The sequence below is a fragment of the Spermophilus citellus genome, assembly GCF_964194105.1.
Source record: "Spermophilus citellus genome assembly, chromosome: 14".
Lineage (NCBI taxonomy): Eukaryota > Metazoa > Chordata > Mammalia > Rodentia > Sciuridae > Spermophilus > Spermophilus citellus.
The window spans coordinates 75,419,990-75,564,168 of record NC_138194.1 but is presented as its reverse complement, the minus strand read 5'-3'; the positions used below and the strand labels follow the sequence as shown (position 1 = coordinate 75,564,168).

At 34.7% G+C, this 144,179-nt stretch overlaps 1 protein-coding gene and 1 long non-coding RNA gene across 2 annotated transcripts; one reads left to right on the top strand and one right to left on the bottom strand.

Moving 5' to 3' along the window:
- Positions 1-72,260: 72,260 nt before the first annotated feature.
- Positions 72,261-101,563, bottom strand: LOC308633692. Its single transcript, XR_014018843.1, has 3 exons — positions 101,290-101,563; positions 77,617-78,271; positions 72,261-72,531 (listed from the first exon to the last, which is right to left on the bottom strand). It is a non-coding gene; the product is annotated as an uncharacterized lncRNA (long non-coding RNA).
- A 115-nt stretch (positions 101,564-101,678) lies between these two features.
- On the top strand, positions 101,679-143,816 carry EIF3E (eukaryotic translation initiation factor 3 subunit E). Its single transcript, XM_081265984.1, has 13 exons — positions 101,679-101,816; positions 106,998-107,112; positions 108,690-108,807; positions 111,299-111,341; positions 112,523-112,627; positions 118,091-118,216; positions 118,877-119,001; positions 130,580-130,706; positions 131,498-131,599; positions 132,617-132,726; positions 142,202-142,304; positions 142,607-142,741; positions 143,638-143,816. The coding sequence occupies exons 1-13, from the start codon at positions 101,727-101,729 to the stop codon at positions 143,674-143,676; spliced, it is 1,338 nt and encodes a 445-aa protein (XP_081122110.1). The 5' UTR covers positions 101,679-101,726; the 3' UTR covers positions 143,677-143,816.
- Positions 143,817-144,179: the final 363 nt, after the last annotated feature.

Sequence of the window (144,179 nt, the reverse complement as noted above, 5' to 3'; positions counted from 1 at the left end):
CATTTGCCTTAGTCCATTTTACGTTACTGGGTAATTTATTAAATAAAAGGTTTATTTTGGCTTATGGTTGTAGAAGTCCAAGAGCATGACATCAGCATCTGCTCAACTTCCAATCAGGGCCTTATTCCATATGACAACATGGTGGAAAAGTGGAAGGGGAAGACAGCATGTACAAAGAGAAAGGGACAAAGACTGGCCTGCTTTAAATTAATCTGTTCTTACTAACTCACCTGGGAACTATGCTAATCCTTTCATGAGATTGGAGCTCTCCTGACTTCCTTACTTTTTCTTTTATTTTTTAATCTTTTATTAATTATAGATGGATATAATACTTTTATTTTATTTATTTATTTATTTGTTTGTTTGTTTTAATGTGTTGCTGAGAAGCGAACTCAGTGCTTCACACATGCAAGAGGAGCGCTGTACCACTGAGCCACAATCCCAGCCCCTTCCTTACCTTTTAAAGGTCCCAACACCTCTTAACACTGCCACATTGGGGACTGTTGTAGTTTGTTTTCTGTTGCTATTAAAAAATATGTGAGCCGGGTGCAGTGGTGCACATCTGAAATCCCCGGGGCTCAGGAAGCTGAGGCAGGAAGATTGTAAGTTCAAAGTTAGTCTCAGCAACTCAGTGAGACCCTTTCTCCAAATAAAATATAAAAAAGGGCTGGGGTTGTGGCTCAGTGGTAAAAAGCCCCTGGATTCAATTCCAAATGCAAAAACAAAAAATGTGAGATGGGTTATTTTATAAAGAAACATTTATTTTGGTCCACAGTTCTTTAAGTCCAAGAGCACAATGCTGGCATTGTGTTTAGTAGTATTCTTAAATAGTAATATATACTTAATATAATGAGTTTTGAGGTTAAGCAATAGTTTTGCCTCTTGAAATAAGACAAGATATTAAAATATTTTCTCCTAAACCACCATATTTGTTATAGTTTAGTTTATTTAAGTATGCATATATACATTCATGCACACTCATTTTTCAACATTTAAACCTAAGCTTATTGATGTGATTTTTAAGTCTTTTGTTTGTTCATTATTGGTTCTTTGACCACAATCTTTCTGTCTATATACATTTTTCTTCTTGCTAAAGTTTATTTTTTTGGTAATATTTCAGACAGGATCTGTCAATATAATCTTTCCTGGTCTTTGTACACCAGAATTCTTTTTTAAAAATTTCACCCTTTCTTGAATGTTCATTTAGTTGAGTATATGAAGTGAAAAATTATTTTTCTTTAACAATATGAAAACATAATTCCTTCTGACATCTTTTGCTGATGTCAGGTCTATAATCATTTCTTAGCAGATGGACTCTCATTTCTCTGTATGAGTTTGGAAATTTTAAAAATTTGTCTTTGGTCTTCTAAAGTTTCACTATGATGTCTAAGGATGAATTTTTTTTAATTACCCTACCTAGCATGGTCCATTCCTTGAGTATGAAGATTCTTGGTTTCCCTTATTTCCAGAATATTGTTTTTTTCTCAATCTCATTCTGGAGAGAACATTATTAAATTTATTGAGATGTGAGAAATTTTCATTTCATCCCCCATGTCTCTGAACTTCTTTTTTCACATTATAATTTGTTACCAATAAGTTCACAATTAATTATTTGAAGAATAATATATATGCTATGTGTTATACACCAAATTATCTATCTTTTCCCATTTATTAATTTTCTTTTTATTTGTATTTAATACTCTTTGATCATATATTGATCTTTTCCTTTTAATTATCACATTTTTCATTTCTAGAATTCCATTTTGTTTTCTTTCAAAACTGTCTCTTCTTTTTTAGAGACATTAGCTTCATGATTTTTATTTCATATTTATATCTTTAAACATTTAAAACAAATTTGTTATCATACTGTCCTATTTTCTATTGGTTGTAATGTGAATTTTCCTGTTTGTTAAGACTCCAGCTATCTTTAGAGGGAATTGTTTTCTAAGGCTGTGTCATGATTTAAGGTCATCAAGTTATTACTGTGCATAGTTTTATGTCTACCTCTGCCAGTCCTATGACACTCTCAGCCAGTTTTTATAATAATTTCTTGACTCTAGTTTCTTGATCAAACATGATATGATTAATTTTCAACAATGACCTAAAACAAGAAGCCATATTTTCCCCCAAATCTCCATACCATTAGAGAGAACTTGTCTAGTCCTTCCAGACCCTCAGATTTAAGCTGGACATGTACTAATAGATTTCCATGCCATCAGGCCTACTATTCAACTCTTACCTTATTTTTCACCATTTTACTCTTGAGTTAGAATCTCATCACAAGAATATCCAGGTTCAGTAATCTTATGGGCCATTTGACATTAGCTCCCACTTACTGTTGTCGCTTCAGATTGTTTCTCTTCATTCTTGGTACCACATATGGTCTTCCTTTTCTGTTGTTGTTCTCAGACTTATATATGTACATGCACATTTTGGTGGTATCTATTTAGCTGTACTATGTGTTGGAGTAAGCCATACTGACCAGAAATCTCTGTTTCATCTATATAATACCACGTGACTAATTTGACTTCTCTTTATACATAGTTTGCTTCCTTTTATTTCCATTAAATAAACCAACAGATTACCTAGGCTATCTAAAACATGTAGTCTGAAATCTTTTTACTCTATCTTCATGTGTGCAGGTCATCTCAGATGGCAAATGCCTGAAAGACAATCACTGCACTATCTGTACACATGTATTAGCATCACTGGAAGATAAAAATAAATAGCAGTGTTCATGGAGTTTCTGAAGATTCTGTTTATGAAGAAAAACCTCATTTTCTAAATTGGCAACTTTCTTTTTGGTAATTCTATTCCATGGATTCAAACTCCACTGCAGCTTTGTTTTTGGTTTGGCAGTGATGTTCACTGGTGTGTCCATATTATTAAATAGCTCCTCTTGAATAGGCAGAATGTTTTGCTCCCTACCACTTTTGCTTTCTGTGATCAAATCTCAAGAAATTAGAAAGTCTTTCAGTACTAGTCATTACCTGCAGTTACTTGATTTAATATTTGGTCAAATTTACTGCCAAACCTAAGATGTGTGTGTGTGTGTGTGTGTGTGTGTGTGTGTGTAGAAGGGACAGAATTATGAACTATAAAACCGAGGTGACAGGAAGGTGCTAGGAGAAATGTTCAGAACATTGATGTGATTTATGAACATGTGGCAAACAGATGTGGTGGAGTAATAGAGACTCTCTTTTCCTTTTAAAAACTGGATCACATTTGTGTCTTTCTTATACCTCTACCACCCCCAGGTTCATAATATGCTTTATTAAAATTCTCTGCAGGACATACAGATGATTAATAATTTTTGATGACAGAAATTTGGTTTTGGTAAGCTGCACAGTGGAAGATAAATACAACAGGGCTATTTTAACCTCTGTATATTATGCTTATTAGAGTGAGGCTTCTCTGTAAGATGGTCTGTGTTGAGATTGTGTGTGATTTATGGCAATGTCACCAATGACCCTGGTTCTGGAAAAACTCTTTTAAAATCTCTTTATCACTTGTGTTTCACTTTCATTAGGGAAAATTATTTTGGGGAAAAAACATAATCAAGAATGATTAAAATAAATATCAAGTAACTATCTACAAATAAAATACAAAGAAAGCCCTGAGATAGATAGACATTGAAAATAAAAATTTAGTTGTAACCAATTCGAAATGTGGTATAGTAAAGAATTTCAGATAGGGAAACATTGGAATATTTGGTTGTGATTTTCCTGTCAGTTCTGATATGTCTGAAATCTTTAAACAAGTTATTTAATTCTTTCTATCTTTGTTAGAAGAACAAGTGCTACAATTACTTCCTGTTACAATTAGTGTTAGGATAGCAAGTGCACAGTTAATCCCTGCAATATAGTTTGAAAAATAATAAAACAGAATTGTAAAAACATTGTATCTATGTGGCAAGAAATTATAACAATATAAATGTGTTTATAGAAAAAAATGTTTTCGTCCTCTTTCCCAAGTTTTCAATTTCATTTGTCTAGCAGCAACTGCTATTTTTTGAAATTATTAAATAAAAGTCCTAATATAAGCTCATCATCTTTCAAATAGAATTATTGAAATTTGCCACAAATTGCATTTAGCATTCTGTATTATTTACAGTAAGTTAACAGTCATTTGTAAAGCTGGCAATTATAGCAAAGTCATATAACTCCCACATCACTCAGATGATATATTTAGGAAATTCTGAAAAAGACAAAGGAAAATTTTTTCAAGAATAATTATCTGTAGGGATAATGTTTACTGACTTAGTGACTTTGGTTTTGGTCTTGATTTGCAATTTCTAAACTCCTCCATTTCTCCCAAGCAAAAGTGAGTCTGGCAGTTTTCTAGAAGTCTCAGAGAATGATTGTTTCATGGGGCCTCCTACAAAATACTACAAGAACCAGCATGGGGCAATGTTTGCTGTCCTTAATGTGTGGGGTTAAAAGAGAAAAAAAGTGGAGAACCCCAGTACTTTACTCTATATCCTCTTTTATTTTTATTTATTTGGGGGAAATTACAAAAATGATAACAAGAATTAAAACATACATGGTAACATTCAGAGGTCTATTCAGAGGTCTAAATGGAAGTCTGTTATTTTGATTACTTAGACAATTTTCCTCTCCTCTGTTCAGATTATCAGCTTGCCTCTTACCTATATCAGTAATAACTTATAACTCAGTTTCTTGGAAAAAACAGGCATAAAACCGTTCCTTTAAAAAAATGAGTATTATCTTATTTTCTTTTTCTTTAGAGTATTCTGTCCTTAGACTAAAACTGGGTTAAGGCGTTTAGACTTGAATAACTGGAAAGTCTCTTGGTTCTTTTCTAAATTGAAGTGCCTTGGTGGTTGACAATTGAAAAATAATTTACAATTCCTGGAGTAGTCTATGGGTTTGGTTTTTAAAACCAGTTTTTAATATTCAACTTGTAAGTTGGAGCTTGAATAATAGCTAGTGATTTTTCAAGCATGGAATTTGTCCAGTTTTGAGTAAATGCCTAAGCTGACATGTCTTCAAAAATGTAAATTACCACATTCAAGTTTCCTGGGAACCAATGGAGATGAAGTAATTTTTTCCAAATTGTAAAATAACTTCATATTCAAAATTTTAAAACAAAGAAAAGCAACCTTTCTGTACAGGTGTTACAATTCTCATAGTCCCCATTCTCTGTAGTATGACCCTATTATAACATATATTTTCCAGGCCTTACAGATTCAAATCTTGAGAGTGAGGGAGGGAACCATCTTGTATATCTTTTCAGAACAACAACAACAACAAAGCTAATGTTGCATTAATCCATACTTTTTTAAAAAATCAAATATCCTGATATCTCATCAGTCTAGCAATTCCAAATTAACAGTTCAACTTTGACCACTCTTAGCTAACATGAACAAAATATTGCTTGAAGCCTTTTTGTCTTTCTTGAAACTAGTAAGTATAAATGATAATACAGAAGCTGAAATAGCATTTTAACTAATAAAAGAAGCAACTAGATAACTGAGAACTTGAAAAAGGTTATATCTCACCTGATTCTCTATTTGTATCAATACATCTCTAAATAAAACCTACACTATTTCTTTCATTGATTCTATAAATAATTACTTAGCAACATCTATGTATTAAGCATCTTGCCAGAAACTAGGTATATAAAGAATTAAAAACAAATAAGCAAAATGAAAGAAAAACAGCAACAACAACAACAACAAAACAGTATTCCTGACTTTTAATAGCTCACGCTGAGGATACCACACTGTACAGTATGACTACTATGACAGAGATATGAACAAAATTCTATAGAAATATGGAGATAAGAAGATATGGTGATGGTCTTTCCCAGGTGTGAAAAAGAGCACAGAGCCATTAACAGAGATTTGGAATCAGATATTGGTCAGGATGCTTGAGTCCACATTGCAGAGGGCCCTCTATATTCTATTAAGAAATTTCCCTGTATTCATTATAAGCAATGAAGACTTTTTTAAGGTTTGCAAACAGAAGGACCAACATGTTTAGGTTTGAGTTTACACAAACCACTCAACACTACCAAGTAATAAATGGAGGGAACAAGACCATAGTAAGGAAGAACAAACAGGAGGCTGTTGAGAAGATGAAAACCTAAATAGCAGTGGGAGTCAGAGGAAGAGAGTGGAAATTAAGTTGCTCAGTCCTAATGTACTATTGTCTATGTTTATTCCCATGCCTGTTCATGCCCTCCTCTGACAAGCTCTCCCTTTCAACTGTTTGTGCATTCTGCATATTTTCCATTTACCTCCTTTAAACATTATGACATATTGCAGGCATCCATAGAGTATAAGGACAAATGTAATGAACACCTCTGAGCTCACTACTCAGTTTGGAAATAAAACATTAGAACTAACTGGGATCCTCCAGGTTGATAAACGTAGCTTTAATTATGTGGTTTAGCTTGATTTTTATTGCCAAATAGTATATCATTGTATAAGTATACCAAGATCTGTTTATCAATCTCTTATGAATAGATGTACAGATGTTTAGATTATTCCCACTTTTGAACTGTTATAAGCAATGATTTTATAAAAATTTTGTCTGTGTTACTTTCTTTCTTTCTTAATTTCTTTCTTTTCTTTTTTTCTTAATACTAGGGATTGAACCCAGGGTTACTTAACCACTGAGCCACAGCCCTAGCCCTTTTTATTTATTATTTTTATTTTGAGACAGGGCCTCGCTAAATTGCTGAGGCTGACTTTAAACTTGTGATCCTCCTGCCTTAGCCTTCTGAGATACTGGGATTACAGGCATGCACTGTGGTCACTAACACTGTATCATTTTCTAAGCATGAATTTTTGATGTATAAATATGAATAGAATTCCCATTATATTTGTATTTTCAGTTTCATTAAATACTGATAGATTGTTCTCCAAAGTGATTGTACCAGTTGCACTTTAACCACTTATTTAAAGAATAAAATTTTAAATTAAATTTAAAAACATAAAAAGTAAAATATAAAGCTCTTGGTGGTCCACACCTTCCCAATACTCAGTATTGTCACCTCTTTTTATGTTGCCAGATTATTCCAAGCTTTCTAAGCCACTGAGATTTCTTTAGCTTTTTTTTAAGGTCTTTTAATGTTTTATTTAAAAATCACACTGTTTTACAATTCTCACTTTGCGTTTGTATCAGACTTCATTATGTAAGCTAAGCATTAGGAGACGCAATAGTGGTAAAGCTTATAAAGTGTGCAATAGCATCTGATGGAGCTATACAGCATTAAGTAGGCCCAGAAACGTTATCTAAAACAGTATATCAAATCCTTTTCTGAGATTTGTGCCAAACACCAGACAATGTGACAAGAATCATGTGTGTCTCAGATTAATCCATTGCCAATATTTACAAACATTTTTATATGAGTAATAAGCACCCACTCATGCACAAAAAAGGTACATTCCACATACTTTAGAAAGAAATGTAATTAAGGTTATTAGATTTTTCAGTAATTACTTTTTAAGGGTAAATTAAAGAGTTATTTTCTTTTTTAAATTTATATATGACAGTAGAATGCATTACAATTCTTATTACACATATAGAGCACAATTTTTCATATCTCTGTTTGTATACATAGTATATTCACAGCAATTCATGTCTTCATACCTGTACTTTGGATAATAATGATCATCACATTCCACCATCATTAATTACCCCATGCCCTGTCCCTTCCCCTCCAACCCCTCTGCACTATCTAGAGTTTGTCTATTCCTCACATGCTTCCTATCCCTATCCCACTATGAATCAGCCTCTTTATATCAAAGAAAACATTTGGCATTTCTTTTGGAGGGGATTGGCCAACTTCACTTAGCATTATCTTCTCTAACTCCATCCATTTACCTTCAAATGTCATGATTTTATTCTCTTTTATTGCTGAGTAAAATTCCATTGTGTATATATGCCACATTTTTTTTATCCATTCATCCACTGAAGGGCATCTAGGTTGGCTCCACAGTTTAGCTATTGTGAATTGTGCTTCTATAAACATTGATATGATTGTGTCCCTGTAGTAGGCTGTTTTTAATTCCTTTGGGTATAGACTGAGGAGAGGGACAGCTGGGTCAAATGGTGCTTCCATTCCCAATTTTCCAAGATATCTCCATACTGCTTTCCATATTGGCTGCAGCAATTTGCAGTCCCACCATCAGTGTATGAGTGTACCTTTTTCCCCTGTATCCTCACCAACACTTATTGTTGTTTGTATACATAAGAGTTGCCAATCTGACTGAAGTGAGATGAAATCTTAGAGTGGTTTTGATTTGCATTTCTCTAATTGCTAGTGATGATGAACATTTTTTCATGTATTTGTTGATTGATTGCACATCATCTTCTGAGAGTGTCTCTTCAGGTTTTCTTTAGCTTTTTCTCTAAGTAGGATGGGAAGCCCCTGGAGGATTTGAGTAGAAGGTTAGAACTATCTGATTTTGTAGGATCATTCCAGCCACTAGCTTGAGAACAGACTAAGGATGCAAAGGAATAGAAGCTATGAGACTAGTTAGGTAGTCATTTCATAATCTCTTCAGATAGCAGGAAAATTAAACCAGAGTGGTGTGGCAGACTAATAGGAGAAAATTCTTCAATCTCGGTCAGAGATAGTGCTTTCTTAAATCATCATTTTATAATATTACAAATCACATTATTATTTCTCTTCATTTCTTTTCATTGACTGTTAGGAAACTTAGAGCCAAACATGTGACTCTTGATTTGTGAAACACTTTGATGATCAGTTTATAAGATTCTTTCCAACATTGAAAGTACCTATATAAATACCTAGCTACATAGGAAGAGGGTCATGCATGACTCAGTGACCCAATTCTGTGTTTCTGATATTGAAAAGAAAAAGGAAAGTAAACAAACAACAAGAAATCATTTCTACTGCAGTAAATGTGCTGAAATTCTAAAATACATTGAGTGTTGACTTCCTCTCTTGCTTCATCTTATTTATTCCATCAACCTATTTTCTTAATACCAATTTGATCCCTCATTTAATTTTAATTTAATTCTACCATATTATGTTAAGTGTGTTTTACTAAGAAAATAATCAAATTAGTTATTTTATTTTCAAACAGTTCAGTGACATTCTCAGAGATTTGCAAATGCTCTGCCATACTAATATGTGGAAAGAAGGGGTATTCTGTGGGAGGTTTGTTTTGTTTGACCAACAAGATAGTTTCCTCAGGTTTTTAGGCAAGTTTTTCCTTCTTGTTTTTCCACCTCTAAGTGACATTTTAATTAGAAGCCCACTTAATCTATGGAAGATCAAATGACAGAAGAGATTGTTGGTTCTCAAACTCTCTTTACTACTTGGAATCAACCCCAAATAAAAAGTCATTTGTAATATGCATTGAAATGCATTCTGCTGCCAAATATAAGAAATTAGAATAAATTTTTTAAAAATTAAAAAAAAATGTCATTTGTCTCAACTTATAACATTTGCCTTTGCACCTGGTCACCAATCTGTTCTGTTAGTGTTATTAATGTAGGGGGAACTCAGTGGCTAGGAAAGACTATTAATACTTCTAGATTTCTTCCTTTTTCCTGAGTATTTGCACTTCGGGAACTGATAGAACAATTAAATTTCAGGCAGAAGAATAGGCGATGAGATGGAGCTGGAAGGACCCTTCCTTCATCTACATAATTCCTCATCCTTTATGATGATAGTTTTCCTCCATTACCTCAGAATGGTATTCAGATTTATATCACAGAATGTCTAATCTCTAAAAATTTATATTTAGTCTTTCAGAGATTTTGGTATAGCAGTGGCAACAAACTTGACCATACTTCAAATAGCATATAAAATTAATTAAAAGAGTCTATCTCCCTAAATTACCAGGATATAAAACCACCATGGCATTTTAAATCACAGTTGACACTCATGTTGGTCAGTGCCTGAGAGCTAAATATTACACAAGTTACTTCCCCTCCTCTCATCATGAAAATTTGTGATTTTAGGAGTGCAATAAGTGATTTTGCTTAGAGGAATGTTTGCTTTTGTCATGGTGGAATGACTGATTGGATAAACCTGATTTGATCCAATAATAATGACCCTGGTCCCATATGAGGGATAGGTTGCTCTTAGCCTTCTAAGACTGGTAAAAAGAGCTGAATAGGGCTCTGACCTCAAGAAATAGCAAAATCACCAGAGAAGACCAGATAGTTGCACAACATAAAACTCTCAGCCACATTTAGATGCTAATCTTGTGAGGAAATTGCTCTCCCTACAACCACCAGAATGCCCTTCTAGATAATGGAAAGTGTCATTTTTAAAGTTGTACAATAGAGATTTATTTCAAAAAGCTATAGGAGAGGGGAAAGATGGCGGCGAAGGGAGTGCATCACCCCAGTGCACCGCGTCACTGTGCAGGAGAAAGACGAGGTGAAATAGCTGAAGGCTATCTTGTTGGGAATTACCAGTGAAATTGAGGTGCTCCAGAATCTAGTGGACGGATTTCCATCGCGCAAGGTTCGGCTGCGGGGGCTCGGACTCGGGCGATTTCTCCGCACGGAGGGTCGCGCCCTGCAGCTGGAGTCTGCCACACGCGCTGGGAAGCGGCGAGGTGCCGGAGCGGGGGTGCAGCGATGCGGATTCTGGGGGCTCCTGCCAGTGGTGCAATGGCCGTGCTTAGTGCTGAGTTCCAGCTTTGAGACAGAGGAGAGAAGCGGTCCAGTTCGGTTCTCGACAGGGGTTGGACCACAGAGGAGGACAGCAGCCGCCATCTTGGAGAGCTGATGTAATCATCCCTGTTTTCTACTGATCTCAGCTCATTCAGCTACGGAACAGGTGATTTCAGGCTGGTATTTGCCTGCGTCTCGCAGACAGATCGCTCAGGCTCGGGGCTGGAGAACCAGTGGAGAATACTCCTAGGGGCTCGCTCCTGGCAAGGCGTGTGCCGGGCTCTGAGCGTCCGGAATCTGGTTCCCGGGACTGCTTAGGCCCAGGGCTGGGGAATCTGCGGAGACTGCGTGTTGAGGCCAGCTCCAAGTGGAGCGTGCGCTGAGCTCGGGGTGGCTGGGTTCTGACTCCCGGAACAGTTTTGGCCCGGGGCTGGGGAGCCCGCAGGGACTGCGTCTTTGAGCCTGCTCCAAGCGGAGCGTGCACCGAGCTCGGAGAGCTTGGAGCGGCCGGGCTCTGGCTCCTGGAGTTGCTTTGGCCTGGGGCAGGGGAACCCGCGGGGGTCGCTCCTTGGAGCCTGCTCCTAGCGGAGCGTGAGCCGGGATCGGAGAGGCCGGGTTCTGGCTCCCGAAGCTGCTTTGGCCCAGGGTTGCGGAACCTGCGGTGACTGCTTCTCGGTCCGGGTCCTGCTGGGTGCTGTGGGGGCCAGGGGGGCAGAGTGGAGCTGCCGCCTGCGCCCAGAGCAGGCCAAGTGACCCACCGGCATGGTATCACGACACCCCAACTGCAGCTGGGGCTGAAGAGAGTAGCCGCCCACGCCTAGAACAGGACCAGCGACCCGATGGCATGGTAGCCAAGTCACCCCATTTGGAGTAGGGGCTGTGCAGAGCTGCCATCTGAGCCTGCAAGGTAGGCAGACCTGCGTCCCACTGGCAGGACAGGCCCGGTAGCCTGCCAGCGTGGTGGACACGTAGCACTGAGGCAGTCATGTCACACTGGTTGGAGCGGGGGTGGAGCAGAGCCGCCGCCCATGTCTGGAAAAGGCCCAGCGCCCAGCGACCCATTGGAAAGGCAGTCAGGTACCCCCATTGGGAGTGGGGGCTGAGCAGAACTGCCTCCCGAGCCCGCAAGGTAGGCAGACCTGCGACCCACCGGCGGAACAGGCCTAGAGGCCTGCCAGCGTGGTAGACACGTCACACCAATTGGAGTAGGGGCCGAGCAGAGCCACCGCCCACATCCGGATCAGGACCAACGACCCGAGGGCGTGGTAGTTACATCACCACAATTGGAGTGCGGGCAGAGCAGAGCTGCCACCCGCGCCCGCAGGGTGGGCAGACCTGCGTCCGACCAGAGTGGTAGACAGATCACCCTAATTAGAGGAGGAGCACAGCCACTACCCGCCCTGCAAGGGAGATTTTCCAACTATACAAGAGCAATATAAATAAATAGGGGGAAAATTTCAAAAACACAACAGTTTCACCAAGCAGAAAGAAACGCGAGCAGTATGAAAAGACAAGGAAAGAAAGGACCACAAGCAATGCAGGTCAACTCAACTTTAGAAGAGGTAATAGCTGCAACAGATGGAATGTCAGAAAAAGAGTTCAGGATATACATGCTTCAGATGATCTGGAGTCTCAAGGAAGACATGAGACAGCAAAATCAGACAATGAAAGATCACTTTGACAAGGAACTACATAAACAAATCCAGGAAGCAAAAGATCAATTACACAGGGAGATAGAGGTAATAAAAAACAAACAAATAGAAATCCTAGAAATGCAGGAAGCAATAAACCAACTTAAAAACTCAATAAACCAACTTAAAAACTCAATACCAGCAGAGTAGATCACTTAGAAGATAGAACATCAGACAATGAAGACAAAGTATTTCAACTTGAAAAGATCATAGACAGCTCAGCAAGACTGCTAAGAAACCATGAGCAGAACATCCAAGAAATATGGGATAACATTAAAAGACCAAACTTAAGAGTCATTGGGATACAGGAAGGCACAGAGCTCCAAACCAAAGGAATAAACAATCTATTTCATGAAATAATACGAGAAAACTTCCCAGACTTGAAGAATGAGACAGAATCCCAAATCCTAGAAGCCTACAGGACACCGAATGTGCAAAATCATAAGAGATCCACACCTAGACACATTATAATGAAGATGCCCAACATACAGAATAAGGAGAGAATTTTAAAAGCAACAAGAGAAAGGAAGCAGATTACATTTAGGGGTAAACCAATCAGGATAACAGCTGATCTCTCAACACAGACTCTGAAAGCTAGAAGATCCTGGAATAACATATTTCAAACACTGAAAGAAAATGGGTTCCAACCAAGAATCGTGTATCTGGCGAAATTAAGCTTCAGGATGAAAGATGAAATTAAAACTTTCCACGATAAACAAAAGTTAAAAGAATTCGCAGCTAGAAAACCATCTCTTCAAAAAATCCTTGGCAAAACATTACAGGAAGAGGAAATGGAAAATAACATCGAAAACCAACAGTGGGAGGTAGGACAGTAAAGGGGGGAATGTAATCAAAGAGGAAAACAAATCAGGTTTAGTAACATTAATAAACAAATATGGCTGGAAGAACAAACCATATCTCAATAATAACCCTAAATGTTAATGGCTTACACTCACCAATTAAGAGACACAGGCTAGTAGAATGGATCACAAAACAAGACCCAACAATATGCTACCTACAGGAGATGCATTTGATAGGAAAAGATATACATAGACTGAAGGTGAAAGGTTGGGAAAAATCATACCACTCATATGGACTGCGGAAACAAGCAGGAGTGTCCATACTCATATCTAATAAAATAGATTTCAAGCCAAAGTTAATCAAAAGGGATAAAGAGGGACACTGCATACTGCTCAAGGGAACCATACACCAACGAGACATAACAATCATAAATATATATGCCCCAAACAATGGTGCAGCTATGTTCGTCAAGCAAACTCTTCTCAAGTTCAAGAGTCTAATAGACCACCATACAATAATCATGGGAGACTTCAACACACCTCTCTCACCACTGGACAGATCTTCCAAACAAAAGTTAAATAAGGAAACTATAGAACTCAATAACACAATTAACAACCTAGATTTAATTGACATATATAGAATATACCACCCAACATCAAGCAGTTACACTTTTTTCTCAGCAGTACATGGATCCTTCTCAAAAATAGATCATATATTATGTCACAGGGCAACTCTTAGACAATATAAAGGAGTAGAGATAATACCATGCATCCTATCTGATCATAATGGAATGAAACTGAAAATCAACGATAAAAGAAGGAAGGAAAAATCATGCATCACTTGGAGAATGAACAATAGGTTACTGAATGATCAATGGGTTTTAGAAGACATCAAGGAGGAAATCTAAAACTTCTTAGAGTTAAATGAAAACACAGACACAACATATCCAAATCTATGGGACACATTGAAAGTAGTTCTAAGAGGAAAATTCATTGCTTGGAGTCCATTCCTTAAAAAAAGAAAAAACCAACAAATAAATGATCTCATACTTCATCTCAAAATCCTAGAAAAAGAAGAGCAAAACAACAGCAAAAGAAGTAGAAGGCAAGAAATAATTAAAATCAGAGCTGAAATTAATGAAATTGAAACAAAAGAAACAATTGAAAAAATTGACAAAACTAAAAGTTGGTTCTTTGAAAAAATAAATAAAATCGACAGACCCTTAGCCATGCTAACAAAGAGAAGAAGAGAGAGAACCCAAATTACTAGCATACGGGATGAAAAAGGCAATATCACAACAGACACTTCAGAAATACAGAAGATAATCAGAAATTATTTTGAATCCTTATACTCCAATAAAATAGAAGATAGTGAAGGCATAGATAAATTTCTTAAGTCATATGATCTGCCCAGATTGAGTCAGGAGGATATAGACAACCTAAACAGACCAATAACATAGAGGAAATAGAAGAAACCATCAAAAGACTACCAACTAAGAAAAGCCCAGGACCGGATGGGTATACAGCAGAGTTTTACAAAACCTTTAAAGAGGAACTAACACCAATACTTTTCAAGTTATTTCAGGAAATAGAAAAAGAGGGAGAACTTCCAAATACATTCTACGAGACCAACATCACCCTGATGCCTAAACCAGACAAAGACACTTCAAAGAAAGAAAACTACAGACCAATATCTCTAATGATCCTAGATGCAAAAATCCTCAATAAAATTCTGGCGAATCGGATTAAAAAACATATCAAAAAAATTATACACCATGATCAAGTAGGATTCATCCCTGGGATGCAAGGCTGGTTCAATATATGGAAATCAATAAATGTTATTCACCACATCAATAGACTTAAAGATAAGAACCATATGATCATCTTGATAGATGCAGAAAAAACATGAGACAAAGTACAGCATCCCTTTATGTTCAAAACTCTAGAAAAATTAGGGATAACAGGATCATACCTCAACATTGTTAAAGCAATCTATGATAAGCCACAGGCCAGCATCATTCTGAATGGATAAAAATTGAAGGCATTCCCTCTAAGATCTGGTACAAGATAGGGGTGCCCTCTCTTACCACTTCTGTTCAACATAGTCCTCGAAACACTGGCCAGAGTAATTAGACAGATGAAAGAAATTAAAGGCATAAAAATAGGAAAAGAAGAACTTAAATTATCACTATTTGCAGATGACATGATTCTATACCTAGCAGACCCAAAAGGGTCTACAAAGAAACTATTAGAGCTAATAAATGAATTCAGCAAAGTGGCAGGATATAAAATCAACACGCATAAATCAAAGGCATTCCTGTATATCAGCGACAAATCCTCTGAAACGGAAATGAGGACAACTACTCCATTCACAATATCCCCCCAAAAAATAAAATACTTGGGAATCAACCTAACAAAAGAGGTGAAAGACGTATACAATGAAAACTACAGAACCCTAAAGAGAGATATAGAAGAAGACCTTAGAAGATGAAAAAATATACCCTGTTCATGGATAGGCAGAACTAACATCATCAAAATGGCGATATTACCAAAAGTTCTCTATAAGTTCAATGCAATGCCAATCAAAATCCCAATGGTATTTCTTGTAGAAATAGATAAAACAATCATGAAATTCATATGGAATAATAAAAGACCCAGAATAGCAAAAACAATGCTAAGCAGGAAGTGTGAATCAGGCGGTATAGCGATACCAGACTTCAAACTATACTACAGAGCAATAGTAACAAAAACAGCATGGTACTGGTACCAAAACAGGTGGGTGGACCAATGGTACAGAATAGAGGACACAGTAACCAACCACAAAACTACAACTATCTTATATTTGATAAAGGGGCTGAAAGCATGCAATGGAGGAAGGATAGCATCTTCAACAAATGGTGCTGGGAAAACTGGAAATCCATTTGCATCAAAATGAAACTGAATCCCTTTCTCTCGCCATGCACAAAAGTTAACTCAAAATGGATCAAGGAGCTTGATATTAAATCAGAGACACGGCGTCTGATAGAAGAAAAAGTTGGCTATGATCTACATACTGTGGGGTCGGGCTCCAAATTCCTCAATAGGACACCCATAGCACAAGAGTTAACAACTAGAATCAACAAATGGGACTTACTCAAACTAAAAAGTTTTTTCTCAGCAAAAGAAACAATAAGAGAGGTAAACAGGGAGCCTACATCCTGGGAACAAATCTTTACTGCACACACTTCAGATAGAGCCCTAATACCAGAGTATACAAAGAACTCAAAAAATTAGACAATAAGATAACAAATAACCCAATCAACAAATGGGCCAAGGACCTGAACAGACACTTCTCAGAGGAGGACATACAATCAATTAATAAGTACATGAAAAAATGCTCACCATCGCTAGCAGTCAGAGAAATGCAAATCAAAACCACCCTAAGATACCATCTCACTCCAGTAAGATTGGCAGCCATTATGAAGCCCAACAACAACAAGTGCTGGAGAGGATGCGGGGAAAAGGGTACACTTGTTCATTGTTGGTGGGACTGCAAATTGGTGCAGCCAATTTGGAAAGCAGTATGGAGATTTCTTGGAAAGCTGGGAATGGAACCACCATTTGACCCAGCTATTCCCCTTCTCGGTCTATTCCCTAAAGACCTAATAAGAGCATGCTACAGGGACACTGCTACATCGATGTTCATAGCAGCACAATTCACGATAGCAAGATTGTGGAACCAACCTAGATGCCCTTCAATAGATGAATGGATAAAAAAAAAAATGTGGCATTTATACACAATGGAGTATTACTCTGCATTAAAAAATGACAAAATCATAGAATTTGGAGGGAAATGGATGGCATTAGAGCAGATTATGCTAAGTGAAGCTAGCCAATCCTTAAAAAACAAATGCCAAATGACTGCTTTGATATAAGGGGAGTAACCAAGGACAGGGTAGGGACGAAGAGCTTGAGAAGAAGATTAACATTAAACCGGGATGAGAGGTGGGAGGGAAAGGGAGTGAGAAGGGAAATCGCATGGAAATGGAAGGTGATCCTCAGGGTTTTACAAAATTGCATATACGAGGAAATGAGGGGTAAGAGAAGAATAATACAAGTGGAAGAAATGATTTACAGTAGAGTGGGTAGAGAGAGAAATGGGGAGGGGAGGGGAGGGAAGGGGAGGGGGGATAGTAGAGAATAGGATAGACAGCAGAATACATCAGACACTAGAATGGCAATATGTAAATCAATGGAAGTGTAACTGATGTGATACAGCAATCTGTATACGGGGTAAAAATGGGAGTTCATAACCCACTTGAATCAAACTGTGAAATATGATATATTAAGAACTATGTAATGTTTTGAACGACCAACAATAAAAAAAGTTGTACAATAGATACCATTAAGTATGGAATCATTTTTGTATTTAAAATGGCATCTTCAAAACAAAGAGTTAATTACCATTGGAACTGAAGTTCTCAAGAATTTACTCTGCCTGGATTTAGACATTCTTCCCAACTCTCTCCTAGCTCCCACACCACCCTCACCAATTCACTAAGCCATTTGGCACTTTGGGAACTGCAGAAACTTTGTCTGTGTAATTTCTGTTTTTTCTCAAAATGCTGTTAGTGTGAGATTGATGGTGGATGCTTATCAGACATATTGAATTATGTGAAAGGTCATAGTCAGGAAACAGGGATCACAGAAGAAAGAATATCCCCAGAAAAAGAAAAGTTGAAGAATAAATGATCCCCTTCCCTCAACCGCCTTCTCATTAAAGGAATAAATGTTGAAAACAGGAAATAAGAACAGAGGGAAAAAAAAGAGAAAAAGAGGAAGGACAAGAACTCCTAAAACATGCAAGATAATTGCATTGTCCTTAAAAGTCCAAAAATAGCTCTTGTGAGAGGTGGAAAACATGCTTATCTCTCTGTAGTGCCAGAACATGCCTTCCCTTCCCATCTCATAAAGATCCAAAATTATTAACATTAGTACAGTTGCATTAGCATGAGAACCCCTGTCTCTAAATAGCCTGGTTTTGCCATAAAGACCAAATAATTAGAGGACTGAAAGACCCCTGGGAAGGGGTAGAAATGCTGGAGATTCAGCACTGTAAAACTTTTAAAAAATGATATGAGTTTCTGGGTCTCAACACCTGAAAGTGCCAGGAGGGTGGTGTGCCCAAAAAGGGCATGGAAGCTCCGTGTTCCCTCAAATGTTGCCCTATACATCTTTTCCACTCACTGTTCCTGAGTTGTATCCTTGGCATACAAGGTCATTATTAGAGACAAATATAACATTAAGATTTATTCAAGGGAGATGAGAGCCTAGAAATTTGAAAGTAAAAATTAATTCAAAATTAAACTTTAATACAGCTAAAAGATATTAAGTCATTTTTGCAAATGATTGCATCTTTCACAGTATATACATAAAGAAGAGCATATAGTCAATAAACTGTAGTCATCTAACCAAAAGTAATAAAATGAAAGCTGCCCTTCTTGAAATCAGTTTGTAAGTGAAATAGGCATTCTTCAAAATGTGTTTAGTTGCTTTTTGCTAGTGCTTTTGCTTTAAAACTCCTCTTACTGTGTCACTCCCATATGCAGGATTTTTAGTGTGACTTTCTGCTTTGTAGCCAATTACTTTTTCTGAATTATAATGCTTTCTACAAACTGACTTCAACTATGATATTCAGGCTCTGTGCCCACTAACTTGCTTCCTCCTTTACAAATAAGATGATCTTCTCACTGATCCACACACTCACTGCCTGATTCCAGTCTTCACACTTTGCCCTCTACTTTTCCATTTTTCAAGGTTCGGCTCAAATTCTACTCTCTCCCTAGCAAGTTTTCAGTATAGCTCCTCTATTCTCTTTCCCTTTTTTCCAAAATTATTCAGTTATTCCAATGAATATTTGAATGTTAAGTACCCAACATTGTGCTGTATTGGGTATAAAATACACTTTTCCTGCTTTGTAGTTGGACTGTTTACACTTGAATTCTTTCTATGCAATGTACTAGGTCTTTAACTATAGACCGTTTCTTAACCAACTTATGCCTGTTTTATCATCTTTAAAATGGAGTAACAATCACTACCTCATAAGGTGATTGTTATTTTTTTGTTTTTTTTGTGATTGTTATTTTTAAAGAAGATAATTGCTTAAAGTTTTATGAGCAGTGTTTTATTTAGCAAAATGTCTAGTGAATATTTATTATTATTTTCTTTTGATTTTGTTATTCATTTTCTCTTTTTCTATTTAAAGTAGTCTTTGGTGACTTGAAAGGCTGGTTTCCTAAAAGCAGAGTCAAGACAGTTGGAGCTGGTTGTTGTGGGAAGGGCTGGGTTGTGAGACTGTAATGAGGGCAGGGAGACTCCACTCTGCCCAGATTTCCCTATACTTGTGGTATGGTGGAAAGAAGATGAGGCAGGTGAGGCAAGCTGGGGACATGGGACTTGCCTGGGAGCTCAATTTCTTTCTGGCTTCTAACTTCTACAAATCTGAGATGGAGATCCAGGTGCAGAGCTAAAGGTCCTCTGCAGTCTTGGGCTTCTTCCTTTCTTCCTTCTTTTCTTCCTTTTCTGGGTTTTTCGATGTGTAGAACTCTGGAGGAGGACCTTTAGCTCTGCACCCTGGATCTCCAACTCAGATTTGCAGAAGTCAGACTCAAAGGAACTACTGGTTTTAGTTTTCTGCTCATGTAGAACTGAACGTGTAAACTGGGCAACAAATTCACCTTTCTCAGAGAGAACATTAGTTACAGCAGTTCATGTTTGGCACATTCTACCACACCCATCTGAGCCTTCTTCTCATCCTCACATACTCTTAAAGTGAATGGCAAGCATCAAAATGCCTTTACACTTCACTGAAAAAGTCACATCAAGTTTTCATTTTCTGGCTATATTGTTTAGACTAGTTTTGCTTATAAATGATGGTTCTCTATTCTGCATCCTTGGCCTTGTCCACTCCTAAGCTGAGAATAACTATTTTAGTAAGCTTTTTTTCACTGCTGTGACTAAAGGACCTGACCAGACAACTATTGAGGAAGAAAAGTTTACTTAACGGCTCATGGTTGCAGAGGTCTTAGTCCATAGAAATCCAGCACCATTCCTTGGGGCTCCAGCTGATACTGAATACCATGGCAGGAGAGTGTGGCAGAGGGAGGCAGCTCACATGTTAATTAGGAAGCAGAGAGAGAAGTCTCCACTTGCTGGACACAAATAATTACTGCAAACTACATCCCAATTCCCACCTCCTCCAGCCACAACCTCCCAGTCAAGGCTATAATGCAATCATCTCTCATCCAAATCTTCTTGCATTGTCTCACAATTGAGCTTTGGGGAGACACCTCACATCCAAACCATAACAACATCTATAGCATATACTTCACATAACACAAATTCATTTATTGCATGGTACTGTTTCTGCAGCTCTGGAGGATTATGGATAATGATTTTAACCTCCATAAACATACCTTCTACTGGTCTGCAATAAAAAAAAAATTGGGCAACTTTGTTTCAGGCAGTGAGCTTCCCTACTGACATCTGCTTTCCTCCCATTAATTGGGTCTGCTGAGATACATCAGTTACAAATGTGTTAACCACATTAGCAATGCAATCATCCATGTGGACTTCAGTGTCAATTCTTACCAAATCACCTGCCTCAAGAACATAGTTCTAAGTATTCTTCAAAGGGGAGAAGTGATAAACACAGTTACTTACCAAAAGGCTGATAGAAAAGGCAGCATCCTTCTTTCTCTTTCTTGAAGATTTTCTATTTCTTCCATAATCATGACATCACCTTTCTCACATAGGTTCAGAATCAACAAACCTGAGCTGGATGCTTCCACCATAGATGTACTCAGTTAATGAGTAAACAGCCCATCTCAGGTTCTCAGTGAGTTTGCTTCTGTTTCTTGTTCTTACCCCAAATCTTCCTACCTCCACCACTGCAGGTTCATTACCCTGAGCTATTGTCTGCTGTCTCTCTCTTCCCAACAGTAGGCTGTAACCAGAACCACTCTTCCCACCACCAATACCACTACCACCACCACCATAAGACAGTAAAGGGGGAATTACAACTAGATACAAGAGTTCTGTGAAACTACATCAGAGGAACACCTAATTTAATCTGAGAGATCAGGAACTGACTTCCAAATTAAGGCCTGAAGGATGAGGAAAACAACACAGAACTCAGTTGTCTGTGATTCTTAATTAGCCAAATATGAGCAGTTTGAAAACAGCTTGTAGGAATAGCAATGAAACAGTTCATGGCAAGGAGGTTCAAGAGGCAGGTTCAAACTTAATTCTCAAAGTGAATATTGGGGATTGTCCCTTATTGCAGTATCGGGTTCACATACATCATTTTGGCCCATTAAGGTTAGTGATCATCATGGCTGAACATGTGCAACTTTAAAATGACTTATAGGCACAGCAGTGAAACACAAGTGGCAGAGAGGTTTCATAGGAAGGTTCTCACTCAATTCACTTACTCCAAAGCATGTCCTCAACTATATGCTCAACTATTCAAGTTATTCTGAATCTGCTCATTATTGCCTAATAAAGGAAAAAGCGATAAAGTGCATTTTCATGTCTTTGGTACATGCTATCGTAATTCTTTTCTTTCCTTTCTTGTTGTTCTCTTTCTTCATGTCTTCTTTCTTTATATCTTGAGTGATTCCTTCAGAGATCCAGCAAACTAGTTTCCCCAAGTGTTGTGATTTAGATATGGAGGTGTCCCCTAAAAGTTCATGTGTGAGACAATGCAAGAAACTTAGAAGTGATTTGTTGGGTTATGAGTCTTAATCAGTGCATTAATTCCCTGATAGGGATTAACTGGGTGGTAACTATAGGTAGGTAGGATGTGGCTGGAGGAGGTGGGTGCATAGGAACATGGGAACTGAACTCAGAAGCACTGAGCCACATCCTCATCCCTATTTTGTATTTTATTTAGAGACAGGGTCTCACTGAGTTACTTAGGGCCTCACTTTTACTGACACTGGCTTGGAACTCACAATCCACCTGACCCAGTCTCCTGTGCCGCTAGGATTACAGGTGTGCACCCCGGCCCTTTGTCCTTTTTGAAGGAAGCTCTGTCTCCACTTCCTGGTGCCAGGTGCTTTCTTCTACCACACAATTCCACTATAATATTCTGCCTTACCTCAGGCCCCAAGGAATGGAGTTGGCCATCTGTAGACAGAGATCTCTGAAACCATGAGCCTCCAAATAAACTTTTCCTCCTTAAAATTGTTCTTGTCAGGTCATTTGGACACAGAGGCAAAGAATCTTACTAAGGCACTTAGGGTTTTGTTTTTAGTCCCTGTACCACCTATATTATACCTTACTCATGCTACATATACTTTCTTGCCTTATTGGACTGTTGCTTTATGTATTTCACTTTTGTCTTCAACCCTGACCTGCTCTCCTGTTAGACTATAGACTAGCTGGGGCAGGGGACTATGTATCCTGCTTGCAGTCTGAGTTTGTGTCCTGCTGAATTCCAGAAAATGCCGTCCCAATGGTGCACAATGTGATTGTCCACCTGAAGCTAAGCAGTGTTGCAGCCCTGAAACTCTGCATGAGAGTTCTTATGTATTTCTCTGATGTATCTAAAGTAGAAAATCAATAAATATTGTTGTTGATTATTTGAATGAACAGCCTATTTTTCATGTTTATATAATCAAAAACAACTAAAATTTTCCAAGAGCTTTTCATCTCTAGTACTTGAATATTACTTTTCTAATAATCTATAATCCATTCCAAATAATTATAATTAAAGGTAATCCAGTAAGAAAACATTTAAACAAATTTATTTGTTGATAATCTAGAAATTAGTGACATTGTAAAATTTCTATTTTAAATTAATGAATGCATTTGTATCAATCTCCATATTGTGTTTGTTTGGTTAAATAGGATTTGGACACTAAGGGCACAAATTTACCAGATTTTTATTTTTACTTGTAATACCTCACAGAATATTCTCTGTGTATTTATAAAATGATGACTAAAAGGCAAAACTCTTTTCTAAATGCATATTTCAATTTAAAATAAAAAATTTAGCCAACAGGTATTAGACTGTGACCAAAATGAATAACTCTGAGAATAACAGACACATGATAAAATGAACAAATGCTTGGTAGTTTCTTTCTTTTGACTGATCTCATGAGTTACTTTATTTTCTCCAAAACAGACTAAAGGGAAGTTTTTGTCTGAGTTTCAAATAGGAAGCATAAGGCAGCAATCACATAAAAATAAAAATGTAGAGCTGGGGACATAGCCCAGTGGTGCAGTGCTTGCATAGCATGTGCAAGGCCCTGAGCTCAATTCCTAGCACCATTAAAAGGGGAAAAAAAAACTTAAATAGTTTAAATAAGTGACCTTAGATCTCACAAATCCATGTTATAATGCTTGCTATAAATTATTTTATAAAATAGTAAATGCTTTAACAACCCTACATTTGGAATCAATTGAAATGCACAAGTGCCATTAGGTTGACTTTTGAACTCTTCTGATTTGTGGCACAGATAAGATTAAATGATAGACTAATTAATTTGTGCACAGTTCTTAAAGTCTCTAAGTCTTGACAAGTTAACGAATATGGTAAAGTTAATAGTTAACAATTTCAGGCTACCTTAAGTGCATTAAGTACTTTAAAGGTTTTGGTCAACTCTTAGTGCCTGACATTAATACCTGAGGAATGATTTCAGCTTCTTCCTTTTCCTGGGACTGGTATTCCAAGAGTTTTATTATCCATCTTCCTATAAATATTAAGTTCTTGTTTATGTCCCTTAACTTTGTTTGCCAGGCTGTGGTCTTGACTTCCATTCCGATCAAAAGATGGAGTCACTGTTTCCAGAGCTACATGTATATACATGTAGTTTTGTTTGTGTGTGTTTGTGTTGGTTACCATGAATTTTAGGGAACAGGACTAAGATATACCTGTTAGGTCCTTTCTTACTTTATTTTCCTTAAACTTCATTATTTGTGAACAGAAAGTTTACTTGGCTGATTAAAGAATATGTAAGGAAATACACACAATGAAACAAATGACACAGGTCATATAATATGTTCAAAGTTATACATATAAAAAAGGTGGAACCTGAATTTATATACAGAACTACATGCCTATTTCCCCAAAGTACTTCTTGAATCTTCTACTTTGTAGCAGAATCTCTTCAGGCTTTTGCTTGAAATATAGTTATAGTTGCCACCCTGGTCTCATGGAAACCTAGGGATAGATTCCAGAAACACTGCCTTAGTGTGCCCAGAAAGTTCTTAGAAATGATAGACTTTTAAAAGATAGTCTCTAAATGCTGGAATAAAGAATATGAAACACAAATCACTTTTCCATTTGAAACATAATTTAATGGAAAGTGTCAAGCACCTGAAAATAAGGGTTTATAATGACAAATGCCTTTTCAGGGATGATTATGGCTTTATACTAAGTTGATGCCAATAAATCTTTTCTACAAAGCTCAAGTCTCAGTCCAGGATGGTAGTAAATCATAATCCATGACACCACAGTTTCAAAAGAAAAACAAGCAAGGAGAATATTATAGATGTTGCTTTTCTGGCACTAGCCATCCAAAGATTAGTTGTGTTGGCATAACTTTTTTCTCATGACCTATTTTTAAATTAATAATAGAATAACTAAGATTATAACTGGGGAAATATGACCATCAAAAGGAAAACAAATATTCTATATGTTAAATGAGCAGATTTTTTCATATTTCTTTTTGTTTTTAATGTATAAAGTTGAAGGTATACCCCATTAATATTCAAAAAGACATAAAAAGAATTCTAATCCACAAGAGGAATTTATTTTCCTGATAATTAACAATAATTTAGATTATTAAGAATTTCTAAAATAATTTGTCTCAAAGAGACATGATTTGATTACTCCTTTCCCTTACTATTTCAACTTACATGACTTTTAAGAAATTGTTTAAAGGGCTTACTATTTCCAAAATTTCAATATATGTCAAGTTTCTGGAATAAATTCATCATTAAAGAAAAAGGGCTTCTGCAAGGCATTAAGTTAAAATTTTAAAAGTCAAGTTTAAAAACAGCTGGTAGAAAAGAAAGACGACTGCATGCCAAGTAATAGCTGACCAGAGGAACAGCTAGTATCGACAAGAACTGGAAGGAGGAAGGAAGATGGTTCATTGATGGTGGGTAACTTCAGATGTTACTAATTTGAGATAGAGAGTCTGATTTCAAGATTGATTTAGCCCATCTGGAAAAAAAAACAAAACATGAAATGTGCATTATCATATAGAATTTTGCATAACTCAGGCATAAGAGCCTAAGAGGCGAACACGATTTCTTGAATAATGCTAATTGGAACCTGAGAATGAATAATCTAATTTAGAGACTTCTCTAATTCTCGTTTTACTAGTGCACAGGAATAAGTTAAAATATAGTCACTTATTCATGTTTCAACTAATAATCTTTCAAAATGTTTCACAGGATAATTTTACCCCATCCTGACAGGGTTGGGAAGTTATAAAAGGGTGAAGAACAGGCATCCTTCCTTGACTCATCTGGGAGTTTCACTGACTGGGCTTGTTCAGTTTATAATGGAAAGAGGAGGCACCAAACTACCAGAACTACAAAGGCTTCATTAGTAGAAAAGGTGATAACGGGGATGGAAATACTAAAATAACCTGTCCAGTCAGAACAATTCTACTACTATAGGGCACAGAGAGCTTATAAATCAAAGATGGAAACACAAGTCCATTCTGTCATGCTTCACAACTTCAGTCACTTTCGTGGGTGCCTAGAATATTGATAAATGTCCCAGCACTTATGTATTAATTCTTTGGGATTGCTCTCTGTATTTCTTTTGACTGGATAATGCCTATCCCCAGACACTGGGGAAATATGAAAAAAAAGCAAGGAGTTCATATTACTTAAGTGGAACATGTAAAAACTTCCATGAGAATTCTATTTAGAGAATCAGCTGATAACTCCTGCTATCACCAAGATAGGGCAATGAGACTTTCCTTCCACAGTAAGCACCAATCTGCCCTTTTTACCTTCCCTACTGCAAAGGAACACTAGTGATGTTCTTTTTAACATGATTTTATCTAAAAAGAATACTAAAATAATGAATATCATGAGAATTTGTCTAGGGCCTGGTGGTGTAGGGATGATTGCTTCTAGCCTTAATGGTAGTGATCAAAACTCAAAACAGGAAGGCAACATCAAAGGAGCAGCCACTAACAATTAATCCATACTTGGCTTTTTGTACAACACAATTTCTCTTTTGGTCTGGTTTTGCACAAGGCAGTCCTGGGAGACCTGATCTTTCCTGTGAACAATCCAGAGATTGCTTTTCTTCAAGATAAATTGGTAATTAATTAATTTCCTTAACTTTTTTAAGGATAATGTTTTTCAACCCTAAAACTAAAGTGCCCACTTTAATATTTTAATACAGACCAAGTATCTATAATCAATCATACTCATCTTTCCTACATTCACAGCATTTTAAAAAAATTACTACTTGTATACATGATTTTCAAAAAGTTACCTAGTATATATAATTGACATATTTTTCAGCTAATCAGTAATACTTTTAAGCACTTATTTTTATGATTTTCCATTCTGATGATAATTCACTATGGCTTCCCTGAAGCCAAATAAATTCTTAAATTGAAAATAAACTATGTTAAATATTTTTATGAAAGATTTTGAATATTTGGGTCTATTTAGTATGAAACTGAACAAAAATATAATCAACAAATGTACATAAAAATTAAAAATTAGAAATGCTAATGAATATATGTATAAAGAGCAATTATAACATTATAAAATAATAAATGAATTCATGAAATATAATTTTAGTGGCTTTAAGCATGGGCTTTAGAGTCAAACTGATATCACTAGCTGTACTAAATACTAATTGTGTGTCCTCAGGCCCTTTTAAAGTCTTGATTTTTCTTGTCTAAAAAATAGGGAAAATAATACCATCTCACAGTTCTCAGTGGAGATCATGTAAGATAACATTAGTAAAGCAGTTATTATAGTGCTTAATATAGTGATAATAATAACTGGGAGTTATTTTATATTAGGTTGACACATTTTTGTTTTTCAAAGTATAGAATCTCAAAATAATAATTTAATACTAGTGGAACTCATGACTAGCCAAATTATTAATTAAATGCTAAATCTCTTCCTGAGGTTAGACTTGAGGAACATTATCCTCTGGAAACCAAAAGACTTAATCAAGGTAATTTGAAGGGAAAGCACTTAAACTATTTACAATAATAAAATCAAACTTAATACTTTACATTATCCACATTGAACCCCTCTCCTCCATACTCCTACTCCAAATCTGCTCTGCTTCTGGTTTTTCTCATTTCAATTGATGTTAAATTTATCTTTCCAGGTGCTCAAACTAAATACATCATAATTATCCTTGAGCCTTCTATTTTCTTTCACACTCCTCCTTCCATCCAAATCCTTTTAAAATATTTGACTACTTATCTCACATCTTCTGTTATTCTACCCTGGTCTACTCTGAATAAAAATAAATAAATAAATAAATCTCATTTTGATTTGCTTCCCATAAATGTAAGTATTAAAATATTCATTACTTTTCCTAGTTTCAGTTTTAATTTTGAGCATAATCTTCAAAAACTTCTCTATAGTTATTAAAGAATCAAAACTCTCAAGATGAAGAATGGTATTTATTTTACTGCTCTTCATTGAGCAATGCATTTAACATATCACAGAACTTCTGTCATTAACCATGAGATGACTCTGTACTTCGTTAGCATCATTCCTCTATTTTTTTGTTTTGCTGCTTGCTTGCTTGCTGTTGGGGAATTACTAGGACCATGAAAATTAAACGCCTAAGAGGGGAAGAAGACATGTGTTACTTGGCCTTTCACACTGATCCTTACTAATCCATGTTTTCATGAACACCGGATTCACCAAGTTTTCAAAGAGGAACAGCAAGTGTTTGATGACGAAGGAAGTTTGGATTTAATTTTCACTTTGAGACACATGGATACTATTCCCTGAAAGTACATTGGCATTCTGAAGACGTCCAAGTGCTCTTTTTCCAGAAGCTACCAGCAGTTCCAACTGCATGTGAGACTCTGGTGACTCTGAGGGCTGTCAAAGTAAGCTGCTAGAAACCAGCTGCCTCCTTCATTCATCCTTTGGGATCAGACAAAGGTGTCAGTAGACTTTCCTGCCACCCAATTCTTGGAGCAGCAATGTGTATGCAGAATTTGCCTTTACAGAAAAATGATTCAAATGATATGGGGCAAAATAATAAAAATAATAAGATAGATAACTGCTCAAACAGTGTTTTGAACACTCTCCATGTACTTAGGACTCTTTTAATCATATTTCATATATTATTTAATATCATTTCTAGAATATGAATAAGAAGACAATTGTGGGCCTTCCCCAGAGGAATAGCTTCAGTTAAAGTTAAAAATGATAACCTCAATCTTCAGGGTAGTTCAAAGTCACCTTGCAGACAAATACAGAAAAAGAATGAGGTAGGAGCTTTAGAACCATAATGAATTTTATATAGGCAATCCTTCATTGATAAGTCATGACAATCATATGAACAAATATGGAGTTCAAGACACTCATAGGTGTGACCCAGACATAGCAATAACCTTGTCCTCAATATCACTAAAATTGTTTCTTAACTACCCTTAAATGTTTATTATGCATCAGAAATATCATATGTAAAGGTTGTTTTTTAGTATCTCTATATTATTTAATGGGAACTTTACTATTTTTTTACACATATGTATCATGGGGGTTTAAATTTTTTTTCTGGATAATTCTCCCTCCACTATTATAACCAACATTTTATGACATTTTCCCCCTAGAACTAGAAAAATGACTGATGTACCCATAAATATTTCTAATTAATATCTTATGTTCTTTCCAGAGAAGGAAAAGGTTTAAACTCAAGTAGCTGCTCTTTTATCACTAGCTTAGGTAGTGGAAGGAAAACATCACCCCTTGTGAAGTATCTCTTCATCTTTCCTTTTGACTCCACAAATTTCCTCAGTTTGGTCTTTGAAGTGGTGTCTGCTGATAGAAAAAGTACAGATAATGACCATTGCATGGTCCTTCTTCCAGAGACAAAGTAAACTAACCATAAACCTGAAAAAAATAAATTAGAAATGGAAGCACGATATTCTCTGTTGGATTTTTTTACTGATTCTGGTAGCATTTTATCACATTCTTTTGGCTCTAGTACCCTGACTGTATTTTAGATGATTACTCATCACCCCCTTAGCAGCTTCATTTGCTTCAGAGAAGTATAACTCTGCCTTGTTTCTTTGAATGACACGTGTAGATCAGGCCTAAACTAGTTAACAGTAGCCTACCTCAGAACTAGTTCATAGATGGCAGCGTGATATAATTTACTACAACAGAAATGAAGCCAAAAACTTTCAATCAAAGATTAAGGGAACGATACAAATACTGTATGGTAATGAGGAAGTAACTTGACCTTGAGAGCAGCTGACAGCAATTTTGGATCATCCTGGGAGAATCTTATAAGAATGGAGCAGAGTTTTTGGTGGTTGTTCATTAAACCACATAATCACTGCACAAACCTTTTTGATACACCAAAGAAGATAAGAGATCAGGTTCCAGATATTTACAAAATATCCTCCTGGCTTCCTTTCATATTAGAATATTAACCAAAGCAGGGGAATGGCATTCCTATTGCTAAAAGAAACAAATTCTCTTTCTTCTCAGGGTGCTATGCTTGGAAAATTTGAGCCTCCTGCCAGTGGCCATCTTTCCTGCCATGATAAGAAGCCTATCTGCAGAATGAAATTAAACAGACAGACAGTGATGAGAGACAGGTAGAAAGAATTAAGTGAGAGAGCAAAAAGGCAGGAATGAATGGGTATGAGTGCAAGAGAAAACAGGAGTGAATGAGAAAATAAAAGAGAAAAAGAGAAATGAATTAGAAGAATTAGTTTCACATAGAAAATCTAACGTTTGCAGAAACACATTTTAGATTACCCTGAGCCTCTGGCTATCATTTTTCAAATATGAATACAGAAATAGAACTTACATGCTCATTTGTTCTGCAGTCAACCAGTACTGGGCACTGCTAGATGTTCTAATTAAAAATCTGTGTCAGTGTAGAATCTGAGAAATAGTTATAGTGAAAAAATTAACATGTATAAAATATAAAGTGATATGTATGAGCTATTACATATATGTAATATATGTATGAGAGGTAAGTGCTTTGGGAACACAAAAGAAAGATAAGTTAACTCTGCAAGTAAATGAAGATGAAGAAGTATATGGAAAAGAGTTCCTTTATGTAGCCAGAGATAAAATATAAGCAGAAGTTGCCTGGTAAATAAATTATGAATGAAGACAAGTGGAAATCTTACATTGGCACAAAAGACTTTAGACTTGTATAAATTGGATTAACGTACTCACCTATATTGCCAGCATCCTGCAGGTTCAAACAGGAAAATTAAAACCTGTACTCAAGGGCTATGGGTGTAGCTCAGTGGAAGAGTGCTTGCCTGGCATATACAAGGTCCTGAGTTCCATCCCCAATATTGAAGAAAACAAAACAAAACAAAAAACCTTTAATTCAAATGTCTGCTATTAATATAACTCACTGATTTTCTTCAGTCTTTTCTTGTTATTTAAAGTTTTACATTATACCAAACACAATTTTGTGTTTTTTGTAATCAGACTGTGTATTTTCTTGAAGTCAGAAAGATCTGATTTAGCCAGGCACGGTGTCTCATGCCTGTAATCCCAGCAACTGGGAAAGCTGAGGATCGAAAGTTTGAGGCCAGCCTCAGCAATTTAGCAAGGCCCTAAGCAACTTAGTGAAACCCTATCCTCAAAATAAAAAATAAAAAGTGTTGGAGATGTGGTCCATTGGTAAAGTGCCCCTGGATTAATCCCCAGTACCAAAGGAAAAAAAATTAAATCTTGTTTGTTATACTTTGCTAACTTTATGAGCTTGAGCAAATTAATATTTGAGTTATTTCAGTTTCATAATCTGTAAAATCAGGTTATATGATATATGCATTAGTTTGTATATTGGCCAGAGCCTGGTTAAATGACTAATTAATAGTTAATGACAGGCTGGGGATGTGGCTCAAGCAGTAACTCGCTCGCCTGGCATGCGCGGGGCGCTGGGTTCCATCCTCAGCACCACATAAAAATAAAGATGTTGTGTCCACCGAAAACTGAAAAATTAATATTAAAAAATTCTCTCTCTCTCTTTAAAAAAATAGTTAATGACTATTTAATAGTTAATAGTAGGGTGGTGAAGAGATAATTTTATATTAAAAACAGTGGGATTCTAGGTGGATGGAAGGCATTAACTTGACCTTTTCCACACTTTTGCCTAAGTCAAGATCAGAGATGTGGATTTGAACAACAATGTGACATGCAATGGCGATGCTGAGGTGCAAATGTGCCATCATGTATGCAATGTTTTTGGTGATACAAAGATTACATATAGTGTGTTAATATTTATGACATTTGGTCTCTCATAATGATTCTTTCTAGATTTTTCTTTTGTTTGCAATTACAACTTCTCCTTTAACTAATCTTTTAAAAGACAGAAAATGGCACTACACCAGTATTTAAGGCAAGTGAGAAGTATATCTTAAAGATGAGTATTTTAAAATTCTGTGTCCTGGTCTGCTTTACAAAGTCATATTTTACCAGATACTGTTATGGATAACATTTGAAAGATTCTTCCCTCTTAAAATACATGCACAACAGTGCAAACTGAACCAGAAGGGTTATTTTTTATGCTTGTCATCAGCACATTAACATTCTCCAGCTGGATATTTTAAAGGGACATTGGGGCCTGTCCATGTTGTAAATGTCCTGGATCTTCCCACAAAGCAGTACACTGTGCTCAGAGACAAAATAGAGATGTTCTTAAGATTTCTTCATTCTGCTGAGACCAAATTCAAATCCATGCCCTTGAAAAGTGATCGAGTAATATTGCATTTTAATTTCTGGTTTTGCAGTTGATCTGTTTAATGTAAATGACTGATTAAAAAAAAAGCAACTGGGAAGAGGTTGTGGCTCAGTGGTTGAGCACTTGCCTTGCATGTGTGAGGCACTGGGTTTGATCCTCAGCACCACATAAAAAAATAAATAAATAAAACAAAGATATTGTGTCCATCTACAACTTAAAAATTTTTTTTAAAAAGCAACTGTATTTTCTGATATGATATATAAACTAAAAACCTCAAGGCAATGTTTTTCTTGCTAATGGTTGCCCTTGATAGTAAAATAATGACATTAACAACATTCAACTCTATTTTCAACACTTGTAAGGTTTCTCCACAAAGTTTGCTGAAGGAAAGTGCCAGCCCAACAGGCAGTTTAATGAAATCACTTCTGCTTTTCAGTGTGACTATATAAAAGTATAAGTGCTCTTGCTCGATGGCTTGGTGGTTACATGCCCACAATCCCAGCAACTGGAGAAGTTAAGGCAGAAGGACCTCAAGTGCAAGGCCAGACTTAGCAACTTAAAGAGATCTGTTTTCAAATTGAAAAACTAAAAGGGCTGGTGATATAGCTCCATGGTAGAGTGCTCCAGGGTTCAATTCCCAGTACCAAAAACAACAATAACAAAATCTTGCCTTTGCTCTCTGGGGTATTCTAACTCTGAAAGACTCAGTTTCTATTTTGTTTTCTTTTCTTTTTCAGTGTACAGCAGGATACTGCTGTGAGAATGTTTATGGGACTTATGACTTCATAGTTTTAAACCCATAATCTGAATATGAAATATTCAAGCACTACTTTGTGCCTCTGACAGGAATGGATTCTGCACTGCAACTGAAATATTTTCTTCACCTTGCTCACTATTGCTCTGAGGGCAATAGCCAAGCTATTAGGAATCTTCCTCCTACCCACTGCTCCTGTTCAACTCCTGTTCCCCATCCAGGTCTTAATTTAGTTACTCCTTTCTCCTGTAAACTCTGCCTAGTCACTTGGTTCTGAATTGAGTGGCATAATCTCCTGCACACTTCATGTTGCATTATTGTTACCTCTCTTCTTAGCTGAATTTTCCTCCACTAAACTGCATGTCCAGAGATCAGAGACACTGTTTTGTTTGTAGTGTTTTTTTGCAGTTAGAAGGAACACAGTTGCTTTTCAATAAATATTTTTTAGTATATTTTATTTTTTATTCATAATTATTCTCTTTCTTCCTATCCTATGGTCAGCATATATTCCCCTTGTCCATTAACTTTGAGTGTGACCACGTGGCTTTGTTTCACCAGTGGGATGTGAGAAAATACAAAGTGCAGTGTGCCTGGTCAGAAGCCTTAATTGTACCTCCTCTTCTTCCTGCCTTCTACAGTAAAAAAAAAAAAAAAAAGTAAGTTTCAAATAGTGAAATAGTGGCTGCTTCTTAGACTTGGTTCTTACAGTGAAGACACATGATACAAGGCAAGCACAAAAGACCCACAGAGCCCAGTAACAAGAGCAACAAACAACTGGTTATTGCTCTAAGTCCCTGAGATTTTAGGATTTTTTTATTGCCACAACAAGTCAATTGGTAAGAAAATTGGTGCATAGAAGTGACAAACTAAAACAATAACTTAAAAAAAATACACTAAAACAGGCAAGGAATTTGCACCATGCCTGTTAGAGGAGTCCTGATGCTTCATGAGGCTAGAAAAATGATAACCTATACTATGCAATGGTGAACATTTTGGTAAACCTGACACCTGGGATAACCTAAAAAAAGGCTGAAAATATCCCAAATTACCTGTAAGTATGACAAAAAAAATTTCAAGATAGAATACTGTTTGCTCAAAATTGCTTTTAAAGTACTGCAAGAAAAAAAAATGGGCACAGAAAAATTGGCCTGTTTGTGAATAAGAATGAAAGGGAAAAAGAAGATCCAGAAATCAAGAGAGAGGGTTGAAGGATCCAACTGTTTCTCATTTTCAGTCAAAGAACCATTTTCAAATTGAGATAAAACTTAAGCATAAACGCCAAGAGTAGGGCATGGCTGGCTGTTCTCTAGTTGTGTCTACATTTTCTTATGTGGGAGAGTTTATTTAATTCAAAATGCATCAGAAATTTAGCAACCTGAGCAAATTATAGTAAGTACCATAATAGCATGTGGGCAACTTTTAGGATAATTTCAAAGATATTTTAAAGGGGAAGAGTGGAAGCAACTTTTATTATCTTTGATCTTTTGGAAGCCCATTATAAAGAGCAGAAAATAAGAGCAACTGTACAAAATATGTATTGGAATGTACCTATGACAATGTCTTTAGCATCACTCATAATATGAAGAGTTAATATTTTTATTAAAAGTATACCAAATTAGTAATATCTGTAACAACTGATAATGATTCTTATTATTAAAGACTCAAGGTGGGGACAAAGACCAAATTAAGTTTGTGATTACCACACCCTCTATTAAAATCTCTGATTCTTTAGAGTGGTAATAATCAGAGAAGAGGATAATACCAAAAATATGAGGAATCTCAATGTAGATGGATGATGTGTAGCTGTTTTATTTCCATTCTCAATTTTTCTATATTTTTAATTTTATGTGCAATATGCATACACATAGTATAAGTAGTTAAGTCATTCTATAAAGCAACACTTTACCACCCCTTCACCCTTCCTACTCTTTTCATTTCATGATTCCAAAGAGCAATTATTTTATTTCTTTTTTTTTGCTATTTTAAACTTATCTATATATCTCTAAGTAAATGATTTTATTGCTGCATCTTGATTTTTTTCAACTTTAGACATTATCTCGTATTAGATCTGGGATACCCCCTCTGTTGAGACCTCTGATTCCTTAATAAGTCATTTCACTTTTACAAATGGCTCAGGGTAAAGAAATCATTCATTTGGCCAGTAAAGAGTGCAAATTACTTGCAATGAAGCCTAGAGGAATATCTCTTAATTTTGAACCTGTCTAATGACAGGAGGAGCTTCTGTAAAACAAAGACATCAGGAAACCAATGTTTCTGAAAGAGTTGTAGTGCCAAAAATTCCACTAGCCTGAATTAAAGAGGTGAAAATCTGTAAAACTATCCTCAAATCCTCAACTTTCTATGAGCAGGAGTGAATTACAGCAATAACCTTCTATGTTAGCATAGCAGATTTTTGACAGGAGAAGACACACTTACAAATCATATAAAGTTAAGGAAAATCTCTCTAGACCAGAAATTGAATTGTAAGCATCAACATAAACTCATCTTTTAAACAAATATTCTAAATTTGTCTTCAAAATCATACATATTTTCTAAGTGTGTCTACTACTAAATTCTAGAAACAGTGAATCTAGAATAAATGAACAATATTAAAATACAGAATGTGGTCTATAAATATCATTTCTCCTTAAAAGGAATCAGTACATCTTGAACAAATGGTTGATTCCAGTTCTAAAACATGAAATATACTGATGAGCCTGCAATGTCATGTCAAATAGAAAGCAATAAAGTATCAAGGACTGTAGAGTCACATCCAAAGGACTCAAGTGTCAAGATATACTATTGACTTGGGATCTTGAATATCAATGGGCTAATAATGGTGATGCATTGAAGCAAATCCAATATATTTAAATGAGTATGTTCAAATAATTCTTTAAAAAGCCTTCATTAATCATTTTAAAAATAGACTGTACTTCAGGGAAAACAAATAATTGATTTTGAAAAGGTTTACTTTATGGAAAGAACTTATTAAAGAATGAGGAATTATAGTATCATTATTTGCAACCTCTAATAAATTAATTAGTGTAGACAGTAACCATTAATGCCTGTTAGCATCATTGAAGGAAGGATAAACATTACATATGGTTTGAGAGAAGTACAGAACATCATTTCTGAAAATCTCTTGCTAAAATATCAAAACCAAATCTAACAAAGCCTCCAGATATAACATGAGATAATGTCTAAAATTGAAAAAAACAAAGATGCAACAATAAAATCATTTACTTAGAGATATATAGATAAGTTTAAAATAGCAAAAAAATAATTAATTGCTCTTTGAAAATAGGACATAAAGGAGTAGGAAGGGAGGGGTGGTAAAGTGCTGCTTTATAGAATGATTTAACTACTTACATTATGTGTATGTATATTGCACATAAAATTAAAAATATAGAAAAATTGAGAATGGAAAAAAACAGCTATGCATCATTCATCCACCTTGAGATTCCTGATATTTTTGGTATTACCGTTTCTCTGATGAAGATTGAGAGGAAGGCAATTAGACAAATAGGTGATTACTTTGAACAAATTATGTTAACAGTGCTCTAGAAAACAGATAAAGAACGAAAGAGTATAGGCATTGAAAATGTCTACATCTTGTAAAGAAGGAAGTGCAGTGGTTTAAGAGCATGGACTAAGTATTGTGCATTATTTCTTTCAATACTTTGTAGGTTTACAAATTTTGTAATTATGATTTTCCTTTAAAGTCAAGCAATTTGTAAAGAGAGATTTATAATAGAACCTCCTATTAAAATATTAAAGACAACACTTAGCTTTTCTGGCATGTTTTTAAAAGTAATGATTAAATACTATTCATTAAAAGTGAAATACTTTGTACAAATCTGTGGGCTCTACCTTGATTTGTTAATGATTTTCTTTGCTGTGCAAAAGCTTTTTAGTTTAATGCAATCCCATTGCTTATTTTTGCTTTTGTTGCTTAGGCTGTTGAGTTCAGATACAAGGAATCATTTCCCAGGTGAGTATCATGGAGCTTTACTTGTTTTCTTATAGTCATTTTATAGTTTCAGGTCTTACATTTTAGTCTTTTTCTTTTTAAACTTTTCTGTAATCAAGAAAAAATTTATGGTTTATTATACCATTAATAGTTGTAGATAAAGCTATTATGTACACTTACATAGACTTTTTTTACTTGCCTAACACATAGGACTTTTTAGATCTACTTTTTATTGCTTTTTGAATTTTTTAAACTTGTTCTAAATAGTTATACATGACAATAGAATGCATTTTAACACATCATACATAATTGGAATATTTCTCATTCTTCTGATTGTACATGATATAGAATTACACCAGTTGTGTAATCATATGTGCATATAGGGTATTCTTCCTAACCTATAACCCTTCCCCTTCTTTTCACTCCCCTCTCTCTAATCCAAAATACCTATATTCTTCTCTATCACACCCCCCCCTTTATTGTGTGTTAGCATCCGCATATTGAAGAAAACATTTGGCCTTTGTTCCTTTGGGATTGGCTTATTTCGCTTAGTATGCTATTCTCCAGCTCCATCCATTTACCAGCAAATGCCATAATTTCTTTCTTCTTTAAGACTAAGATTCCATTGTGTACATATGCCACATTTTCTTTATCCATTCATCTGTTGAAGGGCATCTAGGTTGGTTCCATAGTTTAGCTATTGTGAATTGATCTGCTATATTATTATTCCATGAAATAGCAAAGGAGGGAACCGTCCCAAACTCATTCTATGAAGCTACTATCACCCTGATACCAAAACCAGACAAAGACACATAAAGGAAAGAAAATTTCAGACCAATATCCCTGATGAACATAGATGCAAAAACTCTCAATAAAATTCTGGCAAATTGCATACAAAAACATATAAAAAATAGTACATCATGATCAACTGGGGTTCATTTCAGGGATGCAAGGTTGGTTCAACATACAGAAATCAATAAATGTAATTCATCACATTAATTGACTTAAAGACAAGAATCATATGAACATCTTCATAGATGCAGAAAAAGCATTTGACAAAATATAGCACTGCTTCATGTTGAAAACGGTAGAAAAATAGGAAAAGTAGGAACATACCTCAACATTGTAAAAAATATATATGCTAAACCCAAGGCCAACATCATTCCAAATAGAGAAAAATTCAAAACATTCTCTCTAAAAACTGGAACAAGACAAGGATGTCCTCTTTCATCACTTCTGTTCAACATCATCCTTAAAACTCTAGCTAGAGCAATTAGATAAAAGAAAGACATTAAATCAATATGAATAGGAAAAGAAGAACTCAAACTATCACTATTTGCCAATGACATGATTTTATACTTAGAAGATCCAAAAAAGTCCACCAGGAAACTTTTAGAACTAACAAATGAATTCAGCAAAGTAACAGGATATGAAATCAATACCCATCAATCAAACACATTTCTATTCATCAGTGATGAATCCACTAAAAGAGAAATTAGGAAAACTACCCCATTCACAATAGCCTCAAAAAAATACTTGGGAACAAATCTAACAAAATAGCTGAGAGACCTCTACAATGAAAACTATAACACTAAAGAAAGAAATTGAACAAGACCTTAGAACTAGATGGAAAGATCTCCCATGCTCTTGGATAGGCAGAATTAACATTGTCAAATGGCCATACTTCCAAAAGTGTTAATCACATTTAATGCAATTCCTATTAAAATCCCAATGACATTCTTCATAGAACTAGAAAAGGCAATCTTAAAATTTATTTGTAAGAATAAGAGAGCCAGAATAGCCAAAGCAATTCTTAGCAAGAAAAATGAAGCAGGATGTATCACAATACTTGATCTTACATTATACTATGGAGTCATAGTAACAAAAACAGCATGGTGTTGGCACCAACAGACACATAGACCAATGCTACAGGATAGAAGACACAGAGAAAAACCCACATAAGTATAGTTATCTTGTACTAAACAAAGGCACCAAAAACATCCATTGGAGAAAAGATAGCCTGTTCAACAAATGGTGCTGGGAAAACTGGAAATGCCTACATAGCAAAATGAAATTAAACCCCTATATTTCACCCTGCACAAAACTCAACTCAAAGTAGAACAAGGACTAGGCACTAGAACAGAGACCCTGTGTCTACTAGAAGAAAAAGTAGACCCAAATCTCCCTCATATTGGCTTAGGAACTGACTTCCTTAACAAGACTCCAGAAGTGCAAGAAGTAAAATCAAGAATCAATAAATGGGATGGAATTGAATAAAAAGCTTCTTTACAGCAAAGGAAACAATCAAGAACATGAAGAGAGAGCCTACAGAATGGGAGAAAATCTTTACTACCTGTACCTCGGAGCATTAATCTCCAGGATATATAAAGAACTCAAAAAACTTAATAGCAAAAAAACAAATAACTCGATCAATAAATGTGTAAAGGAACTGAACAGGCACTTCAAAGAAAAAGATATATGAATGGTCAACAAATATATGAAAAAATTTTCAATATCTCTAGCAATTAGAGAAATGCAAATCAAAACTACACTGACATTCCATCTCACTCCAGTCAGAATGGTAATTATCAAGAATACAAGCAACAATAAATGTTGGCAAATATTTGAGGGAAAAGGTTTACTCATATATTGCTGGTGGGACTGCAAATTGGTGCAGTCACTATGGAAGGCAGCATGGGTATTCCTCAGAAATCATGGAATGGAACCACCATTTGACCCAGCTAATCCCTTCTCAGTTTATACCCAAAGGACTTAAAATCAATATGTAAGTCTTTAATACACTTTGAGTTGGTTTCTACCTATAATGTGAGAAAAGAGTCCAATTTCATTCTTCTGCATAGGGATATCCCAACACCATTTATTGAAGAGACTATCCTTTCCCCTTTGTGTGTTCTTGGTAACTTTATGGAAAATCATTTGGCCATAATGTGTGGATTTATTTCTGGACCTTCTTATCTTTTTTCCGTTGGTTGAATGTGTCTGTTTTTTATGCCTGTACCATGCTGTTTTGATTGCTACAACTCTGTAATACATTTTGAAATCAAGCAGAGTGATGCCACCAGCTTTGTTCTTTTTGCTCAAGATGGTTTTGGATATTTAGGGCCTTTGTGGTTCCGTACAACTTTTAGAATTGATTTTTATCTATTTTTCTGTGAAAAATGACATTGCAATTTTGACAGGAATTGCATTGAATCTATATATCACTTTGTGTAGTATGGACATCTTATTAATTCTTCAAATCCATGAACATAGCTTTTTATTTACTTGTGTTGTCTTCAGTTTCTTTCATCAGTGTTTTATAGTTTTGAGTATACAGATCTTGCAATTCCTTAGTTAAATTTACTCCATTATTATTATTTCTCTTTAGTTCTACTATAAAAAAAAAAGTTGTTAGCTAACTGCTCATTCATTCATGGTTGAAGCAGTTAGCTAGAAGATAACAGGTAGGAAATGCTCAGAAACTTAAAGAGACATTTTAGATGCCCTCCACAGGCAAGAGGACATTCGAAGCTTAAATACAAATAAGTTAGAAGAGCTTGGTTAACACTTTGTGACATTCCACTGAGTCAGGGATACCTACATCAAAGGAACATCCAATCCAAATTGTTGACCTGCCCTGACAAGGGAAAAGTAGACCCTCCTCAAATTGGGGGTGAGCTATTTTTAATGTAACTGCCTGCCAGAACAAACTCATCACTCTTCTGAGGAAGATTCAGAATCTCTTCAGTGTAGTTTACAGTGTAACAACAAAAAATTGTTATTAGACACATGAAAAAATGGGAAAATGTGGGGCTGGGATTGTGGCTCAGTGGCAGATCATTTGCTTCACACAAATGAGGCACTGGGTTCGATCCTCAGCAACACATAAAAATAAATAAATCAAAAAGAGGTGTTGTGTCCATTAAAAAGAAAAAAATGGGAAAATGTCACTTGTAGTCAATATAAATGGACCAACAAAGGACTTAAGTGTTAGAATTGGCAAAGAAAGGCTATAATAACTGAAAAATATGTTAAAATGTCTACAGGAAAAGATGGATATAACATGTAAATCAGTGGTTAAATAAGGAATAAAGATTGAAAAAGCAGAAATGAAACTGCCTTCATTCACAGACAGTATGATTCCACATGAATCTCTAAAAATCTATTAGCTCTCAGTAAGTGAATTCAGCAAGGCTAAAGGTTTGAAAGTCGGTAACATTTAAAAATAAATTTTATTTATTATAGTGTTTAAAAACACAAAATTCCTAAAAATAAACCTAAGAAAAAGTATAATACACCTCTACTTTGAAACCACAAAATTTCGAAAACAAATTTAAGAAAGACTATGGAGAAATATGCCATGCCATTGTTTTAAGACTCTATATAGTAAAGCTCATTCTACCCAAAGCGATCTATGAGATCAATGTACTTCTAACTCAATGGGGGTTTTGTTTTTGTTTTTTGGTGAAAATTAATGATCTAACATGGAATGTTATATGCAAAAAAATATGGACCTAAATAACCAGAATAATTTGAAAAAAGTCAAAAGAAATGAATCAGAGGAGTTAGACTACCTTATTTTAAGACATTATATTGGGCTGGGATTGTCGTTCAGCAGTGGAGCACTCGCCTAGCACAGGGGGGACCCAGGTTTGATCCTCAGCACTACATAAAAATAAAGGCATTGTGTTGTGTCCATCTACACCTAAAAAATAAACATTTTTTAAAAAGACAATATAAATTTCCATTAAGACAGAGTGTTATTGTCTTTAAAAAAAGACAAATAGATATAATGAAAAGAATCTAGAAATTGATCCTCCTATGTATTTAGGCAATTGACAAAGATCCCAGCAATTTAATGGGGAAAAAGGAATCTTTTCAATAAATGGTACTAGAACAACTAGATATAGATGCATATTTTAGTCAGCTATTTCTCCTGTGTGACCAGAAGACCTGACAAGGGCAATTTTAAGGAGGAAAAGTTTATTTGGGGCTCACAGTTTTAAATGACTCAGTCCATACTTGGCCAACTACATTCCTCAGGGTCCAAGGCAAGCAGGACATCAAGGCAGAAGAGTATAGAGGAGGAAAGTGGCTGAGGACATGACCACCAAAAGGAGAGAGGGAGGGAGGGAGGGAGGGAGGGAGGGAGGAGAGAGAGAGAGAGAGAGAGAGAGAGAGAGAGAGCAAGAGAGAGAGATCCTCTCACCACAAACAAAATTTGAACTTCAAGGACCCACCTCCTCCAGCCACACTCTACCACCCAGTTAATCCCTATCAGAGGATTAAAGCACTGACCAGATTAAGGGTCTCATGACCCAATCATTCCACCTCTAAACTTTTTTGCATGGCCCATACGTGAGCTTTTGGGGGACACCAAATATCTAAACTGTAAGAATGTAGATATAAATGTATTTTTTCCTGACATATACATTACAACATATAAAGTTCCTAGAAGGAATAATGAAGAATATCTTTGCAGTAATGGGGTAGGCAAAGGTCTCTTGGTATGCAAAAAGCTCTTACCACAAAGAAAAATATGATGAATTGGAACTTTATCAAAATTAGAAACTTCTGCTTATCAAAAGATACCTGTAAGAAAATGAAGAGGTAAGTTGCAAACTCACTGCCACAACCTAGAAAAATTGTATTATACTTATTTGATATAATGGAGATACTGTTTTAATATAGTCTCTTGATTTTGAAGCTAACAGAACAATAAATAAATATAAATTTTGACAGCGCAAAAATACAGAAGTTTCTAAAGATAGACAGTTAAGATGGCAATTTGAATACTTATGTTAATATCATTCTACTAACATGAAAAGTAAAGAGATGCACTTGAAAGTTGATAAAAGAGGTAATAGTAGTTTCAGTATAATATTTGAAATTAGAAAGTTATCTACAGAAATAAAAGTAGTAACAATTATTAAAACTATTAGGGAATTAAAGAGAATAAACTAAATTCTTAACCATTTATACACAGAATTCAACAGCTAAAAATCTAGGTTGATAATTTTTTTAAAAATGGCAACAAAAGCATGTTTTTTGGCAATTAATTAAATAATTAAAACATAAACATTTAACCTTTTAGAAACTGGTTTAGGGATTTAAGAAATGGAGGAGGAAAATTTGATTTTCATTATATACCCATTTTTATTTCGATGCATTCTTTAACATTTCATGTTTTCATGCATGTGAATTTATTATCTTGTTTTAGACAGATAGATAAACCAATAATAGAATGGAATAATGACAGGACAGAGGAAGGAAAACCTATAACTAGAGGTTATCCCTGCAGAGTGAGATTTCAAGTGATTTCTTTCTACATTATAACTTTATGGATCAGCTATTTTACAATGAGTAGGCAATATTTTCATAGATATAAGAGTAAAATTAAGTTGTTTCTCCTTTGAAAAAAAGAAAATCTTAAACTTAAAAAAATCAACCTTTCTGAGTACTTTATCACCTACTGGAAAATACCATCTGGTAATGTTGGAACTACTGTGGGAAAACACTCTCCAGTATATCTAAGAATTATTAATTTCTTAATTGGCATCAGTATGCTACTTTGAATTCAGACCACTGTTGTTTCAGTGGATAAAGTCTGGAGAGTGCTTAGCTTCAAAGTGCCAAGTAGAAGTAAAGAATAGTTTGCCTATTAGTCAAGCAGAAAGTTCTCACAATCATAGAATTACTGTCAAAAGACATTGGGTTCTTTGCAAGTACTGGGTGAGTAAAAAAATCCTACAAATACTCTCATGATAGTGTCTTTACAATTTGTACTGACATAAGCTCTTTGGGGATTCCTCTCTAAGATTAAGTCTACACCCATAATTATGTCATCATGTATGCAGAAGTGTCATTTTTTGCTCAGTTTTTGTAATTTGTTTACATGCCTGAAAGAGCAATAGCCAATGGTAATATCCAGAGCCATCTGCTATTAAGATGCCAAAACCTGTTGTTGTGTTCCCACTAGAGCTGTGATGTTGGTTCATCTATGTCTTTAATTAGGTGTGTATGGAGTAAATTACATACCCATAGGAATGCATTTTATGGCTAACAGAGTAGTATTGCAGAAAGTAGTCATCAGGTTATTTTGGCCAATATACATGCAGCACATCTGGGAATTATTCTCAAGAAAACATTGAATAGAAGCTCTGACTAGTGGTTTGGACTTTGTTTGGCTACTGCAAAGACTGGAAAAAAATGAAGCACATATCAAGCTGCAGTGTATAATCTGCCAAAGTTAACTCCATGATATATGGTGGTAAAACCCTGATTTAAAAATCGTCAGTGAGGGCTGAGATTGTAGCTCAGTGTTAAGAGTGCTTGTACTAGCACGGATGAGGCACTGGATTGGATCCTCAGTACCACATAATAACAAATAAATAAATAAAATAAAGGTTAAATTCTTTTTTAAAAAATCCTCAATGTTTTTGTAAAATTATATTGATGGATTGTGGTAAACTGCACGAATGGCATCAAAATGTTCCCTCCTTTAGTTGTATAGTGAAAACTGTGGGTCAGATATTTACAATATAGATTATATTGTTGTATATGTGCATTTTTTGAAAATTTGAATTTATAATTCTCTAAGAAACTTGCTTGAAGAAATATAGCAAAGTAGTTAAAAGCAGAATTTTGAAGTGACACCAACCTGAGTTTGAATATTTAAAGCACTATTTGCTGGATAACTTCACTAAACATATTCAAGGATAACCTATTTTCTCATCTATAAAATGGAAATAAAGTACAACTCATAGAATGATGTATAATTAAATAGGATAATTTATATAAATCACCTAGCATAATGGTTCCCAAGTTGTCTACACATTGGATTCAGCATGAGGAGATTTAAAAATACTGGTTCTTGTGTTCCATCCCAAGAGATTGTGGTATAACTGGTCAGGGGTAGACTGTGCTTTGAAAGCTTTTGAAGATCTTTAAGTGATGTTGATAATGCAGACAAATTTGGGATCACTGACAGCAGAACAATACCCGTATATATGTGCATACAATCTAAGGGTTTTATAACATTATTTTAACTTAATGTTTGTAACAATCCTAACAGGCAGGCACCATGTTATTCCCAATTTCTAATAAGTTGGAGTTTAGAGATCATTAATAACATAATCAAGGTCAAATAGCAGTACAAGGCAGAGACAATATGTAAAACCAAATTTTCTGATTCCAAAGAGCAAGCTTTCAGTTATGCTGTCTAGCCTCAAGTGAATTACTGATACATGAATTTCACAAACTCAACTGACAATCTGTTTTGGGGAAAAAAAAACAGACCCAGATTTTTCCCATATATTTTATAGGTGTGGTGCATTATGATTGTACGTAACATTAGGATTCATTGTTACATATTTGTACATGTACCCAATGTAACAATAAAATTTGATCAGTATAATTCCCCAGTATCTTTCCTTTCATTCCCCTCTCCCTTTCCTTGGTCCCTTTCCTCTAAGATCCAGGTTTATGATAGTACATACTTGATAAGTCATAGAATTGTTTGATCACATTTCACAATGGTCTCAAACAAATGGTCAAACTGAAAAGAGAGTGAAAGGCTACCGAACATTGTTGTAGGGAATTGGATAAGATCAGATGTGTTTCTTGTCTTTTAACATGTGGTTCCGTGTTGGACAATAGCTCTTAGACCTGCTGAACTCTTTGATAAAGTTTTGCATGAAAACTCATTCAAGCTTCTTTCTAGATGCACCAAGGACTCAAAAAGCAAAGATATATTCCAAAAGTTATAGTTAGCACTTACTTTTCACTTATCTACATTATAGTAGCATTTGCCAAGAATTAAAATAATATAAACTGCAGCCACAATGATTGCAACATAGTCTATGTTCAACACAGGCCAAGATACAAGTAGAATGACATGCATCGCTGTTTATCAGCTGTGAACTCATCCCTCATAAAGTCATTTGAATTGAATTTTTGATGCCATTTTTTTCAGGACAGACCAGAATAACAGAGACCTTTTATTTTTATTTTTATTTTTTAAATTTTTATTATTGGTTGTTCAAAACATTACATAGTTCTTGACATATCATATTTCATACATTTGATTCAAGTGGGTTATGAACTCCCATTTTTACCCTGTACACAGATTGTAGAATCACATCGGTTACACATCCACTGTTTTACATACTGCCATACTAGTGTCTGATGTGTTCTTCTGCCTTTCCTATCCTCTACTATACCCCCTCCCCTCCTCTTCCCTCCCATCTTCTCTCTCTACTCCATCTACTGTAATTCATTTCTCTCTCTCTTTTTTTCCCTTTCCCCTCACTTCCTCTTATATGTAATTTTGTATAACAATGAGGGTCTCCTTCCATTTCCATGCAATTTCCCTTCTCTCTCCCTTTCCCTCCCACCACTTGTCCCTGTTTAATGTTAATCTTCTCATGCTCTTCCTCCCTGCTCTGTTCTTAGTTGTTCTCCTTATATCAAAGAAGACATTTGGCATTTGTTTTTTAGGGATTGGCTAGCTTCACTTAGCATAATCTGCTCTAGTGCCATCCATTTCCCTGCAAATTCCATGATTTTGTCATTTTTTAGTGCAGAGTAATACTCCATTGTGTATAAATGCCACATTTTTTTATCCATTCATCTATTGAAGGGCATCTAGGTTGGTTCCACAGTCTAGCTATTGTGAATTGTGCTGCTATGAACATCGATGTAGCAGTATCCCTGTAGTATACTCTTTTTAGGTCTTTAGGGAATAGACCAAGAAGGGGAGACCTTTTAAAAAAATACTATCCTCTGCCATATTACCTGGGTTATCTGGATAACCAAGTGAATAAGAAAAGAGTTGAAAGATCAGTGATGTATGATGTCAAGACTTACTATAAAGCTATACTAAGACTGTACAGTCTTATCATATAGATAAATAGATTAATGAAATAGAAGGCCCATAAACTCCTACATCAGAAAACCATTTTTTTTTAAAAAAAAAAAGGAGCAAAGGCAAGTCAATGTAAAAAAGTTGATCTTTTCAACAAATGGTGCTGTAACATTTGAATATCCACAGGAAAAATAAAACCACTTTGATCCATACCTCTCTCCATAAAATTAACTCAAAATGAATCACAGACCATTTAAAAAACAGAATCTATAGAACATCTAGAAAACAAAATCTTTGAGGTCTTGGGCTTTAGGTTAGATAAATATTTTCTAAGTCCATCAAAAGCACAATTCTTTTAAAAAAACCAATAAAATGGAATTTAAGCTCTTCAAAAACATGAATTAGAACAAGATATAGTCTATGCTTTTATAATTGTAAAAATGGATTCTACTGTCATATATAACTAAAAAGAACCAATTTTTATTTTTTAGTTGTTGATAGATCTTTATTTTTTTTTATTTATATGTGGTGCTGAGAATCAAACCCAGTGCTTAGCAAATGCGCTACCACTGAGCCCCAGCCCCAGCCCCAAAAGAAACAATTTTTTAAAAAAGAATGAAAAGACAATCCAGAGTAAGAGAAAATATTTGCAAATCACATATCTGATATAGGACTTGTATCCAGTATGTGTGTATATATATATATTTCTTACCACAACAAATATAAAGAACTCATAAAGCTCAGAAATAAGAAAATGACTCAATTAAAAAAAAAGGAGCAGGCAGGGACAGGGGCACATGCTGGTGATTCCAGTGAGTTGGAAAGCTGAGGCAGGAGGATTACAAGATCAAAACCAGCCTCAGCAACCTAGCAAGACCCTGTCTCCCTGTCTCAAACAAAAAAAAAAATTTTAAAGACTGGGAATGTGGTTCAGTGGTTAAGTGAGCCTGGGTTCAATTGCTGGTACCAAAAACAAACAAACAAAAAAGGAGCAAAGAAATAAAACAGATAATTCACTAAAGATATAAATAGATAATGAATGAGCATCCATAAAGACACTTGACATCTTTAGTAATTAAGTAAATGCACATTAGAACCACAATGAGATGCCACTAAACACCTAAAAGAAATGTTACAGTTAAAATAACTGAATATATTGGGCAGGGTTGTGGCTCCGCAGTAGAGTGCTTGCCTAGCACATGTGAGGCGCTGGGTTTGATCCTCAGCACCACATAAAAACAAATGAATTAAATAAAGGTATAAAAAACCCAACAAAACAACAAAAATAACTGACTATCTCCAGTACTGGCGAGGACGTAGAACAGCTGGAATTCTCATTTGACACAAGTGAAAAGTAAATGGCTTGGCCACTATGGAAAAACTAGACAACTTCTTAAAAAGTTCAACACACACCTATTATGTGAGTCAGCCATTCTTCCACTAAGTATTTAAAAAATTTTTTTAAATTAAATTAAAACATGTATATAAAAAGATTTGTACACAAATATTCATACTGTTTTTGTTTGTAATAACAAAAAGCTGGAAACAACCCATATGCTCCATCAACACATGAGTGGATTAGCAAACTGGTGTATCAAACTTAGGAATAAAGAGTAATGAACTGTTAATACATGTGTTAGCATGGATGAGATTCAGAATAATTATTCTGAGTAAAAGAAACCAAACAATAAAAAAGCAAATATTGCATGATCCCGATTATATAAAATTGTAGAATATACTAATTATAATTAATATATGTTTTATCATATATGATCAGTGGTTGCCTATGCTGGGGAAAGAGAGGTAGACAGGACTAAAAGGGGGCATGAGGGAATTTTTGTAAGTAATGGATATGTTTATTATCATGGTAATGGTTTCAAAAGGTGTTTGTATACCAAAACTTATACACTTTTTAAATTTTTGTTGTGGTAAGAACACTTTACACATGATTCACCATCTAAACAATATTTTAATTGTATAATACATTCCTGTTTTCTGGGATACATCTTTCATATACTTTAAATATATTCAGTTTGTTTTATGTCAATTATATCTCAATAAAGCTATTAAAAGTAAAAATTACAAAGAATATTCTTTTCTTTCTTTTTTTTTTGCAGTTGGTATATTATTTATTTGCAAAACAGGAGACTCTTGTGAAAAATTACCATAAATGGCATGTTAATTCAGAAAGCTATCTGGTGTAAAATTAATACACAAACTGACTAATCTTTTTTTTATTGATTATTTAAAGCATTACATAGCTCATGATATATCATCTTTCATACATTTGACTCAAATTGTGTTTTGAACTCCCATTTTCACCCCAAATACAGATTGCAGAATCACATCTGTTACATATTCACATTTTTACATAATGCCATATTAGTGACTGTTGTATTCTGCTACCTTTCCTATCCCCTACTATCCCCCCTCCCCTCCTCTCCCCTCCCATCTTCCCTCTCTACCTCCCCTGCTGTTGTTCAATTCTCTCCCTTTTTTCCCTCCCCCTTGCCCCTCATAACCTCTTATAATTTTATGTATCATTGAAGGTCTCCTACTATTTCCATGTGCTTTCCCTTCTCTCTCCGTTTCTCTCCCCCCATTCGTCTTTGCTTACTGTAGTCTTTTCCTCATGCTCTTCCTTCCAGTTCTGTTCTTAGTTGTTCTCTTTATATCAAAGCAGACATTTGGCATTTGTTTTTTAGGGCTTGGCTAGCTTCGCTTAGCATAATGTGCTCTAATGCCATCCATTTCCCTGCAAATTCTATGATTTTTGTCATTTCTTAGTGCTGCATAATACTCCATTGTGTATAGATGCCACATTTTTTTTATCCATTCATCTATTGAGGGGCATCTAGATTGGTTCCACAGTCTAGCTATTGTGAATTGTGCCGCTATAATCATTGATGCAGCCGTATCCCTATAGAGCGCTTTTTTAAGGTCCTCAGGGAATAGTCCGAGAAGTGCGATAGCTGGGTCAAATGGTGGCTCCATTCCCAGCTTTCCCAGGAATCTCCATACTGCTTTCCAAATTGGCCTCACCATTTTGCAGCCCCACCAGCAGTGTACAAGTGTACCCTTTTCCCCACATCCCCGCCAACACTTACTGTTGTTTGACTTCATAATGGCTGCCAATCTTACTGGAGTGAGATGGTATCTTAGGGTGGTTTTGATTTGCATTTCTCTGATTGCTAGAGATGGTGAGCATTTTTTCATGTACTTGTTGATTGATTGTATGTCCTCCTCTGAGAAGTGTCTGTTCAGGATTAAACTATCGCTATTTGCGGATGACATGATAATATACTTAACAGACCCAAAAGAGTCTACAAAGAAGCTGCTAGAGTTAATAAATGAATTCAGCAAAGTGGCAGGTTATAAAATCAACACGCATAAATCAAAGGCATTCCTGTATATCAGCAACAAAACCTCTGAAATGGAAATAAGGAAAACCACTCCATTCACAATATCCTCAAAGAAAATAAGATACTTGGGAATCAACCTAACAAAAGAGGTGAAAGATTTATACAATGAAAACTACAGAACCCTAAAGAGAGAGATAGAAGAAGATCTCAGAAGATGGAAAAATGTACCCTGTTCATGGATAGGCAGAACTAACATCATCAAAATGGCGATATTACCCAAAGTTCTTTACAGGTTTAATGCGATGCCAATCAAAATCCCAACGGCATTTCTTGTAGAAATAGACAAAGCAATCATTAAATTCATATGGAAAAACAAAAGACCCAGAATAGCAAAAGCAATTCTAAGCAGGAAGTGTGAATCTGGAGGCATAGCGATACCAGAGATCAAACTGTACTACAAAGCAATAGTAACAAAAACAGCATGGTACTGGTACCAAAACAGGCAGGTGGACCAATGGTACAGAATAGAAGACACAGAGACTAATCCACAAAGTTACAACTATCTTATATTTGATAAAGGGGCTAAAAGCATGCAATGGAGGAAGGATAGCATCTTCAACAAATGGTGCTGGGAAAATTGGAAATCCATATGCAATAAAATGAAATTGAATCCCTTTCTCTCGCCATCCACAAAAATTAACTCAAAATGGATCAGGGAGCTAGATATCAAATCAGAGACACTGCGTCTGATAGAAGAAAAAGTTGGCTACGATCTACATATTGTGGGGTCGGGCTCCAAATTCCTTAACAGGGCACCCATAGCCCAAGAGTTAACAACAAGAATAAACAAATGGGACTTACTTAAACTAAAAAGTTTTTTCTCAGCAAGAGAAACAATAAAAGAGGTAAATAGAGAGCCTACATCCTGGGAACAAATTTTTACCCGCCATACCTCCGATAGAGCCCTAATATCCAGAATGTACAAAGAACTCAAAAAATTAAACAATAAGATAACAAATAACCCAATTAACAAATGGGCCAAGGACCTGAAAAGAATATTCTTTTCTTGCTTAAAGACTTTACTAGCCAAGCAGAAGAAGCATTGCATTGGTGGTGAAAATTTGATTTTATATTTGTTTCTTTTGATTATGTGCTGCAGTAATTTCTGATAGGGTTAAACTTCACATTTTTCAGCAATAAAAGATTATTTTGTTAATGATTTGTATTATTTAAGGACAGTTCAGAAATTTTCATAATATGTCTGGGGAAAGTAAAAATTTCCACATCACAAGAAAATTGGCAGTATCAAGTATTAAAGAATATTGCTTAAAATTTTATAATGTCAGTTGTTTCAAAAATCAATAAAAAGTGAATTAGTAGTTTGCAAATTTATCTTAGGTGTCCTGACACATTTGTATCATTTTTCTAAACCTAATCTACTTGTTAAAATAAGCAATTATGAATGGGCATCTCTGGTGAAAATATGCATTCTCATGAATAAAGATATATTGACCAACTTATTTAATATCAGAGCCTCAATCTCTGAAGTTTTGTTTGACTTCTGTGGCCTTTCTTCTCCAAAGGCAAATAGCACAGCAGATTCTTTAAAAACAAAGTTACATTTCAACAGGCTGCTCTTGGGATTTGTTCATGTTCTGTGCTTGCAGTTATTCATTGCTTTATAAAGGTTATAGGTAGGTAAATATGACTAAAGGTCAATAGAATGGAGCATTTTACAGAATACCCCAAGTAGTTTAACATATTAAAACTGCTAGCATTTAAAATTATTTTAAAGGATGAATATCTTAGAATTGTTAGGCTTGCCAATATTCATGACATATCTAAACAGGAATAGATGTTTTTCAAATACCTACAGAGAAGATTCTATAATTCCTTTTTGTAATCTAGTTTATGGTAATCCTACCTTAGAGAGCTAAAAGTAATTATTCAGAATTTTAAGAATGATACATATTAACAATTAACTTAATATTCTGGTTTATAAAGATTTTTATGCATTATATACCTCGGTTTCTAGTTTTTCAAGTGAAATATATATATATATATATATATATATATATATATATATATATATATATATATATATAACTAAAACAATCTTAAAAAGAGGAATAAAAAGAGTTAATCTATTCCAGCTAAGACTTACTCTGAAATTATAGTAATCAGAACTGTGTGCTACTGATGTACAAAAATGTGGATAGATCAATGAAGTAGAATAGAGAACCCAGAAATAGACATATATGATATAAATAATCATATCCTGGTTGCTGTTTTATCATTCTGCGTGATACTTACCATTGAAGGAAACTGGGCAACAGGTAAGAGGAGATATTTTTGTTATGGTTTAGATATCTGGTATCCCCTAAAAATTGACGTGTGAGACAATTCAAGAAAGTTTAGAAGTGAAATGATCGGGTTATGAGGGCCTTAACCTAATCAGTGCATTAATCCACTTGAATAGATTAACTGGGTGGTAACTGTGGGCATGTAGGTTGTGGCTGGAAGAGGTGGGTCATTGAGAGCATTCTCGGGCATTTATATTTTGTCCCTGGTGAGTAGAGCTTTCTCTCTCTGTGCTTCCTTGTTGCCATGTTCTAAGCTGCTTTCCTCCACCACACATTTTAGTCTTGATGTTCTGCCTCATCTTGGGCCCAAAGTAATTGACTTGACTGTCTCTGGACTGAGACCTCTGAAACCATGAGCTCAAATAAACTTTTGTTCTTCTACATTGTTCTTGTCAAGGTTCTTGGTCACAGCAACCAAAAAGCTGACTAAAACAATTTCTCTGTATTGATTATTATACCTGAATATGAATCTACAATTATTTTCAAAGAAGAAATTTAATTTTTAAAAGACAACTAAAATCATATAAAATAAAATGTAATACTTTACATTTGTTTTAAAATAATTTTTGCATGATTTTCATTGTAAAGATGAGTTATCACACATAAGGACTATTTTTAAAGTCTCATTATTAGAAATTCCTAGTTAATTGGGTTTTCAATGAATGAGCATTGACTGTACACAAGAATTGCATTAATGAGACCTCTTATCATTCAGATAATTATCCAGTGACCTTTTCCAGGGGTCAGGAAGATGAAGTGACTCCTTGTGTAATCTATGTGTAGGTCATCTGAGCAGCTATCACGTAATGAGGTTAACAAAAGGATGCTTTTCCCTTCATTCTCCTTTTTCTAATCCAGTGAACTTCTTCTGGAAGGGAAGGGAGAGAGGATGGGAATAGGAAAAACAGTAGAATGAATCAGATATAACTTTCATATGTTCATATATAAATACACAACCAGTGTAATCCATATCATGTACAACCACAAGAATGGGAAGTTATACTCCATGTATGTATAACATGTCAAAATACACTCTACTGTCATGTGTATCAAAAAAGATAAAAAAAAATTCTTAAAGAATGTTCTTAAGTAGCAGACCACCATACTTAGATTTTGCTTATGTCTTTTTGCATAGTCTTGAAATGTAAAAATAAGATTTTCATTGTATGGATTCAGTTTGACATCACTGCAGCCATCCTGAGTCACAGTTCAGAGAAACCCTGCAGAATTTTCCCTGCAGTTTCTCAGCATACTATAAATAAACAAAACCATTACAGTGATATGTCCATTAGAGTGGTATATGGAGATTTACAACTGGACTCTGGCACTAATAATGTGCCTAACACTTTTATATTAGCTTAAGAGAAACCAAGTGTACTCTGGTTTGGACAAAGTCACTTTTGTCCTAACCAATATGTATGTCCTTCTTTCTGATTGTGGGGATCCACTTGATTTTACTGCTGCCTAGGACAATACTTCTGTCACTAAGTTACCCAATAAATTGTACTCAGTGCAATCCTCGATTTGTCTGCTGCAGTGTCATGATACATTGGGGCCACTTATCATATCCTGGAACTCAGTTGTTCTTGAACAGTAAGGATTAGATAAAATTGGAGCACAACTTTAAAATATTTGCATGAGATTATTTTTGCACACTATATAAGCAAGTAGTCTAATGTAGGCCGTTATAATGAATGTTATAATTATGAAGGTTTGTTTTATTTTTACCCTAGTCTTTTATTTGTCTTAGGAGACATTACTATTGTTAGGCACAGAGGCATGCACCTGTAGTCCCTACTGAGAAGCTAAGATAAGGGACTTGGTTGAAGCCAAGCTGGGCAGTACAGTACATCCCCATGTTAAAAAAAAAAAAAAAAAGGCAAAACAAACAAAAAAACCTAGCTGGGTGCAGTAGTGCATGCCTGTAATCTTAGCTACTCTGGAGGCTGAGGCAGAAGGATCAAAAGTTTGGGGCCAGCCTGGGCAATTTAGTGAGACTTTCAAAATAAAAAATAAGAAAGGGCTGGGGATGTAGCTCAGTGTTAGAGCACCCCTGAGTTCAATCCCCAGTACAAGATCAGGAAAGGAGAGGAGAGAAAAAAATGAAAAGAAATGGGTAAGCTAGTAAAAATGCAATATATTTTGAATTAAATAAAAAGTTTTCAAACATAATCTCATATACTTTTAGAACTTTAGAAATAAATTTCTAGATATTTCATAAAATGCTTTTTCAAAGTGAAGTGGTAAAAGTTTTTAAAATATCGATTTTTCTGCTATTCCATTCTCACTACAGCTATCTTAATTCATGTTCTTCCCTGACATGATTTGCCTGAACAATTTAACAATTGTGCCTAACCTATTTCTCACCCCTCAGCCCTGCCTCGTCTATCCTCCAGATTGTTCCCAGGGTGAGCTTTATATTAAGCAACCTTCCCACTGTGCTTGAAAACTAATTGTTGCTTCTAATTGACTAAAATACAAAGTCTAAACTTTGCTGGGTATTCAAAGCCCTCTAAAAATCTAGACTCAACATTAAATCTAACACTCCTAAATACACATCCCTCATGCCATGTAGGCCATACTTTTTCATCTTCTCAGAACCTACCATGCTTTTTCCCCTGAGGTCCTTCCATCCAAAGTACCCATCTTTGTCTCTGCCTGGTAAATTTTCTCACTTCCTCTCTGAAGCTGTCCTCAGCATCCTAAGACAGTTCATCACTCCTTCTTTTTACTCTCACGGGATTTTATGTGGAATAATAATCACTATTTATTGAGCGCTTACTAGGTACCAGGCACTGTGCCTAACTAAGCATTTTACAGACGTGATCTCATTTAATCTTCCCAGAAGCTCTATGAGGTAATGTGGCACTTTGCATGGTGTCTTTTCATTCATTGTTTTCATGTCTATCTCTTCATTAGAAGACACCAGGCTTATTCATGTTATCTGAATCGCCACCTACTATAAAGTCTGATCAAGTTGGGAGTTCAATAAATGTTTGTTGAGTGAACGAGTGATAAAATGAATAAAGTGAAATAAACAAATGTAATAGGTACTTTAAAAAGTAACTTGTTAGAGAGGATTGGCCTTACCATACTTGTATGCAACCAGAACACTGGGAATATGCTAATATCCTAATGCAAATTTCTCTATCCTTGCCCCTGGTATGCTGCCTGAAATTACTATGGCTCTGAAGAATGTCTTCTCTTTTTAAAATTTTTTATTCTTACTGACCCCAACCTAGATTAGACCTTTTCCTGTCTCTTTCTTTTAGATCCAGTATTTTTTATTACTACATATCTTGGAAGAGATCCATCTTTTTAAAACACTAGTCCGCTCATATATTTCCTCTGCTCAAGAAAAAAAAATGCCTTTTTTTAAAGGAATCTCTTCTCCTCTACCTGAGTTTTTAAAATCTCCATAATTTGACCCCAACTTAATCCCCCCCCCCCCGCTCTATTCTAATCGTGCAGTCCAGTCGGTCTGAAATAGTCTCCATTTTCACCTTCATGACTTCATTCTTCCAATAGCTGTACTTGACTGAGTTGCCTCCTTCTCTGTGTTGCCTGTACAAATTCATGATGTTCTCCTAGAACACATCAGTCGTAAATTACCCATTTTCTCCCTTATGCTAATTCCATGGACAGAAAGCTTAGGAGAGACATTTTGAATTTTAGACTTCTCTCTTTATTCAGCAGAGTTAGCTCTTTGAGCCATCAAGTAGATTTTTTTTTATAACTGTCTACCTTATAAATTATCCTTTTTTTCTGTTTGCATCCCTTTCCACATACAGGGACGGGTCCTTTGCACCTGTACTTCCACTATACTGCCCTTCTTCTGAGAACACAGGTGAATAGATCTGGAATGGCATCTGACCTTGCCAAGCCTGCTTGATTCTTTCCAGAGACTATGTACTTGTAACAAAACAAAACACATAAACAGAAAAGCTTCTTAACCTGGGTAAGTCTCCTAATTAGGAATCTAAAGAACTCTTTTCCATAACCAGTAGTGATGTACCTATGAGGCTGTGTCCCTGCAGAGATATCTCTTTGTTTACATTAGGAGAAGGCCGCCCTCTAGGTGCGTTCAATTTCAGCTGCAGGGCACAAATGTATGAAGTGATTGTGGGTAGCCACAGTATTTTCCTTCATAGTTGTGGAGGCAGAGAAAGCAAGCTGCATAAAAGCAGAGTGAACAAAATAGCTAGGAGAAGAAGAACCAAGAATAAATAAAAAATCTACAGAGAAGCAGAGGTATGTGAGATAGAGAGAGAAACTTCTTGGTTCCTCTCAGCTTTCCTGACTCTGTGTATAGGCTTTATAAAATCAGCTTTGCCTATAGTTTTCTTGAAAACCTCCAGTATTCTCTCAAAAAAAACTTTATTTTCTTTTTTACCTCAAGGATAAAGTAATTTGTTTTAATCATCTAATCACAAAGGACTAAGAGTAGTTTATACAGTAACTTGCCATATCAGACACCATGTAATATATGTTGAATATTTTTTTTATTGGTTGTTCAAAACATTACAAAGCTCATTACATATCATCTTCCATACATTTGATTCAAGTGGGTTATGAACTCCCCTTTTTTACCCCAAATACAAGTTGCAGAATCACATCGGTTACACATCCACATTTTTACATAATACCATATTAATGACTGTTGTATTCTGCTACCTTTCCTATCCCCTACTATCCCCCCTCCCCCTTCCCTCTCATTTTCCCTCTCTATCCCATCTGCTGTTGTTTAATTCTCTCCCTTGTTTTTTTTCCCCTTTCCCCTCACAAACTCTTATACGTAATTTTGTGTAACAATGAGGGTCTCCTTCCATTTCCATACAGTTTCCCTTCTCTCTCCCTTTCTCCCACCCCACTCGTCTCTGTTTAATGTTAATCTTTTCCTCGTGCTCTTCTTCCCTGTTCTGATCTTAGTTGCTCTCTTTATATCAAAGAAGACATTTGGCATTTGTTTTTTAAGGATTGGCTAGCTTCACTTAGCATTATCTGCTCTAATGCCATCCATTTCCCTGCAAAATCCATGGTTTTGTCATTTTTAGTGCTGCGTAATACTCCATTGTGTATAAATGCCACAGTTTTTTAATCCATTCATCTATTGAAGGGCATCTAGGTTGATTCCAAAGTCTAGCTATTGTGAATTGTGCTGCTATGATCATTGATGTGGCAGTATCCCTATAGTATACTCTTTTAAGGTCCTCAGGGAATAGACCGAGAAGGGCGATAGCTGGGTCAAATGGTGGTTCCATTCCCAGCTTTCCTAGGAATCTCCATACTGCTTTCCATATTGGCCGCACCAATTTGCAGTCCCACCAGCAGTGTACAAGTGTACCCTTTTCCCCACATCCTCGCCAGCACTTGTTGTTGTTTGACTTCATAATGGCTGCCAATCTTACTGGAGTGAGATGGTATCTTAGGGTGGTTTTGATTTGCATTTCTCTGACTGCTAGAGATGGTGAGCATTTTTTCATATAACAAAAGACCCAGAATAGCAAAAGCAATTCTAAGCAGGAAGTGTGAATCAGGCGGTATAGCGATACCAGATTTCAAACTATATTACAGAGCAATAGTAACAAAAACAGCATGGTACTGGTACCAAAACAGGCAGGTGGACCAATGGTACAGAATAGAGGACACAGAGACCAATCCACAAAATTACAACTTTCTTATATTTGATAAAGGCGCTAAAAGTATGTTGAATATTTTGAATGAAGAGTTAAACCACTGATTTTTTTTTCTTTTTTCTTTTCTTTTCTTTTCTTTTTTTTTTTTTTTTTTTGAGATGGGTTTTCATCATATTATATTGCCCAGGTTGATCTCAAACTTCTGGGCTTAAGCAGTCATCCTGCCTTCACCTCCTGAGTAGCTAGGATTATAGGTTCACACCACCACACCCAGTTGACTACTGGTTCTTAACCTCTATTGCATACTAATAGTTCCTGAGATGTTTTAAACCTTCCACTCATGCATTCCACTACAGACTGATCAAATTCAAACCTGGCCAAATGGGAGGTGTGTGCATTGGTATACTGAAGTAGTTCCCTGAGGATTCCAAGACCAGAATGGGTTTGCCTTCATTGGGTTAGATGTTATAAAAGTATAAACATTGATGAAAAGAGAGCTGATAGTATAGTAAGCATTTTCATTTACTAGATCATCTATTTTGAATCATTTATTAGATTACATAGTCTGAATAAAAATTTGAACAATAAGGTAAGATAAACATAGCACTGGTAGCAGTAGCTAAAATGTATGAAATAAAGGAAGGAAAACCACTGAGTTTAATATGTATTTTTACCAAGTAACAAACTGGGTCTTGAGTATAGTTGTATAAGCCAGTAGCTGATGGCGCAGAAGAAAATAAGTTACCACAGTCAACTTCATTCCTAAAATATGAAATTTTAAGTAAAAGAATACTTTATAAAAACAATATTGTAGTATAATTTTAGTATGAAAGTAAAGCTAGAACAATATATCACCATAGTGAGAAAGCAAAATCTCTAGGTCAGCATAATAAAGTGAGTAGTTATAACCCAATGTTCACTTATTAGTTCTATATTTAATTAGTAGTAATGCCATTATCAGGAGACAGCATGAACTTCTAAGAATTATGAGTTAGAATTATAAAATGGATATTTTTCAGGCTCTCTTCCTGACTGCTTCACAATTTTTTTCTGAAATCAGCTGTGTCTACATCCTGTTTAAAATATAGGAACCATTTCCCTTCCTAATGTACTCAATACTTTGTTATATTGTTCCTGTTTCAGGGCTTGTCTTCTGCCTTTTGTTAATTTTAGGCATTTAAGATATGCAGTCATAAGTGTTCATCTTCATGTCCCTCATATGAACCCTTCTTTAATTTAGAACAATCTAGTAGTGCTCCTTATTGTGGTACACTGTATCAGTTAGGCATATGTTCAGCTACAAATCATGGCAAACCCTACTATGGAGGGTTAAACTATGTTTTTTTTTCTTTATTTCTTTCATATAACAAGAAACCTAGGTGTAAGCAGTCCAGAGTTGGTAGAGTTGCCAAGGAAACCAGTAGGAACACATATTCTTCCCATCTTTCTGCTTCTGTCATCCTTAGTGTTTAGCTTGTCACTTCATAATCAAAAAAAAAAAAAAAAACAAAAAACAAAAAACAAAACGCTGCACTTTTAGGCATTGTATTTTTTGCAGATAGGAAGGAGACAGGTTCAAAAGACCACGAGAAGCACTCCAGCACAGGCTGTCATTATTAAAAGCTGTCCTGAAATCCCAGTAAGTAACAGCTCATTGATCAGAACTGGACACATGTTTATCCCTGGACCAGTACTTAGAAATGGCTAGGCAGAGAGAAATTAGGAATAAAGGTTGAGTTGGCCAGAAACATTGTGCCACAAGGTTTGATTCTAGTTAGAGTTGGAAGGAATACTAAAGATTATTTGGCACTTCTTACTGAGATCTGACAGATGAGAAAACCATGGCCCAGAAATCTCTGAAGTCCACAGGCAGTTAATGGTAGAATAGAATCTAGACTAAGATCCAGTTATAATTCCTAGACCTCTGTACATTCCATATATCTATACATGGATCATTAGAAGGACCTATTTTAGAAGCTACAAGTCATTTACAGAGACAGAATTTAGAACACTGAACTTTGTTTTAGCTGTCTTTAAAATAACTTTCAGAGCAACAAATGGGAAAAATAGACTCTCCAGTACTCCTTTGAGACAAAAAGGAGACAAAATAAACTGCTCAAAAATTCCATGGGACAAGTCTTTCATCAGCTGTCCTCTTGCTCTATGTAACACAGAAAGCTGTTTTTAAAAATCCTAATGTAGGACAAATTCAATACACAATGAAAATCCTGAAGTATTCAAGTACAATCCCAATTCATTTCTTTACCTTAGTGTATATTACCTTTGATCATCTTTCCTAGGAATTTTTAACAAAATTTTATCATTGCTATCAAATTACTTTAATCTTGACTATTGACCTAAATAAAAAAATAATATTTTGCTAAATGCATGCCACCTAAATAATTATATTACATAATTTTTTACGTTTCACCATGACCAATTTTAGTTACCTAAGCATGATAGTCTCATTTCAACTGGAGGAGGAGGGGCCTATTTGCATTTCAAGTAATTAATATTCTACAAAAGTATTGATTATTCTCCATAGATGTGATTTTTATCATTATGAGTATTCATCACACACCACTCACACATTACCCTTTGTGAACTATTTGTAGAAGTTTTAGTTTCTATATCGCTAAGAGCTTACATTATGATTTATTAGGAAGAGAAGATTGCCAGTTAAATATACACTGGGTATAATAGAATCTATTTATCATTATGTCTTTGGAAGCTCTACTCAGACCTCCATCGTGGGCTGCCAGTTATGTTATAATGTGTATTTATCATACTGGTAGAAATGAAAGTGCGTAGGGCACAGTAGGGTTCATATAGCTAAAACTTTCCTAAGACCAGGACTTACCTCCCACACTACCTGCCTGAAGTCTTGTCTCTCTGAGACAAAGTTAAAAGATCCAATAAAGGAGAGAAACTTAGCATAGTTTTCCACAAACAGGAAGTGCTGAATAAATGGTAACTATCATTAAGTTTAGGTTGATACTGTAATTAAACAACAAGACAATAGATATGTAGCTTTAAAATCATAAATTGTTGCAACAGAAATCAATTTATTATTGTACTAGGTACCAAACTCAAAATATATATTCAAATATATTTAGGATTGGATTTGGGGGACTTATAGTTTTTCACAAATATGTCATTTGTCTAATATGTTTAACATATATTTTATGCCATTCATTTATTTTCTGAAATGTGCAACTATTTTATACCATTTTAAAGATTTATTCAATAGTAATCTTGCTGCCACCGATACACTGTTAAGGAGAAAGGTTTCTATGATAATTCTATTTCATAGGCTATCATTTTAAATAAAAAGAAATATAGTAAAAATATGTCTTATCATAAATTGTGTAACAACCCTACATAGTTTTCCAAGTCAATTTTAATCTGTTTGGGGTGTGTAGTTTATCGGTTAAATTTCAGTTTCCGTAGCAACAGATGCAATCATTGCATACACATTCTGCAGCTGGGTAGACAGGCAGGCTCCTCTGAGACTTCAACTTACAAATAAAGCAGTGTGTGAGTAAGAGGCAAGCATTCTTCTCTAGGAGACTGAGTACTCAGTACTTCTAGAATACCAGTCTCAGGTGGTAGCCAAAGCCAGACTTCCAAACACAATTGTTTCTCCAGGTTTCTTATGGAACAATTGAAAAATCTTTACCCAAGACACAAAGACTTTACCCAAAACACACCACTTCTGCTTTTGCAATTTGAGACTTAGGTTAACATAAAGCACAGCAGAAAGCCATGCACAGAGTACCTAGTTCTCATCCATCTCTTTCCTGTGTTTCTGGAGTAGAAATTATAAAAAACATAGTTCATCTGTTCTGAAAGTAAAACTTAGATGATAATCAAAAATAAAGTTGTAGCTGGGTGTGGTGGTGCACACCTATAATCCCAGCAGCTTGGGAAGCTGAGACAGGAGAATTGCAAGTTCAAAGCCAGCCTCAGGAACTTTGAGGTGCTAAGCAACTCAGTGAGACCCTGTCTCTAAATAAAATACAAAATAGGGCTGGAGTTGTGGTTCAGTGATCAAGTATCCCTGAGTTCAGTCCCTAGTACAAAAAAAATTTAAATTAAAAATTAAGTTGTAGAAGCTACAGCCAAAAAGTAGAGACCAACAATTTCCTTAACAAGACCTCTACTGCTTAAGAAAGTAAAACCAAGAATCAATAAGCAGGACAGCATCAAATTATAAAGCTTCTTCAGAGCAAAGGAAACAATTAAGAACAGGAGGAGAGAGCTTATAGAATGGGAGAAAATGTTTTGCTACCTGCTCTTCTGACAAGGGATGAATATCCAGAATAAAGAAAGGACTCAAAAAACACCAAAAAAGCAAATAACCCAATTAATAAGTGGTCAAAATAACTAAATAGGCATTTCTTTAAAAAAGAAATACAAATGGCCAATAAATATATGAAAAAATAGTCAAAAATCCAGCAATCAGGGAAATGCAAATCAAAACTACATGAAGTTTCATCTCACACCATTATAATGGCAATCATCAAGAATACAAATAAAAATAAATAGTGAGAATGTGGGGAAAAGGTCCACCCATGTATTATATATGTATTATTGGTGGAACTGCAAATTAGTACAATCACTTTGGAAGACAGTATGGAGATTCCTCAAAAGATTAGAAATGGAACCACCATATGACCCAGCTATTCCACCCCTTGGTAAATACTTAAAATAACTAAAATCAGCATACTATAATGATACAGGCATATCAATGTTTACAACAGCTCAATTTACAGTAGCCAAGTTATGGAACCAGCCCAGGTACCTGCCAACAGATGAAGGATAAAGAAAATGTGATACATATACACAATAAAGTTCTACTCAGCCATAAAGAAGAATGAAATTATGGCATTTGCTAGTAAGTGGATGGCAATGGAAAACAACATAATAAATGAAATAATCCAGACTCAGAAAGTCAGGGATTAAATGTTTTCTCTTATATGCAGAATCTAGACAAAATAAGAAAAAAAAAGGAAGGGATCCCATGAAAATAAAGGAAGGGATCCCATGAAAATAAAGGGTAGGTCAGTAGAGCAGAGGAAGGAGATTGGGCAGGGGAGAAACAGGAAAAGAGAGGAACTGCAGATGACATTGACAAAATTGTGCCATATATATGTGTGAGTGTGCATGAGTGTGTGTGTATATATATGAATATACCAAAGTAAATTCTACCTTTATGTATATCTATAAATAACAATTAAAAAACAATAAATAAATACAAAGAACACCAGTGGAGTAGAGGAAGGGAAACAGCCAGAAGAAGGTGGGGAGGGAAAGGGGTAGTACTAGAGATTAGAGTGGAGCAAATTAAATTCCATGAATGTATGATTATGTCAAAATTAATAATATTATTATGTATAAGTATATTGCACTAATAAAAACATGTTTTAAATTTCCTAAGATTCTTTCATGAATCTTTGCCATTTTCCCTAATTGTTAAATTTATTGAATATAAGGTAATATTTCCTATTTTTAATTTTAAAAGTAGATGAAAGGATCATAAGCCTAAATGTAAAATGAAAAACTATAAAACTTCCAGAAGAAAACATAGGAAATATTTCAGTGATAACTTTTTGTATATGCCAAAGACATGATTCATAATTTTTTAAAATTAATTAGTATTAATTATTAATTATCATTTATTGAAAACTTCTGCTCTATTAAAATGCCAGAAGAGTGAGAGCCATGGATTGGGAGGAAAGATTTACAAGAGACACATCTGATATAGGAGTGTTATTCAAAATAATTAAAGACCTCTTAAAACCCAACAATAATAAAACAAACAATCCAATTTTTAAAAAGGATCAAAAAGCTTAACAGACACCTTGGCAAAGATGTTATATAGATGGCAAAGGAGCACATGGGTATATGCTCCACGTCATATGTCATTGGGAAAATACAAGTTAAAACAACAATGAGATACCACTACACACCTATTTAGAATGGCATAAATCCAGAATACTGATGTCACCACATGCTGGCAAGGATGTGGAGCGCAGGAATTCTCTTTCATTGCTCCCTGAATGCAAAATGGTGTGGCTACTTTGGAAGACATTTGGTAATTTCTTATAAAATGAAACAAAACTCTTACCATAAAATCTATCAATAATGATTTTGGTATTTACCCCAAAGAGCTGAAAATTTACGTCCACACAAAAATCTTCATATAAGTATCTACAGAAACTTTTTTCATAATTGCCAAGACTTGGAAGCAACCATATTATCCTTTCATAAATGATTGTACAAATAATCTATTTTACATCCAGACAATGGAATATTATTTAGTTTTAGAAAGAAACAAGCTATTAATCCATGAAACAACACAAAAGAAACTTAAGTGCATATTACTAAATGAAAGAAGCCAGTATGAAAAGATTACATAGTATGTTACAATTATATGACATTCTGGAACATGCAAAACTACTGAGACAGTAAAACCATTAGAGATTGCCAAAAGTTGGGGGAGAAGGGAGAGATGCATCTGTGGGGGATAGAGGATTTTTAGAGTAGCATCAGTACTCTGTATGATACTATAATGATGGATGAGTGTCACTATATATTTGACAGATCCATGGAATGTACTAATCCAAGAGTCAATTGTAATTTTGGTGATTATGATGTGTCAATGTAAGTTTATTGTCAATTATGACAAATGCACCAGTCTGATGAGGGATGCTGATAATGGAAATGGCTGCCCAAGTATGAAGCCAGGGAAATGGGGCATGTGTACAGGAAATCTCTGTATTTTTCTCTCTGTGGTGAATTTAAAAATGCTCTAAAGAATAAATCACAGAAATAAAAATATTTAATAAATAAAATACTTTAACCACCACCCCCCCCAAAATGAAAAGAGAAACATTTGAAATCCCTCCAAAAGAAAGTTGTTTTTCACTTGATTTTGTTTCTTCCTTCGGAGTTACAGCTCTCTCCACATGTTTCATTAGAACACATATGTAGCCATTCTATTATGGCATTAATACTAATAGAAGAAGGAAGTTATTTGGTGCTGTTACATTTGGAAAGAATTTAGAGAGTTCAAAACATCACTCAGCAGATGCATGCAGACCCCTTGCTAGTGCTCAGTGTTTTACTTAATAAATGTGTACTTATTTCAATTGAATTTGACGTTAAATACAGATCATGTGAACCTTGTTGAAGTCCTAGATCTAAAAGCCATCTTAGAAACAATATAGCCTGAAAGTTTCTCATTTTGTCCAACAGGAAACAGAACAAGGGAGACCAAGCTTTGATTATGTTAGAAATGAAGTTAGAACTAGAACCTCAATTTATTGACTACCAGCCCAGTACTTTCCCTGTGTTTTCAAGAAATAAGAAATATGTCCAGAGTGAGAGGACAGTATTCACTCACATGAGCATAATATGCACTGAGTCGTTTGTCCAGGGGGCCCAATCCTCTCACACTCTTTGACTAAATGGGAGTAGAACATGAGAACATATGAGGACCTTAGCTGAAATCGGAGTAAGGTGGAAGAAGATTTATCCTGCTTTCATTAATATCATGCTGGAATGTATCTAATGGTAATGTGTTAGCAAGTTGGGACAACTGTGCAGGGGAATTTCAAAATGTGGAACTCCTCCCTAGATGGAGCAGGAAATACTGGGATAATTTTATAAAATAGCGTTCAAATTAGTTTCTGAGAAAGGGAAAGATGTCCATTGCCTTCACCTTCAATTATCCAATGTATTTGTTGGCTTAAAGTAGTCCCTGACATTTTTTGTTCTGTTTTAATAACAAGTTCAATAAGTTCCCAAAGGACATGTCACTAGAGTTGGTTATAAGATGAAGTGTAGAGGAGTTCATGTGCCACATTCTTGTTGTGCATTAAGTGGCTTGATAATATGATCATGGGAAAGATAACAACATTTACTAAACACTTTTTTAAGGGGCTTAATCCCAATACCTTTTACTCTCCAAAAGCAACTTCAAGGAATGTGTTTTAGTTTTTCAGTCCCAAAATGGACGTGGTATGTTTTCAGGCATTAGTACCTGTATTTTTTACTAGCTATTTTTCTTATATATTTTAAAATTATTAGCTTTATTTATATTTGTGTTTAAAATTATTCCCTTATATGACAGAGTTTCATTTAGAGAATACATAATCAACTGTTTATTGTAGATTTTCCATAGGGTAAAATAAAAACTACTGCTGAAAAACTACTGTCCTTCATTCTGTGTTTCCAATGAGAAAAATAAATAAATATTCAAAATGTCACTTCGGTGAGGTTATTAACAACCTTAAATTACAGGGAGGTTCCTCTGAAGGGGAAAAAGGGATGATAAAACACGTCTACTTGAAATGGCTTCATAGTTTAAGCAAATAGCATAGCCAAAAAAAGTCCCACCCAGCAGGAAATGGTAAGAACAGCCTTAAAATATTCCAGCGAAATAGACTGTTGGAAAAAAAAAAAAAAAGAGGGGGTGGGGATCAAACCACTTCATCAATTGAATTTTCACAGAGACTGTCAAAAAGTTGGGCTGCAAAAACACAATACTAGGGATTCTAAAATCCTTAAAGAGTATTGGAAAATGCAGCCCAGAGTGGGGAAATGTAGGTTACTGCAATAAAATATGGATACTGATGATATGTTGTAATACAGTTTTTTCTCTCACATTAAACTTTAAGTATAAAACAACAATGTCACAGAGTAGCTATTTCATTTCTTCTAGTGTGATTAAAATATACTAACTAGAACACATACTTCCAGATCTTTGTATCATATTTAACTCATGCTGTAAAAAAATACCATTAAAAAATCCCAATGTCTTGAAAAATGTTCATAATTTTCCATAGCTTTCTTCCCAATTGTACCATCAAATAACAACCAAGAAACATAAACAGCATTTAGCGATAGGAAATTGATAAAATAGAAAGAATTAGAGACTTAAAAGGTAATTTAAGTGTTTACGTGTTAGTTGTCAGTCAGTGACCTTGGAGTTGTTATTTAGCTTCTCTGAGCCTCAGTTTTCCTTGTTCATAAAGTGGAACAAATGCTATTTATCCTTTAAGTCTCCTTTGCCACTTGCAAGATCACATATATTTTGGCTTGTTGCGTAGTTAATGTTTATTTCTTCCACTTTTATAATTAGGATGTGTCTTGAATTAAAACCCAGATATCTTAAAATGCAGACCAGTGTTCTTTTCCCCTAGATTACACATACTGTTGCAATAAACTGAAGGGCCACCCTATGCTGAAGTCGGCTGAAGGAAGAAGATGTGTTTAATGAAAAAGAAGCAGCCCTAATCAATTTTATACTGTTCAGGTGGACAGTATGATAGTGAAAAGAAGGCTGTGTATATATTAAGTATGAAAATGATGCCTCAGTCTCTTGTCTCTCCAACTTCTAAGTATCATAGCAATCTTTTTAAGTATACAAGTCCTCTTGCTCACTGTATTGTGTGTTCTACATTGCTTTTTGAAGATTTTGTTTGTTTGTTTGTCCTTGTAAAATCTCAGATTTTCTCAGTGAATCCAATAAATTTTATCTGGTCTTTAGTAATTTAATTATCATTGTTTACTGTTGAAACATTCATATTTCAAAATATACAGGAAATAGTTGAAGGAATGGTGAGCATTTGTAAAGAATACTGCCACCTGTTGGTTAGATTTTAATGAGCAAGATCACATCAAGTGATCTTTCTGGAAATAGGTTTTTACAAAACTCAGAATGGTCTAGGCAAGAGCTATCTCAAATGTGTTTACTTTTATTTAACAGTCATTAATGGTTGTATATAGTACTATCTGGTTAAGTCAAAAGAATGTTCTCTTATTTTCTCCTTAGAATACAGCTATTTAGGTAGCAACTGGATAAGTTTAAATTTTCAGTCTTTGTCCTATGACATGGAAGGGCATAGTCACCAAAGATGGCCAATCCTACTTAAGAGATTGTGTTTTGAGAAAGGTGAAATACTCTAATCAACCAACAGAAGCTTCACCATATTTACTACCTGTCAACACTCATAACTTCCCATATGAAGTTTTAATTTTATGATATATGAAAATTAATTTTATTTCTGGACCTGTCTTAAAGAGCTTGGCCTCACTTTTGTTATCAACTTCTTAAATATGACAAACTTTCAACTTAGGTTAAATACATGAAAACTCACAGATCTAGTGAAATTCTGTCTGATGCTTCTAGAAACCATGCTAATAAGACTTACATGGTATTCCTGAAATAGACATAATAGTTTTTTCCCTAACACCAGCTCTTCTTCTAGGTTAGAAAACAAAAATTGCCATGGAAAATCAGGGGGCAGCTGACTCTGTCTTCCTTTCTTTCCTCATCTACCCAGTCTTGGAATTTTCATGTACTTCTATGACTTCAATGTTCCCACTTAATCATCCTGTAACCCCTACTTTGACCTCTCTCTGAATTCAAATTCCAAACCCACACTGCCAACTTCCAGCTAGATGTCTCCTGTTGAGTGTTCCACAATCACAAGATTAAACATGGCTAAACTGGTTACCCATTTTTTTCTGAAATAAATTTTCCCTTTCAAACTATCCCTAAATCACTGTTGATTTCTCTTTGTTCCTCTTCCCCTATATCCTGTTAGTTACATAGTTCTATTAATTGGTTAATTCATTCAAATTTAAATATTGACTGGATGCTCACTGTGTCCCCAAGCACAGAGATAAGGGCTAAGAATAATAAGGTAAGTCCTTAACTTTTAGTTTCACTGTGAATGGATTTCAGATTCTTATTTAATGTCTTTCACATCCAATACTTTGTTTCCATTCCCATTGCCAGTATTTTAATCCAATTTATAGTCTTGATAGGCCAGGACTCTGGCAGGAGTTCCTTAGCTGGTGGTCTCTCTGCTTCTCTCCCCTCTGCTCATCCTAGGCTTGCCCCCATCCCTTAGGCCCTATCTAACCCACTTCCAATAGAAGAGTCTTCCTGATTCCTGCTTTGCAATATTCTTTGCTCATATTCCTTTAATGGTTGTTATTGCTGGCAGAATTATGTTCAAACCTATTAGCCTGGTTTTTTAAAATAGTTTTTACAATCTTCTTCTCCTTTTCTAGTCTTATTTCCTACTATAGGAATGTTTCTCCATGCACAGTCTTCAGATTCTCTCAATCAGAATCCAATACGTATCTTATTAGAGATAGAAATTTCTTGTCTGCCAGTGAATCAGTATCTTGCGTTCATCCAAGAAATTGGAAAACAGTGCCTGACATCCAAGAGCTGACCTGGCACACACAGCTAGGCCATGGTGTTCTCCTGTTAAACACAGGCAATTTCCCAGAACACCAGCATCAGACAAGGCCACTCAGTGATCATGAGAGCTGATCCTTAAGTATGAATGCAGACAAAAACAGGAACATTAAACCACAAGAACAAATATCCCTCATCCTGGCCACTGTGATTGTTGTTTCTTTACCAATCACAATTTTAATATTGCTTGGTTTTTCCCACCTACTGGGTAGAAACATACCAAATCTTAGAATTACCTGACTTACTGGCAAAATCTAATACAGAGGAAAGCCCTGCTTCATTGGACCCTCCTCCAGGCCCCCTAGCACAAGTCCAAATACTTTCCAAAATCCTTTTACTGAAACACTCCATAGTTCTCCATGATGTAAGGTTTCTCTCTTTGCAATGAATCAATAAACTCAATCTTCAATAATACGTGTATTCCTACTAGCCTTTGGCTGGAGGCATTTGACAGAGCACACGAATCTTCCTTTTATTTGAGCAAATCATGGAAAATCCAAACTTTAGTTTGAGAAACACCACTACAACCAAGCTGCTGCTATAACAAGTCATATGCATTAGTACTTATCTAAATCCTTTCAATCCTTCAATGATCACTTCTATATCCCTTCATAACTGAAGCCCCCTGATCTGCCATTTTATATCATGTCCCCTTCATTGAATTCATACCAGTGACACTCAGTTAAAATCAGGTACGAGACATTGTATTGCACCTCATTCCTCAACATTCCATGCCTGGCCTTCCTCTCAAAAGCTATGGTTGTTCAACATCAGACCCTCCAGAGAAAACCAGTTCTAATCATTATCAACAGAAGAATCTTTCTGGCTCTGATTTGCAAAGTTGCCTCTTTTCTCATACACATTTTGTGTCTGCTGTTGCTTGTAGAATAAAGTTCAAACATTTCAACCTGTTGTGAATGAGCAATCTGGGCTGTTTAGTTTCAGACCCTTCAGAACAAAAGATAAGAAGGAGAATGAGTTCTGGAAATACTAGATCTCTTTTCCAGGGCCAAACTTAGCAAGGATCCCAGGAAGTTTCCAGAAACCAAAACAGAGAGGAAAAATCTGGCATCTAAGAAAATGAAGGTAATAAATGAAGGAATGAATAAAAAATAATTAATGATTGTGCTTCTATAGTTATTTATGATCAGATATGCTTGAATAGACCTACATGTTGGTTTCATAAGTGTTTTATTTTTTAAAGAAAACATGCATATAACAACTGTTTTTTAAGGTGTGTAATAACATTTTATCTCCATTTATTTATTCTTTTATTCATGCACAAATACTCTTGAGGCACCTTTTACATTAAAGTACTATATTAATAATTGGCAGCACAAAATTAATCAAGAAAGGTCACCACTCCCATTAAAAGCCCACAAGTGACTGGTGCAAACAGCAAATTAAATGTGAAATGAGTTTTAATTGCATTAAGTGTAGGATAAGGCACTAGTGGAATACACAGGAGGAATTCCTGGAAGAAACAGCTTTAAACAGACACCTAATAAATTTGAAAGAATTAGTCATTTTATAGAATTGTGGTGAATCACTTAGGACACCTTTCAAGTTTTCTTTAAAATACATGTTATCCACTTGTTCAAATGAAAAGTTTATAGCCCAAGGTTTTAGAAATTGTTTTCTAAGGTCTTCCTTTCCTTTAAGATACTTTGAAAGTTGCCAGCTGCCTCCTTTTAAGATAGTGCATTTTTCAGTCTCTCCAACATCCAAGTGCTTGGTAGCCTTTTATGTGAGTAAATTTTTCTGTCCTGAAAAGCATTCTGTATAGAAAGGTTTTCCAAAGTCTTCTTTGATAAGAATTATAACTTAACTACATAGAATCAGATAAAAAAATGGGCAATATCATGACACATCATGAATAATTTTTTACACATTCCCAGGATTTGCCACAGTTTAAATATATTATTATTAGTTGCTTTTTTGTAATATTGTACAGAGTACATGGTTAGCAAATGACTGGAAATCAGAGTTCAGGTCTAGCTTATCTGTGGCAGTGTATTCTCCCATAATAATACCCACAATACAAAGGATACATTTTGAATAAGATTTTGGAGAACTTTTGCAATAGTACAGAGAAGCAGAAGAGGGTAGAAACAAATAATCCAGAGGACCCTGAATCTTACTAGAGATAAGATGGTGGCAACTTGAAATGATTCATGTATAATGATCCAACATTCTTGTGGTCTCAGAGAAGGTATACAGAAATAAGTCCACATATACTCACATTTCAAATAAGAAGAACTTGTGGTTGGAGGGGGATTTTTGAAGGAGACATGATCCTTTCCTTAAGCAGCCTACAGTGTAGCTGAGAAGACAAGGCAAAAGAACAAGAAACAAGCTGGTAGCAATTAAGTGCTGGACACGAGGTGCTGAGAGCTTGAGCTGTGATGGTGGCAAAGAGAATGCAGTGGAGGGAGAGGAGTGTGCACTTGGAATCTCAAATTACATTCTGTTAGATGCTTTCCCGTATCAACTTATCCATTTAAAAATATAAGTTCCTATGGGGTAAAAATGATGCCTATTTGTTTAACTGAACTCATAACTCTGACAACTTCCAACCTCTATGTCCTATAGGGTCTCCTAATTTGTGAGATAATTATAGCATTTCTGTAGCTGCGTCCATTAAGTTCCAATTCACCTGCATCTTTTACCAACCTTTAGAATTAAACATTAGTCACCAACTTAATTCTTAAGTGTGACAATTTTGTTGGCTCCCTGATCCTAGGGCTTGATGTGCTGGCTATTGGTACCAACTTTAATGGACTTCCTGAAACATTGTATATGTTCTTGCCTCGTCCTCTTGCTCACATGCATTTTTGGCTATCTTTTTCAGGCTAGACTGCCATGTTGGGACTCCTGTCCCATTGTATTAGTTACCTATTGCTGCACAATAAATTACCACAAAACTTAGTGGCTTAAAACAACAAACATTTATTATCTTTCACAGTTTCAGAAATCCACAAGGAGAATAGCTGAGTCCTTTTAGTTCAGTCTCTGGTGAGGTGGCAGGCAAATTGTCAGTTGGGGCAGTAGTCATCCAAAGGCTTACATGGAGCTGGAGAATACACTTCCCAGCTTACTTATTTGTCTGTTGTCAAGAGACCTCAGTTTCTCACCACATGGGTGTTTTCATATGGTTGCTTGTGACAGGACAGCTAGCTTCCCCAAGAGTGAATCATGATCCTGGAGAGAGAAAGAAAGGGAGCGGGGGGAGGAGGGAGGGCTAGAAAGAGGGAAAGAGAGAAACATATTACCCTTGTATCATACATCATTAGTTCCACCTTATACTAGTCTATTTACTAAATTGTCCCACAGTTGATGGGAAAGGATTACACAAGGATAAGTACCAATAGTCAGGGTCCATTGAGGCTGTTCTAGAGGCTGCACATAAAACACTCTATAAAGTGACTTAGTTATTCATCTGAAGTAGTTACCTTCATCTTCACATTATTAACTCCCTTATGAAATGAAAAGGAATTCTAATCTGCTTCTGGAGCTATCTGAAATTAATATTTTATATTTTAGCCTCAAAATAGGAACTCCCCCTTCTTCCTACTGACAGAATTTACCCTTTTGAAAATTAAAATATACTTGCCTCCTTCCCCAGTTATTGTCTGTCCCTGAAACCTGTAGTTACCATTTCTTCCTTATTTTGATTTATAAGGCTGTCAGAATAATAGCACAAAGCATTCCTTAAACTTACAATGTCAAGGAGAAAATGTGGAATTCTTTCTCTTCTTTGCTGCCAACTGAAAATATTCATATCCAAATCCTTCACCACTCAGTTAACAAGCCAAACCAAATTCACTGTAGAAGAGAGCAGTTGCCAAATGTTTTCTTCTTTTACTTGTATCAAATAAATAAAGAACTGTATTGTGTAAGCATTGGTTTATTTCATACATAATTGAAATAATATAGGGCTTGAGTCTTCAGTGTTTAGATGAAATAAAAATTCACCTACTATAATATAACCTACTATTATCATGGCTTGACTGTGTGCAAGATTCTTTTAAACCAGGTATAAATTTGATATTGGAAGTCAAGGTCATGGTCTCTGCCATTCAGAAATTTACAGACAAGTGAACAAGTCAGAGTTTAGTTCCCAAAATCTTCACTTTTGTCAGTGAAGAAGCAAACACTGGTCTGTTAACACATGCTTTTAAGAAGGCAGAAGAGATTTTGTACTTTCTTGAATGCATGTCATCTTTGACAGCACCAAGAGAATTTCCCAAAAAAATGATGCTAAAATATTCAGTATGGAATTCTTAGGCAGACTTCTATATTTGCAGATTCAGACATAGATCATTGGTCAAGTGTATGAACAGATTAAAGACAGGACTGTGTTCTATTCTCAGTTCCACCATAGCTGTGTTAACTTCAGCAACATCTGTGAGCTTTGCTTCCTTAAAAGGAAAATGGGAGTAATGAATATCATATTTGCAGATATGTTTTGATGATTAAAGTATATTAAAATACTAGTGAAAAAGCTGACATATAGTAGGCACTCAAAAAAGTTGATTTTTCTTTTTCTTCTGCTTTTTTTTTTTTAAAGAATTATGCCAGGAAGCTCTTTCACATAGTTGTTTTATTTTCTGGTTCTGCTAGAGAATCTGAGTGTGCAAACTCTTCTGCCTTCTTCATGGAGAACATTATATTATTAACTGTATTCTGCACACTTACGAGAGAATTGAGCTGAATATTTAAGTACTCCCCAAAGTCAAGGCATGATTTAGGAAATTATGTATATTAGAATGTTATGCTGCAATATGATACGCTAAGTCCCAGTGAAGCTGTGGTTCCTAATTCAGACTGGATTAAGTTTCTGTGCTTAAATTTTATTACAGTGTAGATCATCGATATCAAGTGAATCAAGCCAACTATGAAAGCATCACTAATAAGAGGAAACTTTTTAATGTATCAAGAAACCACCGTATGAGGTTTTACACCAAATGCAGCACTTACTTCAGAGACATTTTCTGGAAAGTTGCTAATGTTGAGTTTTATATTAAGTTTACAATGCTTTGGAATCACTTTTATTTCCCATCTCCAAAGACTTTTGATAATGGATCAAACCAAACTACTAACCTGGAGAAGTGATTTTGCTGAAGTAGAAGACACCATTTTACCACATTACTGCTGAAAATTGACGGTAATTTGGTTTACAATCTCTTGTAGAGCCCCATCTACTGTCAAAATAGTCATGCTATGGTCTTGAACCTTTTCCCAAATACTTTTTCTTCCTCCCACTAATTGAAAACTACTGTCTCTCAAACCTCTCTCTCTTTGCCCAAGGAGCCGAGGAGAGGAATCAGCATATTCTGCATCTTCTGCTCCTTCCAAGCCATTTATTGCCTCCATTAGAATCTTTCACTACAACTTTTCTACCTAGAATCTTTCCTACTACAACTTAATGTAAACCTTTTCCTGTCATTCCATCTTGGTTTCCTTGTCATGTCCATGTGCACTATACACTTAAATAATATCCCCAACTATGCCCAGTCCTTTTCATCTCACACAAAAGACTAGTGTATACTACATGGTTTAGGTTTTTTAATTCATAATGATATGACTATAAAGAGAAAACAATGACTTGTGTTGAAAATGAGTGCATTTTATCCTTATATGCTAATTTATGAAGAAGCCTCAGTAGAAACACAAGGCATTTGGTGAATGTGGAAACAGGAGAGATAAAATTAGATAATATTCCTAGTTAACATCCTATGGCCTAATGCCTGATGTCCCTCTTCACTAAAGACTGTGCTGCTAAGCAAATTAGAAATCTGACCAGTTCATTTGTACACAATGCTTAGCTATTCTGAAGGTACACAGAGTTTCCATAGTACTTTTTGCTTTCCTTTTAATAGACACTAGGCACAGTGGAAAACATTGTATGTATTCTTTAGCTATAGTGTATGTTTGCTTCACTTGAATGCAATATGATTGATTAGACTTAGTCATTCCCATTCATAGTCACCTTGGTACATCTTGTATATTCCTGTATCACCTTAGCTATTTATTTGCAGGTAATCACATCTATTGATGGTTATGCCATGTTATTTTTTCAAAATTCATCATGAAATGGTGTTTAGCCATCTCTGGTGCCCTACCTCATGTCCTCATAATGCACTTCTAGCCCAGTTGTTGCTATGACAACCAGCTGTGCAAAAGTGTGATGTGACAGGATCTTGTCTCCACGGCAGTGAAGTTTCCTTGCTTTCTGCATCAGGGAATTTTTGCTGTATTGCCCATGGGAATATGCTCAGATATTTTGACTTACACATAATCTCGGAGGTGTGACGGATTTAACACAATGGGAGATAAGAGATCCCTTTGCTTATCCTATGAGTGGACAGTTCTGAGGTATGTTCCACACAGCTCCTCAAGCTGTTCTCATATGACAAAAACCATATTATTTAATGTGCCATAGTTCTTAAAATGAATATATTTTTTCCAAGTTGAAGATGTTGGAATATGTTAATCATGTTGATTTTCACACTGGCAAGTGTACATCCCATCATAACTTTCAGAAGTATTTTATCAGCTCCCAAATCAATATTCATATTTTCCAGAAGGAGCCAACCTAAAATATTTGGACAATTAAAATAAAAAACCACAGTATGAGAACAAACTTACTGAGAAAAACAAGCAAATCAAATGTTAACTTGCATGATTCTCTTTTGCTTTATATTTTAACATAAACATGTGAAAAACTGGGAGATTTATCCTTATAAATGAAATATTTTTTCTTTTAATTTGTGGAAACTAATTTAAAAAATAAAGTTAGCTGCATCACAAATATAAAATATATAAAAGCCTTAGTACCTAACATGGTTTTGAATTTGGCTCAAGATGATTTCCAACTTAATACCTTCCCTTAATTATTGATACAAAACCAGGGTTCCACCAAACATCTTGGCAGTGTTAAGAAATTATATTATAAATGCAGTACACAAACCCTCATTCTTATTTTCTAACCTTAATTCAGAGAAGATGGAAAATGCAAGTACTAAGTCCTTAAAGAAATATTATTAACTCCTCAAACTGGGCTTATTTAGAATAAATAGTCCTACATGTATGCCCTTGAACTTAGTGAAAATCACTGTGAGTAGTGTAATTTCTGCATTTCCTGATTTGTACTAAAATTGCCAGTGCATTAGTTTAATATTTTAGAGGGATTTCCAAAGACTGTTCTTGAAATTTTCAAGGTATAGGGTTGTCATTTTTCTGGAAGGAAAAAATCTAGCATCTGACAATAATTCTCTGTAATCTTTTACTTGGATGAAGACTCTGGTTATAGCCATGGCTTTTCCTCATGCACAAATTGAACAAATTTCCAAATTTCTGTTCTCTTTTACTCAAAATAATAAAATATGTACACTGAATCCTCCCTTTGGTCTGCCCTTGATCCACTAAAGTAACAGGTTTGATCCCTGCAACCTTACCCAGTCACCATAATTATTTTTAATTAGGAAGTTTTTATCTAAACACTCAAATGTGTTTAATGCTCAGCAACAGTTCCATTGACTGTATTCTTTATTCTCTGTGTTGTTGTTCTTCATATTGTTGTTCATATTTCTTTTGTTTTGTGATCCTGCATAACCATAGGTCATTCTGGTATTGACTGATGACAAAAATCTGCTCAAAAAATAACCCTTATCATTCTTCTAAGTTATTTTGGAGGATAACAAGTTTATATTCAGATTCATGGACTACAAAACCAACATCCTTTCTCCAAAACAATGTATGTAATTTTATTCTCATATAGTCATAAGAGATAAGAAGTTTGTTTCTTAATTTTCACAGCAACATTCATGGACATCTGAGATTGTGGTTATATGGATAATATTATTTGAAAACTTGCTAGAAATCAAAAATTTAATAAAGTAGGTATTTATAATTATCAATAATTATCAAAATCAGATTTTTAAAATAGTATAAAATAATCAGAGTGATAGTTACTGAGAACTTCTTTTAAGCATCTGTGACCAAAAAATAATTAAGCATCTTTGTCATTTCCTTTGGGTCAGTTTCCTTGAATACCACACTATCTCCCACCTTAAAAAATAAAACCAAAAGTAAACAAGTTTTTAAAATTCCTCTGCACATGTTCCCGCAAGCTACTTTCTTTACTTATCCCTTTTTAAAGAAAAACATCTTTATTCAATACCATCTTCACTTTATTTTCTTCCTTTTGTATTTATAACTTCCTCTAACTCAGGTTTTCATTTCATCCTCTCCACCAAAAATAATTCCTCAGGGCCCCTAATTCTTGCTGAATACAATGGTCTATCCTAAATCCTCAACTTACTGTATTTTTCCTGGAGCAGCATTTGATAATAACTGAAAAAACTCCATTTCTTGAAATATGTTTTTCTTTTGACTTCAGAGATGACACACACTTCTGTTTTTCCTCTTCAAGCCTACTGCTTCCTTTGTGGTCTTCTTTTGTACTTTTTCCTGTTCTTTTTGTCCACTAAATTTTTAAACACCTTAACAATTGATCCTCACTGAAATTAAAGTTCTCTTTATTACTATAGTATATAGGCTTCTGGGATCTGTAAAGTACATTTCCACAGGGACACAGAAAGAGTCCAGTTGAATTACAGACTGGCTATTTCCTGGGCTTCTTGTGAGGGAAAGAGTTATTTGTTGTGGCCCTGTGGCCAACTGCAGCAGAGTCCAGTCAGCAAGATAAGAAGTCACCACTTTTGCAGAGAAAATTAATTCTGACCATCAGGAAGAGGTAGGGCTTGTTGAAACACCTGTGGAACCCCAGGTGACCAACTGAGGTGACCCTTGGTACTTCTTCAGTTCTGATGGTAAATAACCAGTGTAGTAACTTCGGCCAGAGAAAGCCATGATAAATTGTGACACAAATGCCTCAGAGAAGAGAGTCTTGGTCATGCCACTAATCAATGAGTCCACAGAGACCAGTAGAGGTGGTAGCTGAGGGGTACAGGGATCTAGAATACATAATAGAGGATGGAGTCGTTTATTAGTTTTGGCCCTGTGACCTTCTACAACAGTGAGTACTCTAGTTTTTCCCACATTTTCCTCAGGAAGACAAGCTTATGGAGAGCTGCTTGCAGAACCAGTGAAAATATCGAGTAATGCAAGGAGTGAATTATGGTAGATATTAGGTTTTATTTCCCCAGCTTCTGGGCATGCTGTTAGAAGATGGTCTTCAGCTGTCATCTTTCTCTCAAGATTCCCTCAGTTAAAGAAAACTGCCTTGTCCCAAGTCATGCCTCCAGCTCAGAATAGCTGATATCTAAAGAACCATCATCATGGGAATATAAAAATACAATCCTAATTCAGTACAGTTTCGAAGAGCTGTCTTGGCTGCAGAACCACCTATTGGAGTCAGCTTAGGCTTTGATGGGACTACATAATTACCTAAGTTGTTGTACTAATCCACAAAGAAATATTTACTTACCTGAGAAAGACTGAGATTTCTTTAATGACAAGATTAATCTGGTTGTGCACCTTTGTGTCTCTAATGCTAATATTAAGTAGCTTACATGGCTAGCAATCAATAAATATTTTTAAAATAAATGAATGTCAAAATGATGCACTTCTGTATGTCACAGATGATTGTTTATGTGGCATAAATTGAAAAATATGGACTTTGGAGTCAGACTTTCCTGGAATAAAGAGCTACTTCTATATTTAGAAGAGCTTTGTGAAATAACCTTGAGCAAATTGCTTAACCACTCCAAGTCTCACATCAGATTGTTATAAGAAATGATAATAATACCAATTTAAAAAAATTTTTATGAATAGTATCAATGATAATATTCATAATGGACTTCTTATTATTAAATATAGTTCTCATTTGTTGCAGCCTACCATGCAGCACAAAGATGCTAAAGATTTTCAGCTATAATTCTTATTTAGTACTCCAAGCCAGTCTGGTAAATTGATGGCAACTCCATAAAGATTAAACAACAAATTTAGACTCAGAAATTATTTAGTCTATCGTGGAAGATTAGTCAGGATAGATTACAAACCACTTCTAATACTTCAGAGTATTAACAGATAAAGTTTTATTTCTGATACATACAAAGTATGTTGTGAGTCTGACTATTCTCCTAAGTACCCTCAATCCAACTTTTATTCTGAAATCTAAGTCTGCTATGTCTTGCATCTTGGCCATCTTAAACATATGGTTCTAGTTCACTGTAGCAAGTAATGAATGACCTGGGTGTTGTACTTTGGCTTTTAAGTACAAAAGTCAGCTAACAACACACACATATAAATGTATACATGTAGAATATGTATTTTATAACACACAAAATATGTATTTTATAACCCACATATATAAACCTTATATATTTATATATATAATTTTACATCTACAAACACCCATGTTTCTTATAAAGTAACATTTACACCTCCAGGGATTAGGGCTGAATGTATCTTTTGGGAGGTCACAATTCAGTACACTATAGTTTTATTAAGATAAATTGGTAAAATTACAATTAATAGTTCAGGGTATGTAAAATTTAAAGACTTTTAGATAAATGTTTCAAGATTGTGTTCCAAAATAATTTTGAATTGAATTTTGGATGCTCTTAAACATATCCTTGTTATGTAGTGTATATGCATACACAGTGCAAAAACGCATGTGAACCCTATAAAAATAAAAACAAGAGAAGGTTGGAGGTTGGGTAGAAAAGAGAAAAAGATTGGTAGGGACTTTTCAGAGTTGTCCTCCTTGATCATCTAAATACTGTTCACAGGTATGTCAATAAAATGTACCTGTTAGTCCAGGTTTAAAAATGTAACTGAACTTACCTGGTTTTGACTGACTGACTGATTTCTGTTTTATTTCTATCTGAATATAAGTTTTTTTTCAAATGTATAAATTTTAATGGAAAATAATTGATCTTTGATTTGAACAGTTATATTTTTCATTAAAACAAAAACATTTTTCTGTTTTCTTCATTTTTCACATGATCTTTACAATGTAGAGTGTAAAGTGGAAGCTGTTAGAATCATTTCATGAATAATTTAGATCTATCTTTCTATCTATTTCTGTTGAGTGATGGAAACCATCAATATTGGATATTTTTGTTTCCTAAACATAGTTGAAAAGTTCACCAAAAAGGAAATGCATCTTGGAATAAAAGTCATTTTCAAGAGCATTCTGGTAATAAATCATGTGGAATTGTATTTTTAATACTTTATCATCAGCAGCAATGATTCACCAGCTCTTTGACAGAGGGTGAATTTTCATAGCAACTTACATAATTTACATATTAAGTTTAGTGTGAGTCTTACAAAATCAGAGGCCCTGCACTTATTACAGGGATGTGATCTGTATAATAAAACAGCTATAGTTTTATTAAGATAAATTAGTAAAATTGATGTTTGGATTTCTCTTTTAAGACTAACTTCTTTTAACTGATGGTTTAAGATTCTCAAAAATAAAGATCTTGTGTCCAGGGCTGGGAATGTGGCTCAAGCGGTAGTGTGCTTGCCTGGCATGCCTGAGGCAATGGGTTTGATCCTCAGCACCACATAAAAATAAAATAAAGATGCTGTGTCCACCGAAAACTAAAAAATAAATATTAAAAAAGATATTGTGTCCATATGTAACTAAAAATATTTTTAAAATAAATAAATCAGTTTTGTTTATTTGATAAACCTATATGTCTCATTCTGAGGACCCATTGTTCTTGGCTCCAAGTAACTTCTGTTTGGCTCCAAAAATCAAATCTGTCTTCCTGGAAAAATTTTACCATTAAAGGAAGACAATCAAAAGAATATTTTGTAATAATTATTTAAGCAACATCATCATCATCAGGTAAGTATATAGCTTCCTAGGGAACTTAGAGAGAGAGAGAGAGAGAGAAAATATGCAAGCATGCACATGTGCTCAGATATGAGTATTTGTACCATGTTCTCATTAATATCCTGACATATTACTACAGAAATAACACGATAGGGTCATAGGATAACAGATTTTATGAAGAAAATGGTACACTTGAGATTTTCAAGTGAAAACTCCTAATTTTACAAATAAGGAAAGGAGAGATTTAGGCAACCAAAATAAGTTGCAGAAGGCTAGCCACATCCTTAATTGATGATGGGTATGGTGGTACGCACCTGCAATCCCAATACCTCGGGAGGCTGAGGCAGGAGAATCACAAGTTTGAGGCCAGCTTCAGAAACTTTGTGAGACCCTGTCTCAAAATAAAACAGCTGGGGGTGTGCAACGTTTAAGTGCCCCTGGGTTCAATCCCCTCTACTCCAAAAATACAAAAACAAAAGCAACCCTACTATATGGCATAACTGAAGTTGGGAATTAGCTAGCAATGTTCAACCTGCAGATGTGCCTATATGGCTTGGAAATTTTTAAATATGATTTTAAACACCTTTTGGTGAGGATAATAATTCTTCACTTTAATGGGTTTTTGTCATGCATGAAACATGCAGCCTTAAGTAAGGTTTCCAGATGTAACAAATCAAAATTTGAATTTCAGACACTCAGCACTTTAAGAGTTGTATATAAGTATATCCCAAACATTTTAAGGGATGTACTCATGCTAAAAATATTCATCTTTTATCTGAAATTCAAATTTAACTGAATGTCTTATATTTTATCTTGCAAACCTAGTTCAGAGCAAATAAGGCATTTTGAATTCAACCTATCCACTAGGTGTGGCAGAAAGATTTACTGTTTACAAAAGAATCTATATTCCCCCACATCTTGTACCTTCCATGAAATTGGGCAGGACCATATGACTAGTTTGGGCCAATGTGCTATAATTTTATGTATTATAGCAAAATAATATTAATAACGTTAAGTAATATATTCAAAATATGTAAAATGGAAAGAAGCATGTAAGTCATACTACAAAATATAATTCCATATGTTGGGGGTTAATATTAATATATATACAGATATATAGATATGTAGATATATTTTCTACAACTCAACAACAACAATGGTGCAGATGCCATGGAAACAGCATGGCAGTTCTTCAAACAACTAAAAATAGAACTACCATATAACCCAGCAATCCCATGTATGGGGATGTATCTAAAAGAATTGTAAGGTAGATCGTCAAGAGATATTTGCACACCTATGTTCACTGCAACATCATTCACAATAGTCAAGAGGTGGAAGCAACCTATCATCCATTGACAGATGAACGGATAAATGAAATTGAATATTATTCAGCCTTAGAAAGGAAATTCTGACACATGCTACAACCTGGACGAACCTGAAGGAAATAGTGCAAAATGAAATAAACAAATTTTTAAAAAGACAAATAATTTATTGATTCTATTAACATGGGTTATCTAAAGTAGTCAAATTCATAGAAACAGAAAATAAAATGATGGCTGCCAGAGTCTAAGGGAAAGGAAAAATGGGACATTGTTCTTAGTAGGTTTAGAGCATAAGTTTTTCAAGATACAAAGTTCTGGACATCTGATACATAGCAGATAAAGTGAACGCTATTGAATTGCACATCTAAAATGGTTTTTTAAAACTTTTAACAAAAGTGTGTATTTTAAGTATGTTTCATTTTTTGTCAATTAACCTCAATAAAGCTATTTATATGGACATATGTGAGTTTAAGAAGTGATAAAGAGGCTGGGTGCAATAGCACACATCTGTAATCTCAGTGACTTGGGAGACTGAAACAGAAGAATTGCAAGTGTGAGGCTAGCCTAAGCAAGTTAGTGAGACCCTGTCTCAAAATAAAAAATAAAAAAAAACTTGAGATGTAGCTCAGTGGCAGAGCATTCAATACCCAGTACTCACACACACACACACACACACACACACACACACACACACACACACACCACAGTGATAAAGAATAAGAATTCCTAAGTCAGACTTATTGGCCTCAAATCTTTCTGGTGCGACTGTGGGCATGTTATCTAACTCTTGTTTCTCAACTTCTCCTCTGTAAATTGGGATTTTATAAGTACCCCTTGGTTGGACTGTAATATTCATAAGCAAGAGCTAGTCATTGTGCTAAATAAATGTAATAATCTGTCAATCTCACTCTTGATGTATCTTTATACATGCATAATAATATTTAATTGGCTGTTTTACCAGACATTTTAGTTATTTTCTTCCCAGTTTATGTTTTTATTACATATTTCTGATATTTAGAATATAGCAATAGAAATAAACTTTTGTTGCTGTTGTTTTATTTTTTATTTTTTAGACAAGATCCCACTATGTTGCCAGTACTGTCCTGGAACCACAATCCTGCCTCAGCTTCCAAAGTAGCTGGAATTACAAGTGTTTTTAATGTATACAGGTAAATCAGATGGGCCATCTCCCTTAGAAGTTTGTCTCTCTTGGTGATACTAAGGCAATCATTTTTGAGAAAACGTGGACAATTTATTAGATTTCAGAAGTCCTTCAATATTTTAGCACTATTATTTTAATAGAGAAAGATACTATTATATAGGTATGTGAAAAACAGAGTTTACAATAATAGGCTTCAACCATTTTATTTATGAAAATCATGATTTATAATCCCCTGAAATTGTTATAATAATATCATTCACTATTAGAATTTCCCTACTACAGGTATATAATGGGCTGGGTGACAATAATACAAATTAGATACAAGCCTGCAGAAGTTTTTCATAGAGATGTCTTACTGATATATTATTTTTGCAACACTGGAAAGAGCTGTGTTAGATTTGGTGTTAGTCCTGATATTTCCCCTAGACAGAGTCAGTTCTGGCCTGCTCTATCTCTCATGACTGTGATGACGGCTATATCCAGATGCTAAATACTCAAGAGGCACTCCAATACAGTGTTAAAGACTCCGAACATTTCATTCCTACACAATGTGGCATTCCAAGAGAAAACAGACCTCTTTCTCACAGAAATAAAATTGTGAAGGTGTATGATGAATCAGGGACCAAAATTAGAGGCAACAAAATCCTAAAGGTTCTCTTCCCATCACAGTGGTTTTTGCTTCTCTCTTTCTAATATAGAAATATTTATAAATTAAAAAATAATAATATTACCAGCATAAACAATAACAAAATATTTTCAAACATAAAATGTTGCAATAGCTATTACACAGTTAAGAAGGCTGTTCTAAATGGCAATTAAAGAATAAATCATGAGAGATTTAACTTAAGAATCAAAATTTCTGAAATGTCTTATTTTGAGAGTATGGGCTACAGTATTTGTCCTGAGGGCAACTGTTTCTTGCATTTTTTTCCTCTCTTCCCTCCCATACTTGCATTTTTTCACATTTACAAAACAAAGACTACAGGGTTTAAAAGTATTATTTACTTCAACCATAATTTTTCTAAAGAAATATGAAATTTTAACGTTTAAAGTAATTTTATCTATATCAGTATCCAAAAAATTTGGCTATAAACCAAAATTCTTTTTCCACTAAAAAAAAATGTAGATTAATCTAACCAAAAATACATCAAAGAGTCTTTCTAAAATGACCAATGCCCAAGTTTGCTAACAAAAATGCAAAACAATCTGCTTCAGTACAATATAAATGTATAAATTATGGCTACTAGTGTAAATTAAAATTTGCTAAATAATAAATGACTTATTTGGCTACATTATGTTTTAGAAACATTTTTGTTTCTTTTTACTTTTTAATAGAATGTAACTAACATAAACAAGTTAATTGTACATCTTGATGAATTTTTACATATGTTCCAGCCATGTAACCACTGACCAGATCAACATAGAGAATCTCTCAAAGACAGTATTTCCTTCAAGTTCTAATGTATGACTCCCCTGAGAATGTTGTTAACAATGAAGAATCCTTAGGCCACATTCACACAGAGACTCAATAACAATTGTCTCGGATGGGGCTTTGGATGCTGATTATTTAATAAGCACCTCCACTTGAAGAAACACTGCTGTAGAGAAGCCAAACTTGACTCATGGCTCTAGAAGTTCCTTTACTCTCTACTTCAAAGATGATTTTATTGGGAAACCTAGATGCTTTCCTACTGATTAAGAACGTATATGTCATTTGCTATCCCTGTATAATTTTACATTTTAGTGTTGTTTTTTCTTTCTTTGGACCAGAGTCTCCTAAATAATGTTTCTACCATCCACAACAAAATGAAAATTAGAAAGACCATAGTGAGTTATTCAGAAACTTAAACGTGTATTGTCCTTTAAGATTATATACTTTCTACTTTCAAGACCTCAAGATACCTTTTCTTTTACAAACTACTTCCAAGAGTAAAAACAGTAGGGTTTTAAAAATTAATTTAGAAAGTTAAACAGTTAAAAATTCAATGTTGTTCAAATTTCAAAAATCCAAGCTACCAAACCTTTTGAGTCTGCTCCTGAAATTTGAACTGATTGCCACCAAGGGTAGAGTGTCACATCTTGACAATTTCTCCGCCAAAGCATGTCAAGTTTGACTACAAACTTCTTATGTAAAAAGACAACATTAGTTTCTTTTCTCTCTTTATATAAATAATACGCTCCGTAGAAACTTTCAAAGAATAGGAAAAATCAAATCAAAACCACCAAACCACTGTCAATGTATTCATTTTTTCTAGCCTTTATGTACAATTTTTTAACAACTTGGGAATAAAATTTATACATATGAAGAAAAATCACCTAGTATTTTTCTCTGGCATTTTCCAAAGTCATTAAAATCCTTTCAAGGAATGAGGGAAAGGAGGAGGGTTGGAATAAGGAAAGATAGTGGAATGAGTCTGACATAACACTCCTGTATAATATATGAATATGCCACAGTGAATCTCACCATCATGTACATCCACAAAAAAATTAATTGAAAAAAATAACTAGGGGTAAATGGCAGAAAGCTCAATAAAGGAAAGGAGGCAGGGGGTTGGGGAGGGAAAATGTAAGGGAGGTACTGGGGACTGAATTAGGACAAGTTATATTCCATGCTTTTAGAATTATTTCAAAATGGATTCTACTGTCATGTATAACTAAAAAGAAGCAATTAAAAACATGTATGGACAAAGCAAAACAAAAATCTTTTCAGTGTAGTTTTGTTTCATGCTATTCTATCTTATGAATGTGTTGTAATTTATTGCAATCTTTTAAATTAGAACAAAGAGGCCATTTCTACTTCAAAACATGCCAATGACACTACCATGAAAATTTGTACAAATTTAAAAATGACATCTAATATTTTTAAGATATAAAGGTTATAGGAAGAAAGAAACTGATACAGAGAGAGTTGAGATTTTAAAGTTTTTGATATGTTGTGATTCAGCTACATATTGCTTTATAACAAAATATCTACAGCTTAGTAGTTTAATACAACCATTTATTATTTCTTTGCATAGTATTGGCTGGTGTTTCTTATGCAACTGTATTCAGCAGAAGCTCCACTGAAACATGGATGTCTAAGATGGCTTTACTCTGCGTCTGACACTTCAGCTGAGATGGCTGGAATAACTGGGGATTGATTTGGCCCCCTATGTAGTCTCTTATTACTCAGTATTCTAGACTGACCCTATTTATAGGGTGGCTGGATCCCTGAGAGTAAATATGGAGCTGACAGGCTTTTTAAGACTAGACCTATAAGTTAAAGCAAATCATGAGTCCAGCTCACATTTAGGGAAAAGAGAAGGAGATGCCACTGTTTAATGGAGGAGCTATAAAATCATCACATTGCAGAAGGGCATTTGGGTAATAGGGATTGTTGTGGCCATCATTAGAAACAATTGACCACATATTGCCATATTATCAATTTATAAAATGTCATTTTATAATACGTGTATACAAAATATACTTTCATCAGGTTGCTATGAATTAAAAAGTGTCAGTTAGGATGTATAGTAACAATAACTCTTAAACACTCTTGGTTAGGAGTGTGTTATAGTTTGGTGTCCCCAAAAGGCCTATATGCAAAAGGCTTGGCTGCCAGTCTAGGGTGGTATTGGGAGATGATGGAACTTTTAGGAGGTAGGGCCTAGTGCAAGGAAGTTAGGTCACTGAGGGCATGCCCATGAAAGGTATATTGGGACCCCAGACCCTCCCACTATTTTTCTTTGCTTTCTGGATGCCATGAGGTGACAGTTTTGCTCCACTATGTATTCTCAGCCAAGACGTTCTGCCCCACTACAGGTACCACAGGAGTGAAGCCAGACATCCATGGTTTGAAACCTGAAAACATGAGCCAAAATAAACCTTTGTTTGTCTCAAATATTTTGTTACAGTAATGGAAAACTGGCTTAACAGTATAATCATGAATGTCTACTGTAGAACATAGTTTGGCACCCCATTAATCCATACCCTGAATAAATGAGTGCTCAGATAGACCAGGATATATGTACAAAAGGTTCATAGTAGCATTATTCTTAGTTCATTATAGTCCCAAACCAGAAGCCCTAAAGTTCATCAAATCTAGAATAGATTTTATGGAAATGTGGAATATTTAAAGAACAGTGAAAATGCACAAACTATACATTGAGCAACATAAATGAATCCTTTAAAAATAATGTTGAACATAAAATAAAAGTCACAAAATGATGCAGACAGTGTGATTTCAGTTATTTAAAGTATCAGAAAAAGCCAGACTACACAGTTATTTAGGGATGCATGCATAAGTAATATGATTATAAAGGAAAGCAGAAAAAATACTTTCCATATTAAAGCTAAGGTATGAGTTTGGCCCAGTAAGGGGGAAGTGGGATGGAGAGAGCATCCAGACAGGGAAAAAGCCAGAAATTTGAGGAACTTAAAGGAAACAAGAACAAAAGTTAGAAAGGCACTTATAGATCAGCTTAAAGATTTTCAGATTTCCTGCTAAGAACAATTAAAAACTATTGATTGGTTTAAGCAAAGGACAATAACCAGGGTTTAGTTTTCAAAGAATTATCTTGTCTGTTATGTATAAAATAGAGAAGTCAAGATACATACAGGAATATAGTTAAAAATTTTTCATGGTTTCCCCTGAAAGATGATATAGCTTTCAGTTGATGCAGTGATAGTAGGTAGGGAGAGAAAGAGACAAAAACAAGATAATCTTGGAAAGTGGAATCAAAAAGGCCTAATGTTTGGGAGTTAAAAAAAATGAGTTAGGATGATTCTTATTTTCTGGCATGATCAACAGGGTGCTACTAGTCAAGAGATGGAACACTAGCAGAAGGTTGGTTGATTTTGGATTCCTAGGAGACATTAAAGCACACATGTTATCCAAGCAATTGAAAAAGTGAATAAGTGCTCTGGAGTGCAAAACAGGAATTTGGGGGTAACCAGCATTGTATTTTATTTTAATATAGCACAGAAGTAAATAAAATAGTGTATAGCTGAAGTATCAAGAGAGGTAAAATAACTCAGAAAGAATAAATAGAAGAAAGAATTAGTGACAATGTTACTTTTTTTTAAAAGAGAGAGAGAGAGAGAATTTTTTAATATTTATTTTTTAGTTTTCAGTGGAACAACATCTTTATTTTTATGTGGTGCTGAGGATTGAATCCAGCACCCTGTGCATGCCAGGCAAGCACGCTACCACTTGAGCCACATCCCCAGCCCACAATGTTACTTTTTATATGTGAGGCCTAGTGCTTGAGTCTGGGATATAAAGGCCATTAAGACACTTCTCAGAGGAGGACATACAATCAATCAACAAGTACATGAAAAAATGCTCACCATCTCTAGCAGTCAGAGAAATGCAAATCAAAACCACCCTAAGATACCATCTCACTCCAGTAAGATTGGCAGCCATTATGAAGTCAAACAACAACAAGTGCTGGCGAGGATGTGGGGAAAAGGGTACACTTGTACATTGTTGGTGGGACTGCAAATTGGTGCAGCCAATTTGGAAAGCAGTATGGAGATTTCTTGGAAAGCTGGGAATGGAACCACCATTTGACCCAGCTATTCCCCTTCTGGGTCTATTCCCTAAAGACCTAAAAAGAGCATGCTACAGGGACACTGCCACATCGATGTTCATAGCAGCACAATTCACAATAGCAAGACTGTGGAAGCAACCTAGATGCCCTTCAATAGACGAATGGATTAAAAAAAATGTGGCATTTATACACAATGGAGTATTACTCTGCATTAAAAAATGACAAAATCATAGAATTTGGAGGGAAATGGATGGCATTAGAGCAGATTATGCTAAGTGAAGCTAGCCAATCCCTAAAAAACAAATGCCAAATGCATTCTTTGATATAAGGAGAGTAACTAAGAACAGAGTAGGGAAGAAGAGCATGAGAAGAAGACTAACATTAAACAGGGATGAGAGGTGGGAGGGAAAGGGAGAGAGAAGGGAAATTGCATGGAAATGGAAGGAGACCCTCAGGGTTATACAAAATTACATACAAGAGGAAGTGAGGGGAAAGGGAAAAATAATACAAGGGGGAGAAATGAATTACAGTAGAGGGGGTAGAGAGAGAAGAGGGAGGGGGGTAGGGGGGATAGTAGAGGATAGGAAAGGCAGCAGAATACAACAGACATGAGTATGTCAATATGTAAATCAATGGAAGTGTAACTGATGTGATTCTGCAATCTGTATACGGGGTAAAAATGGGAGTTCATAACCCACGTGAATCAAAGTGTGAAATATGATATATCAAGAACTATGTAATGTTTTGAACAACCAATAAAAAAAAAGAAAAAAAAAGACATGGTCCCTAGTTTACTGTCAGGCAGAGGAGACAGACACATTTGCAAGTTGATTGATCAATTGATCTAGATAGATCAAGATAAAGTTAAATACAAAATGCTGTGGGATCTCAGAAGGACAGTCAACTCTGGAAGGTCCAATAAGAATGCCAGAAGAGCCTGGTGCAGTGGGGTACACCTGTAATCCCAATAGCTAGGGAGACTGAGGCAGGAAGATCTCAAGTTCAAAGGCAGCCCCAGCAACTTGGTAAGGCATTGTCCAAAATAAAATATAAAAAGGGCTGGGGATATGCTCAGTGGTTAAGCACCCCTGGGTTCAATCCCTAGTACCAAAAAGAAAAAGAATTAGCCAGAAGATTTGGAAAAGTGGGAAAGGCATTCTAGACAGATGCAATAAGATACACAAAAGCACAGAAACTTGAAACAGAATACGTATGTGCTTGATCACAAGCAGTCCAATACAATTAATGTACAGAGTTTGAAGGCCAGGAGAAAGGAGTCAGGCAGAATGGGGAGGAAGGCCCCAGTCATGGAGGCCGTCCATGCATGCCCTTCCATGCCTACCTAATTTGTTCAGTAGAAGTACACATCATGTGGTAATAAATTTGAGTGATGTGGTAATGTTTGTGTACTAGACAGGTTACTTAAACTTGGAGTGGAGGAGGAAGGTGAAGGTGAATATAGCCCAAATGATTAAAAAAGAAATAAGCAACTAAATAGGGCGTGGTAATACAAGGAACAATACATTTTAAAAATATTTAGGACCACTCTTTAGTTTAAAGAGCCTGTCCGGAAGGTCATATATGCTCAGGCCCATGTTTGACCCCCGCTTTAAATGCAGTTGAAAGTGACTGCTGGGGGTGGGGTGTGTGGCCAAGGTAGAGAGAGAGGAGGCAGGGAGGGGAGAGAGGGAGAAAAGGAACTGGATGTCAAAGCCCAAACGCTTGGACATTTACAATAAAGCAAGGACACCTCACAACACAAGAGGTCACAAGATTGCCAGGGTCTGTGCCAGGTGAAGAAAACAGCCAGCCAGCTGCAGGGATGGCACAGCTAGCTGGTGAAATAGGTGCAAGCCCAGCCGGTGTTACCACAGCTTTGACAGTGAGCACTCAGCGCACCAGGGCCAGGGCAGCACTGGAGTGGCAAGACGCAGCGCTGCAGAGACTACAAAATTCATGATTCTCCACTGCTGGGATCTGCAACAAGGCTCCACACTGAGGAGGAGCTGCAGCTGCAGAGAATAAAATAAATGACAAGACAGAGAAAAGGAAAGCTCCAGGGGGAACAGGTTCAGGGAATCTAGAAACAAGTCACTGAGGTTTTAACCACAAAACAACAAAAAGGGGAGCTTGCTGAAGTCAGAAAAGATTTCCTCCTACTGTGTCACTGTAAAACTTAAGGAGGGGAAAGAAGAAAACTAAAAAGAACTAATTTCCTATAGGAATAACCACAGGAGAGCAGGGAGGGAAAACCCCATACAAAATAATTATGAGAAAACTGTATTAAAAGCAAACTAGATTCATCCCTACAGACAAGTAAAACAGGACAGGAAGATGTGTCCACCAAATGGCTCAAAACCGTAACCTGACATTTAAAAATAGGCATGAAAACACCCAGAAAATAACTCAAGATGCGGAAGAACACAACATTAAAAAGCTCAGCTTTGAGATGACAGAACTGAAGAAAGAGAAATAAAAGAAAAAAAATGTTTCTGAAATAGAGATGAAAACAAAAGGAATATAAGAGCAGAGAAACACAGCAGATAATGCTAAAAAAGAAATGGAAAGTGAGTGGGCGAACTTTTTTTCTTAATTTTTAAAAGATTTTTTTTAAAATCAAAGAGATGAAGAGATAAGGACAGTTAGTGCAACTAGTACAGGAATCCTTTCCAGCAGCTTCAGACACCTCTGCTTTGTAACTGCTGCTGTTACAACCATTTTCTTAAGACATTTTTTTGTGTCCATGGCCTCAGTTCTTTTTTTTAATTGATTTAAAAATAAATAAATAAATGACAGTGGAATGCATTACAATTCTTATTGCACATATATACACATGGTAGCTACAGAATACTTTTGCTAAATACATGGTTGTTCAGTTCCTGGTGACAACTCCTTCAGACCCTATCTCCAGTACTCAGGGAAGCCTTCGAAGACAAGAATACCACTGACCCAGGTCCCTTCCTCCCCTGGAAAGGGGTTAATATCCACTGTCACTTAGAGTGAAAAGAAGAGCTCTCCCTTTCAGAGATCAAACACCAGGATTCCAGGCATTTCTTGCGCTCTCCTTTTTGAAGAATTTTATCTCCCATTCTGCCCACTGTCTGCTGGAATATAAGTACTCTTTTCTATCATGTAAGAAATGTTCAAGACACAAACTAAACATTCATTCAGCCTAAATCATACATATGAATTCATTCAGATTCATTTAGCAAATAGTTTTGTTGTTGTTATTGTAGTACTGAGGAACCCAGGGTGCTTTACCACTGTGCAACATCCACAGCCCTTTCTATTTATTTATTTTATTTTGAGACAGGGTCTCAGTTGCCCAAGCTGGCCGTGAACTTGAGAATCCCCACCTCAGCCTCCCTAGTTGCTGGAATTACAGGTTTGTGCCACTGTGCCCAATTTAGCAAATAGTTACTGAGCAACAAATCCTTATTGATTAGTAATAAATAAGACCACATATTAGGTTCCTGCTTTGTCATAATCATCTTGAGGTGAAAAGGGATATGTTACCCTATAGCCAAATAACAAGGCCATTACAGACTGATGAATGCTGGGAAGAAAATAACACAGTGATGAGAAATGGAGGGAAGTCATTCTATTCTAAATAGAAAAGTCAGGGAAGACTTCTCTAACCATATACATAGTCTCATATCAGATTATTTTGGTATAATATTAGACTATTCAAGTATATTCCTAAGAAACCCCATGTTATTCCCTTTTCAAGCTATCTTCAGGCCTCTTTCTCTTTATTTTATATCCTCCAAAATGTACAGATAAAGATAGAAATGTAAAGATAGAAATACACCTCATTCCTGACTTTACAGAACTAACAGCTTAGTGGAAAGAATAGATGTTATATTAGTTTCCCATTACAGTAATGAATACCTGCCATAATCATCTTATAGAGAGAAAATGTTTAATATGGCTTACAGGTTTTAGTCCATGATCAATTGACCCCCTTGCTATAATTATTGTGGCAAGGCAGCATATGTTGGTAGAAGCACATGGCGGAACAAAACTGATCATCTCATGGCCAGAAAGCCCAAGAGAGAACAAGGAAGAGGCACAATCTCCTCAGGGCACATCCTCAGTGACCTAAGGATCTTCCACTAGGCCCCACCATTCACCACCTCCCAATAGTGTCTCCCCGGGACTAACCCTTCAACATCTGGGCCTTAAGAGGGTGGGGCATTTAGGATTCAAACTATAACAGATATATAAACAGATAACAAAGGGTACACCTGTGAGGAGTGTTACTGTTTTTGCTAGTTAACTCTTCAACCTAGGGTCTCTAGAGTTCCTGAAAACTCTTGTCCTGTTTGGGTTCCAGGTTGAAAATTCTGCCTGGCTCCCTACATCATCTCAATATTTACTTGTTATTTTTAAACTAAAACAGTAATAACTTTGACTTGCATATAATACTAGCTTAATTTCCTCACTGGCATAATACATAAAATAAATGGGAAATTCATTTTAAAGTTACTTCAATAAGAAGTCTGTATTTTTTTCACAATTTTTTTTCCAACAATAACATTTTGGCCAGATAATTTAAGTTAGTTATCACCTTAGAATGTGTTAATAACTATCACTATCAAAAAACTGTATTAGCTAGGTACAGTGGCTCATGACTGACTGTAATCCCAGTGATTTGGGAGGCAAAGGCAAGAGGATTTCAAGTTCAAAGTTGCCTAAGCAACCTAGTGAGACCCTCAGCAACTTAGTAAGACCCTCAAAATAAAAAGGGCTGGGGATGTGACTCAGTGGTAAAGCATCCTTGGATTCAATCCCCCAGTACCAAAAAAAAAAAATAATACCTCTACTATAGTTCAGTATCACTTATTCTATCAGTAATTGTGTCAACCAACCATGCTCATCTGCTAATCAATCAGGCAGTATTTATTTATACTGTAGATTTTAGAGGAGGACAAAACAGACAATGAATATTCTACAAAAGACACTAGAATTAGAAATATTTTGACAGATACACAGGTATTTTAATTATCTTTTTGAATTGGCTAGTGGCTTATATTGGCTTGTCAACTCTTACAGATTCATTACAATTCTTTTGGATTTCTCACCCAACTACTGGGAGTTGCTACTTCCCTTCAAAGACTGGGGCAGCCACATGCCAGGTCCTTATGTTAGGGACAGATGAAAAAGAACAGTGATAGCTCCCTTTTGCTAATATCCTTCCCTTCACATATTGCAAGACCTCAGAGCTAGGATAGAATTATCTGTCAATCCTAGCTTTATATGAGGTGCTAAGTGAAGAAAGAGGGGATTAAAGTCCTCCCAAAGGCAGCTTCTCTCTGTGTGATTCTTTAATGAGGATGACAGCAGGCTTGAGCCTTCTGGAAATTCTCACACAGGCATTAGGTGTAAACAGCATGTAGGGAGTTCCAATAAGGTATCTCCAGAGCAAGGGAAAGAGGTCAGGAAAAAGTCATCTAATGAAGATATACACACCAAGAAACAATAATTATTTTGCCAACAAACACAAAAAACTTAGAAGTAATACCTAAATGTAGGACATGGTTTGCTTTCAATTTAATTAAACCATTCTGTTATTACACCCCATGCACATATCTTTGTCCTATCACACTGAAGTATAATTGTTGGTTTATATGTCCTCTGCCTAGCTGAATTCCTTTCTATAAAAACAGTATTTAGTAATATTTTCCCCCTCAGAATTGAACTCTGTGTCTGGCATAGAAAAGCTATGTGACTTTGATCTTCTCAAAATCTCTGATTACTTTATGCTTTTTCTCAAGCTTAATGTGGCTGAACTGAAAAAATGACAGTACTAACTGAAAATATAACTAAAGAAGGCAGGCATTAAAATGCAATAGGCATCTGCATGTAGTATATAAAAAGTATAGATGGATTAAAAATAATGTGCTATTCAGAAATATCTGAGATATTAAATCAACTGATATGAGCATTTTGGTCACTCAAATTGCATTCACCACAGTAGTAGTAGGTATTCATTAGGGAATACCAAAATATGGATCAATTTCCTTTTAGATTATATAGTTCTGGATATCTAGACTTAATGTACATTCATTCATTTTTAGAGTACTTACTGAGTACTTGTTATATGTCAGGTACTGAGACAGTAATCAGAACTCTAACATTATATTTGAATGAAGATATCCCAGTTGAGTCTAGTGGTGCAAATAAAACCTATATATAGGCTAAAATGTTAGGAGCTCTAAGATAAGTTTGTTTTCAGTAGAGTGGGGGAGGATGGGGTGATTTCTTCAGCTATGTTTGACCAATGCAAAACACAGAATAGGGAAGGTGATGCCTCACCCAAATCTTTTTTTTTTTTTTTTTTTTAAAGAGAGAGTGAGAGAGGAGAGAGAGAGAGAGAGAGAATTTTTTAATATTTTTATTTTTTAGTTCTCGGCGGACACAACATCTTTGTTGGTATGTGGTGCTGAGGATCGAACCCAGGCCGCACGCATGCCAGGCGAGCGCGCTACCGCTTGAGCCACATCCCCAGCCCCTCACCCAAATCTTAAATGAAGAGAATAGGATGAGAGGGTGCAGAAAGGCATTTTAGTGACTGTTGTATTCTGCTATCTTTCCTATCCTCTACAACAGTCACTAGTATGGCAGTATGTAAAAACGTGGATGTGTAACCAATGTGATTCTGCAATCTGTATATGGGGTAAAAATGGGAGTTCATAACCCACTTGAATCAATTGTATGAAATATGATATGTCAAGAGCTTTGTAATGTTTTGAACAACCAATAAAAAAAATAAAAAAAGAAAGGCATTTTAGACTGAGGAACTTACAGAAGAAACAATAAAGTTGGTAGGTTGTTTGATCAGAGCTCAGTGAGTGTAGGGTTCTAGAGAGATAATGTCTTCAAGAACTTTATATGCTAATAAGTTCTGACTTTATACCATACAAAACAGGAAGTGACAGAATATATTACTTTGGTAGGGCTGCCATAACAAAGTGTCACAGACTGGGTGGCTTAAACAACAGAAGTTTATTTTCCCACAATTCTAGAGGCTGGAAGTCCAAGATCAAGGTGCTGGTAGAGATGTTTCTTCTGAGTCCTCTGTCCTTGGTTTACAGATGTCTGTCTTCCTTATCTTCACATGGTCTTCCCTCTGTACATGTCTGTGTCCTAATCTTCTATTTTTACAGACACTAGTTAATACTGAATTAAGGTCCAAACTTATAACCTCATTTTAACTTAATTACTTCTTTCAAGATCCTATCTCCAAACATAATCACATTCTGAGGTACTGGGGGTTAGGACATCAACATACAAACGTGGAGGGAACATACCATAACAGGGTTGTATCCAACTTCAATAACTGTTAAGTCTATTTTGTGCTGCTATAACAATACCACAGACTGGGTAACTTAGAATGGAGAGGAACTTATTGACTCATGGTTCTGGAAGCTGAGTCCAAGATTTAGGGGCTGGTATTTGGTGAGGGTATCCTTGCAAAGAGAAGGTGAAAGAGAGCAAGAGGGGACTGAACTCACTTTTATAGGAAACTCTTTCATGATAATGGCACTAATTAATTGATGAGAGCAGTGCCCCCAAGGTTCAAATACCTCCCAATAGGTATTTCAACACTGCAGCATTCAGGGTTAGTTTCTAACACGTGAATTTTGGGGGACACATTTAAGCTATGGAAATCACCCAGCTAGCAGGGTGGACAGGTACAGGGCCAGGGCAGGGAGACACTTTGAAAGAATGTTGCCAAAGTCTTTGAGAGATGATGAGCCTTCACAAGACACAGGAGGGCACAGCAAAGAGAGCGATGTAAAGAGAACGTTAAGGATCCTTGGCCTCCAGAAGAGGATTCAACTCCTCGGCATAGTCCACAGGGATTTTGATAATTCAGCTGTAACCTCCCAATGCAGACTCATGTTGTGCCACTCCAGACAGCCTACCCTCCGGGTACTAAGATCTTCTCAAAAGTCTCTGATCACCTTATGCTTTTTCTCAAGTTTATTGTGGCCAAACCCGTGTGCCTGCCTTTGCCACTTTCTTAGCCTGCTGAACATCTGTCCAGTAGAGGTAGTCAAATGTTACCTTCCCTAATAGGCTCAAACCTTCTCTGACAGTTCAGTTACTTCCTCTCCAGAATTCCCAAGAACATTGTGTACACAGACATTCTCACACAGTGCCATGATTAGTTTTACATTTCATATGCTCACCACCCCATACTAAATTGTGAATTCCTTATGGGCTGGGATTGGTTTCCTTGTTTTCCCACAGTTTGACACGGTGATCATAGAATGAAAAGCATTTAATAAGCTGATAAATGTGTGAGGATTAAAACTTACACCTGATTTCACCTAGATAGCACCAGGTGATGCCTAGCCTATGATTTCTCTGTAATACCTCTGTGTTTAATGAAAACACTAGGAAGAGACTAAAGCAAGAAAGTCAGATTTTCCATATTTGGGGCTAAATCTCCCTTATAACAAGAAACAAGATATTTTCACTAACCAGCAAGGAAAATTCCAAAGGAAAGGCCAGGCAAATCAGCAGAGTTTCCAGTCTGTCACCACTTTAATCCATCTTGTAAATCACTTCCAGTTTAATCTTAAAGGACAAAACACCACTGTCTTCATGTATTTTTCTACTTAAAAACTTAATAAGTGGCTCCCTTTGCCTATCTGATCAAATCCAAGTTTCCCAGTCTGGCTTCTGCTTCCCTCCCGGCTATGCCCTAGTTCACTAAGGGTGAGAGTTCAGGTTCTCATCCTTCCTCTTTTAAAACTCCCCTTCTTCTTGTTTATACTTTGTTACAACTTTAGTCCCTGGACTTCCAGGAAAATTCAAATTACAACTATCATTTTTCAACTCTTAGTGGTCACACAGACTATCCCCCACAATTTAGCAGTTTATACTATTTACTATAATGTTCATTAATAGATGAGTGGGCAAACAATCAGTGGTATATCCATGCAATGAAATATTATTCTGCCATAAGAAAGAAGTGCTGATATCATACTATTACTGGGATGAAACTCAAAATCATCATACAAACTGAAAAGACACAAAAGGCCACATAATTATACAATCCCATTCATATTAATCTCCTGAATAGGGCAATCTATACAGATGCGAGGTGAATGCATCAAGCTGTAGGGGGGGAGAAAAACAGAAGAGGGGTATGATAATCAAAGGGTACAAAACTTGTTTCTGAAGTGATGAAAATTTTCTTAAAACTGACTATAGTGCTGAGAACAGTGGTGCATGCCTGTAATCTAGCTACTCGGGATACTGAGGCAGAGGGATCACAAGTTTGAGGCCAACCTGGGCAATTTAGCAAGAATCTGTCTCAAAAGGGACCAGGGATATAACTCAGTGGTAAAGCAGCCCTGGGTTCAATTCCCAGTACCAGAAAAAAAAAATTTGTGGTGATAGTTGCACATATCTGTGAATATACTAATAAGTTAATGAATGGTACACTTTAAATAAGTAAATTGTACGGTATGTGAATTGTATCTTAACAAAACTGTTTAAAACAAAAACCATAGCACAACCAGGATACTGAAATAGTCAAGATCCAGAACATTCCATTCCACAAAGATTTCTTTTTTTTTAATTTTTTTTTATTGTTGGTCGTTCAAAACATTACATAGTTCTTAATATATCATATTTCACAGTTTGATTCAAGTGGGTTGTGAACTCCCCATTTTTACCCTGTATACAGATTGCTGTATCCACAAAGATTTCTATTGCTTTTGTCTTTCTAGTCATCCTCCCTTCCCTACCACTACACTCTCCTTAACTCCTGTCAACCACTAATCAATTCTCCATTTCTATAATTTTGTTTTTTTTTAAGAATGCTGCAGCTATTGTGGAGGCTGAGGCAGAGAATATAAATTCAAGGCCAGCCCTCAGTAACTTAGTGAGATCCTGTTTCAAATTTTTAAAAAAGGACTGGAGATGTAGCTCAGTGGTACAGTACTCCAAGACTCAATTCCCCACCCTGCCACCACCAAATGTCATATAACATGCTTGTAGTATATAATCTTTGGGTACTGACTTTTTCACTTAGTGTAATTTTCTGAAATTGATATGTGATTATGTGTATAAATATTTTCTCCTATTGATGAGTATTTCTAGAAATTATTTTCATTTTTATTCTTTATCCATCACATTAAACTCAAGTCCTGTCAGGTCTACCACCAAAGTGCATCTGAAATTTCATCTCTTCTACCTGTATTTATATGCTTCTCCAAACTATCACATGCTCTCACCCAGTCTTCAAGAACATAAAACTGATCTAGCTGTTTTTATTCCTGCCCTTTTATAACCCATTTATCATGAAACAGCTAGAATAAGCTTGAATTATTTTGGAATCTTTATATAATATCACTCTCCAAAGTAAAAATCTTAGTCCTTCTTTTCTTCATATAGTCACTCAAAAATATTTTTGAGGTATTGTTTAGGCATTGAAGAAGCAGTGATAACAAAATAGACAAAATCCTTGGTCTTGTGGAGCTGATAATACATTGAAGCAAGGCTGACAATAAACAAAATAAATAAGTAAAATATGGTGGTAAAATTTAAGCTGGAAAGGGAGATGAGAAATCTTGTAGGCAGGTGAGTTACACTTTTAGATTGGTCAAGAGAAATTTTCACTGAGCAGATTACATTTAAACAAAACATGAAAAAAATAAGGAAAAAGCCATGTAGGCAAAAAGGCAGCGCATACTTTAAATAAGGTCAATAGCAAATAACAGGCCAAAATGGAAGGAGTAGGAGCATCTAAGGAACTGAAAGGAAATCCTGGGTCAAGTGATCAAGAGGAGGAGCTACAGGAGATGGGGCAGAATGGTTAAGTGTCCAGTTGACCTAGAGCTTTTTAGGGCATCATATTATTATATCCTTTACTCTGGGTGAGATAGCAAGGCTCAGAGGGTTTTAAACAAAAATTTGAAAGTTTCTCTGGCTTCTGTTTGAAGAACACAGCAAAGGGTGGAGACATAGCTCTGGCTCCAAGTCACCTGGGACCCAGATTGAGGCACCTGCTGGTCTCATGGGGTAAAAACTGGTGTGCCTAGAAGTAGACTTTAAAGGCAGTTTCTCTTCAAAATCTTTTGTTATACCACCTGACAATCATCTTATGAAACCATGGCAGCAACAGCATTAAAATGGATGGTATCAAAGAGAATTATATTGAAACATATATTTCCAGTCCAGAATAGATTTATCTTGTGTTTGTCATAAATGTACATATTCTTCTCTTCCAGATGACTATAAAGAGGGGAAACAAAGTGTTTAATGAAGAAGTTACTCCAAAAATTAAAGTGAGAGACAATAGTTTGGACTAGGGATAACTTGGTAGATTATGTGAACTGATTGGATCTGGATGTGCCCTAAAGGTTAGAACTAAAGGATTTGTTGGTGGATTGGATTTACAGTGTAAGAGAAAAAGCCAAGGATGACTCCAAGGTTTGGGGGTCAGCAATTGGATGAATGGAATTAGTATTCACTGAGTTGAAGAATGCAGGAATAGGTTTTGGTGGCTACCTGGGGGAGTTAGGTATGAGATGTGTTCATGTTGAAATGTTGGGTATAGGTGAGTCTGGGATTAACTAATAGTCCGTGTTTGGGCTGTAATTTGGGAATTGTAAGTGTGTAGACTGCATGTGAAGCCATTAGATTGAACGTTATCCCATACGGCACTGCTGTAGATTAGAGAAGAGGTTCAAGACGGCCCCCGCCCCCGCCCCGGCCCCCACACACATACCAGGCACTACAAAATGAAAAGGCCTGGAAATGTGAAGGTAAGCAACAGAGATGTCAGAACACTTGGGGGTGAGGAAAGTCCATGTTCCTTACCATAATCATCACCTGGGCCTTCTACACACACACACACACACACACACACACACACACAGGACAACTTCGTTTTTGAAACACATCAAGTCCTTCCTAGTCTAATGTTTTACCTTGATTCTAATTTTAATCACCGCCGTCTGTTACAAAAAGTGTCAGCTCAACTGTTGCCCTGTTTTCCCTAAACACCCTAATTGCCATCTGACTTTCTCTAACCATCTTGATTCAGAGTTTTGTCTATCAAATTAAACAGTCCGATCCAAACACCCCCACCGATTTATAGCTCATTACTATAAACCCAAACCAACCAATTTAACAAACGATTCACTGATTGCCAAATGAAAGTTCAGGCACTCCTTAGCAGGTAACTTCCTGGAGAGCAGCGGCCCCATTACCTTGTTCTTTGCCGCACTCTAATGCAATCGCCATTGCCTGAACAATCATTTTGAGCTTTCAATAATTATTAGTGGAACAGACTGCGGATCACTGTGTAAATCGTAGACTAGAAATAGAAAGAAAGCACCGACAAACTCGGCTACAGAAGACACGGCGGCGGCTGCTGGCACACCCCCTGGCCCCCAGAGTCGCCCAGAGGAAAGAAGAACCCGTGCGCATGCGCCATTGTTCTGCGCTCCACAGGCTGAACACCACGCCCTGGTCTAATCGAGTTTAAGCAGCGCACATGCGCAGTAGGCGTCTGTCTGTTCGTTTGTCGGCTGTATCAATAAAGTTTTAGTGAGCCATACTCCCCTTTTCTTTGGCAAGATGGCGGAGTACGACCTGACTACTCGTATCGCCCACTTTTTGGATCGTCATCTGGTCTTTCCGCTCCTTGAGTTTCTCTCCGTGAAGGAGGTGAGACGACTGTGGGCGTGAGGAAGGTGTGGGAGCGGGCGAGTTGCCGGGTACGGCCCTAAGACGGCGGGTGTAGCCCTAGGCCTGATGCACGTGTGAGGCGGCGGCCACTTTGGCCCCCATCCGGAGAGTAAGGACCCACTACTAGTCGTTTAGCTTGGTCCCAGTTGATGAGCTCCGGGAAGTTTGGCGGTAGGAAGGAGTGAGATGACTGTGTAGAATTCTGGGAAGAAAGGTCTTTGCTTCACTTTTTGAGGTTCGGGCCCGGGGTCGTTCGCGTCAGGTCTCTCGGAAGTTGTTTCCCTGGCCTTGCTGTAGTAACGCTGGAGCTTCAGGCCGGCTCCTAAAAGCAAATTGCAGTATTGTTAGAAGTTTTGGTTTTTCTTTGGAGAACTGTGGGAACCGTGCGTTTGGGTTTGGATTATTGCATATCGAATCGTTCGTACACTTAAATACCTAGCACTTGAATTGTGAGTTCTTTGCGTTGTTTCTTGATCTTTGAAGTAGTCACTTCCAGGAAGCGTAACAGATGTTGTCAGATTCGGAAAGGGACCAAAAACTTTTTAAAACTCCACAAAACCACAAATTTTAACTTAAAGATTGTTTTCCAGTGTGTAAGTGTATGGATTACAAGTAATTTGAATGGGTTGTTAACCTTTCTGTAACTCCTTGAGATACCTTGAATAAATGTGTAGCTACAGAACATAATCTTAAAGCATGTTTCCATCCTAAAAGTTTTACTGGACTGAAAAGAAAGATTGGTGTAAAAGAAATATTAAGCTTAGTTAAAATTATGTTTATTGGGAAATTGGTGCTTTTTCATAATCACAATAAATTTCTCGAAGCTTCCAGATAATTCTGGTTCACTAAACAGGTATTTATATAAACCTTTTCTAAACACAGACAACTATTAAGATTGTTGATGTTCAGAAACAGCAAAGTTCATTTTCACCAAATGTCCAAAAAATGTTTTGCCACATAAAACTTTAAGGATGTATTTTTCCCTTCACTTTCTTTTTATGCTTGCATATTAGAGCTTGAATAAAGTGTTGAGTTCGTTGTCTTGTTCCCTTTTTTGATAGATAAGGATAATTTACCAAAGATCAAGGAGGAGAAATGGGCCATATTTTGAGATCCTTTACCAACTACATGTAGAAGTGTTCTAAAGTAGTTGAACTTCATATTTTTTGTGTTCTTTACACTTTCATTTTTTCAAGACAGAAGAAAGGGAGGAATGTGTACATATAAATTTTAATAGAGTAAGATCCTACAGTGAAACATATCTATACCCAATACCTTCCTCCCTGGAGAGAATGTTGGCTCTTATACATGAAGAGGAAGACTAGATAGATTATTTGTTTATAATATAATGCAAAAGTAATGTTGGTCAACTTTTGGTAAAGGGGCTGTCAAAATTGAGATTCTGTTACCTTTAGTAGGCAGAAACCACTTTTGAGGGGCTTTTGAGTCTTGAAGTCTAGATAGTTAGGGTAGAGTCAGTGATCACGATACATGAGGGTATTGCACTAAGGAAAATAATTTGCTAATATTTGTGGTGTGTTGGATAACATAAGCTCCAAGAGAGCAGGAGCTTTGTTTCATTCCCTGCTGTGTTCTCAGCACATGAAATTGTCTGGCTTTTAATGGCTGTTTAATAAATAGTTAAATAATACATCTTTATGTCTTACTTTTTTATTCTCCTGAAGTGGAAGGATAAGTAGTGCAGTGTGTGGGTCTCTGTGTACTGAATTTGGACCAGGGTTAGGATCCTAGCTCTATGATTTAATATCTCTGTGCCCTTCATGAATAAAATGTTGATATGGGATTGTTAGAAAAATTACTTGAGGTAATGCATATAAAGCATTTAATACTTTGGAGGTAGAGTAAGTATTCCTGAATATTTTCCCTTAGGATACTAGACCATACTATACGGGGAGACAGGGAATTAGGGTTTTGAGTACAGAGGAAAAGACTAGAAATGGTGATCAAGGAAACTGACTGAAGACAAGTACAGGGACATCAAAAATCACACATTATAGAACTAATGATGGTCATTGTCATAGTGGGAGTAGCTGGGGAAGATTTTAAGAGTAATAGAGAAGTATTTGGGGATAGGCTTGTAGATAAATATTATCTGGAGATTAAGAGTTACTGATCAGAGAAAAGCACAAAATGTGATTGAATAACATTATTGCTTAAGTTTGAAACATTATTTATTTGACCTTAGCCAGAACCTAGAAAATATATGAATTTTTCAGATCTAGATGTTGACATTAAAATTGTATGTGATTAGAGAAAAAGAAGAAATCAATAATAGTGCTAAAAAGAAAATCTTTGAAAGCTAAAAGTGATATCCAAACCAAGGTTGAAAGTGACAGACACCAAAAAGAGGTACACAAAAGTTGGAAACAGTATAGGCATCATTGTGCAGACATGTAATCTGAGTAACGAAGAAGGCTGATGCAGGAAGATCTCAAGTTCAATATCAACCTTAGTAACTTAGGCCTTACACATCTTAGGGAGATCCTGTCTTAAAATAAAAAGGGGTGGGGATGTAGCCCAGTGGTAAAGCTCCCCTGGGTTCAGTCCCCATCCTGTCCCTGCTCTGCAAAAAGAAAAAAGGGAGGAGAAGGAAATGCTTTAGAACATATGTTGGGGGCACCAAAGTGTTTTAATGGTAATGATGGTAATGGTGATGAGTTTAAGTTGGAATTCTTAGGGATGAGGAACTAGATGGATGTTGTCACAATTTGTGGGATAAAGAAACTTTAAGACTTGAGTTTTCAAAGAATTCTCATTATGGATGTTGGAAGAGATGACAAAAAAAAAGGTTCTTAAATCTATTAAGAAGTTGTTTTTCAAGAAGTTGATAAACTAGGGATTTAGGGATCAGCAAACCATATCCTAGGAACCAAATAACAGGCTTCTGCCTGTTGTTTTTGTGTGCTCTGCAAGCTAAAATTATTATTATTATTATTGGTACATTATAGTTGTATATAATGTTGGGATTTGTTGTTACATGTTCATATATGAACACAATATAATCTTGCCAATATCATTCCTTAGCACTTTCCCCTCTTACTCCTCTGCTCCTATCCCCTGATCTCTTTTCTCTCTTCTACTGATCTTCGTTTGATTTTCATGAGATTCCCCACCACCACCATTCTTTCCCTTTTTCTTCTTAGTTTCCACATATGAGAGAAGACACGACCCTTGACATTCTGAGTTTGGCCAATTTTACTAAAAATAATGTTCTCAGGTTCCATCCATTTTCCTGCCAATGATATTATTTTATTTTATTTTTTATTTATAGCTGAATAAGAATATTTTTTAGTGGATGAACATTTGCAAACATTTGCAATTATATTTGCATATAATTTTATATGCCAGTTAAATCAAGTATTTCTTCAAAAAAATTTCATTCTCATTAGACCTCTATTATTCAGCACATATACAAATATATAACAACAAATGTCATTATTATGTGCAGCTCTGATGCACCAAAAATAAATGTGAAAAGAAAAAAGAAATTATGGAGATCTGCTTTTTACTTATAATTACATAATGTCCTTAATTTTTACTTCTTGACTCACAATCTAAAATATTCTTTCTGCCCTTTACAGAATAAATAGACCTATGTGATAGAATTGAGAGAAGTTGATCTGTGCAGGTGTAGATTTAAACAAGTGAACAAGGAACACATTTGTCTTAACCACCATCATTGGATCAATAATGTCAAAAATTGCAAAACATCCTAACTTTGCCTTCTGATCTTAGTCTGTTACTCACACCTACCAACTGTAATCCCTATTCTGATGATAGATCAGTTTTTTTTCTGGTTTGAAATTAGCACTTGCCACCGTGTGCTGCTTTGTATGGCTTTTATCACTTAAGTGTGTGAAACTTCTGTCAGTCAGGATTTTCAATGATGAATGTTAATTCATTGTACTAATACACCAGTCTGTATACTCATTTTGACATTGATAGACTCAACTTTTGTCAATAGGGCTGCTGTAAATATTTTTAGAAATGCATTTTAAATATACACACCCTTTTGGGTCCCTAGGAGCAGAGTAGTTGAGTCACAAAGTATGAGATAAATGAGATATTAGGTAAAAACTTTATGAGATAAAAACAGTCTTCCAAAGTGGTTGTGCTCATGCTGGCAGAGTATGAATATTCCAGTTAGTCTATGTCTACATTAACTACAGTTTTTCTGATTTTTATTGTGGTTTGAATATTCATTTCTTTTATAATTAATGAGGTTGAGAACATTTTTATACACCTACTGGTCATTTGGTTATCCTCTTTTGTGAAGTGACTATTTCAATCTTTTAGCCTTTTCAGTTGAATTATCTACTCTTTTGTGTGAATTTTATGTTTTGAAGGTTCAGTTTTGAACTCAGAGCTATTTAAGCTGTGGTCATACCATTTGACCACCTTCTTGTGGACAGTGAAATATTTCAGTATCTTTTTGAATTTTTCTTTTCTTGGTAAAATTAAATTCAGTACAGAAATCTTTTCTTTTGCTGAAGCCTCCCCCTAAATATTATGATTTACTCGCATATTGCTTAATGTACTACTTGTTTATGTAGGTTTGTGTATGTATCTATTTAGTTCCTATACTACAGAGTTTGTTTTCTTCCAAGACTTTTTGCAAACTAAAAATGTAGTATGACATTGTTGACTTACAAAATGGTGCTAGTTTCATTTGGGGAAGCACTATAAAAGACTGTTACTATTTAATGAGAGAAAATATGTGGAGGTAAAAGAGAGGCCACATTAAGATTAAGGAGAGGTGGGTAGGCATCATGTGGATGTGAGGGGCACCAAGAAGGTGACAAACTTAAGAGCTTATTCTTAATTAACTGGATATGGATAGGAGACAATTCTTTGTGCTTTGCAGGGGAAATGGTATGGGTTTTTAGTCTTGTCTAGAAAGGACAAAAGGTTACTTGATAGAAAAAAGAATGGCTTTTTTTACCTCCAAGTAAGCAAGATATGTCTCTGTAGGTAGGATGCTTTCTGTATTGGTTGCTTTTCTTGTTAGAAGATGAATTAATAGTTATAATATTTTATAAAAGGTATCATGAAATATGTTTCTAGGTAAGCTTATCTCGATATTATCAGTTTATTTGGGGAACTTAAATGTATTCATTGGAAAGTAATTTTCTCTTGCAGATATATAATGAAAAAGAATTACTACAAGGGAAATTGGATCTACTTAGTGACACCAACATGGTAGACTTTGCTATGGATGTGTACAAAAACCTTTATTCTGATGATATTCCTCATGGTGAGTTTTGTTACTAAAACTGAAACTTACTTTGTGACTGAGAATGCGTACATTCTCAGTAATTTTGTGATTTATAAAAGCTTTAGCCAAAAAGAATTGAGTGATTTTAAAGTTCTCTGGGTGAAAGGTAATGTAAAGGTTAGAGAGCTTCTGAAATGTGTTATTTTTCTTTCTGGGAGATGTGAAAAAAAAAAAACTAGGCTGGGTTTGGTGGTGCAGGCCTCTAATCCCAGTGGCTCCAGAAGCTAAGGCAGAAGGATCATTAGTTCAAAGCCAGCCTCAGCAACTTAACAAGGCCCTAAGCAACTCAGTGAGACCCTGTCTCTAAAACACAAAATAGGGCTGGGTTGTCGCTCTGTGGTTGAGTGCCCCTGAGTTCAGTTCCCTGGTATCAAAAAGTGGGGGAGGCTTGAGGATGTGGCTCCTGGTAAAGTGCCAGGAGATTAATCTCTGATACCAAAAAAAGAAAAAAAGATATGAAATTGGTCATCAAATACCTTCACTTCATATTATATATTATCAAAGTTGTGCCTATGGATCACATTGTTTCCTTAGGATTATCTGAAAATGTTGCAATTTTGTTTGTTTGCTAACTGTTTCAGTTAGCTTTTTGTTTGTTTTTAATCTTGAGGCATCTGATATAGCCTGTATTTTCCAAGTATGGTCATCAAGACCAGCATTATCGGTTCACCTGAGAGAATTTCTTAAAACTAGAAATTTGGGACCACACCCTAGACCTACTTAATCAGAAATGTTTTTTTTTTTTTATTAGTTGTTCAAAACATTACATAGCTCTTGACATACCATATTTCATACATTTGATTCATGGATGAGGCCCAGAACTCATGTTGGAGGTCTACTGGGATAATGGTTTCTAAACTCTTGTTTTCTGTGTAATAGGTGTTTCTTTCAAAAAGTGGTCCTGTAAGTTTGGGAAATACTGCAGCATTTTCTATGTACAATAGCATTTAAATTCTGTCAGTAGAGAAGTACAGTTTACTTTGTTTAGATTGACATTTCTTAAAATTTGTTCATAGATCCCCTTGTGTGTATAAAGAAGCACTGTTCTATAGTAGAATAGTATACTTTATAATGTATAATGCAGAAGTTATTACAATCAAATAATCATTTTTTCACTTATATATAGTTTCTTGCAATGATATTAGCTATTTAAATTTAGTTTGTGCTGTAAACAGTAAACTGTTTTTCTTTCTTTTTTTATTGGTATTGGAGATTTAACCCAGGAGTACTTTACCACTGATCTAAATCCCCAGTCCTTTTTCTTGTTTAATTTGAGACAGGGTCTCACTTTTTACTTAGAGCCTGGCCAGGTAGCTGAGTCTGGCCTTGAACTTGAAATCTCCTGAGGAAGAGGTTTCCTTCTTTTATGTGCCTTCACCAAGTTAGAAAAAAAGAAATTGTGAATCTGGGAAGTACTGTGGTCTCCAGCATGTGACTATATCGGGTGTAAATAAATATGTGCATAGCTTAAGTAAATTGACAATATTTTAGGCATTCTCAGGGTGAGCAGTGTAATTTAACATTCCTTAACTTTACTGTTTTGCATTTTTAATTAGCTTTGAGAGAAAAAAGAACCACAGTTGTTGCACAGTTGAAGCAGCTTCAGGCAGAAACAGAACCAATTGTGAAGATGTTTGAAGATCCAGAAACTACAAGGCAAATGCAGTCAACCAGGTAATCTCTTAGTATAAATTCTAAAAGTGATCTTTTGCGGGGATGCATACAGATTTTAAATCAAACTTTATTTAGTATTCCATGGTAAAAGTTCATGATGTAAATGATTGCTTCATCTGTTTATTTTCATTAATTTTTATTTTTCAGGGTGCAGTATTTCTTATTAATAAATGGTTTTTTAACCAGTTATTCACACCTGATTATGCTGTAACCATACATCCCTTCTCCTCCTTTTCAGGCAACATTTGGTACTATTTGGAAACATTTTTGGTTGTCAAAACTGGAGAGATGGTACTAGCACCAAGCAAGTAGAGACCAGGAATGCTGCTAAACATTCTATAGAGCATTTCCCTAACAAAGAATTACCCAACCAAAATGTTGCTTAAAAAACCCTCTATCTCAGGGCTGGGGTTGTGGTTCAATGGTAGAACCCTTGCCTAGCATGTGTGAGGCACTGAGTTTGATTCTTAGCACTACATATAAATAAGTAAAGATCCATCTGGAAAAAAAACAAAAACAAAAACTCCTGTCTGGGCAATTCATGAAGCACATAAGTTGCCTAGTGGAAGAGAAACCTGAACTCATTTTATCACTTGCTACATTCTTTCATATCTGTCTACTCTCAATGCTCAGCTCAAGGAAGGTGGTGTGGAGCTGATAAGATTATTTTATTACTAACTTCCCTTTAGCTAAAAATAGAGTTATTGTTTGGTTTCCAAAGAAAGTAATGTTGCCTTAGTTTGACTTAAGACATACCACTAATTGAAGCCTTTTGGATATTAGAAATATTTTAAAATAAAATTATTAAATATCATTGTGAAAGCCTTAGCTATCAATATATTCCTGAAGGTGTTGACATGTTGCAGCTTTAGTTTGTATAATATGTGTTCAAACCAGATATTTAGAGACTAGCTCCACGTTTTTATTTGTGATTTGAGGATATGTTAATTACATGTTTTTAGAAAACAAGCAAATACTGTATAATTACTATGCCATGCTGTAGTATACTATACTATGGCATATTATACTCACATACACTGATAAAACTTTCTTATAAAGATATAGTATAACTAAATTACTTGTATATTCTTGAAATAAATGAGTAATTATAGACTGTCAAGCCACATATAAGTGCTTACAAAGGAATGCCTAAAATAATCCAGGTGTTGGAGTACATTAGAATATTTAGGATGCTTTAGTCATTTAAAGGCTGGGAAGTAATGGTATTAGGAAATGAATAAGATGGACATAAGATGTGTTCACCAAATATTAGGAAAATACTTCCTTGTAGCTTAATAGGAGGTAAATGGGAGATGAATAATCAAGTGTTAACATTTGCAATATGAATAAACTTATAAACTATCTGTTTTCCAAGGAGTAGAATCTTTCAAAGGAATAAACTTTTATTTTTCATACTTTCTCAGAAATACTAAGTCAGCTGTAAGTCAGGGATTATATACCTGAGTGGCATAAGGAGTATGATAACATAGTTATTTACTATGATCCACAGAAATGTTTTCTTAAAATCCTATTATGTTAAAATTTCATGCAAATTTCATTTTCACTATTATAATATACCCTTATTAATTTTAATGATGACATCTTCTTCCTTATTAAATCTTGAAATAAAATTAGACTCCCAGATTTTTTAACTGGGTTTATTAGCACACACCTATAATCCCAGCAGCTCAGGAAGCTGAAGTAGGAGGTTTGCAAATTTGATCCTGGGCTACTTAGAGAGAACATGTCTCAGAAATAAAAGGAACTAGGAATGTAGCTTAGTGGTAGAGTATATATTCCCCCCCCCCCCCCCCGCCCTACAGCTTTTTAATTTTTAAAAATGAACATAAGAAAGGCATCTATGCCTGTCTGTTCATTGTCCCTTGATATCTTTTTCATTAACTTTTCTTTTACCAATTTGTTAGCATCTTAAATTAATGCAAAGTTGATTTAAGTTAAATTGGGTTATTTGGCAGTTTGTTATAAATAATGATTATATAGGATATGTGACATAGGCATTGTAAATTTGTAAATTTGACCTGATTTATTAATCTTGGAAACATACCAAATCACTGTTCCTCTGAAAAATATCAGATTGAGGAGGGAGATAACATTTATATATAGGATTAATTCTTGCTATTTTACGTAGCACATTTTTTGAGCCCCTCTTTTATAAGACTGTATTACCCATCAAAATTGTAATCTCAGAGAGCAAATATCATTCTTTGTAGATTACTACCTAAGTAAACCACCATAAAAACATATATATTCTGGTTTTATTTAAAATGTCTTAAGGACCTTACTTTAGATGTGGTAAATTGGCATTTATAATTTTTAAATTAGAGCTAAAGAAATCTGAAAGTGAATTTTTTAAGTTTGTAATTCTCATATTAAGATATTTAAATTAACTTTGTGTAGGTAATAATTTAGAAGTTGGATATGCTTGTATTCTGTGTGTTAAATACAATAATTTTTGCTTTTTATTATTAAGGGATGGTCGGATGCTATTTGACTACCTGGCAGACAAGCATGGGGTAAGTGTTTTTAAAAATGTTTCAAAGTATTCATGATCTAATAAGGCTAATTAAATACAAGTGCTGTGCAGATAGGTTCAAATCTTGGTTTACTCATAATTTCCACATTTACATATTAAATATATCAGTTATGTTTTTGAAAATTTAGTTTTTAAAGAGTAGTATTGATAGGAAAATATATGTTTATAATTACCTTTAAATAACAGATTCTTAAAGTTTTGATTCATTTACTCCGGAATTATCTTATTATAGTATTTGTTAGTACCAATTGCAAGCTAAGAATTACAGGGCACAGGGTGCCTTTTTTGTGGATTCACAAGTAAGTAAAAACAGAACTAGATATGAATTAGAAATGCTTTAAGTAGTAGAATTAAGCAATTCTTTGGGTTCTTGACATCAAAGTCTTCTTGAGTTCTCAAATTCACAAGTAAAAAAAATGTTATAACCTTTTCTAGCCATTTCTTTTTTTTTTTTTTTTTAAAGAGAGGGTGAGAGAGGAGAGAGAGAGAGAGAGAGGAGAGAGAGAGAGAGAGAGAACTTTTAATATTTATTTTTTAGTTCTTGGCGGACACAACATCTTTGTTGGTATGTGGTGCTGAGGATCGAACCCGGGCCGCACGCTTGCCAGGCGAGCGCGCTACCGCTTGAGCCACATCCCCAGCCCTTCTAGCCATTTCTTAATCTCATTTCTCCTGTATTAACTCAAAGTGTAATGCTTTGCGTATAATCTTTACCTTGCATTCAAAACAAAAGGTTTTTTTTAAATTTGTTTAGTTGTTTGGACACATTATCTTTATTTATTCATTTGTTTGTTTATTTATTTTTATGTGGTGCTGAGGATCAAACCCAGTGCCGAACACTGCTAGGCAAGCACTTGACCACTGAGCCACAACCCTAGCTCCTTGCATTCAAGTTTCACCTCTCATTTAATAATTACTATAACAAAGAAAGCACTGGAGCAGAATACTCTTTCTGATGTCCATACAGCATATTTGAATGGATTTGTGTATTTTCCATTTTATAGTTCTTTTAGATTTCAGTTCCACTTTGTTTACATTATTCAAAAAGTTGGTTTGGTTTGGAGGCTAATTTTTAGTTAACTGAGGTTTATTCTACACATTTTATAGAATCGAATTTTAAATCTCATTAACAAATAAACTACTACTTTTTTTTTTTCCTAGTTTAGGCAGGAATATTTAGATACACTCTACAGGTATGCAAAATTCCAGTATGAATGTGGAAATTACTCAGGAGCAGCAGAATATCTTTACTTTTTTAGAGTGTTGGTAAGTATTTTATTTTATTTCTGTGTCCTCTATTTTGTAGAATTTTCTTGGTTCCTCAGAACGTGTATAGATTTCGTTCTGTCCACATTTTCAACAGTCCTTGGCAAAGAAGGGAGGAAATGAACCTTCCACAGCAAAAAAAAAAAAAAGGAAACTTTACATTAGGACCTCAAAATTTGGAGAATTAACTTGTCCTTGAAATCCAAAAGCAGGAACTACTGATTTGTTGCTATGTGAATTTTAGCATTAGTGGAATTCTGTGGTGTAATAGATTTATTATAATATTAGTAAGTGGCATAACCTAGGTGTTTATTATTTAATAAATTCATAATTCTTAATTTTAATTAAATATTTAGTCCTAAAACATTTTAAACATCTGTGGAAATCTAATGGTATTTTTAAAAGATTTTATGCTTTAATAGTAACTTTTTCTATTTAGCTATGCCTTCAACTGTTAGAATGCAATGATTAATGCATTATGTGAGATATATAGATAAGTTTAAATAATACTATTAACCATAAAGTACCCTTCTTGTTACAAAGAAGTCTGTTTAATGAATTCCTAGCCTAGATTCAGTGCTTTTGTTAGGGAAGGAGAGTTGTGTAAAGCCAGTTAAAAATCAGGCCTTCAGATAGACTTTCTTCATTCTCTCTTCTGTTTAGCTAATTGTATTAATAAATGCCTTCTAGTATAACTGAAATAGCTTTATGTAGCCTCACATTGGAGAAATTACAATTTGTTACTTACTTTCAGTTAGTAAGCAAGTACCTAAAAGCCTGTGATTTCTCTCCATAATCCTGGAAGTTGGAAAAGACTCACATAGAAAAGACTTATAGCTTCTACCTTTGATTGTTTTCTACAAAATTTAATTTTCCCTTTTTGTGGGGAAGGGAACAGATTGGTGTTATTGATTCATACAATTCCTATGTTGAAATTGTGCAAAAAAACTTCGTTTTTAAAGTTATCCACTATCCTTCCCTCGAAACATAAAGTTGTTCTGTGTATTCCCAACTTTGATTTAAAACAAATTATTTTTCTTTTCTTTCCATGTACAATTTGATTCTTCATTTGCAGATTAGCTGTGGTTAGCTTGCAAGTGCATTGAAGGTAATCAGTGATGCTAAACTTGTGGTGATTTATCAGAAAATTCCATCAGGTTTACTTTGAATATTACCAGGGATTTAGGAGAGCAAAAGTTGATTACTTTGAAAATGTAAACAGCTTAAACCAGGATTGTAAAATCAGAAGCCTGGTATGATTACAGGTACATGAAAAGAATTGGTTATTCATATCATTTGTTAATGCTGGGATTGAATTTTGAGAATGAAGATTTAGTGTCATGTTAGAGTTCCAGCACAGTAAATTTATTGTTGCTGGTCAGTGAGTGAATGTGCCATTTTGCTAAGACATGGAAACTTAAGGTAACTTCTGGAAATCCAGATATTGAAACTCTTCTAGCATATCCACCCTTGAAAGCAGGTTGGTATGAAGAGCCAACTGTAATGACATGGAGTTGAGCCAGAGTAGTACACATGAACCTTTTGGGGATTAAAAAACTCACTATGCTTCTACAAAAAGCTTTTATTGCAGAATATGGACATTATATTTATGTAGTATGGTTTTATAATTAGTGTGAACATTTTCACAATTGGTAGTTAAGACTTTGGGAATTTTTATGTTTACTTTTTAAAATATGGCAATATAAAAAATGGTGTCTTAAAAAAATCTGGCTTAATTTTAAGTTTTTGCATTGCTCCAACAAATCTTGTGCTGGAACTCAAATATCATTTTGGTAGAGTGGTGAATACTGTGATCTGAACACAAAAAACATATTAATGTAAATAATGTCTTGACATTAAGAGCAGTGAATATATAGAGATTGAATAGTTCTTAGAAGTTAGGTGCAACTCATTTTTAAATTTTTGTCTCATCTTGTGCTTTCTGTTGGCATATTGGCAGAGGTTAAGAATGCTAAGATTAAAAGAATAAGAATAGATTATATTATCTTTTTTTGCTTTTAGATAGATCTGTGTATTTGAAATTTTAATATCAAAAATAAAAATTATGTTTTGCATTTGGGATGAAAAGCATCATTGTTTTCATTTATTTAATTTTTCTGCGATAGCTTTGTTCATTTCTAAATTCTTTTCTGGTGGTTGGTTATTCTTTTAAATCTATGGTTAGAGAAACATAAGCTATGAAAGAGCCATTGTAACTATGCTCTGAGATTAGAATTTGACTCTCTGAATGACCTATTGTAGGTCAGTGTTGTATAAATTAAAGCAGTGTGACCCTAGAATCTGCCTTTATTTTAAAAGGACTTGGAGACTTTTATACAGTAAGGAATTCTTAGATGCATCCATTTTTATTGTGAAGCTTCTTTGCCTTAAGCACTGAGAAATGTGTTAATTGAAATGAAATGGAGAAGGTTGGTAGGAACTTTTTAATGCTTTTGTTTTGAAAGTTAACACTGAACTATTTAATTAAAACTGCCATCACCATATGTACCCTTTGGTCTGGCTTCAAAATATAACCCAGTAAGCAAGTATTTGAAGTAAACATCACTCTAAGATGCTAGAACTCTTTGTGATCAGAGCTTTGTAGATATATATGTGTATATATGGGACTGAGGGTGTATCCACTGTTAAATGTAGACCATTCCATGTAAAAGTAATTTTCTGTGAAGCTCAGGCAGCTTGAGAAGTGAGCATGCTCGTGCATGCTTATAGTCCCAACTGCTCTGGAGGCTGAGGCAGAAGGAGCTCTTCCCTACAAGTTCAAGACCAGACTACCCTGGAAAGCATATACAAAGACCCTATCCCCCCTGGAAAAAAAATAATAATAACAGTAGTTTGAGTACTGGTGGCTTTGGAAGGCTTTTTTAGGGTCTTGACTGAGGTTTTGGCTTTGACGTACCCTGTTGTAATATCAGTATAAAAGATGTCTATTTCATATTGATTTTTCAGACATGGTTTTTCGTGTTTTAACATCTGAAATTGGAATGTGACTTAAATTAGTTGTTGGTAGTTTTTGGTTTTGGAAACACAAAATGTTCTATCTTAAAATTTATGGCAACTTAAGACTTGATGAAATATCTTATTTCCCAGATTTCCTTTCCTAAGAAGGATCAAACATTTAAACATTTAATCCTTTATAATTGGAACAATGATTTTTGTGGGTTTTTTAAAATTATTTACTCATTTATTTATGTAGTTATTTATTTATTTTTGCACTCCTGTGTATTTAACCCAGATCCTTGCACATGTCTTGAACTTGTGCTTCTCTTGCATTCGCCTCCGGAGTAGCTGGTATTATAGGTCATACTTGGCTTAATTTAAACAAATTTTGCAAATGCATATAGGTGGATAACTGTCACCTGTTAAGATTAAGAGTATTTTCTGTGGTCTCTTTGTAGTTGTGCTCTACCCCTAGCTTTATGTTCCTATAGATTAGTTTCGCCTGTTCTCAAATATCACGTGGAAGGATATATAGTATGTCTGTGTGCGTGTCTGGCTTTTTATTTTCAACAGCAGTTTTTTGAGATTCATTCACGTTATTGTATTTATGAGAAGTTGGAATCTTTTTATTGCTAAGTAGTATTCTATTCTATGAATATACCAAAATCTAAATATGTAGTTGTCTGTTAATGAGCATTTGGATTACTTCCAGTTTTTGCCTGTAACAAATATAGTCATGAATATTCATGTACAAGTTATGTTGTGGATATACTTCATTATAATAATTAAAACTAGTGGTTTCATGGCTGTGTTTTTGAATTTAATTTATAAATGTAGTCTCTATTAATTTGCCTGCTCTTAGACTTTGCTAAATGTTTTCTAGTACATTTGAGATAATTAATACTACCAAAGAAAGAAATTTAGGGTGGGCAGAGTTTTGTTCAGTTAACCTGTAGTTTTATGATATCATTTCCCTTTCCTCGTCATTTTTTTAAATTTATTTTTTTTATTTATTGTTTTTAGACATACAGGATGTATAGGTGACAGTAGAATGTATTTTGATGTGTTACACATACATGGAATATAACTTATTCTAATTAGGATCCCGTTTTTGTGGTTGATCATGATGTGGAGTTTCACTGGTGGTTTATTTGTATATGAACATGGGAAAGTTATGTTCGATTCATTCTACTATGTTTCCTATTCCCATCCCCTCTCACTTCCCTTCATTCCTTTTTTTCTAATCCAATGGAACTTATATCTCCTCCATCCCCCCTTATATCAGAAAATTCTGTCTTTGGCTTTTGGAGATTGGATTACACTTAGCATGATAGTCTGATTACATCCATTTATTGGCAAATGCCATAATTTCATTCTTTGTGGCTGAGTAACATACCATTGTGCATAGACACCACATTTTTTTTTATTCATTCATATGTTGAAGAGCACCTAGGTTGGTTCCACAGCTTAGCTATTGTGAATTGAGCTATTACAAACATTGATGTATCATTTAGTATGCTAATTTTAATTCCTTTGGATATATACCAAGGAGTGGAATAACTGGATCAAATGGTAGTTTTATTTCAAGTATGAGGAATTTCCATACTACCTACCAGAGTGATTGCACCAATTTGCAGTCTCACCAGCAATGTATGAGTGTATCTTTTCCTCCACATCTTCACTAAATTTATGTTTACTAGTATTCTTGATAATTGCCATTCTGACTGGAGTGAGATGGAATCTTAGTGTGGTTCGTCATCATTTTGATAAGAACATTTACTGAGTTCTTACTATTTATCAGGGGATATAATTTCTACATGTTATTTAAGCTACACAACTGAGTTGGGTTATATTACTATCTCTATTATAGACCCTCTCGTTCCCCTCATGAATAAAAATTATCTACCTTATGGGGGGCTTTTTAGGATTTTGGGAAAACTTATTGTTTAGTACCTAATCCTTCATTAAGTATTTTTATTAACTAGTGGGACTATTTTTTTTCTCTTTATATATAACCGCTTACATTTGTCTCATCATTTGGAGGGTTTTTTTTTTTTCATTTTGTACATAATTTTCATTACACTGTGAATGAGATCCACAAGTCTTTGTTTCTTACATCTTCATTCCAGTGGTCCAGTTTTTAATTACAGATTTGAAGTCAGTGATAGTTAGATAAATTTCTGTGAATCTCACTTTATTTCTAAAGTCTTGGGCTCCTAAAATTTGTGTATGTAAATTATTTCAAGTGGGTTGTATTAAAACAGTGCTGCTATTTCCTGGTTTAAAAAGTTTTCTTTATTTTCTGATTTAGATTGGATATTAAAGATTAAATACTTTTAGTAAATTAAGTTATTTGAAATAGTATGATCTAGTAAGGACTTAGATAACTAAAGTTTTAGGTGAAAAGGTAACATCTTTTTGTAGGCTAGGTGGCTGTGTGGGGTATGACATTATCTTTTTCCCTCTAGAGGGTCAGAATATAATTAATTATGATTGTTTAAACAGGTCCCAGCAACAGATAGAAATGCTTTAAGTTCACTATGGGGGAAACTGGCTTCTGAGATCTTAATGCAAAATTGGGATGCAGCTATGGAAGACCTGACACGATTAAAAGAGACCATCGATAATAATGTGAGTTGCACTTTTTCAGAATGATTTATGCATACATGTGATATTTTCTGATAAGGAAGAATACTGTATAGTTTATGGGGTGGGGGGAACTGAAGTTTCAAATTAGCTTTTGTTTGACTTGACATATCAATATGAATTTGTGAACTGACCAGTTCTACTGAATCTCCATTGGAGATAATGATCAAACTTCTTTTGGTTCTTATAGAAAAGAACTCAGTCTTTAATATTGCTATAGCTGCTGTGCCTGTTCATTCTATGCCAGTGTTATTATTTATTAGGGCCTCCTGTTATTGAATGTCCTGTGCATATGATGACATGTGTATTAGGTGTAATTAATGTCTAATAAAATCAACTTGGAAACGTTTAGTTTAGTCCTTGATATTAAAATGTTTTCTGAAGTGATTGTAGTTTATAATCTAAGTATTATTTAGTGGACATTATGGATTCTGTCTGTAAGAACTGTGTGATGGGATTTAAAGATTGAGAATCATGCAGAGAGGAAGAATGGGGTCAGACTTTGATGATAATGACCCTAGTACATGCCTTACAAGGGTCCAGTTTTTAATCACAGATTTGAAATCAGTAATATTTAGTCTCTTCTCTTTTTCTCTTATATTAATTTTTTTTCTTTATATTCACCCCCCTCCCCCATTCTTTTAGTCTGTAAGTTCTCCACTCCAGTCTCTTCAGCAGCGAACATGGCTTATTCACTGGTCTTTGTTTGTTTTCTTCAATCACCCCAAAGGTCGTGATAATATTATTGATCTCTTCCTTTACCAACCACAGTAAGTTATTTCACTGTGTTAACATTTAAATTTGTTGTTCTACGGCTGGGGCTGTAGCTAGAGAGCTTGCCTTTTATTTGTGAGGCACTGGGTTTGATCCTCAGCACCAAATAAAAAGTAAATAAATAAAATAAAGGTATTGTGTCCATATGCAACTAAAAATATTTAAAAAAAATTTTTTTGTTCCTCATTTATTTATTCCTTGTGTGGTAGATCTGCTTTCAATTGGAAAACTCACATGTAACTCTTAAGTGCTTTATTTTGTGAAGTGTACTGTAGGCCCCTCAAAGTACTATTTTGAAGTCCCTGAGTCAGTAGCATGGGTATCATGTAGAATCTCAGGACTCACCAAAAAAGAGCTAATTGGAACATGTTTAACAAGGTGCTAGAAAATTTATATATAAAGTTGGACTCCCATATACGTGGGTTTGCTCATCTGTGATTCAGCCAACCAAAGATTGAAAATATTCAGGGGGAAAATATTTCTGTACTGAACATGTACAGATTCTTTGTTCTTGTGATTATAGCATAACAGCTACATGTATAGCACTTATATTGTATTAGGTGTTAACCTGTGATTTTAAGATGATTTCAAGTATATGGGAGGATGTGCTTAGTTTATAAGTGAACACTACTCCATTTTAGATAGACGAATTGAGCATTAGTAGATTTTTGTTTGTTCAGGGTCTCCTAGAAACAATTTCCTGTGAATACTGAAGGATGACTATACATTAAAGTTTTAGAAGTAATGCTCTAGTTTATGTTATTGGAAAGAAATACATATATCCTAGGGAAGAATCCTTTTTATATCATCTTTGTCCTATCCAGCTTTTTGTTAATCTGTTGACAATAAGAAATTCACTTTTTTGGTGAGTATTTATTTTTCTTTCTTCTTTGCCTCATTCCATCCCATTTTGTTACAAATTTTAATTTACAAAACTTAAGACTTTTTGTATAGTTTGATGTGATGATAGCACACAGGGCATGCAATGGATCATTTTGCATTATGGATATACTTTATTGATATATTCTTTATATTCCATAATTGCTATGTGCCTGATTTTTATGTTTATTGTTTTGCTTGTTTGCTAATATATTGCTATTGTGTATGTGGGTGTACGTAGCCTGCCTTTATTTAGTTGTCACTCTCATAAGTGGTTCATTACAGGATCAAAATAAAAGGTTCAGAATATTTTCTTTTAATGAGGAATTTAATAAATTTTCATTTACCATCACAAAAAAAGAGAAATTCACTGCTTTATGAATTATTCTAAATGCACATTTTATTCCATTGTTAGCTACTAAATTTCAAAAATTTACTCTTTCAGTTGAGTTCAAATGCCCCTAAAACTTTGGTTCCTTCTTTCTCAATTAGTTTCTGAAACAAGTCTGCTTTATTGTAAACATCTCATATTTGAAGATAATTTTCACTTCTGTGTCCTTTAGAATAAGTATCTCCATGTTACTTCATTAAATTACAGGTTTTTAGATTCTAGCACTGGCTTGATTGTCTTCTTTGGATCACTTGCATTTATTTCATACCTTAAAATCTGTAACTTCAAAATTTAAGCCTATTCTAGGATTATTGTCTGAGCTTTATAGAGTGTGGTGGCAAAATTAGCTCCCATTTGTACATTTACTTAATTAATATACCCTATTTATTTGCTTCTTGTTATGACTTATATTAACTGCATTGTTAACCGGATTTCATGTAAATACCCCTTTTTAAAAAAAATATTTGTTTATTTTTAGTTGTATATGGACACAATACCTTTATTGTGTGTTTTGTATTATTTTTATGTGATGCTGAGGATCGAACCCAGTGCCTCACATGTGCAAGGCAAGCATGCTACCATTGATTACAAACCCAGCCCAAGATTTCACATAAACACTCTTAAACCATGTTTTTGCTGTTTATTAATAACCTAAATAAAGATTTTATAGTTTTCTTACATTTTGTTTTGTGCTCACAGTTGTCTGTTAACTTATGATTTTAACACATTTACAACAACAAAATTTATGGTTTTAACATGTTTTTAAAAATGCACGTTTGTTATGGTTTATATGTGGTGTCCCCCAAAAGCTCATGTGTGAGACAATACAAGATTTAGAGGAGAAATGATTGGGCTGTAGCCTTGACCTAATTAGTGAATTAATCCCTGATGGGATTAAGTGAGTGGTTACTGGAGGCTGGAAGTGGTTCATTGCGGGTATGATTATGGGATATATATTTTTTATCTGGAGAGTGGAGCCTCTATCTCTCTCTCCTACCTGATCAACATGTGGACTGCTTCCCTTTGCCACACTCTTCCACCAGCATGTTCTGTCTCACCTTGAGCACTGAGGAATGGATCCAGCCACTTATGGACTGAGACCTCTGAAACTGAGCTCCTAAATAAACCTTTCCTCTATGGTTGTTTTGGTGGGGTCTTTCAGTTGCAAGCAAAGAAGCTCACTAAAACAACATTTTAATTCACAAAAGTATAGTTTAGAAAGAGATAGTGTAATGAAGATTAAGTTAACAGCCTATTTTTATTTATTTATTTATTTTTCCATAATTTTCGGTCTTGAAAGTAAAATGATACTCTTGATGGTTTTGGATAGGTTGATGGGATATAAAGATCTAAACTGAATTACATTAATAAGCATGTACTGTTAAGTGTTTGCTTTGGGAACATTTTTCAGATTGAAATATTTGACCTTGTCAGTTAAATTGTTAACATAATCAACCAGGAATTTGAATTTAAAAGAAATTTAAGTTATTGATACAGTTTTTTAAAATATTTAGACAATGGAAAAGTGCCAGTATTGTGTGTGTGTGGTGTGTGTATAAAGGAGTAATTTTTAAGAGATGTGTATTGTGATTTCTGCATTAAATACTAAATGTTTACCTGATTCTGGTTAATAGGAACACTTTTAATAGTCTAGTTTGTTTTTCATACTAACATTGCAACTTAAGTTCAGTATTGATATAATTTAGTCACTGTTTGCATGTTTCTGTAATAGGAATTTTTTAATAAAGGAAAAACAGATATGGCATTGAGTGAGGAGATAGTGTATGAACTTTGCCTGCATTCTAAAGTTTTAATTATAAGTGTAAATAAATGGTGAGAGAAGAAAATTATAATTTATACAGCATTATGGTTATTTCTGTTTTCTAATGAGGGGTGTTTATAACATTGAAATATGCCTTCTCTGTACATATTCACGAGTGTGTATACAACAGCCTTGTTCTGCCTGTGTGGTTGTTCCTTTCTTAAGTCCTATTTGTGGGAAATTCAGTATTAATATTATAAATTAAAAATTTTTTGCATGTTTCTCTTTGCTGGATGTTATAGTTTATAACCAAATCAATAGTCTATACATTGGAGGAAATGAAAAGCTAGGTTAAAATGTTTAGGGGAAAAAAAAGCCAACAGACTACTAAAATAATCCTGTAAGGATGGCATTTCTTTGTTCTGAAAGAAATGATAAGCTCTGAACATTTATTTGTCAATATTCTGAGAAACAAATTTGAATCTAGCTTTAAAAACAAACCTGATTTATAAACCAGATTGCCATCAGTAATTTAAAATGAGTAGTATAAGTGCTAAGAGGATTAAGTATATGGTGCATTTGACCAGAATGTTCTCATCTTGTAGACTTGTTACATAGGAAGCTATATAACAAACCAGAGGTTGCTTTGTAGATTCTTGGAATCAGAATAGAGAATTAGTTTATGACTAGAATGTTTACCTGGCACCATCAGGTTAAGCTGGACAGACAACCATCATTGCAATAGGAATATTCACTCTACTAGGACCATGCAATTTTTGCATGTGTATCACCTTAAACATTTGGTTGAACATTCTCAAGTTTTATTTTCATCATTCACTATCAGCATCCTTTACATTGCTCTCATTCCTCCGTATTGACCAATATATATTTAAATATGTTAATATCTTTTATTAGATTATTCTGTGGTCCTCTCATCTGGTGATTAATTAGTCTCAGCTGCTGTCTTGTTTACTTACTACTACTATGAGAGTAGGCCCTTATGGCCTGGTTCTTGAGAAGTACATTTTCCTGTATCCTTTATGCAGCCATCAAACTATTCTTATGAAAAAAAAGATGCTTTGAGAATTTCAAACTCAATATTTGAGTACATATTTCTCAGTATCTATGGAGATTTAATCAAACATGCATGAAAATGAGACAATATTTAGTAATAATTTAGTCAGTATTTTCCTTCCCTCCTGACTAAAACCTGTAAGTTTATCCTAAGAGTGGATTGATATTCTGAAAGTGAAGAATGGGGAGATGAGCCTGACCTGAATGAGCAGAGTTGACCTCAGCATGGATCCTGTCACAGCTGCCTCCAGTGTTGGTGATGCCTAGTGCTGGATTAAGGATACGGAAAGGTTTTCCTGAATTCAGCCATAGGAATCAATATGAATTGGCTTTCTATGCTGCCACTTTGTAGTATAACTACTTCTGGGTTTTGTTTTTTTTTTTTTTTTTTTTTTTTGCAATTGTGTATTTAGCCCAAAAGAAACGTTGAATTCATCTGGCTCTTAGAACATTTTCAAGCACTAAGGGAAATATAAACTAGAAAGATGAAAGTATTTGAACCCCCTTTGAAAATTCTATAATGAGTCACTTGCTGACAACTCTTGACTTTCATGAAATTAAACTTTAATTCATTACCTGTTGTTATAGATATTAGTAATACAATTGTGATTTTAAGATAAAAATCAAATTTTTACAAAAGGAAATATTTTAAAGCCAGCCCTCAAATTAATTCATAGCTTCTAGTACTTGCTCACTTTTTAAATTTTTAATAAAAAGCAAAGAAAAATACAACAAAGGCAATGAAAATAAAATTAACCATATGGTAAAAAATATTGAAATTACTAGTCTTAACCTATTAATTTCATTGAAAATAAAAGAAAATAAAACTTGAATGCTATAATATTTTAAAAATTAAAAATCATAAGGACAAACTCTTCTTGGAGGACATTCTCTACATTCAAGAATATCCCAGGTGGCATTATTATGTCAGTTAACCAAGGAAGGAATTTTGAGGGGTTTTGTTGTTCTTAAATGAATCCACTGAAAGGACTCTGGGTTATTATTTCAGAGTTGATAAAAGTGTGTGTAGATCTGGGGTTATAGCACAGTGGTAGAGCGTTTGCCTAATCCTTAGCGCCTCATAAAAAGAAATTTCTTTCTACAACTAAAAGTATTTTTTTAAGTGTGTGAATATGTGGGTATACTCTAACTTTATGAAGCAAATAGGCCTCTATTGGAACATACTTAACTTAAAAGCCTTCCTCTTTGGTGATCCAAATTAGTAATATATGCTGAAGCGCTATTGGATGTATGGAAGGAGAAATAGAATGATATTAGAGTTATCTTAGGGAATACTGTTTCAAATAGCCAATGGCCCTTAAATATTTTGGTCAACCCCTTAGTACTATTAAGAATTGTTGAATGTGATTTTCTTTGCATTGATTATATCTATTCAGGTTTTATATTTATTGATGTTTTAAACACAGTTTAAAAATTAGAGCAATAGTATATATTTCTTAATTGCTAAGTAGTAAATTGATTGGATTTGTGAAACTTAGGAGGTGAAGAATGACTTTCAAAAGACAATTTAGTGAAAAGAATGGCATTTTTAGTTTTTATATCTCTTTAATTGCTTGGTTAACATCTATGTTTGCTGGATTTTCATATCTGCTTTTAAACGTAATTTTCATTTGTTTTGATGGGTTTTGTTTAAAGTATATGAAGAAAGCCTAAGTCTCATATATAAGTCTTTTCTGTATGTAGTTAGAAAACAGGTGTGTTTATATCTAAACACCTATTCAGATTACTGTGAATATTCTTTTTGAATAATACAATAAAACTTCACATGTTTTTTTAAAAGTTATTTTTAATATGAAATCTGAAACCATATCATTAAACTTCTTGTTCTTAACTATATTGATATTCTAGACTTATTCATGTATTTTACAACTTGGAATGAATTTTACCCATGCATGACTTTATAACACACATTGGTTGTTTTGGAAATATTGGTGCAGTGAGTTGTGCAGGTATTCCAATGTGTTAACATTGTACAACATCAAAAAACCCTGCATTGATTGCTATCAGTGCCAAACCCATTAGAAAAGGCTTTAGGTATTTTAAAGCTGAAAAGCTTCCATTGATAGATAAAAAATTTTCCACAGTTCTACTTTTCTTAAAGTGTCTTTTTTAATTTTTCAAACAGCAAAAGTATTTCCAGTTTTTACAGTTCTTTGTTTATTTATTTATTTATTTATTTCCTGAAGGACTGGTTCACTCCATTTTCTAGAAGAAATCCTAATCTGAATAACTTTGATTTTGCTTCATTTAAGTGAAAATAGTGTTCTTTGAGAAAATGAGCTAATCATCACTGAAGCATTTTTTTTTCCCCACAACACAAAACACACGTGTTCAAAGTGCAAATTTCTGCCATTACCTGGGACTTTTCTCATTGTCTCACTAATACACAGCCCTGTCTTACAGTCAAAAAGATGTGAAAAGGGCAGCCCCCTCCTTCTTGGGAGCCTCCTTCGAAGCAAGTAAGCTTTATTAAGAGCCATATGAAGGTTTTGGAGGGGGAATGAGGTGCTGGGATCAAAGAGGAATGAAGTGGTCCTTGTGTATCCTTCAAGTATTTTTTATTAAAGACAATTATGACACTTAAGTATGCAGCAGGAGTACTTTGTACATTTCCATTTAGTCATACAGGGTATTAAAAAAATTAGTAATCAAGGTTTGAAGTTTTTAGAATTAATGATTTGTACTGTCTAATTGAAGACCTGGTTGAAACTGGCAAATATATATATATATTTAACTGCACAACTATGAAGGTAAAAATTAAAGTGCCTAGTATGGTTTGATGCCATGACCAAAAGATTTGTTAACAACTTAATGATTTTTAGTAACTTAACTGAATGGTGTAAATGTGTTATATTGATATTTTAAATGAATTATGAATTGGGAAAGGTGTGTGTGTGTGTACATTTTGGAAATAATTTTATGCATTTATCTTTGAAGTGGAAGTTCAGATGCCAGTACAGGTTAAAGTCTCTGAGATCATGTATATTATCATTTCTGCCATAATTTATTCTATTATCTAAAATGGATTTACACATTTGAAAAATGTTGAACTTTTAAGTGTAACATAATATATATCAGGTGCAAGGTTGAACCCTGGTCCTGGGCTATTAGAGGTGAGGCTTTGCTACTAAATGTAAATGCTGTCCGAAGAAGAATTCATTTAAAATACAATGCCTTCTTGTTCCCCAGTTAGAAAGAGAATGATGCCAAGTTCTTAGCAGTTTAATTTGCTTTCTATGTAAAAACAATGTGAATATCCTAAGAATTTTCAAGTTTTATTATTAACAGGACATCTAGGTGGTACCTCGGATTTGTCCTGCCATTAGTTTTCATATTTTTGTATTTTTTGATTACTAAATTTTCTGACTTATGGTTGTGAAACACTAGGAAAACTTCAGTAAAATTGTACAGTTGGAACATGGCTGTACTAGAGTAAAAAATAAACTGAAACCTTTTTACTTAGCTACCATGAAATAACATTTTAAAAGAAATACCGAGGCTCTTATTTAAAATAAAAACATGGTAGAATTTGATTTAAAAATGGGGAGGTATTGCCCATTTTCAAATAATTTATAGTCCAAACTAATAACACAGGAAGTAACACGAGAATACATTGGTGAGAATTGGAGAAAAGTTGGAACATCCAAATGAAAATTTAGACTCTTCAATTTGGATTGACAGAGAAAAAAGATGATAAACCAGAGAGGTAAAATAAAAGAATACACTGGTAAAATATAGGCTGTTAACATGGATTTATGTTTTTCCTTGTGTCTGAGCTAAATATTATTTTAAATATGATTATCATTATAATTGATAATCATAAGAATGGGTATTGAGATAGCTTTGAAAGAATTATCCCTAATCCCTATGTCATGACCTTCCTCTGTTTTCCTGTACATACTTGCACTGGATGAATGGATCACCTCTGCCTTAAAAAGTGGGGTATCTTTGCTTTGTTTAGAAATCCAGAACCATGGCAATGCTGTGTATTAGGGGTCTGCAAACTCTGAATCACTGGCTGATAAATCTTGCCCATGGCCAATGTTTTCCTATGCTCTCTCGATCTAAGAATAGCTTTTACATTTTACATGGCTTGAGGGGAAATGAAGTATGTTTTGTGATTTGAAAACTATATGAACTTTAAACTTCATTGTCCATAAATTTTTATTGGAAAGCAGCTTCTCTTACTAGGATATGTAGGTGTAGATATGTATATAGATACTGTTTGGCTGCTTTTGAAGTATACTGGTGGAGTTGAGTAGTTGAGATAGAGGTTATACATTATGCTTTGTCTCCCATTCTACTGCTATGGATGCTACAGTTATACCTGAATGATGTTTTTCATGCCATGTGTATTATCACACTGAAACATTTTGTTTACTTATATATTTTTATTATTATAAGTGAATACGTCAAAACAAAGAGACAGATGGACTTTAAATGTGCTTTTAAGGCACAATGGAGTGGAATTTTTTTCCTTATACTGGATTAGATAGTAAAGCAAGAAGTTCACACTATAATGTGCTAAAAGAATACCATATATGTCCACGTCACCAAACTGTACACTTATACCAGTATTTGCAACTAGTTAGAAAACAACTTTCAGAAAATTTAAATATTGAATCATAGCAGAATTTCCTCACAAAAATTAATAAAAATGAAGATTCAACCAAAGCAAGTTTCTTATTGGTTCTGACTGATTATAATTGGTATTAAAAATAAAATTTTCCAGTTAAGGAAAATTATTTCTCATTGGTGATTTTGTTAAAATTTTTTTTTTTAATTGCAGCAGCCAAAGAAACATGTCCAGAGAAACTAAGCTTTTTAAAAGCTAAAACAGTTGTTTATAGTTGAGGATATTGAGACCATATTGCTCTAGGGGAAGAATGACATTTTCCTAAGTGATAAAAATTGCCCATAACTACTACTGTCACACACTAAATGATTCACTATTAACTTTTGCTGCAGTCTTTGGTTTTTAGTCTGTTCAATATAAAATTACAAAGTAAAATGGTAAAATTCATACTGAAGTCTTTCAGTGACAACATATATGAGTCACAAGTAATGTCTAGCAACATACATTTTCTATTCTGTCCAAAGACCTTCATTTCTACAATTTTCAACAGCCGTATATTCAAGCTCAAATAATAGTTTCCAAAAATTTTAGACAATTAAGTACAAAGGAAATTTTCATATTTCAAAATTTAACCCAGTTGAATTGGAGGTGATTAATCTTAAGTGTAATGACACTTAAAGGCAATATCAAAAGAAGAATTTAATAGAATAAGCAATAAGTATATTAAACCCAATTAAAGTATATGCTTTTTGATTAATAGCAGTATTTAGTAGTACCAGTCTACAAAAAAAAAAATGTTTTGAAAGACAAAATGTAAAAAAGAGCTGGGTATGAGCTTAGTGGTACAGTGCTTGCCTAGCATTCATGAGGTACTGGGTTTGATCTGCAGCACTACCAAAAAAAAAAGTATGTGAGGTCTCATTTCAGGTCAGCATTAATTGATAAACATTTGTGTCAGAACCTCTAAATTTGAACCTAGTTAAGTGAAGTTATTGTTGATGAAGGAATTTAATTTGTAAATTTAGATTTAAAATTTTTTATATATAATATGTACCTACATTATCTCAAGTTTGTTTCTATCAGAAATAGATGATTTCCCAAGGAAGTAATTCTCCAGAAAAAAAATAATAAAAATATATATGGTATAATGATAGAAAGTCAAGATAAGCAAAAAAGAAATATGAGTTTAATGTCATATACAATAAACTTAAAGAATTTATTATTGCTGTATAATGATTTTAGACGAATTATTTGTGAACTCATAAGTGTCTGCTACACTAATAGTAAGAAAACAATTATGTCCTCCTATGCTTGTATGTGAGGTTGCTGGCAAGAGAATGTGGAGAATTATTAATTGTTCTGAATGAGAATTACAGTTTTTTAAATTGCCACTTGAAACTCAGAGTTCAGTTTCTAAGATGATACAACTTTTATTTTTATTTATTTATTTGTTTATTTTTTGGTACCAGGGATTGAACTCAGGGGCACTCGACGACTGAGCCACATCCCCAGCCCTATTTTGTATTTTATTTAGAGTCAGGGTCTCACTGAGTTGCTTAGTGCCTCATTTTGGCTGAGGCTGGCTTTGAACTTGCAATCCTCTTGCCTCAGTCTCCTGAGCTGCTGGGATTACAGGCGTGTGCCACCATGCCTGGCTTGATACAACTTTTATTTGGTACATTTTAGGTCTCTCTTCCTAGTTTTTTTTTTTTGTTTGTTTGTTTTTTGTTTTAATTTTTTAGGTGTAGATGGACACAACACAATGCCTTTATTTCTATGTGGTGCTGAGGATCAAACCCATGTCCCACCTGTGCTAGGTGAGCACGCTACCACTGAGCCACAATCCCAACCCCTAGAAGTTTTTATATTCTTGAATGGATATTGATTCTTTTTATACCTTGCCTTGTTTAGGGAGCATTTAAGGGAGGTTGAGTGGCACTATATAGTATTAAGTGTTAAATTCTAGGGTTCTCTTAAAGTGTATTTGTAGGGAATCCACAGTACAATAAAATAGAAAAAAATTATAGACTGAGAGAACTTGGAAGATAAGATATTTAAGTTGGACTTTGATGGATGACTAGGATTTAGGTTTTTAGGGGTATACTGGGAGAGCAATTCATGTGGCGTGAGATTTTAGGGTTTAAGTGTTCAGCCACTAAACTAGCATGAAACCTGGCACTCAGAGGTGCCCACTGAGTACCTGTTAGGTAAATAAATAAGGAGTTGTTTAAGGAATTTTTCAGAAGAAATACATGGCATGACAGAGGGGGTTATCCATTCTTGATTGTCATAGCAAGATTTGTTAAATATTAGCCAAGGCTCTGTTGACATTACCTGACATCTGTTCCCTTTTTTCTGATTGCTTTTGCTATTGATTTAACCCAGATTGTGTAATAATGTAATAGTTGACTTCTCCCTATTGTTTCCAGTATTTCATCCCTGATTGTTACATTTGTGTAAGTGCTTGATTTTCTAATTATGATGATTGTTTTGCACCCAGAAAGTTTTCACATAATTATTCTAATGGCTGAATGAAAAGTCATAACCTTAGTAGTTTTTCAGAATATACCAGCAGCACATCTACTTAGCCTTTCAAAGTCAGCAATTATATGTAATACTTAGTTTTTTAAATGAGTCTTTCATCTCACTCTAAGTTAAATACTAGCTGGATTGTCATTTAGATTACTATAGTTGAATGCGCTTTCTTTAATTCCTTGGAGGTGATGTCCTTACAATATTTATTCTTCAGTGTTCATTTTCAGGCTAGTAAAACAGTGCATCTGATGGGCGCTCAAGTGTTTAACTCACACTGGGTTGTAGACGTAGAAAACTAGATAAGTTACTGAATATTAACTATTATTTTTACCTTAGATATCTTAATGCAATTCAGACAATGTGTCCACATATTCTCCGTTATTTGACTACTGCAGTTATAACAAACAAAGATGTTCGCAAACGCCGGCAGGTGCTAAAAGATCTAGTAAAAGTTATTCAACAGGTAAAACAAATCTTTATTTTTTTTAAAGTACCACAACTTTAGGTCTAGTCTGATTTTCTAAAATAAGACTCTTATTTCTTAAGGTAAAAATGTACTGAAAATAGGAGAGAAGCATACATGAAGTTTAGAAGTCAGAAGAGATTTAAATTAGCATTTACTGTCTTTATGTCCAAGATATTCTTATGTTAGGTGTGATATGAATGATTATTGCTGTTTGCTAGGTGACTACTTAATGCATATGTGTTGCTCTTACTGCAAAGACAAGCTATCTGGAGCTGCTTGTTTGGGAGATCATTAGCTGCATAATTCTAGAGGAGTGACCTTTAGAATAGTCTTCAAGTTGGGCATAAGCCATACAGCCCTGCTGATTGATTTGTAGTGAGCTCCCCTCCCCCCCTCCAAAAAAAAAAACCCATAAAACACCGTGGATTAGGAGAAATTGTAAAAATTTTATCCAAGAATAAAATAAATTACAAAGAAGTAATTGTCACTAGTAGGGTAAGAAAGAATATATCTGTACCTGGGAAAGTTCATCATTGTTTATAAACTAAAGGACACTTTGGTCAAGCTTTTGGAATGATTTTAAGATGAGAATTTGGAGTTGAAAAGTATTACAACCTTACGGTGATCTGGAATCAGGATTGTAGGAATTGCTTTTTGAAGATGAAACTAGGCTATTTGCTATGAATCAATGGTAAAGAGGAAGAAAACAGGAAGAGTGGGATCATTTAGGAGCAGTTGATAAACAGGGTTTAATCCAATCTAACTGGACATTTGACTTAATTTTACAGGAGTCTTATACATATAAAGACCCAATTACAGAATTTGTTGAATGCTTATATGTTAACTTTGACTTTGATGGGGCTCAGAAAAAGCTGAGGGAATGTGAATCGGTGAGTATAAATATTTACTTATAAACTAATTAAATTTTTGAATATTATAGAATTAATCAGTTGAATCAGAAATATGTTAATCTTAAAATGGCAGATTATTTGGAAATGTTAAGAGTGAAGACATTTTTAATGTTGGCTTATATGTATATCTGTTAAGTTAGTTTGTTAAAACAGTGGAGGTATTTTGGGCTGGGATGGTAGCCCGGGTGGAGTACTCATCTAGCACATGGGAGGCACTGGATTCAAATAAATAAAGGTATTGTGTTCATCTACAACTTTAAAAAAATGGAGGTATTTTAAATGCACACATGAATACTTAATTAGGTAGGTCTTTTATATGTATAGGCTGGGTCACTGTGAATTACATGTCACAACTGTGATTCACTGTTTTGTTTTATTGGTGGCTGTCTTCAGAATGTTGTAGTTATGAAATAACTCTGGTGTTTCTATTGTTTAATTGAAACTTGAATTAGTTAATGAGTTTTGAATTACTAAAATAAGAACTTACCTGATAAGCATAGTTCCATTTACTAGATTCTCAGGTTACTAGTCATCAGTTTTATCTTTTGTACTCAGGCTAAGTTGACAGGCTAAGATCTTATTTCTCTAAAAAAAAAGTATATATATATATATATATATATTTTATTTAATATATGATTTATTTAATATGATTTATTTAATATATGATATATATATGATAATATATGATATATAATATATGATTTATTTAATATATGATAATATGATAATATATAATATGATGACTGTTATTTAAAGTCATCAGTGGAATGAGTTTTGAGGTCTTTTTTCCTCAACCATTGTTTTACTGCTTGTTTAAGTTGTTAGATGCTAGAACATATGGAGTGTCTTGAGGGTGCTGTGGTGTAGAACTCTGTTTAGGTGGTATAGTCGTAGTGATTAGAACAGTAAGTAAAGCAGACAGAGCGTTTGAGTCAGGTTTTGAAAATTGCTTGTGTGAATCATTAATTTTTTTTTTTTTTCATTTTACACACATAGGTGCTTGTGAATGACTTCTTCCTGGTGGCTTGTCTTGAGGATTTCATTGAAAATGCCCGTCTGTTTATATTTGAGACTTTTTGTCGAATCCACCAGTGTATCAGCATTAAGTAAGAACTCTGATTTGATATGTATTTTTTACTTTCAAATTCCTGGAATTTTCCGCTTATTATAAAATAGTTATACTTACTAGAATCCCAGTTAATTGGCTCTTTATTTTATTTCACTTATAGAATAAAAAGGAAACAATTTATTAGAGATTTATAAAAAATTAACTTTTTTGATGCTGCAGACTCAGAAAAATTTTTAGTTTTCATGTGTGTGGCACAGCATAATTTTTCAAAATAAGAAGTTTAAGGTAGTATAAGATTCTTAGTTACTTGGTAAGGAGTAAATACTATTGTACCATTACATAGGAAGAAAACCAAAGTTACCAGTTTTAAAAGGATTTTCAACAGTAGTTGAAATAAGTAGTTAGCCCTCAGTAAATTTTAAGTTTTGTTGAAAGACTACATTTGGTAATCATTTGTTAATTAAGTTTGTTTTATTTAATTACCTATTTGAATTCTCATATAGTAAACTCCTGTGACATCCTAAAATGTTGAAACATGGAAAAATTATGGTGAATTTTAGTTGAAATTTTCTTTTATGTGAGAAAATTATTGGGAAAAAAATTGTGAAATGTACATAACCTATTCGAAACTAATTTCACATTTTAGAGTTTGAAAAATAATTACTGCCTTTGGCCACAGATGAAGTCAAATAAAAACATAAAAACTTAGTACTTTAATGTTTGCCTCTGAGGAATTGTGTGTAGACCAAATCCTTTTTCTTTAATGTTATTTTAGTGGGCTGTTATTTAAGTGATTATCAGGAAGTGTTTATCCAGAGTTAGAAGTATAGAGATCATGGGACTTTTCTTGTTGATCTTGAAATTTAGTTTTATTTGTACTTTACTAAAGCATGAAGACATAATTTTAAAAATCTGTCTTACACAATACATTTATAGTCTGAGATAAAGAGGTAATAACTGAATTCATGCATTGTTTGTTCTTGAGATTTATAATTAGAGCTTGTGAGGGAAGAATGTTAGCATTTTGGTGTTCGTTGTGGAATTTTCTCCATTTATCATTAAAATGTGGTCACTTGGGTGTTTGGGGATTTTTGTTTGTTGTCTAGAACTTCTTTACCCTGGTTGTGAACCCTTTGAAAGGTTCTCTCTCCCTTTTGTGTCTTTATCACTGACTGTACTAATTTTGTAGCACCTAGCATGCTTTGTACAGTGTAATATATATATATATATGTATATATACATATATATATATATATAGTATAAATATTTGTTAAGTGAATAAATTTCTTTTCTTCTTTGTAGTAGTAAGCTAACATTTTTTAACATTACAGTGTTTGGGTTTTTTTGGGGGGGTTGAGGGGTACCAGGGATTGAACTCAGGCATTTGACCACTGAGCCACATCCCCACCCCAGTTTTGTATTTTATTTAGAGATAGGGTCTCACTGAATTACTCAGCGCCTCCCCTTTGCTGATACTGTCTTTGAACCGACCATTCTCCTATCTCAGCCTCAAAAGCTGCTGGGATTACAGGCCACACCCAGCCCATTACAATGTTTTTTAACTTTGTGTTTTTAATCAAAGGTTTTTTCAAATTCTTACTGTTTGCTTTTATTATCTTCTAGACCTTGGATTCACTATTTTATTTCTTAAGATTCAGTTTCCTATGTTTAGCAGTGAAATAAATTTAAGTATTTTTCCTGTCTACTTAGGAGAAATGTATAGCTCACTCAAAGAAGATAATAAAGTAGGAATGTTTCTGTAAACTGGTCTGTAGTATTATTATTGCCAAATAATTTTCAGATTTATCATAGTGTAGATTTTTATTTTTTCTTTGATTCCTTTAATTTTCTGCTAGACAAAGTCTCTAAAACATTTTCAGACTAAATTCCTGGTGGTTTTCCAAAGTTCAATAATCTTTTTCTTCTGTAGTGATAGTACTTGCTTTCATTTAGGGTTGTTCAAACTTTAAAGCTCCCTGTGGAATGTTTCACTAACATGGACAAGTAAGAATACATAGAAAGAAAAGTAAAGAATACACAGATTAATATATTTTCTCCAAATATTAAGGTAGAATTTTTGAGCTGAAAGAAATGTTGGGAACTTTTTAACCCACCACTACAGTTATCTAGATTAGACTCTTCAGTAGATGTTTTTGCAGTGATGGCAATGTTATATCTCTATTATTCAGCATGGTTCACTTGAAAGGTAGTTTACATTTCAAGTTGTAGATCCATGGATTTCAAACCTTGAGTGGTCATGATGCCTATGTATCATGTAAACTAAAGTACTTTTTTTCAAATGCAGTATTACATATATTTGTGTATGTGTACAAACAGATCAAAGCAGGGCCTACTTATCCCATAGCTCTTTTTCTACTGACAACTAAGAATTCATTTTGGAGCCTTGAGACTTCTGAAACAAAGATTTACAAAACACAGAGTGTAAGTCCATTAGCTGGGCAACTTAAGGCTCAGGCCATTAATCTTACTTGGGTCTTATTTAGTGTCAGAACCTAGGGTAATAGGTTTCTGTACCTTACTATAAATTCCTTTTCATTGTAAACAGTTTGTATTTTCAGAAGTAATAGGTTTAGACCATTTAGCCATTTAAAGTGTCAGTTGAGCCAGAGAGTAAAGATTAAATCCCAAAGTTTGTGTTTAACTCAGAGTCTCTGTAGCTTTGTTTTACACAGTTCTTTGTAGCCACCTTGAATCAAATTTACTAAAAGTAAGCTGTTCTGTGATATAGCCAGAATACCTGGTTATTCCAAAGTACAGCCAGAATTGAAAGTCACTACATTTGGTCACCATTTTTTTTGCCATGAAATTACAGCCTAGTATAGTAATGGAATGGGAGATCAGTGATCTAATATCTTATATAATAAATAAGGTAGCTTTTTTTTTTAATTGGTTGTTCACAACATTACAAAGCTCTTGAAGGTAGCTTTTTTCATGTTTTTAAAGCTGCTCCACTGAATTAGAAATACAGCAGCTGAAAATAATTAATATCAAGTAATCATGTTGGGCTTTCACAAATGCAGCAAACCTCTTGATTCAGATTCCAAGGACTTGGAATTCATGAAAATGATCAATAGAACTAATATTTACTTTTAAACATAGCAAAAAAGCAACCATTCTTCAATTCAAAATGTTTCATTTATTCTTGTACTGGGGGTTGAACCAAGGAGTGCTTAACCACTGAGCCATATCCCCAGTCCTTTTTATTTTTTGAAATAGGGCCTTGCTAAGTTGCTGAGGTGGCCTTGAACTGGATATCCTTCTGCCTCAGCCTCCTAAGTAGCTGGGATTACAAGCATATGTCACCATACCCAGCTCTATTCCAGAGGTTATTAAACTCAGCTTTACATTGAATTAATCTGGAGAAATTAAACAACTTAAAAAGAATTGATTTTTCTGGCCTTGCCCAAACTTTCTGAATCAAAATTGCTAAAAAAATATATATATATATATATATATATATATATATATATATATGAAGAAAGGAGAAAAATACTAACCAAATTATATTGTTATATCATGTACAAATATGTAACAGCACCACCATTATGCATAATTAAAATGTACTAATAAAAATATAGGGAGTAAACACTTGAAAATGAGTGAAAGCTTCTCCAATGATTCTTTTACAGTCATACTTAGGGAATCATTGCTTTATCTAAATTAGTGATTCTGATTACATAACAGAATCAAGTGATAATCTTTGAAAAGAAATAAAAATAATGGGTGAACACCTAAAAGACAAAAACACTCTCTGAAATAGGGGTAAAATCTATACTGTATTTTTGTAAAAGGCTTTTAAGTAATTTTGATGCAAACTTGTGTTTTCCTAAATCTTAACATCATTTTTTGGTTTTAAGAATTATAGGAGGGCCCCACTCCCATGCATGTCCTTTGTTCATTTTCTCCCATTATTAACATCTAACAAAACCATAGTAAAATATTGCACCCTGGATGTTTTACATGGGTACATTCAAGGTACAATTACCACAAGGACCTCTCAATTTGAATTGTTCTTACTTTCCTCCCACTACTTTCTTATTCCCTGCAACCATGCTTCTTCCCATTCTATAATTTTATTTTGAGAATGTGCAAAACCTTTTCTAAAAGGTAGTATTCAAATTTTTGAAAGAACAAATAAACAATGTAGTAATTAATTAACAGCATAACCAATATGTATAGTTCAAAGAAGAACACGTTATAGAGAGTGTCTTCTCAGGCCAGTCACTGGGGAGAAAGCTGGGAGTATCCCCTCAAAAAACTTAAAATACAGAGGAATAAGTAGATATTAAATAAATGCACAAATGAATATAAAACTGCAAATTAAGAAAGGTGTTTTGAAGAACATTATTTAGTGGTTAGCAAGAAGTACATGGACATATTTAGTGTATTGGAAAAATGAAACAAGTAATTTAGAAGTTTTGGTGAACCCTGATAAATCTTTAAATGAAATTTCCTAAGCACCAAACTGGATTTTTTTCCACTGAATACTAATTATGACACATTATTCCATTCACTAGTTCATGTTGGCTTGCCTCTACCTCTAATTACTGTATATTTATTTGATATTTTATCTTTTGAGGGGGAAAAGCATATGTTTCTGGCCTTTTGCCTGTCCCTCAAAGGACACATTTTAAATGCTGAATAGAATAGTGAAATTTGTGGTTTATTAAACAACTCTACAGTCATGATATGGAACATTCTTACTTGTTGACTATAAGCACATGTGATAGTCATATTTTTATAAAAATGCATGTTAAGGATGTTTTTATCAGTTTATATACAATCCTATATATTTGTAGGATAAGTTACAAATCTGTTTATTATAAAATATGCAACATCTGTCAAAAGAGATTACCCATGGTGGGTTTAATTTAGTATAACTGGATAGTTTATCAGATGTGTTGTGTGTCTGAAATTTAAAAGCTGTTTTAAAATAATTCTTGGACCAGTTTTCAACTGTAGATAAAAAAACAAAGTATGGAAGTAATATTTTGAATGTGTATGATAAACACAATGGTGCATACATTAATATGATTTCCCTAAAGAGAGCTAGTTTTGGCTTTTCACTAAAGAAAGTATTTGCCAACTACTCTTACGGATTTTAAATTATGATGTCATTACTTATTTTATGAAGTAACATTTTAGATCTTTTTTAAAAAAATATGTTTTTAGTTGTAGATGAACCCAATACCTGTATTTAATTTTTTTATTTTTCTGTGATGTCAAGCATCAAACCCAGTGCCTCACAGGTGCCAAGCAAACACTCTACCACTGAGCCACAACCCCAGCCCTACGTGTTAGATCTTAATAGTTTTTCCAAAATTCTTATACCACATAAAAATTCATATCAATAAGCATAAGAATTATACTTATTGATAGGAGAGAGAAGTAGAACATGGCTAGACTGAGATAGTTTCAAAGACCATTATCATTTAACTGTAATATAAGGTAGTGTACTCTTTTAACTACTGGAAGATATTGAAAATTCGTTATTACATGCAGCATTTAACATTTCTCAGTTTTCTTCTATTTTTCTTCTATTTCTTTTCAGTTTCACAGTTAAACACAGTTTCTACTTAACACTTATTTTTTATTTCCATACCATACACTTACTAAAGACCTGAAATACTTTTCTTTGGAAATATTAGCCATATCGTTCAGTAAAAACTAGGCCAGAGGTTCACGTATCTTAATGCCTGAAACAGCAGTATTTATGTTTATAGTGAGATTATATAAAGAAGCAGTTAATAAGACATAGGAAATGCTGGACTCCAAAATTCTTATTTACCCAAATCTTTTAAGATAAGAAGTGTTGGTGGGGGGTGGTGGTTGATGGCTATGGGAGAGTTCAGAGAAGGGAGACCCATCTAAAAAGATTAGGCACTGAAGACTTGATAGTCCCTACATCAAGATTTACATATATATGTTCTTAAGTGGGATCACTGGTATTAATTACTGCCCAAAACAAAAGTGTGTTTTGTGCTAGAATCGTGAACATACTTAATTAAAGAAATTGAACTGAGTATAGACTATTTTTGCTTTGTCTTTTGAATTAGTACTTAACTCTGTCTTATTTAACATTCAATATGGTATTGTCAGGACAAGTAATCAAAGATGTATGAACGAGATTTATAGAAAATATTTACATGTCTCCTTTAAGTTACCTATAGACAAGGTTGAGATTTTTGGTGTAATCTAAATGTAGAATTTATTTTTTTAATGTTTAAAATCTGGATTGTATTAGATATTTTTCTCATTCTACATTTGATGCATTTTATCTTTTACTTAGTTTATTGATAAAGTGAGTGATTCCTAATAACATCAGGACAACTTAAGCCAACTTTTTTTTTTTTTACTTTAAGTTTTCCTGATATTATTAATTCCTCCCACTTCTAGTACTAGGGATTGAACCCAGGGTTGCTTTACCACTAAACTACATCCCAGCCCTTTTTTATTTATTTATTTTTGATATAGGGTCTTTTAAAGTTGGTGAAGTCCTCCTGCCTAAGCCTCCCAAGTAGCTAGGATTACAGGCATGTGCCACCATGTAATTATCCAGCTAAGATAATACATTTTTTAAACTTTTCAAACCTTTACTATTTTTGTATGACATTATTAGAATGGAAAAGAATTGTAGACTTTGAGAATTTCTGTTAATCATTAATTCCATTTATTGTATTTTCATGTTACTTAAAAGAAACTAGACTATTGCCATATTTAATTCACTGTAGGAAAGATTGATGGCTTAGATAACCTGAGACACCATCAATAATTTACTAACAATTCTTAGACCTTATTTCAGGTTTTTCTTTGACTTGATTCACTAAACAGTACGAACAGTAAATCCCCAAAGTGCAGTTAGAGCTCACAGCATGCAAATCATTTGGGTCTTGCAAAATTGTCTTGCAATGTTGAATTTTTTCCAGCCGTGTTGGAATACAAGATTTAGAATATGGATTTAAAGAAAGAGGTGGGATAAGAGAATTTTAGTGTAGTTACATAAATGGATTTTTTTTAAATCTTAAAATCGAAAATTAGATATAATTTCCTCAAGAAAACTGTTGGCAAAGCCCTGAACTAGAACTGGCAAACACTGTGCCTTTCATATAGTCCTTCAAGTTTTTCTTCATTAGTCTTAGTTTATATATTTTCAGAATTAGGTGATTATACCCTGTCCTACCCTCCTGTTTAAAACTCTAATGGCCGAGATCAGGTGATATTTTAGTGTTAGTATCTAACACAGTTCATATTTTATTGAATAAATGACAGGGAATGAAGAGAAGTGGTTTGGTTTGGTCTGCATGTGGTATTCATGAGGGAGAATAATGAGATGTTGGAAACCTGTTCAAAACAGGTTCCTCTGTTTTGAAGGGAGCTTGGGAATAAACTGATTAGTTGGGTTTTAAAATTAACCTGGTAGCTCTGTAAAATAGATTGCATTGAGATTTAAGAGGTTAATCAGTTGGAGAACTGGGAAATAGCAATGGAGGCTAAACTAGGAAAGGGACTAAAATAAGATTCAATCTATTATTAATTGTCTCCTGTGTGAATGGCATTGTGCTAATTGCTGGATACATACTAGTAAAGAAGGAGAATATAGTGCATGCTCTTTGGTTACATATATATGGTCTTTATTAAAAGTAGATATACAACAAAATAACCTACAGCTATTATTGATACTGTTGAAAAGGAAGGGGGTTGGTTATAAAAGCACCAAATAAATGCATCATAGTTTGAAGAGGTGTCTTGGAAGGCTTATGAGTATGCTGTTTTAGCTGAGACCCATGTTAACAGCTCTAAGTGAAGAAAAGGGTGAGTTGGCCTATTTAAGCAGATTTCACAGCATGTGCAAAGGCCCTGAAGTAGTTAAGAGTATGGCGTGTTTAATGAACAGAGAGGTTTAGTATGGCTTGTGGAGATGAGAGTCTTTAAAAATGAGAATAGATGTGTAAGGAACTTTAGATGAGAAGTTATGATTAATGACAGAAGGATTTCTTAATTGGGCATAGGCAACAAGGAGAGGAGTCTTAACTTAGGTTTCAAGACTAGATATTTTGTTATTACTTTAATAGCTTGTAAGTAGGTTCTATATTGTAACTTTAAAAATTTTTATACCAATTGTACATATCTATTTGCTATGTAAAAATTGTTTCTGCTTTTTAAAAAAATATAGATCTTAAAGATTTCAATTTCAATAGTTATTTTACTTTTGCTAACTGAAGAAAAATATGAGTATAAAATTTTGGAAAACTTGTTATTTATTTCTAAATTAGCAGCTTCAGATTTGCTTACTTTAGTGCACATGAGAATGGAATTTATATTTCTCTAAAACAAGTCAAGTACTCATGAAAAATAAAAGGAAGCCACAGAAAACACAATTATAAGAATTCTTCCTTAAAAAAATACCTTTTTGTTTAAATAAAACGGTACTCTTTCCTATTTTGGGATTTTAGAAATCACCTCTTCATAAATTTGTACCTTTGTATTGATAGCCCAACTTAATTTTCACATTTTAACTCCCTGTCGATAAACATGAAATAAGGGTACCACAGAGAAATTATTTTTATAAAGGTACTTTTATTAAGTAAATTTAGGTTAGATTTTGGTTGGGAGCTCTAGAATTACATAATTATAAGAGTTAATTATACTAATGTCTTAAATATTTGCATTTTAAAGGTGAGAATGCTATCAGTTCAGGAATTGTAGTCTTTTTGCAAGGAATTATTTTGTTGATGTTTTAATCAAACCAGTGATTACACCAAGGGGCTGGCTATTGTGTAATATTATCATATATCATATATGCGTGCATATATATTATATTCTTTAATACTATACATGCATACATAGATACTCTCCCATCAACTGACTGATGATTTAGCTGCTATAAAAGCTAGTCCTTTGTTTTAGCCCTGATAAATCTAGCACTGCAGTGGTCATCTAAAATCTGATTATAAGTTGAAAAAATATAAAATACAGATTGATTGATGTCAGAAAACATTTTTAGATGAAGGACTTAAAGAGTTTGTCTTTCTGATTATCTCAGTTTGATAGCCATTTAGGTTATGTGGTGTACATCTCTGTGGAGAAACCCAAGTTTGTAACACAATCATACACAGTATCCTTTTGCTTTTGTTGTTTTTCATTAGATTATACTTATTTACTGATGCTCCTTATAGGTTTACTTTGTATAATCATTATATATCATAAAACCTGTTTTTCCCTCACATTGTTATGTATAAGGTGGTACACCAGAAACCAGAAGGATTTCTATAAATACAGAGCATAGTACCTTCCACTCAAGGATCTTATAGTCTGGCTGGTGAAATGAAAACATTACAAGACAGTAGACATAAATATGAACAATGCAGACATGGTATGTAAAAGAATGTAACCCAGAAGTCTCTGCACAGAGTGGATCAAACACTATGTATGTAAAACAGGTTTTTGGCCTGGTTAATTAACATTGCTGTTTTTACTTTTTTTGTTATTAGTATGTTGGCAGATAAACTGAACATGACTCCAGAAGAAGCTGAAAGATGGATTGTGAATTTGATTAGAAATGCAAGACTAGATGCCAAGATTGATTCTAAATTAGTGAGTATTGTGTTAGTTATGGTACATACTAAATCATAATCACTGATTTTTTTACTACTTCTGGGAATTTTCTATTAGTACATTTAATCTATTAAGAATTTTTGTTTCATTTTTTTTAATGCATAATAGTTCTTTGAGGTTAACATCAACCTCTTGTTTTTTCTTGCACATAAATATTGTTATTTCTGTACAGTATATAAAAATATGTGCAACAATATGTAGTATTGTCATGTCATGCTCATGCCTTACTGGGAAACATGTCATTAGCATTACAGGAACAGTTTTCCTCTACTTCATTTTAGGGCCATGTGGTTATGGGTAACAATGCAGTCTCACCCTATCAGCAAGTGATTGAAAAGACCAAAAGCCTTTCTTTTAGAAGCCAGATGTTGGCCATGAATATTGAAAAGAAACTTAATCAGAATAGTAGGTCAGAGGTAAGAACCACTTATTTTTTTTCTTTCTGTCTGGGATTTAGCAAGAACATAATTGCTGCATGAATTTGGAAAACATTTCAGTATCAGATTTTTATCTTTCCAACTTCATAAACATCTTGTTTTAAGAAATTACTAACTGAAAATAATTTTCTATGAAGTATTATATATGTTGAGATTAAGGAACTGAAACAATTTTGTCTTCCTGTGTGACTTCATTAACTCATTTCTTCAGGGTTTCAATATTTCATTTAGTTAGTAGTTGATAACATACCTACATGTGTAGCCTTCTTGTGCTTGAAATGTGTGTTCTTTCTAAGTAAAAGAAATGTATCTATTAAAATGTTGGTCTTGTTTTACCTATTAATGCTGGTTCTTTACAAAATTCATTATATCTTTTATCTGATGTTCATATTTAACTGTCAAAAATAATGCCCTATTTTGGTAGAGATCCTGTATATTAGATATTGAGGGAACTTGAATGACCTTGTAATTTTGAGATTCCAAATCATCCTTAATTCTCTTTTTAGATGTTAAGATTATATGTGGCTGGGCATTAGGAAGTTGTTAGGTAGGAGGAAATTGTGGAACATTCAGGTACTCCATTTAATTGAGATTTTAGAGAAAGATTAATTTTAAAAGAAAAGGATGAATTAAAATGGCATCTTTCAACCAAGTCTAGAATAACTGAATTATTAATAAATTTTATGATTTCTTTTTCTGTTTACTCCAGGATCACTTTGTATCGATTATTGTTTCAGTGTTGTTGATGATTCTGTTATTGTTATATTTTGCTATTTGCCAAAAGTTATATTAATGCTGTATCACTTTTTTATATGTTAGCTTTTTCAGAAAGTATTTTCTATTTACCATGTCAATTTTTTTTCTGCACATTTTAGGCACCCAACTGGGCAACCCAAGATTCTGGCTTCTACTGAAGAGCTGTAAAGAATACATGAAAAAGGGGAATATGAAATAATAAAGCCAATATATAAAGGGTGACACATTTTAGAAGCAATTAACATATTCAGTGTACATTTTGAAGAATTTAAATAAAATTGGCTGTGGTTCATTTTCATTTGTTGTGATTTTTTTCCTTGTATGTGCAAGTATGTGTTTTTAACTTTTTATTTTGGAATACTTATATATTCGTAGAAAGTTGAAAAAATTGTACAGTGAGGTCTTTGTCAGCTAAACCCAGTTTCCCCTCTTTCATTATTATTTTTTTTAATCTTATAAAATATCAAAACCAGGTTAGGGGCTGGGGCTGTGGCTCAATGGTAGAGAGTTTGCCTCTCGCATGTGAGACACTGGGTTCAGTCCTCAACACCACAGGAAAATAAACAAACAAAATAAAGAAACTGTGTTAATATACAACTAAAAATATATTTTTTTTAAAAAAAAACAACCAGGTTATTGACATTGGTACAATGTGTGTGAA

What these genes read in the sequence shown, in the direction of transcription:
- EIF3E (XM_081265984.1), top strand. Translation starts at nt 101,727, where the DNA reads ATGGCGGAGTACGACCTGACTACTCGTATCGCCCACTTTTTGGATCGT. An exon ending in CTCTTCCTTTACCAACCACA is followed by an intron (nt 119,002 to 130,579) that starts GTAAGTTATTTC and finishes TTTTTACCTTAG; the next exon opens with ATATCTTAATGCAATTCAGA. An exon ending in CCAAGATTGATTCTAAATTA is followed by an intron (nt 142,305 to 142,606) that starts GTGAGTATTGTG and finishes ACTTCATTTTAG; the next exon opens with GGCCATGTGGTTATGGGTAA.